Source organism: Cetorhinus maximus, unplaced genomic scaffold (assembly GCF_964194155.1).
Source record: "Cetorhinus maximus unplaced genomic scaffold, sCetMax3.hap1.1 HAP1_SCAFFOLD_707, whole genome shotgun sequence".
In the NCBI taxonomy this organism is placed as follows: Eukaryota; Metazoa; Chordata; class Chondrichthyes; order Lamniformes; family Cetorhinidae; genus Cetorhinus; species Cetorhinus maximus.
Window position 1 is genome coordinate 70,310 of NW_027596649.1, and position 122,701 is coordinate 193,010.

At 48.6% G+C, this 122,701-nt stretch overlaps 1 protein-coding gene across 1 annotated transcript; it reads left to right on the forward strand.

Annotated features, from left to right (window-relative positions):
- Positions 1-49,590: 49,590 nt before the first annotated feature.
- On the forward strand, positions 49,591-119,317 carry LOC144674569 (plectin-like; the record flags this gene model as incomplete). Its single annotated transcript, XM_078535860.1, has 15 exons — positions 49,591-49,847; positions 61,232-61,293; positions 66,863-66,952; positions 75,795-75,872; positions 76,345-76,437; positions 89,618-89,784; positions 94,925-95,040; positions 95,493-95,599; positions 103,847-103,966; positions 104,130-104,225; positions 104,560-104,687; positions 108,719-108,812; positions 111,424-111,578; positions 112,046-112,358; positions 119,240-119,317. Coding segments are annotated over exons 1-15 (1,785 nt in total), but the record flags the coding sequence as incomplete, so codon positions are not given.
- Positions 119,318-122,701: the final 3,384 nt, after the last annotated feature.

The following is a 122,701-nucleotide window of genomic DNA, read 5'->3' on the forward strand; positions in this document are numbered from 1 at the left end:
ACACCGGAGGCCTGGGGCCTGGGACACCGGGGGCCTGGGACACCGGGGGGCCAGGGACGCCGGGGGCCTGGGACGCCGGGGGCCTGGGACTCCGGGGGCCTGGGACGCCGGGGGCCTGGGACGCCGGGGGCCGGGGACGCCGGGGACACCGGGGGCCGGGGACACCGGGGGCCGGGGACACCGGGGGCCGGGGACACCGGGGGGCCAGGGACACCGGGGGGCCAGGGACACCGGGGGGCCAGGGACACTGGAGGCCTGGGGCCAGGGACACTGGAGGCCTGGGGCCAGGGACACTGGAGGCCTGGGGCCTGGGTCACCGGAGGCCTGGGGCCTGGGACACCGGGGGCCAGGGATACTGGGACACCGGGGGCCGGGGATACTGGGACACTGGAGGCCTGGGACACCGGAGGCCTGGGACCTGGGACACCGGAGGCCTGGGGCTTGGGACACTGGGGGCCGGGGATACTGGGACACCGGGGGCCGGGGATACTGGGACACTGGAGGCCTGGGACACCGGAGGCCTGGGGCCTGGGACACCGGAGGCCTGGGGCTTGGGACACTGGGGGCCGGGGATACTGGGACACCGGGGGCCGGGGATACTGGGACACTGGAGGCCTGGGACACCGGAGGCCTGGGGCCTGGGACACCGGAGGCCTGGGGCTTGGGACACTGGGGGCCGGGGATACTGGGACACCGGGGGCCGGGGATGCTCGGGCAAGGGAGGCCTGGGGACTGGGACAACAGGAGCCTGGGGTCTGCCCTGGAGCTGGGGCCTGAAGTGGAGTTGCCTGTTGTCCCAGCCGTGTGTTAGCAGGTCCTGAGCAGAGCTGAGTGGATCTGAGCTGAACCAAGAATTGTCAGGGTGCAGCCCATTTACATGCCAGCCTGAGAGAGATTGTTGAAAATCCTGTGAACAGTCCAGGAGAGGCAGGCGAGGGGAGGCTGAGCCAAGAAACTTTCTGTCAGTTTGAGAGCTCAGATCTGGGCTGTGGAGAGAGGGCTCGGGGATCTGATATATAATCTTTGGTGGGATTATTTCTACCTGGTAGAATGTTTGAGTGGAGTTCGAGTAGGCAGAACATTGACAGTACAGCCTGCAACACAATGGAACTAGATGATGGCAGTTCATTCATGGAAGATTTAATTCAGCAGGGACAAGGTAGGGCAGCTACTGCCTGATCGCAGCCTGTTGCTGATCTGAGTGGGGGTTGGGGTCAGACTGTCAGAACTTAACCTTGTCAAAGGTTCTCACTGCTGGCCGAGATTGTGTTTGAGGGATGTTAACTGTACCTGTGTGTGTGTGTCAGTGAGCTGTGTGTGTGTCGGTGAGCTGTGTGTGTGTGTGTGTGTGTGTGTGTCAGTGAGCTGTGTGTGTGTGTCAGTGAGCTGTGTGTGTGTGTGTGTGTGTGTGTGTGTGTCAGTGAGCTGTGTGTGTGTGTCAGTGAGCTGTGTGTGTGTGTGTGTCAGTGAGCTGTGTGTGTGTGTGTGTCAGTGAGCTGTGTGTGTCAGTGAGCTGTGTGTGTGTGTGTCAGTGAGCTGTGTGTGTGTGTGTGTGTGTGTCAGTGAGCTGTGTGTGTGTGTGTGTCAGTGAGCTGTGTGTGTCAGTGAGCTGTGTGTGTGTGTGTCAGTGAGCTGTGTGTGTGTGTGTGTGTCAGTGAGCTGTGAGTGTGTCAGTGAGCTGTGTGTGTGTGTGTCAGTGAGCTGTGTGTGTGTGTGTGTGTGTGTGTGTGTCAGTGAGCTGCGTATGTGTGTGTGTGTGTCAGTGAGCTGCGTGTGTGTGTGTGTCGGTGAGCTGTGTGTGTGTGTCGGTGAGCTGTGAGTGTGTGTCAGTGACCTGCGTGTGTGTGTGTGTGTCGGTGAGCTGTGTGTGTGTGTCAGTGAGCTGCGTGTGTATGTGTGTCAGTGAGCTGTGCGTGTGTGTGTGTGCCGGTGAGCTGTGCGTGTGTGTGTGTGTGTCAGTGAACTGTGTGTGTGTGTGTCAGTGAGCTGTGTGTGTGTGTGTGTGTGTGTGTGTGTCAGTGAGCTGTGTGTGTCAGTGAGCTGTGTGTGTCAGTGAGCTGTGTGTGTGTGTGTGTGTCGGTGAGCTGTGTGTGTGTGTGTCAGTGAGCTGTGTGTGTGTGTGTGTGTCAGTGAGCTGTGTGTGCGTGTCAGTGAGCTGTGTGTGTGTGTCAGTGAGCTGTGAGTGTGTGTGTGTGTGTGTGTGTCAGTGAGCTGTGTGTGTGTGTGTGTCGGTGAGCTGTGTGTGCGTGTCAGTGAGCTGTGTGTGTGTGTGTGTGTGTCGGTGAGCTGTGTGTGTGTGTGTCAGTGAGCTGTGTGTGTGTGTGTCAGTGAGCTGTGTGTGTGTGTGTGTGTCAGTGAGCTGTGTGTGTCAGTGAGCTGTGTGTGTGTGTGTGTGTCAGTGAGCTGTGTGTGTGTGTAAGTGAGCTGTGAGTGTGTGTGTGTGTGTGTGTCAGTGAGCTGTGTGTGTGTGTCAGTGAGCGGTGTGCGTGTCAGTGAGCTGTGTGTGTGTGTGTGTGTGTGTGTGTCAGTGAGCTGTGTGTGTGTGTGTGTGTGTGTGTGTCAGTGAGCTGTGTGTGTGTGTCAGTGAGCTGTGTGTGTGTGTGTCAGTGAGCTGTGTGTGTGTGTCAGTGAGCTGTGAGTGTGTGTGTGTGTGTCAGTGAGCTGTGTGTGTGTCAGTGAGCTGTGTGTGTGTGTGTGTGTGTGTGTGTGTCAGTGAGCTGTGTGTGTCAGTGAGCTGTGTGTGTGTGTGTGTGTCAGTGAGCTGTGTGTGTGTGTCAGTGAGCTGTGTGTGTGTGTCAGTGAGCTGTGTGTGTGTGTGTGTCAGTGAGCTGTGTGTGTGTGTGTGTCAGTGAGCTGTGTGTGTCAGTGAGCTGTGTGTGTGTGTGTGTCAGTGAGCTGTGTGTGTGTGTCAGTGAGCTGTGAGTGTGTGTGTGTGTGTCAGTGAGCTGTGTGTGTGTGTCAGTGAGCGGTGTGCGTGTCAGTGAGCTGTGTGTATGTGTGTGTCGGTGAGCTGTGTGTGTGTGTGTGTGTGTGTGTCAGTGAGCTGTGTGTGTGTGTGTGTGTGTGTGTGTCAGTGAGCTGTGTGTGTGTGTGTCAGTGAGCTGTGTGTGTGTGTCAGTGAGCTGTGAGTGTGTGTGTGTGTGTGTGTCAGTGAGCTGTGTGTGTGTGTCAGTGAGCTGTGTGTGTGTGTCAGTGAGCTGTGTGTGTGTGTGTGTCGGTGAGCTGTGTGCGTGTGTGTGTGTGTGTCAGTGAGCTGTGTGTGTGTGTCAGTGAGCTGTGTGTGTGTGTGTGTGTGTGTGTCAGTGAGCTGTGTGTGTGTGTGTGTGTGTGTGTGTGTGTCAGTGAGCTGTGTGTGTGTGTGTCAGTGAGCTGTGTGTGTGTGTCAGTGAGCTGTGAGTGTGTGTGTGTGTGTGTGTGTCAGTGAGCTGTGTGTGTGTCAGTGAGCTGTGTGTGTGTGTCAGTGAGCTGTGTGTGTGTCGGTGAGCTGTGTGTGTGTGTCAGTGAGCTGTGTGTGTGTGTGTGTGTGTGTGTGTGTCAGTGAGCTGTGTGTGTGTGTCAGTGAGCTGTGTGTGTGTGTGTGTCAGTGAGCTGTGTGTGTGTGTGTGTGTGTGTGTCGGTGGGTTGTACATTGCATGTGTTGTAGCTAAGACACACTCCCCTATTCTTATCTCGGAGTTATTTGGGGAATGGGTGCAGTGTGTGTAAGTGAGCCGGTTTTGGTACCAGGCTCTTGGTGTGTGTGATTACTGCACACTTCTGTCTCTGGGCTACTGCACAGGATTTTATGTCAATACACTGACAAGTTCTTGGATTTTGTTCTCATACGTGTGGACTTTAATCAGAGGGTATTTTTAACCTACCCCCTCACAGGGGACAAGGAGAGAATCCTGTGCATTGCAGCGTTCTGTTTTATTGAAACAGGAGCGAGGAGCTGAGGTGTCTCTCTGTCTCTGTCTCCGTCTTTCTCTCTGGCTTGCTCTCTCCCTCTCTCTCTTATCCTGCTTTCTTGACTTGCTGTGATCAGTTTGGATGAAGCTTTTACCCGGTAGGTGAATCACTGTTTGGTAATGACCTTGACACTGAGGCTATATTTTCCACATTTAAAATTGAGCCAGATGTCATCTGCTTTGAATTCTGGTTTGAATTTAGCGACAGAAACTAACTCTAGCTTCTCTTAAAATACTCCCTGTCCCCTCCTACCTCAGTTCGATTCCGGCAGGGCTTGGTTTCTGGCCAGGCCAGTTTACGTGTGTGTGGAAAGAATAGATTCTGTCCTCGGAGAAGGTGACACCTGCTGAAGAGGCTGATGCCTCCTGTGTATGACCCCGTATTTTAGAGACAGAGGACAAGAAATTAAAAAAAAAACTAGGAGTAGAAGTAGGAAAATAAAGAGAATAAAATAGGGAGAGAGAAAAACAGGGAGAGGAGAGAGAGAGAGAGAAAAACAGGGAGAGGAGAGAGAAAAACAGGGAGAGGAGAGAGAGAAAAACAGGGAGAGGAGAGAGAGAGAGAGAAAAACAGGGAGAGGAGAGAGAGAGAGAGAGAAAAACAGGGAGAGGAGAGAGAGAGAAAAACAGGGAGAGGAGAGAGAGAAAAACAGGGAGAGGAGAGAGAAAAACAGAGAGAGACAGAGAGAGAGAGACAGAGAGAGAGAGACAGAGAGAGAGAGACAGAGAGAGAGAGACAGAGAGAGAGAGAGAGAGAGACAGAGAGAGAGAGAGAGAGACAGAGAGAGACAGACAGAGAGAGAGAGACAGAGAGAGACAGACAGACAGAGAGAGAGAGACAGACATACAGAGAGAGAGAGAGAGACAGACAGACAGAGAGAGAGACAGAGAGAGAGAGACAGACAGAGAGAGAGACAGAGAGAGAGATAGACAATCAGAGAGAGAAAAAGACAGACGGACAGAGAGAGACAGAGAGAGAGAGATAGACAAACAGAGAGAGACAGACAGACAGAGAGAGAAAGAGACAGACAGACAGAGAGAGAGACAGAGAGAGAGACAGACAGAGAGAGAGAGACAGAGAGAGAGAAAGAGATGGAGACAGAGAGAGAGAGACAGAGAGAGAGAAAGATGGAGACAGAGACAGAGAGAGACAGAGAGAGAGACAGAGAGAGACAGAGAGAGACAGAGAGAGACAGAGAGACAGAGAGAGACAGAGAGAGAGAGACAGACAGAGAGAGAGAGACAGACAGAGAGAGAGAGATGGAGAGGAGGAGCGTTAACTGGCTCTGTTTCTCACTGGTTTAGAGTAATGGCTCTTTCTCCAGCTGAGGCTTGCGTTGTGTGGTATTTGTTTTAGGATTTGAAGCCAGCCAGTTCTCTCTCTCTCTCTCTCTCTCTGTCTCTGTCTCTCTCAGTAGAGTTAGTAGAGTGCTGCAAGCAGGGGCAGTCGGAAAGTCTCAGCACGAGTGTTAGGGAGAGAGACAGAGAGAGTGTGTGAGGGTGGGTTGACCAGACTGAGTCGCTGCATTGCAGGAGGCTGCAGAGGGTAGGGCTGGATTAGCAGGGAACTGATCTCCTCCCTCTCCGCTCCCTCCTCCCTGAATCGCTGGCTGAACATTGTTGTGTCTGGCTCTCTCCTTGGGTCTGGAGTGGAGACCCTCCCCCCATCCTCATGTCTCCCAATTCTACAAGCCCCCTCTTCCCCACCCTGGTGATAGTGGGACATGTTGTTACTTTGCTGGTGGTCTGGCACTGGAGGAAGAGGCTGAGGCAGAGATCAGGTAAGATACACACAGCGGGACAGCTGGCTGCTGTTAGAGAGAGGGAGGGGGCACCTTGGCTGCTGAGGGGGTGGTGTGGGGGCTGTGAGGGGTCCTCTCCCCACTCCTGCCGGCTTTGACAGAGTTTAACAGAGGAAATGAATGCTATGTGTATCCCAATTCCATGACAACTCACTGCCTCCTGTCATTGACCTCCGCCGGCTGGGTTCTCCTTAAAAGGGCTATAATACTCTGTGGGGTCCTCCTTAAAAGGGCTATGTGTGGAGAGATGGGAGAGGCTGGGATTATTCTCCCCAGAGCAGAGGAGGTTGGGGGGAGGGGCGAGGGAGTGGGGGAGAAGAGATTTAATCGAGTTGTTCAAAATCATGAAGGGTTTGGATAGAGTAAATAAGGAGAAGCTGTTTCGAGTGGCAGGAGGGTGGGTAACCAGAGGGACACAGATTGAGGAGAATCGGTATAAGAACCAGAGGGGGAGATGAGGATTTCTTACACAGCGAGTTGTGGCTGTTAGAATCATCGATACAACAGAGGTTGGACATTCCGCCCCCATCACACCTGTGTTTGAATAAACACAGGCCCATTTTCTGCTCAGTCCCACAGCCTTGAACAATTTATTCAGCTCCTGTTTAAAAGCTACTATTGAACCTGTTTTAACCAATCTTACAGACAGTGCATTCCAGATCATAACTCACGGTGTAAATTGCTTTTAATCTCGTGTCACTTCTGGTTCTTCACCTTAATGTGAAAGGGGCAGTGGAAGCAGATTCAATCAAAAGAGAATTGGATAAATAATTAAATGTGAGGTTAACGGAGTGAGGGGATAGAGCAGGGGGTGTGGGATCAATTGGATAGCTCTTTCTAAGAGCCAGCACAAGCATGATGGGCTGAATGGCCTCCTCCTGTGCTGCAAGATTGACTGATTGTGTAGCAGCTGGTGTTGCTCAGATTGTGTATTACATTCAAGGATGAAAGTAGAAGGTTACAGGATATGGTTCATCGCTGATTCAACACAATCTGTGAGGCCCACCAGAGAAATGTTCCTTGTTTCACTTTACTGGTAACTATGATTTATCTTTCAACGTTCTGGGAATGAATTTAGTGACAGTCTCCATTTCAGTAGCTTTATCTATTCCATAATCTATTCCAAAGCTTTGTCAGTAATAACAGTATAGAGAGACTGAGATATTCTCTGTACCTTGACATACCAGCTCCCCTGATTTGGGGTCTGTTTAACGCTCCCCTCGCTCTGCCCTTGCCTTGGGGTGGGAGGTGCAGTTAAAGCCCTTCCCCTGGCACTGCTTCCTGTTGCTGAGTCCCCATAGGCTCAGACTCTGACCTTTCTCGGAGTGACTTTGCAGATATCCATGTAGAGAATCAATAACAGGATCTGGGCGTGGGGCCCAACGTCTAAGTAATAGGAACCTTCCAAACACTCAAAGCGAGGCAAACAAGAGGATCCCGAGCTGGAGAGGCAGAATTGCCTGGGGCGCAGCACAACCTGCAGGTGTCTGCACAGGTGTAAACTCCACTAAAGGCAGCGCTCCTTCCACAGCCGTCTGCTGCAAGTGTTTTACTGTGACACTGGCCTAGGGCACCCACTCCAGGTGTCAGCCACGGTTTAGGGGGCAGCATTTTCCCCTCTGAGGGGGATTATCAAGCAGCCAATACTTGTAACTCAACCATCACTAATGCAGATTGGATAGGTCATTATCATATTGTTCCCTGTGGGACCGTGCTGTGCACAAATTGGTTGCTGTATTTTCTACACTTTGGGATGTCCCGAGGTTGTGAAAGGTGCTATATAAATGCAAGTGTTTCTTTTCAGTTACCGGGGGTTAGGAAATGTTTGTTGGGATTGGTCGCTGCTGAACCCCAGTGTTGTGGTTGGGAATGTCAAAGCAAGGATGGAACTGAGAGCAAAGAAAGAGACCTTTGTGTGGGGACACAGGGCATGGCTGAGGTGTGACGGGTTTCTTTCTGCATTGGAGCAGAAGATGCTGCCAATGTTGCAGTAAAGGAGCAGAGGAATTGGATAAGCTAAAGATTGACAGGCCTAACCCTGTTTGGATGAAATGCATCCTGGATTCCTGAGGGAAGGAAAGGCACAAATTGTGGAGACTCTGGCCATGAATTTCCAATCCTCCTTGGATATGGGCTGGTGCCAGAGGACTGGAGAATTGCAAACGTTACACCCTTGTTCAGGAAAGGGCGGAAGGTAAACACAGCCGCCTAGTTTAGCCTCAGTGGTGGAAAAGATTTTAGGGCCAATAATACGGAGCAAAATTAATCATCACTTCAAAGAAGTGGAGGCAGATCAATGAGAGCAAGCATGACACTGATAAAGAGACTTAGTAATTTGACTAATTTGATTGGATAATTTGATGAAGTGATAGGGCTGATGAAGGTAATATGGTAGGTGTTATGTATATGGACTTTCCAAAGGTGATAAATTACCACTGTAGAGGCTTATTAGCAAAATGAATACCCATGGGATTAAAGGGGCCAGAGCAGTGACTGAGGGACAGAGTGAGTGTTGGTGAGGATTGTATTTCAGACTGAGGGAAAGTAGACAGCGATGGTCCCATGGGTTGGTATTAGGGCCACTACTCTTCCAGTGTCTATTAATGACCTGCTCCTGGGTATAGTGGGAATAATTTATAAATTTGCAGATGGCACAAAACTTGGAAATGTTATCTTTGTTTATGGCAAGGCCAGCACTTATTGCCCACCCCTAATTGCCCTTGAGAAGGTGGTGGTGAGCTGCCTTCTTGAACCGATGCAGTCCATGTTGTGTAGGTACACCCACAGTGCTGTTAGGGAGGGAATTCCAGGATTTTGACCCAGCGACAGTGAAGGAACGGCTGATATATTTCCAAGTCAGGATGGTGAGTGACTTGGAGGGGAACTTCCAGGTGGTGGTGTTCCCATCTATCTGCTGCCTTTGTCCTTCTAGATGGTAGTGGTCATGGGTTTGGAAGGTGCTGTCGAAGAAGCCTTGGTGAATTCCTGCAGTGCATCTTGTAGATGGTACACACTGCTGCTACTGTGCGTCGGTGGTGGAGGGAGTGAATGTTTGTGGATGTGGTGCCAATCAAGCGGCTGCTTTGTCCTGGATGGTGTCAAGCTTCTTGGGTGTTGTTGGAGCTGCAGTCATCCAGGCGAGTGGAGAGTATTCCATCACACTCCTGGCTTGTGCCTTGTAAATGGTGGACAGGCTTTGGGGAGTCAGGAGGTGAGTTACTCGTTGCAGGATTCCTAGCCTCTGACTTGCTCTTGAGGCCACAGTATTTTTGTGGCTAACCCAGTTCAGTTTCTGGTCAATGGTAACCCCCAGGGTGCTGATAGTGGGGGATTCAGTGATGGTAATACCATTAAATGTCAAGGGATGATGGTTAGATTCTCTCTTGTTGGAGATGGTCATTGCCTGACCCTTGTGTGGCGTGAATGTTACTTGCCGTAAGAGCACAACATAAGAAATAGGAGCAGGAGAAGACCATTCGGTCCATCGAGCCTGCACCACCATTCAATACTATCATTGTTGACCTGGGGCTTCAACTTCATTTTCCTGCCACTCCCCATATCCCTTAATTCCCTGAGAGACCAAAAATCTGTCTAACCCAGCCTTAAATATATTCAACATGGAGCATCCACAACCCTCTGGGGTAGAAAATTCCAAAGGTTCACAACCCTTTGAGTGAAGCAATTTCTCCTCATCTCAGTCCTAAATGATCAGCCGCTAATCCTGAGACTGAGCCCCCGTGTTTTAGATTCCCCGACCAGTAGAAACAATCTTTCAGTGTCCACCCTATCAAACCCCTTCAGAATTTAGTAGGTTTCAATGAGATCTCCTCTCATTCTTCTAAACTCCAGAGAATATAAACCCAATTTACCCAGCCTCTCATCATAGGACAGCCTCCTCATCCCAGGGACTAATCTAGTGAACCTTTGCTGTATCACCTCCAATCCAAGTATATCCTTTCTTAAATGTGGAGACCAAAACTGCACACAGTATTCCAGATGTGGTCTCACCAAAACCCTACACGACTGCCACAATTTATTCCTGTACTCCAATCCCCTTGCAATAAAGGTTAACATACCATTTGCCTTCCTAATTGCTTGCTGTACCTGCATGCTAACTTTCCGTGTTTCTTGTACAAACACACCCACGTCTGTTTGAACATTAACATTTACAAGTTTCTCACCTTTTAAAAAATATTCTGCTTTTCTATTCTCATGACCAAAGTGAATAACTTCATACTTCCCCACGTTAAACTCCATCTGCCATCTTGTTGCTCACTCACCTAACCTGTCTATATCTCTTTGCAGCCTCTCGGTGTCCTCCCCACAGCTTACCTTCCCACTTCGCTTGGTATCATCAGCAAACTAAGATACATTACTCCCTGTCTCTCCATCTAAGTCATTAATACAGATTGTAAATAGCTAAGGCCTCAGCACTGATCATTGCAGCACTACACTAGTCACTGCCTCTCAACTTGAAAAAGCCCTGTTTATGTCCACTTTCCACTCCCTATCTGTTAACTAATCCTCTATCCCAGCTAATATATTATCCCCAACTCCATGAGCCCCTATCTTGCCTAGGGGCAAGATATCGAATGCCTTTTGGAAATCCAGGTATACTACATCTACTGGTTCCCCTTTATCTACCGTATGAGTTACATCCTCAAAAAACTCTAATAAATTTGTCAAACAGGACTTCCCTTTAGTAAAACTATGTTGACTTGTTCGAACCATACTATGATTTTCTAAGTACATTGTTAAGACATCTTAATAATAGGTTCCAGGATTTTCCCAACAACTGATGCCTGGCAAACTGACCGGAAGTTCCCCTTTTCCTCCCTTACTCCTTTCTTGAATAGCGGGATTACATTTGCTAACTTCCAATCTGCTGGGGCCCGTATAAAATCTCGGGAATTTTGGAAAATCATAGCCAGCGATTCCACTATCTCTGCAGCGTTCTCTTTTAGATCCCTGATGTGGGCCATCAGGTCCCAGAGATTTGCCGGAATCTAGTCCCTTGGTTTCTCCAGGTACCTTTCCTCTGCTCATGTTAATTACCTGAATGTCCTCACTCTTTTTTGCCCAATTTGTCCAAAGGATATACCTGGATCCACCACTTCCTCATCACCCATGATAATTTCACCGCCCTCCGTTTCTAAGGGAACACTTATCAAACTGCATTGAATATTGTAGGGACCTTGTAGAATGCGGGCACAGACTGCTGCATACGGGCACAGACTGCTGCATACGGGCACAGGCTGCTGCATACGGGCACAGACTGCTGCATACGGGCACAGGCTGCTGCATACGGGCACAGGCTGCTGCATACGGGCACAGGCTGCTGCATACGGGCACAGGCTGCTGCATACGGGCACAGACGGCTGCATACGGGCACAGGCTGCTGCATACGGGCACAGGCTGCTGCATACGGGCACAGACTGCTGCATACGGGCATAGACTGCTGCATACGGGCACAGACTGCTGCATACGGGCACAGGCTGCTGCATGCGGGCACAGACTGCTGCATGCGGGCACAGGCTGCTGCATGCGGGCACAGGCTGCTGCATGCGGGCACAGGCTGCTGCATACGGGCACAGGCTGCTGCGTACGGGCACAGGCTGCTGCGTACGGGCACAGGCTGCTGCATACGGGCACAGGCTGCTGCATACGGGCACAGGCGGCTGCATACGGGCACAGACGGCTGCATACGGGCACAGGCTGCTGCATACGGGCACAGGCTGCTGCATACGGGCACAGACTGCTGCATACGGGCACAGGCTGCTGCATACGGGCACAGGCTGCTGCATGCGGGCACAGGCTGCTGCATGCGGGCACAGGCTGCTGCATGCGGGCACAGGCTGCTGCATACGGGCACAGGCTGCTGCATACGGGCATAGACTGCTGCATACGGGCACAGGCTGCTGCGTACGGGCACAGGCTGCTGCGTACGGGCACAGGCTGCTGCGTACGGGCACAGGCTGCTGCGTACGGGCACAGGCTGCTACGTACGGGCACAGGCTGCTGCATACGGGCACAGACTGCTGCATACGGGCACATAGTGCTTCAGTGTTTAGTAAACGAGAGGAGTTTGCAGGTGGCGCTGTTTGCTGCCTTGGATATTGAAATGGGGTAAAATTTCAAAACCTGCTGACGATAGCAAACTTGGAATTGTGGCAAACAATGAAGATAATACAAGACATAGATAAACTAGCAGAATAAGCAGGCAAGCGGAGATGCAGGAGCGTGAGATGATGCATTTTGCCAGAAAGGATAGGGACAGGCTTAATGTCACAGTTCTAAAGAGCGTGCAGGGACAGAGGGACCTGGGGGTTCACGTGCATCAACCTTTGAAGGTGTCAGGTCATATTCACAGTGCAGAAGAGGCCCTTTGGCCCTATCGAGTCTGCACCGACACGTGAGAAACACCTGACCCACCTACCTAATCCCATTTACCAGCACTTGGCCCATAGCCTTGAATGTTATGATGTACCAAGTGCTCATCCAGGTACTTTTTAAAGGATGTGAGGCAACCCAACTCCACCACCCTCCCAGGCAGCGCATTCCAGACCGTCACCACCCTCTGGGTAAAACAGAACAAGATGTTCAGAACGAAAAAGATATTCAGAGAAACTCTTCCTCTGGAAGCAGAGCCTTTGAATATTTTTAAGGCAGACGTAGATAGATACTTATTAAGCAAAGGGGTGAAAGGTTATTGGAGTTTGGCGGAAGGTTACGATCAGATCAGCCATGATCTTATTGAAAGGCGGAGCAGGCTCGAGGGGCCGAGTGGCCTCCTCCTATTTCATATGTTTGTATGTAATGGGCTGAATTTTGCCGTCGGTGAGTAGGGGGCAGGGCCCGCTCGCCGACGCGTAAAATGACACAGGATGGTGTCGGGAGGAATTGAGGCCATTGACGGGATCATTGAAACAATTAAAGGACCTGCCCGTCCAACCTTAAGCTTGTCGGGTCGGCCAGGAGCCCCGGTGGCAAATAGAGAAAACATGAAACCTCATCCAGCGGCGGGACGAGGTTTCATGTAGGGATTAAAAAAGCGTAATAACGTTTTGGTGTAATTTATGAACATGTCCCATCTCGTGTGACATTGTTACATGAGGGGGACATGTTAAGGATTTTTTTTTTCTATTTTTAATGTTTATACAGCTGTTGGTGATTTCCCTGAGGCAGCACTTAGCCTCAGGGGGATGTGCGCACTCTGACAGTTGGGGAATCCCCCCCCCCCTGCCCGCACAGGGAGCGCATAGCGCTTCCCGCCGGACATCACACTGGACAGGCCTTAATTGGCCGCCCATGTAAAATGGCGGCGGGGCCCACTTCTCCGGCAGGGATCAGCTCCCCGCCTGCCGGAGATTGGGTCAGGCCCGCCCGACAGGCAGTAAATTCTGCCCATTGTCACAGTTCTAAAGAGTGCGCAGGGACAGAGGGATCTGGGGGTCTATGTAGATCCATCTTTGAAGGTGTCAGGACATATTGAGAGAGAGGTTAACAAAGCGTACGGGATCTTGGGTTTCATTAATAGAGGCATTGAGTACAAAAGCAGGGAAGTTCTGAATCTTTATAAAGCTCTGGTTAGGCCACAACTCGAGTCTTGTGTCCAGTTCTGCTCACCACACTTTAGGAAGGATGTGAGGGTCCCTGAGAGGGTGAGGAGGGGATTTACCAGAACGGTTCCAGGGATGAGGGATTTTAGTTACAAGGTGAGGTTGGAGAAGCTGGGGTTGTTCTCCTTGGAGTGAAGGAGATTGAGGGGGGATTTGATAGGGGTATACAAGATGATGACAGGTTTAGGTAAGGGAGACAAGGAAAAACTGTTCCCATTGGCTGATGGTGCAAGGACTAAGGGACACATTTAATATTTTGGGAAGAGGGAGAGGGGGATGTGAGGAAGAACTTTTTTACGCAGTGAGTGGTGATGACCTGGAACTCGCTGCCCGCGAGGGTGGTGGAAGTGGAGACGAGGAATGATTTCAAAAGGAAATTGGATTCTCACTTGAGGGAAATAAACTTACAGGGATACAGGGATAGAGCAAGGGAATCGGACTGACTGGATAACCCTACAGAGAGCCAGCAGAGACTCAATGGGCTGAATGGCCTCAGCCATGTAAGATGTAAGATTCTATGGTGGATGATTCATTCATTCTTTGTGGTAAGTTGCAGATTGATTCTGGAACTTGCTGATAAGTTTTATAAATCTGGAGACAGGAATGTGACTCATTAACTCCACAGGAAGGAGCTATTGGTCAGAATGTATTTACTGCAGATGCTGTCCCTTCTTAAAGTGGGAATGTCACCTACTGGAACCCTGTTCATTGAGGAATGTCCAGATTGGGAGTCCTGTCAGTCGGCGGAGGGGGGCAGATGGTGTTAGTGACCGGCAGGTAGTGGTGGGCCGGGGTGAAGGGTTGGGGGACAGTGGGAGTAGGGGTGTGGGAATAAGGGGGTAGGGATGGGGAGTGGGGTATGTTGATGGATCAGTGGTGTTTTTTGTAGGGCTGGGGAGATGGTGTGTTGGGAAGAGGGGGTGAGAGGAGAAGTGGAGCAAATGTGTGGGGAAACATGAGCAATAGAGTGACAAAGTGGGAATTTTGTGCTGTATTTGGGGGAGGGGGAGTTGAGGGGTATTTGGGAGGAGTCATTGGAGTGAGTCTGTCACTATGAATTTATATCTGGTCTGGGACATGACCTCGTGTCTTCTTCAGCTGCTATGATTGATCCTCCCCCTACCCCCTTCCCTCTCTCCCCTTCCCTTTGCACCTTCCCCCTCTCCTTCCTCCCTCCCTCACTGCCCCACCACCCTACCCCGCTCCCCCCACTTCATCTCTCCTTCCTCCCATGTCCCCCCTCTTCCTACACTCCCTCTCTGCCTCCCACATCCCCTCCTTGTCACCCACCCGCCACCCCTCTTCGTTCCAGGTCCCTCTCCCCATCACCTGTCCCTCCTCCCCCACTCCCATTCTCCTCACTCTCTCCCTCCCTCCCCACAACCCCACCCCCATCCCCTATTCCCCATCCCCCCTCCTCCCTCTCTCCCTCTCCCATATCCCTCTCCTTCCTCCCCTTCCCATCCCCCTCCCTTTCTCCTCTCTCCCTCCCTCCCCTTCCCACCACCCTCCCTCTTTCCTCTCTCCCCCTTGCCTTCCGAGCCCCCTCCCTATCTCCTCTCTCCCTACCTCCCCTCTACAACCTCTCCCTCTCTCCTCCCTCCCCCATAACCCTCCCTCTCTCCTCACTCTCTCCCTCCCCCATACACCTCCCTTTCTCCTCCCCCACTTCTCCCAAACCGCTGTCCTCTCCCTCCCCCCCTCCCTCAGCCCCTCCCCTCCCCTCCCTCCTCCTTACAGATATCAGATTCTGATGATGTATTTGGAGTAAAGATAACTCCAGTCTCCTACCAGACAATGGAGCCCAGGTCACTGCAGTTCCCGCTCACCATTCCCGCTCCACCATTCCCACTCGCCATTCCCGCTCCGCCATTCCCGCTCAGCCATTCCCACTCACCATTCCCGCTCCACCATTCCCGCTCCACCATTCCCACTCCACCATTCCCACTCGCCATTCCCACTCGCCATTCCCGCTCAGCCATTCCCACTCGCCATTCCCGCTCCGCCATTCCCACTCGCCATTCCCGCTCCGCCATTCCCACTCGCCATTCCCGCTCCGCCATTCCCGCTCCGCCATTCCCGCTCCGCCATTCCCACTACCATTCCCACTCAGCCATTCCCACTCTGCCATTCCCACTCGCCATTCCCACTCAGCTATTCCCACTCAGCCATTCCCACTCGCCATTCCCACTCACCATTCCCGCTCACCATTCCCGCTCACCATTCCCGCTCACCATTCCCGCTCCGCCATTCCCGCTCCGCCATTCCTGCTCAGCCATTCCCACTCGCCATTCCCACTCCGCCATCCCCGCTCACCATTCCCACTCACCATTCCCATCCGCCATTCCCGCTCAGCCCTTCCCACTCCACCATTCCCACTCACCATTCCCGTTCTGCCATTCCCACTCCGCCATTCCCACTCCGCCATTCCCACTCCGCCATTTCCACTCCGCCATTCCCATTCCACCATTCCCGCTCCACCATTCCCATCCGCCATTCCTGCTCAGCCCTTCCCACTCCGCCATTCCCACTCACCATTCTCCCTCACCATTCCCGCTCGCCATTCCCACTCCGCCATTCCCGCTCGCCATTCCCGCTCGCCATTCCCGCTCGCCATTCCCGCTCCGCCAGTCCCGCTCCGCTATTCCTGCTCCGCCATTCCTGCTCCGCCATTTCCACTCGCCATTCCCGCTCACCATTCCCACTCAGCCATTCCCACTCGCCATTCCCGCTCCGCCATTCCCACTCGCCATTCCCGTTCAGCCATTCCCACTCGCCATTCCCGCTCCGCCATTCCCGCTCACCATTCGCACTCCGCCATTCCCACTCCGCCATTCCCACTCTGCCATTCCCACTCACCATTCCCGTTCAGTCATTCCCGTTCAGTCATTCCCACTCTGCCATTCCCACTCCGCCATTCCCACTCACCATTCCAGTTCAGCTATTCCCACTCCGCCTTTCCCGTTCAGCCATTCCCACTCCGCCTTTCCCGTTCAGCCATTCCCACTCCGCCATTCCCGTTCAGCCATTCCCACTTGCCATTCCCGCTCAGCCATTCTTTGCTCCGGAGAAACTCTGGTTTTGTGCTGAATGAGTTAAGTAACGTTTGATTGAAATGTGAAGTTGCCCTTTTAATTGATGTATTGTAACTGTCAGCCATGGGGTGGAACGGGTGCGTGTGGTATGTGTGTGTATATGGTGCGTGTGTATATGGTGCGTGTGTATATGGTGCGTGTGTATATGGTGCGTGTGTATATGTTGCGTGTGTATATGGTGTGTGTATATATGGTGTGTGTGGTATGTATGTGTATATGGTGTGTGTGGTGTGCACGTGTGTGTGAGTGTGCATGTAGTGTGTGTGGTACGTGTGTGTGCATGCTGTGTGTGTAAATGGTGTGTGTGTATATGGTGTGTGTGTGTGTATATGGTGTGTGTGTATATGGTGTGTGTGTGTATGGTGTGTGTGTATATGGTGTGTGTGTGTATGGTGTGTGTGTATATGGGGTGTGTGTATATGATGTGTGTGGTATGTGTGTGTATATGGTGTGTGTGTATATGGTGTGTGTGTGTGTGGGGTGTGTGTATATGGTGTGTGTGTATATGCTATGTATGTATATGCTATGTGTATGGTGTGTGTGTATATGGTGTGTGTGTATATGGTGTGTGTGGTATGTTTGTGTGTATATGGTGTGTGTGTATATGCTGTGTGTGTATATGCTGTGTGTATATGCTGTGTGTATATGGTGTGTGTGTATATGGTGTGTGTGTATATGGTGTGTGTGGTACGTGTGTGTATATGGTGTGTGTGTATATGGTGTGTGTGTGTGTATGGGGTGTGTGTATATGGTGTGTGTGTATATGCTATGTATGTATATGCTATGTGTATGGTGTGTGTGTATATGGTGTGTGTGTATATGGTGTGTGTGGTATGTTTGTGTGTATATGGTGTGTGTGTATATGCTGTGTGTGTATATGCTGTGTGTATATGCTGTGTGTATATGGTGTGTGTGTATATGGTGTGTGTGTATATGGTGTGTGTGGTACGTGTGTGTATATGGTGTGTGTGTATATGGTGTGTGTGTGTATGGTGTGTGTGTGTGTGGTGTGTGTGTGTATGGTGTGTGTGTATATGGTGTGTGTGGTACGTGTGTGTATATGGTGTGTGTGGTATGTTTGTGTCTATATGGTGTGTGTGTGTGTATATGGTGTGTGTGTATATGGTGTGTGTGTATATGGTGTGTGTGTATATGGTGTGTGTGTATATTCTGCGTGTATATGCTGTGTGTATATGGTGTGTGTATATGGTGTGTGTATATGGTGTGTGTGGTACGTGTGTGTATATGGTGTGTGTGTATATGGTGTGTGTATATGGTGTGTGTATATGGTGTGTGTGTATATGGTGTGTGTGGTACGTGTGTGTATATGGTGTGTGTGTATATGGTGTGTGTGTATATGGTGTGTGTGTATATGGTGTGTGTGTATATGGTGTGTGTGTATATGGTGTGTGTGTATATGGTGTGTGTGTATATGGTGTGTGTGGTACGTGTGTGTATATGGTGTGTGTGTATATGGTGTGTGTGTATATGGTGTGTGTGTATATGGTGTGTGTGGTACGTGTGTGTATATGGTGTGTGTGTATATGGTGTGTGTGTGTGTATGGGGTGTGTGTATATGGTGTGTGTGTATATGCTATGTATGTATATGCTATGTGTATGGTGTGTGTGTATATGGTGTGTGTGTATATGGTGTGTGTGGTATGTTTGTGTGTATATGGTGTGTGTGTATATGCTGTGTGTGTATATGCTGTGTGTATATGCTGTGTGTATATGGTGTGTGTGTATATGGTGTGTGTGTATATGGTGTGTGTGGTACGTGTGTGTATATGGTGTGTGTGTATATGGTGTGTGTGTGTATGGTGTGTGTGTGTGTGGTGTGTGTGTGTATGGTGTGTGTGTATATGGTGTGTGTGGTACGTGTGTGTATATGGTGTGTGTGGTATGTTTGTGTCTATATGGTGTGTGTGTGTGTATATGGTGTGTGTGTATATGGTGTGTGTGTATATGGTGTGTGTGTATATTCTGCGTGTATATGCTGTGTGTATATGGTGTGTGTATATGGTGTGTGTATATGGTGTGTGTATATGGTGTGTGTGGTACGTGTGTGTATATGGTGTGTGTGTATATGGTGTGTGTATATGGTGTGTGTATATGGTGTGTGTGTATATGGTGTGTGTGGTACGTGTGTGTATATGGTGTGTGTGTATATGGTGTGTGTGTGTATGGTGTGTGTGTATATGGTGTGTGTGGTACGTGTGTGTATATGGTGTGTGTGTGGAATGTATGTGTGTGTGCTGTGTATGTATGTGCATGTGGTATGTGTGTGACCATAAGACGTAGTAGCTGAAGTAGGCCATTCGGCCCATCGAGTCTGCTCCACCATTCAATGAGATCATGGCTGTTCTGACAATCCTCAACTCCACTTTCCTGCCTTTTCCCCTTAGCCCTTGGGGGAGAATTTTCTGAATGTCGGATGGGCCGGTAGGAAGTGAGTGCGGAGCTGATCGCCTCCCGTGGTTGGCTGTGCGCCGCCATTTTCCGTGGGCGGGCCAGTTAAGGCCTGCGCAGTGTGACACACGGCCGATAGTGCTCAGCACTCCCTGTGTGGGCAGGGGGAGGATGGAGAGTCAGCGCCAGCATCTTTCACACATGCGGAGTTTCCTCAGGGAGATTAAGTTCATATTGAAATTTCCTAATAAAGAAAGATAGAAATTATTTACACGTGTCTCCTCCTGCAGTGTCGTGTGGGCTGGGACGTCTTGTCAATTTATCAGAATTTATTTATTGATTTTATTAAACCTTCAGGAAACCTCATCCTGCCCGTGAAGGTCACTTGGGCTCTTTGCCTGCTGCCCACCGTAAGGCAGCGCTGTTAATGATCTAACTTACTCTCCTAATGGCCTTAACAGGCCTTTGACAGTTCAGCAAGCCCACAACCACCTCCAGCATCACCCACCGAACAAAAGATCTAAATGACGGGCAGTGGTGTCGGGACACATGCCTGACATCACCGTGCGTCACCGTACGCATCGACGTGCGGGTCCCGCCCTCACATGCCCCCACACGCCCCACACTCCCTCACATGCCCCAACACGCCCCAACACGCTCCCACACGCCCCAACACGCCCCAACACGCCCCAACATGCTCCCACACGCCCCCACACGCCCCAACACGCCCCCACACACCCCAACACGCCCCCACATTCCCCCACACCAACATCAAAATTCTAGTGTTGATTCCCTTACTGATTAAAAATCTGTCTTTCTCAGCCTTGAATATACTTAACGGCCCAGCCTCTACAGCCTCTGCGGGAAAGAACTCCACAGATTGACTACCCTCCAAGAGAAGAAATTCCTCCTCATCTCTGTCTTAAATGGGTGACCCCCTTACTCTGAGATTATGCCCTCTGGTCCTAGACTCTCCCACAAGGGGAAACAGCCTCTCAGCATCTACCCTGTCAAGCCCCCTAAGAACCTTATATGTTTCATATAGTCGCCTCTCATTCTTCTAAACTCCAATGAGTACAGGCCCAACCGACTCAACCTCTCCTCATAAGAAAATCCCTCCATACCCGGGATCAACCTCGTGAACCTTCTCTGGACTGCCTCCAATGCCAGTATATCTTTCCTTAGATAAGGGGACCAAAACTGTTCACAGTATTCTAGGTGTGGTCTAACTAGTGCCTTGTATAGTTTTAGCAACACTTCCCTATTTTTATACTCCATTCCCTTTGAAATAAAGGCCAACATTCCATTTGCCTTCCCTATCACCTGTTGAACTCTTATGTTAGCTTTTTGTGATTCATGCACGAGGACCCCCAAATCCCTCTGTGCTGCAGTCTTTCTGCAGTCTTTCTCCATTTAAATAATATTCAGCTCCTCTATTCTTCCTGCCAAAGTGCAAAACCTCACATTTTCCCACATTATATTCCATCTGCCACGATTTTGCCCACTCACTTAACCTGTCTATATCCCTCTGTAGACTGTGTCATCCTCACCACTTGTCTTCCCACCTATTTTTGTGTCACCTGCAAACTTGGCGATAGTACATTCACTTCCCTCATCTAAATCATTAATATATATTGTAAATAATTGTGGCCGCAGCACTGATCCCTGTGGCACTCCACTAGTTACCGGTTGTCATCCTGAAAATGTCCCCCTTATCCCGACTCTGTGTCTCCTATTATTTAGCCAACCCTCTATCCATGCTAATATACCACCCCCAACACCATGGACTCTTATCTTATTAAGTAGCCTTATGTGTGGTACCTTATCAAACGCCTTTTGGAAATCCAAATATATTACATCTACTGGTTCCCCTTTATCTATTCTGCTTGTTACCGCCTCAAAGAATTCTAATAAATTTTTCAGGCATGATTGCCCCTTCATGAAGCCATGCTGACTCTGTTTGATTAGATTATGTATTTCTAAATGCTCTGCTATTACATCTTTTATAATAGACTCTAACATTTTCCCAGTGACAGATGTTAAGCTAACTGGCCTATAGTTACCTGTTTTTGTCTCCCTCCCTTTTTGAATAAGGGTGTTACATTGGCAGGTTTCCAATCCTCTGGGACTTTTCCAGAGTCTAAGGATTCTTGGAAAATTGCTACCAGTGCATCCACTATCCCTGTAGCTTTTTTTTTATTGTAAAAATATACTTTATTCATAAAAAATCTTCAATCACATTCAAAACCATTTCAAAAACAACATTACAAGGGTACAATCCAGGTTAAACTTTTACAAAATGTATCACCAGGTGCATCAGTACAAACAATATTACAATCATTTACAGCCTTTCATTTTGATCTGTACAGCCCGAGGGGCTCTAAACAGTTCCCAGTCTCTCGGTGCGCTGTGGTAGAAAGGTCTTAGACAGCGACCCTTCCCCATTGCGCCTTTGCGGCAGCTGCCCCAAGCTTTAGTGCGTCCCTCAGCACGTAGTCCTGGACTTTGGATTGTGCCAGTCCGCAACAATCGGTCGGGGACAACTCTTTGTGCTGGAAGACCAACAAGTTTCGGGCAGACCAAAGCGCCTCTTTCACCGAGTTGATGATCCTCCAGCTGCAGTCGATGTTTGTCTCGGTGTGTGTCCCTGGGAACAGCCCGTAGAGCACAGAGTCCTGTGTCACAGAACTGCTCGGGATGAACCTCGACAGCAACCACTGCATCTCTCTCCAGACTTTCTTTGCAAAGGCACAATCCACAAGGAGGTGAACAACGGTCTCTTCCCCACCACAGCCACCTCGAGGGCATCGTGCAGAGGGGGTGAGACTCCTGGCGTGTAGGAAGGATCTGACGGGGAGGGCCTTTCTCACCACCAGCCAAGCTACGTCTTGGTGCTTGTTGGAAAGTTCTGGCGATGAGGCATTCTGCCAAATGACTTTGACAGTCTGCTCGGGGAACCATCCCACAGGGTCCACCCTCTCCTTATCCCTTAGGGCCTCTAGGACGTTACGTGCTGACCACTGCCTGATGGACTTGTGGTCAAAGGTGTTTTTCCGCATAAATTTTTCCACCAGGGACAGGTGGTACGGCACGGTCCAACTACTTGGAGCGTTCCGCGGCAGCGTGGCCAGACCCATCCTTCGCAACACCGGGGACAGGTAGAACCTCAGCACGTAGTGACACTTGGTGTTTGCGTACTGAGGGTCTACGCACCGCTTGATGCAGCCACACACAAAGGTGGCCATCAGTATGAGGGCGATGTTGGGCACGTTTTTTCCCCCTTTATCTAGAGGCTTGTACATCGCGTCCCTGCGGACACGATCCATTTTCGACCTCCAGATAAAGCGGAAGATGGCTCGAGTGATCGCCATCGCGCAGGAGTGTGGAATGGGCCAGACCTGCGCCACGTACAGCAACAGCGAGAGTACCTCACACCTGATGACCAGGTTCTTACCCGCAATGGAGAGGGAGCGTCGCTCCCACATGCCCAGTTTCCTTTTCACCATAGCCACTCGCTCCTTCCAGTTTCTAACGCATGCCCCGGTCCCTCCGAACCATATCCCCAGCACCTTCAGGCCGTCAGCCCTGACAGTGAAGGGGACAAAGGATCGGTCAGCCCAGTTCCCAAAGAACATGGCCTCGCTCTTCCCACGATTTACCTTGGCTCCCGAGGCCAGTTCGAACTGGTCGCAGACGTGCATCAGTCTGCGCACCGACAGCGGATCCGAGCAGAAGACGGCGACGTCGTCCATGTACAGGGAGGCTTTTACCTGAGTGCCTCCACTGCCTGGGATCGTCACTCCTCTTATGCCCGGATCCTTCCTGATGGACTCGGCAAAGGGTTCTATGCAGCACACGAAAAGGACAGGCGAGAGAGGACAGCCCTGCCTGACTCCAGATTTGATCGGCCCCTGTAGCTACTTCCTTTAATATCCTGGGATGTAACCCATCAGGTCCAGGAGAGTTATCAGCCTTTAGCACCATTAGTTTCCCTGGTACTTTTTCTCTCGTGGTAGTTATTGTATTTATTTCCTCCCCCCACTTTTTCCCCTTGGTTATTTAGTATTTTTGGAATGCTGTTAGTGTCGTCTACCATAAAGACTGATGTAAAGTCTTTATTCAACTCCTCTGCCATTTCCTTGTTCCCCATTATTATTTCCCCAGCCTCATTCTCTAAGAGGCCTTTGTTCACTTTGGCCCCTCTCTTCCTTTTTATATATTTAAAGAAGCTCTTACTGTCCATTTTTATATTACTTGCTAATTTACCCTCAAAGTTTATTTTCTCTCTATTTGTTTTTGTTCATCTTTTGTTGGTTTTTAAAACTTTCCCAATCCTTTGGCTTATCATTAATCTTTGCCTCATTGTATGTTTTTTCTTTCAATTTGATACCATTCTTAACTTCCTTGGTTAACTATGGTTGGTTTATCCCCTTCCTAGAATCCTCCTTCCTCACTGGGATATATCTTTGTTGAGAATTGTGCGTGTATGTGTGTGACATGTGTATGTGTGACACATGGGTGGTGTGTGTATGTGTGGGTGCGTGTATGTGTGTTTGCATGTGGTGTCTGCTAGTGTGTAGCATGTGTGTACGTGTGTGTGTGTGTGTGTTGTGTGGTGTGCCTGTGTGTGTGTGTGAGAACGTATATGTATGTCGTGTGTGTGTGTGTATATGCGTGTCTGTGTGTGAGGGTGTCTGTGTCTGAGAGTGTGTGAGTCTGTGTGTGTGTGTGTGTGTGTGTCTGTATGTTTGTCTGTGTATGTCTGTGTGTGTGTACGTGTCTGTCTGCCTTTGTGTGTGTGTCTGTATGTATGTCTGTGTGTGTGTCTCTGTGTATCCTCGTGTGTGTGTGTATGTGTGTCTATGACAGTGTGTGTGTGTGTGCCTGCATGTGTGTCTGCCTGTGTGTGTGTGTGTGTGTGTGTGAGTCAATGTCTGTGTGTGTGTCTGTATGTGTGTCTGTGTATGTCTGTGTGTCCTCATGTGTGTGTGTGAGGGTGTGTGTGAGTGTGTGTGTATGTGTGTCTGTGATAGTGTGTGTGCGCCTGTGTCTGTCTGCCTGTGTGTGTGTGTGTGTGTGTGTCTGTATGTCTGTGTGTGTGTCTGTGTATGTATGGTGCACCTGGGTTGAGTTGACAGTTTGCGGAGGGGGGGTATGAGGGCTCACTGGTTAGCCACGGGTAGTGTGAAGTTTGTTCTGGTTCTGTTCTGGGTGTGGTGATGCGGCCTCTGTTTTGTTGATTCACATCCAGCTGGTTAAGAAAATAAAACTGCAACTTGATCCCAGAGTGGATTGAGCAGTCAGGAAACGATCGAACTGTAAACGGAGAGCTAGTCACTCGGAACTCAGAGAGACAGCGAGACAGAGGCAGGGTCGGTACCAGTCACACGGGAAGGGCATCCCTTGACCATGTGGGGTGAGGAGGTGCTCGAGCAGTCACTTTGGTGCAGCTATAGTCGTGAGCGTGACATTAACCGTTACCTGTTGATGCAGATGTGTTGTGTGGGTGGGTATTATTGATCTTTGTCACTGTGCTCACTGCCTGGTCTCAGCTCCTGTTATTCCTGTTAACCCCTTGTTACCCTGCTCACTGCCTGGTCTCAGCTCCTGTTATTCCTGTTAACCCCTTGTTACCCTGCTCACTGCCTGGTCTCAGCTACTGTTATTCCTGTTAACCCCTTGTTACCCTGCTCACTGCCTGGTCTCAGCTACTGTTATTCCTGTTAACCCCTTGTTACCCTGCTCACTGCCCCGGTCTCAGCTCCTGTTATTCCTGTTAACCCCTTGTTACCCTGCTCACTGCCTGGTCTCAGCTCCTGTTATTCCTGTTAACCCCTTGTTACCCTGCTCACTGCCTGGTCTCAGCTCCTGTTATTCCTGTTAACCCCTTGTTACCCTGCTCACTACCTGGTCTCAGCTCCTGTTATTCCTGTTAACCCCTTGTTACCCTGCTCACTGCCTGGTCTCAGCTCCTGTTATTCCTGTTAACCCCTTGTTACCCTGCTCACTGCCTGGTCTCAGCTCCTGTTATTCCTGTTAACCCCTTGTTACCCTGCTCACTGCCCGGTCTCAGCTCCTGTTATTCCTGTTAACCCCTTGTTACCCTGCTCACTGCCCCGGTCTCAGCTCCTGTTATTCCTGTTAACCCCTTGTTACCCTGCTCACTGCCCCGGTCTCAGCTCCTGTTATAAGTCTCTGTCAGACATGAGTTGGAATTTTGTCTGCTCCAATCCAATGTTGTCCTACCCTGCGTCAGGGAATGGTTAACCTTATGACACCTGAAACGTGTGCGTGGTGTTAAGGACACAGTTAATTCTTTGGAGATGAATGCTGTGCTTTTCAGAGATTGTGAGTCTGTTCTCAATAACTGAGCGCAATGAGATTTTAACAGTGATCTTAACCATAGAGTTATTACAGCACAGGGAGAGCTCATTTAGCCCATTGAATCCATGTTAACCAGCAGTCTCTCACCATTTCACTAATGGTGCAGAGCGAGGGGATATCGTCAGTGAGACTGAGGGACATCGTTAGTGAGACTGAGGGACATCGTCAGTGAGACTGAGGGACATCGTCAGTGAGACTGAGGGACATCGTCAGTGAGACTGAGGGATATCGTCAGTGAGACTGAGGGACATCGTCAGTGAGACTGAGGGACATCGTCAGTGAGACTGAGGGACATCGTCAGTGAGACTGAGGGACATCGTCAGTGAGACAGAGGGACATCGTCAGTGAGACTGAGGGACATCGTCAGTGAGACTGAGGGACATCGTCAGTGAGACTGAGGGACATCGTCAGTGAGACTGAGGGACATCGTCAGTGAGACTGAGGGACATCGTCAGTGAGACTGAGGGACATCGTCAGTGAGACTGAGCGGCATCGTCAGTGAGACTGAGGGACATCGTCAGTGAGACAGAGGGACATCGTCAGTGAGACTGAGCAGCATCGTCAGTGAGACTGAGGGACATCGTCAGTGAGACTGAGGGACATCGTTAATGAGACTGAGGGACATCGTCAGTGAGACTGAGGGACATCGTTAGTGAGACTGAGGGACATCGTCAGTGAGACTGAGGGACGTCGTCAGTGAGACTGAGGGACGTCGTCAGTGAGACTGAGGGACGTCGTCAGTGAGACTGAGGGACGTCGTCAGTGAGACTGAGGGACGTCGTCAGTGAGGCTGAGGGACGTCGTCAGTGAGACTGAGGGACGTCGTCAGTGAGACTGAGGGACATCGTCAGTGAGACTGAACAGCATCGTTAGTGAGACTGAGGGACATCGTTTCCCCTTTCCATTGCTTCCTTTAACTCTGCACTCGCCAGTTTTGTTGCTGTAGTTGAATAAAATTTTCCTGGCTAGAAGTTGGCACAATTGCCCAGTTTGGGGGTCAAGGGCCAATGTGAGCACCATGGGCAGATGTCAAGGATCAGTTCCATCCGCTTGTTCCAGGAAAGAGCCATCACAGAAATGATGGGTGAATGGCCTCGTGTCAGATTGTCGGTTTGTATGCTACAGACTTTCGGTGCTGCCTGTAAAACTCTTCTCAGAGTTTGACTAAACTTAAACCATGTGTGAGATGGAGATTAACTGGCATCAAACTTATTTACAGTTAAGGTTAGACTGTAAAAATAGTTGGAAATAATTGGCAGAAGTCGTTTTAATGTTAAACAGATGGAGGAATCAGTAGCTGGTTTAATGGACGATTTCATAGTGAGCATTTTAATGTGCAGAAACCAGACATCAACACCAGACCCGTAACCCTGAGACAGACCATAACCCCGAAACAGACCCGTAACCTCGAAACAGACCCGTAACCTCGAAACAGACCCGTAACCCCGAAACAGACCCGTAACCTCGAAACAGACCCGTAAACCCAAAACAGACCCGTAACCTCGAAACAGACCCGTAAACCCGAAACAGACCCGTAACCCCGAAACAGACCCGTAGCCCCGAAACAGACCCGTAACCCCGAAACAGACTCGTAGCCCCGAAACAGACCCGTAACCCTGAAACAGACCCGTAACCCCGAAACAGACCCGTAACCCCGAAACAGACTCGTAGCCCCGAAACAAACCTGTAACCCCGAAACAGTCCCGTAACCCCTGTAATCACGAAACAGACCCGTAACCCCGAAACAGTCCCGTAACCCCTGTAATCACGAAACAGACCCGTAACCCCGAAACAGTCCCGTAACCCCTGTAATCACGAAACAGACCCGTAACCCCGAAACAGACACGTAACCCCGAAACAGTCCTTAACCCTGAAACAGACCCGTAACCCCGAAACAGACCCGTAACCCCGAAACAGTCCCGTAACCCCTGTAACCCCGAATCAGACACGTAACCCCGAATCAGACACGTAACCCCGAAACAGTCTGTAACCCCGAAACAGTCTGTAACCCCGAAACAGTCTGTAACCCCGAAACAGTCTGTAACCCCGAAACAGTCCCGTAACCCCGAAACAGACCCGTAACCCCGAAACAGACCCGTAACCCCGAAACAGTCCCGTAACCCCGAAACGGTCTGTAACCCCGAAACAGTCCCGTAACCCCGAAACAGACCCGTAACCCCGAAACAGTCCCGTAACCCCGAAACGGTCTGTAACCCTGAAACAGACCTAGCCCCGAAACAGACCCGTAACCCCGAAACAGACCCGTAACCCCTGTAAGCCCGAAACAGACCCGTAACCCCGAAACAGACCCGTAACCCCCATAACCCCGAAACAGTCCCGTAACCCCGAAACAGACCCGTAACCCCCATAATCCCGAAATAGTCCCGTAACCTCGAAACAGAACCGTAACCCCTGTAACCCCGAAACAGACCCGTAACCCCGAAACAGACCCGTAACCCCGAAACAATCCCACAACCCCGAAACAGACCCGTAACCCCGAAACAGAACCGTAACCCCTGTAATCACGAAACAGACCCGTAAGCCTGAAACAGTCCCATAACCCCAAAACAGACCCGTGACCCCGAAACAGACCCGTAACCCCCGTAACCCCGAAACAGACCCGTAAGCCTGAAACAGACCCGTGACCCCGAAACAGACCCGTAACCCCGAAACAGACCCGTAAGCCTGAAACAGACCCGTAACCCCGAAACAGACCCGTAATCACGAAACAGACCCGTAAGCCTGAGATAGACCCGTAACCCCGAAACAGACACGTAACCCCGAAACAGCCCGTAACCCCGAAACAGCCCGTAACCCCGAAACAGTCTGTAACCCCGAAACAGACCCGTAACCCCGAAACAGACCCGTAACCCCGAAACAGTCTGTAACCCCGAAACGGAACCGTAACCCCGAAACAGACCCGTAACCCCGAAACAGTCTGTAACCCCGAAACAGACCCGTAGCCCCGAAACAGTCTGTAACCCCGAAACAGACCCGTAACCCTGAAACAGTCCGTAACCCTGAAACAGACCCGTAACCCCGAAACAGACCCGTAACCCCGAAACAGTCCGTAACCCCGAAACAGACCCGTAACCCTGAAACAGTCCGTAACCCTGAAACAGACCCGTAACCCCGAAACAGACCCGTAACCCCGAAACAGTCCGTAACCCCGAAACAGACCCGTAACCCTGAAACAGTCCGTAACCCCGAAACAGACCCGTAACCCCGAAACAGTCCGTAACCCCGAAACAGTCCGTAACCCCGAAACAGTCTGTAACCCCGAAACAGACCCGTAACCCCGAAACAGTCCGTAACCCCGAAACAGACCCGTAACCCCGAAACAGTCTGTAACCCCGAAACAGACCCGTAACCCCAAAACATTACGTAACCCCGAAACAGACCTAGCCCCGAAACAGGCCCGTAACCCCCGTAACCCCGAAACAGACCCGTAACCTCAAAACAGTCTATAACCCCGAAACAGACCCGTAACCCCGAAACAGACCCGTAACCCCCGTAACCCCGAAACAGTCCCGTAACCCCGAAACAGACCCATAACCCCGAAACAGACCCGTAACCCCGAAACAGACCCATAACCCCGAAACAGACCCGTAACCCCGAAACAGTCTGTAACCCCGAAACAGACCCGTAACCCCGAAACAGACCCGTAACCCCTGTAAGCCCGAAACAGACCCGTAACCCCGAAACAGACCCGTAACCCCCATAACCCCGAAACAGTCCCGTAACCCCGAAACAGACCCGTAACCCCCATAATCCCGAAATAGTCCCGTAACCTCGAAACAGAACCGTAACCCCTGTAACCCCGAAACAGACCCGTAACCCCGAAACAGACCCGTAACCCCGAAACAATCCCACAACCCCGAAACAGACCCGTAACCCCGAAACAGAACCGTAACCCCTGTAATCACGAAACAGACCCGTAAGCCTGAAACAGTCCCATAACCCCAAAACAGACCCGTGACCCCGAAACAGACCCGTAACCCCCGTAACCCCGAAACAGACCCGTAAGCCTGAAACAGACCCGTGACCCCGAAACAGACCCGTAACCCCGAAACAGACCCGTAAGCCTGAAACAGACCCGTAACCCCGAAACAGACCCGTAATCACGAAACAGACCCGTAAGCCTGAGATAGACCCGTAACCCCGAAACAGACACGTAACCCCGAAACAGCCCGTAACCCCGAAACAGCCCGTAACCCCGAAACAGTCTGTAACCCCGAAACAGACCCGTAACCCCGAAACAGACCCGTAACCCCGAAACAGTCTGTAACCCCGAAACGGAACCGTAACCCCGAAACAGACCCGTAACCCCGAAACAGTCTGTAACCCCGAAACAGACCCGTAGCCCCGAAACAGTCTGTAACCCCGAAACAGACCCGTAACCCTGAAACAGTCCGTAACCCTGAAACAGACCCGTAACCCCGAAACAGACCCGTAACCCTGAAACAGACCCGTAACCCCGAAACAGACCCGTAACCCCGAAACAGTCCGTAACCCCGAAACAGACCCGTAACCCTGAAACAGTCCGTAACCCTGAAACAGACCCGTAACCCCGAAACAGACCCGTAACCCCGAAACAGTCCGTAACCCCGAAACAGACCCGTAACCCTGAAACAGTCCGTAACCCCGAAACAGACCCGTAACCCCGAAACAGTCCGTAACCCCGAAACAGTCCGTAACCCCGAAACAGTCTGTAACCCCGAAACAGACCCGTAACCCCGAAACAGTCCGTAACCCCGAAACAGACCCGTAACCCCGAAACAGTCTGTAACCCCGAAACAGACCCGTAACCCCAAAACATTACGTAACCCCGAAACAGACCTAGCCCCGAAACAGGCCCGTAACCCCCGTAACCCCGAAACAGACCCGTAACCTCAAAACAGTCTATAACCCCGAAACAGACCCGTAACCCCGAAACAGACCCGTAACCCCCGTAACCCCGAAACAGTCCCGTAACCCCGAAACAGACCCATAACCCCGAAACAGACCCGTAACCCCGAAACAGACCCATAACCCCGAAACAGACCCGTAACCCCGAAACAGTCTGTAACCCCGAAACAGACCCGTAACCCCGAAACAGACCCGTAACCCCGAAACAGTCCCGTAACCCCTGTAATCACGAAACAGACCCGTAACCCCGAAACAGACCCGTAACCCCGAAACAGTCTGTAACCCCGAAACAGTCCGTAACCCCGAAACAGACCCGTAGCCCCGAAACAGTCCGTAACCCCGAAACAGACCCGTAACCCCGAAACAGTCCGTAACCCCGAAACAGACCCGTAACCCCGAAACAGTCCGTAACCCCGAAACAGACCCGTAACCCCGAAACAGACTCGTAGCCCCGAAACAGACCCGTAACCCCAAAACAAACCTGTATCCCCGAAACAGTCCCGTAACCCCAAAACAGTCCGTAACCCTGAAACAGACCCGTAACCCCGAAACAGACCCGTAACCCTGAAACAGACCCGTAACCCCGAAACAGTCCGTAACCCTGAAACAGACCCGTAACCCCGAAACAGTCCGTAACCCTGAAACAGACCCGTAACCCCGAAACAGACCCGTAACCCTGAAACAGACCCGTAACCCCAAAACAAACCTGTATCCCCGAAACAGTCCCGTAACCCCTGTAATCACGAAACAGACCGGTAACCCCGAAACATTAACTAACCCCGAAACAGGCTCATAACCCCGAAACAGACCCGTAACCCCTGTAACCCCGAAACAGACCCGTAACCCCGAAACAGACCCGTAACCCTGAAACAGACCCGTAACCCCGAAACGGTCTGTAACCCCGAAACAGACCCATAACCCCGAAACAGACCCGTAACCCCGAAACAGACCCGTAACCCCGAAACAGACCCGTAACCAGCCGTTTTTAAAATTCTTTTACAGGATGTGGGTGTCACTGGCAAGGCCAGTGCTTGTTGCCCATTCCTAATTGCCCTTGAACTGAGTGGTTTTGTGATGCAATTTCAAAGGGCAGTTAAAACTCTGCCACATTGCTGTGGGTCTGGAGTCACATGTAGGCCAGACCAGGTAAGGACGGCAGATTTCCTTCCCTAAAGGACATTAGTGACCCAGATGGGTTTTTACAACAATCAATGATAGTTTCATGGTCACCATTACTGAGACTAGTTTTATATTCCAGATTTTATTAACTGAATTTAAATTCCACCAGCTGCTGTGGTGGGTTTTAAACCCATGTCCCCACAACATTCGCCAGGGCCTGTGGATTACTAGTCCAGTGACAATGTGGTAACTGTGAGAGATACACTCGGTGATTTGGTAACTCTGGGAAACTCGGTGATTTGGTAACTGTGACACTTTTGGTGATTTGGTCATTGTAGGAGACTGCCTGGTGATTTTGGTAACTGTGAGAGATTCTCTCAATGATTTGATAACATTGGGAGATTTGGTGATTTGGTAACTGTGAGGGACTCTCAGTGATTTGGTAACTGTGAAGGGCTCTCTCGGTGATTTGGTAACTGTGAGGGACTCTCTCAGTGATTTGGTAACTGTGAGATTCTCTCGGTGATTTGGTAACTGTGAGAGATTCTCTCGGTGATTTGGTAACTGTGAGAGATTCTCTCGGTGATTTGGTAACTGTGAGAGATTCTCTTGGTGATTTGGTAACTGTGAGGGATTCTCTCGGTGATTTGGTAACTGTGAGGGACTCTCTCAGTGATTTGGTAACTGAGAGAGATTCTCTCAGTGATTTGGTAACTGTGAGGGACTCTCTCAGTGATTTGGTAACTGAGAGAGATTCTCTCGGTGATTTGGTAACTGTGAGAGATTCTCTCGGTGATTTGGTAACTGTTAGAGATTTTCTCGGTGATTTGGTAACTGTGAGATTCTCTCGGTGATTTGGTAACTGTGAGAGATTCTCTCGGTGATTTGGTAACTGTGAGAGATTCTCTCGGTGATTTGGTAACTGTGAGGGACTCTCTCAGTGATTTGGTAACTGTGAGGGATTCTCTCGGTGATTTGGTAACTGTTAGAGATTCTCTCGGTGATTTGGTAACTGTGAGAGATTCTCTCGGTGATTTGGTAACTGTTAGAGATTTTCTCGGTGATTTGGTAACTGTGAGATTCTCTCGGTGATTTGGTAACTGTGAGAGATTCTCTCGGTGATTTGGTAACTGTGAGGGACTCTCTCAGTGATTTGGTAACTGTGAGGGATTCTCTCGGTGATTTGGTAACTGTTAGAGATTCTCTCGGTGATTTGGTAACTGTGAGAGATTCTCTCGGTGATTTGGTAACTGTGAGAGATTCTCTCGGTGATTTGGTAACTGTGAGAGATTCTCTCGGTGATTTGGTAACTGTGAGCGACTCTCTCGGTGATTTGGTAACTGTGAGGGACTCTCAGTGATTTGGTAACTGTGCGAGATTCTCTCTGTGATTTGGTAACTGTGAGAGATTCTCTCGGTGATTTGGTAACTGTGAGAGATTCTCTCGGTGATTTGGTAACTGTGAGGGACTCTCAGTGATTTGGTAACTGTGAGAGATTCTCTCGGTGATTTGGTAACTGTGAGAGATTCTCTCGGTGATTTGGTAACTGTGAGGGATTCTCTCGGTGATTTGGTAACTGTGAGGGACTCTCTCGGTGATTTGGTAACTGTGAGAGATTCTCTCAGTGATTTGGTAACTGTGAGGGACTCTCTCGGTGATTTGGTAACTGTGAGAGATTCTCTCGGTGATTTGGTAACTGTGAGGGACTCTCTCGGTGAGTTGGTCATTGTGAGAGACTTTGCCTGGTAATTTTGGTAATGGTGAGAGACTCAGTGATTTGGTAACATTGGGAGACTTGGTGATTTAGTAACTGTCTGAGACTTAGTGTTTTGGTAACTCTAGGAGACTCGGTGACTTTGATAACTGTGGGAGGCTCTGCCCAGTGATTTGGTAATTGGGAGAGTCTCACGGTTTTTCCCTCCACCCTCGGTGCCGGCATGTTAAATGTTCAATGCTGTGATCTATATTTGGATTAAGCAATGTAAAATGGTGGATGATTTCTGACGATTAGGGAAAGCAGAGATTTAGTGAGTTCCTCAGTTATTTCTGCCTCTGGATCCTGGCTGATAAAATCTGGGCGTTGTCAGTCCAGTAATGGAGTTTCCGGTAATCAGTGAATCAGTGCTGTTTGAACCTTCCCCCCCCACCACCACCAAGGAGTGGTTAGGAGGAACCAGAGCGGCTTTCACTGGACTCAGGGCTTTTCCGTGTCTCCAGGGTGGGGCAGCCCACATTCCTGACACACTGTTTTATGGTGAGGAATTTCATAATCTACTGAATCATTTTCTGAGCAAAAACACTGTTTACAACCCAGGCACTGAAAGCTTGCAATTCCCTCAATTTAATCTACTGCATTCGTTGCTCCCAATGCGGTTTCCTCTACATTGGAGAGACCAAACGCAGACTGGGTGACCGCTTTGTGGAACACCTTCGGTCTGTCCGCAAGCATTACCCAGACCTCCCTGTCGCTTGCCATTTTAACACTCCACCCTGCTCTCATGCCCACATGTCCGTCCTTGGCCTGCTGCATTGTTCCAGTGAAGCTCAACGCAAACTGGAGGAACAGCACCTCATCTTCCGACTAGGCACTTTACAGCCTTCCGGACTGAATATTGAGTTCAACAACTTCAGATCATGAACTCTCTCCCCCATCCCCACTCCCTTTCTGATCCCCCCTTTTCCAATAATTTATATAGATTTTTCTTTTTCCCACCTATTTCCATTATTTTTAAATGTATTTCCATCCATTGTTTTATCTCTACCTTTTAGCCTATTTCAATCCCTTCCCCCCACCCCACCCCCACTAGGGCTATCTGTACCTTGCTCGTCCTGCTTTCTACCCTTAATTAGCACATTCTTTTAGATAATATCACCACCTTCAACACCTCTTTGTCCTTTTGTCTGTGACATCTTTTGGTTATCTCCACCTATCACTGGCCCTCTATCCAGCTCTACCTGTCCCAGCCCCCCTCAACTAGCTTATATTTCACCTCATTTCTATATTTCTTAGTTCTGTTGAAGAGTCATACGGACTCGAAATGTTAACTGTGTTCCTCTCCGCAGATGCTGTCAGACTTGATGAGTTTTTCCAGGTATTTTTGTTTTTGTTACTGAAAAATTGAAACTCCTTACACACACACACAGTAAAGGAAATACCCCAAACTCCGTGGGGTCTAATAACCCAAGCTCCCCAGGGGGTAACAGCCCAAACTGATGGGAGAAATAGCCCAGACAGTAACAGCCTTACTGATGCAGTTATTCACTCCAGCAACTAGGGAGCTCCCTCCAGCCACTCAAACGACTTACTAACCTGTCAGTCAGAAATGCAAATGCTCAGCTCCCAGGATGTAGTCTTCCACAGGAGACACTGGCGAACGAAACTGTGGTGGGGAGGCTGTTGTTGAGCCAGGGAGTGGTCAGGAGGATAGGGGGGGACCTGAGCTGGAGTCAGAGGGTTGGAGGGGTTAAAGGACTTGCGGTGATCAGGAAGCCTAAGGTGGAGACCATCACGACATTAAACAGAAAGCTGGTTAAATATTTGAGACAACAAAGAATGGAGAGATTAATTTAGGAATGATACAGGACAATGGGGAGAGAGCTGGGCAGTGGGATTAGTTTGGGATTGATACTGGGCTATGGGGAGAGAGTGGGGCAGTGGGATTAGTTTGGGGATTGATACAGGGCTATGGGGAGAGAGTGGGGCAGTGGGATTAGTTTGGGATTGATACAGGGCTATGGGGAGAGAGTGGGGCAGTGGGATTAGTTTGGGATTGATACAGGGCTATGGGGAGAGAGCAGGGCAGTGGGATTAGTTTGGGATTGATACAGGGCTATGGGGAGAGAGTGGGGCAGTGGGATTAGTTTGGGATTGATACAGGGCTATGGGGAGAGAGCAGGGCAGTGGGATTAGTTTGGGATTGATACAGGGCTATGAGGAGAGAGTGGGGCAGTGGGATTAGTTTGGGATTGACACTGGGCTATGGGGAGAGAGTGGGGCAGTGGGATTAGTTTGGGATTGATACAGGGCTATGAGGAGAGAGTGGGGCAGTGGGATTAGTTTGGGATTGACACTGGGCTATGGGGAGAGAGCGGGACAGTGGGATTAGTTTGGGGATTGATACAGGGCTATGGGGAGAGAGCGGGGCAGTGGGATTAGTTTGGGGAGTGATACAGGGCTATGGGGAGAGAGCTGGGCAGTGGGATTAGTTTGGGATTGATACAGGGCTGTGGGGAGAGAGGGGCTGTGGGATTAGTTTGGGATTGATAGAGGGCTATGGGGAGAGAGTGGGGCAGTGGGATTAGTTTGGGATTGATACAGGGCTATGGGGAGAGAGCGGGGCAGTGGGATTAGTTTAGGATTGATACAGGGCTATGGGGAGAGAGTGGGGCAGTGGGATTAGTTTGGGATTGATACAGGGCTATGGGGTGAGAGCGGGGCAGTGGGATTAGTTTGGGATTGATACAGGGCTATGGGGAGAGAGCGGGGCAGTGGGATTAGTTTGGGATTGATACAGGGCTATGGGGAGAGAGTGGGGCAGTGGGATTAGTTTGGGATTGATACAGGGCTATGGGGAGAGAGTGGGACAGTGGGATTAGTTTGGGATTGACACTGGGCTATGGGGAGAGAGCGGGGCAGTGGGATTAGTTTGGGGATTGATACAGGGCTATGGGAAGAGAGTGGGGCAGTGGGATTAGTTTGGGATTGATACAGGGCTATGGGGAGAGAGTGGGACAGTGGGATTAGTTTGGGATTGATAGAGGGCTATGGGGAGAGAGTGGGACAGTGGGATTAGTTTGGGATTGATACAGGGCTATGGGGAGAGAATGAGGCAGTGGGATTAGTTTGGGATTGATACAGGGCTATGGGGAGGGAGCGGGGCAGTGGGATTAGTTTGGGATTGATACAGGGCTATGGGGAGAGAATGAGGCAGTGGGATTAGTTTGTGATTGATACAGGGCTATGGGGAGAGAGTGAGGCAGTGGGATTAGTTTGGGGATTGATACAGGGCTATGGGGAGAGAGTGAGGCAGTGGGATTAGTTGGGGATTGATACAGGGCTATGGGGAGAGAGCACGGCAATGGGATTAGTTTGGGATTGATACAAACATAAGAGCAAGTAGCAGGAGTAGGCCATTCGGCCCCTTGAGCCTGCTCCACTATTTAGTAAGATCATGGCTGATCTGATAGTAACCCCAAATCTGCATCCCACCTACCACCCAATAACCTATCACCCCCTTGCTTACCAAGAATCTATCCACCTCTGCCTTAAAAATATTCAAAGACTCTGCTTCCACCGCCTTTTGAGGAAGGGAGTTCCAAAGACTCACGACCCTCTGAGAGAAAAATTCTCCTCATCTCTGTTTTAGCTGAGCGACCCCTTATTTTTAAACAGTGACTCCTAGTTCTAAATTCTCCCACAAGAGGAAACATCCTCTCCACATCCACCCTGTCCAGACCCCTCAGGATCTTATATGTTTCATTCAAGTCACCTCTTACTCTTCTAAACTCCAGCGGATACAAGCCTAACCTGTCCGACCTTTCCTTATAAGACAACTCACCCATTCCTGATATTAGTCTGGTAAACCTTCTCTGAACTGCTTCTAATGCATTTACATCCTTCCTTAAATATGGTGACCAACACTATACACAATACTCCAGATGTGGCCTCACTAGTGATCCGTATAACTGAAGCATAACCTCCCCACTTTTGTTTTGAATTCCCCTCACAATAAATGATAACATTCTATTAGCTTCCTAATTACCTGCTGTACCCGGATACTAACCTTTTGTGATTCATGCACTAGGACACCCAGATCCCTCTGAATCTCAGAGCTCTGCAATCTCTCACCATTTAGATAATAAGCTTCTTTTTTATTATTCCTGCCAAAATGGACAATTTCATAAATTGCCCTCATTATACTCCATTTGCCAGATCTTTACTCATTCACTTAAACTATCTATATCTTTTTGTAGCCTCCTTATGTCCTCGTAACTTACTTTCCTACCTATCTTTGTGTCATCAGAGATTTAGCAACCATCCTTCAACCTCTTCATCCAAGTCATTTATATAAATTGTAAACAGTTCAGGTCCCAGCACTGATACCTGTGACACCACTTGTTACATCCTGCCAACCTGAAAAAGACCCATTTATGCCAACTCTCTGCTTCCTGTTAGCCAGCCAAGCTTCTACCCATGTCAATATGTTACCCGCTTTACCATGAGCTTTTATTTTCTGCAATAACCTTTGATCTGGCACTTTATCAAATGCCTTCTGGAAATCTAAGTACAGTACATCCACTGGTTCCCCTTTATCCACAGTACATGTTACTTCCTCAAAGAACTCCAATAAGTTGGTTAAACACAGTTTCCCTTTCACAAAACCATGTTGACCCTGCCTGATTGCCTTGAATTTTTCTAAGTGCCCTGCTATAACATCTTTAATAATAGCTTCTAATATTTTCCCTATGACAGATGTTAAGCTAACTGCCCTGTAGTTCCCCACTTCCTATCTCCCTCCCTTTTTGAATAATGGAGTTACATTTGCTATTTTCCAATCTAATGGGATCTTGCCTGAATCCAGGGAGTTTTGGAAAATTAAAACCAATGCATCAACTGTCTCATTAGACGCTTCTTTTAAGACCCGAGGATGAAGTCAATCAGGACCCAACCTTTTGTCAGCCCACAGCTTCAACAATTTACTCAGTACCACTTCTCTGGTGATTGTAATTTTCCTGAGTTCCTCCCCCACTTCCATTTCCTGGTTTATAGCTGCTCCTGGGATGTTACTTGTATCTTGCATAGTGAAGGCCGATGCAAAATACCTGTTCAACTCATCTGCCATTTCCTTGTTTTCCATTATCAATTCTCCAGATTCACTTTCTAAAGGACCAACGCTCATTTTGTTAACTCATTTCTTTTTTAAATATTTATAGAAACTCTTACTACCTGTTTTTATATTTCTGGCTAGCTTTCTCTCATACTCTAATTTTTCCCTCCTTATCAATCTTTTAGTCATTCTTTGCTGTTCCTTATATTCTGTCCAATCTTCTGGTCTTCCACCCATCTTTGCACAATTATATACTTTTTCTTTAAGTTTGATACTATCTTTAACCTTTCTGGTTAACCACGGATGGTGTGTCCGTCCCTTGGACTTTTCTTACTCGTTGGAATTATCTATTCTATGTATTCTGAAATATTGATTTAAATGTTTGCCACTGCATCTCTATTGGCCTATCCCTTAACCTAATTTGCCAATTCACTTGAGCGAGCTCTGCTTTCATGCCCTTATAATTGCCCTCAATTAAGTTTAAAAACGTAGTCTCGGACACACTCCTCTCTCCCTCAAGCTGAATGTAAAATTCAAGCATGTTATAGTCGCTGCTACCTAGGGGTGCCTTCACTATGAGATCATTAATTAATCCCATCTCGTTGCACAATACCAGGTCTAGTATAGCCTGCTGTCTGGTTGGCTCCAGAACGTTCTGTTTTAAGAAGCTATCCCAGAAACATTCCATGAACTCTTTGCCTTGGCTACCTTAGCCCAGCTGACTTTTCCAGTCTAAATGTAGATTAAAATCTCTCATGATTATCGCTGTGCCTTCCTGACAAGCTCCCATTATTTCCTCCTTTATGCTCCACCCTACCATGTGGTTACTATTAGGGGGCCTGTGCACCATTCCCACAAGTGATTTCTTGCCTTTACCATTTCTCCTCTCTACCCAAACTGTTTCTACATCCTGGTTTCCTGAATTTAGGTCATCCGTCTCTATTGTGCTAATACCATAATTAACTAATGGAGCCACCTTTTTCCCACCTTTTCCTCGCTTCCTGTCCTTCCTAAATGCCCTTAACCTTTCAATATTCAGATCCCAATCCATGCCCTCCTGCAGCCATGTCTCTGTAATGACTATCAGATCAGATTTATTTCTATATGCCCTCTCAGTTCATCTGCTTTGTTTCGAATGCTACGTGCATTCAGATACAGAGCCTTTAGTTTTATCCTTTTATTCTTTTTATAACCTCTAGTCTCATCTGTTGATTTACTGTTAGATTTGTCTCTCTATACCTTCCTGTCATGGTCTGTTTATCATTTCCCGTAATAATACCTTTTACTTTTGCCTTGTCTCTACTCTTTGATTGACCACATCTTCCCAAGTTTGATCCCTTGCCTCCACTACTTAGTTTAAAACCCATCTGTACTTCCCTTGTTATGTGGCTCTGCATTGGCATAGCAGATGGTAAATGCCAAGCTGCTCAAATCTGTTTCAAGAGGGAAACTTGAAACAGCTGCCACAATTGTTTTGCAATTTGTATTTTATTTTGAGATGCGAGTATTGAATTCAGTAATAATAAATCCACTGAGACTTAGAGGTTTTTTTCAAAACTAAATGAAACATTTATTAATAGAAAAGATTTTAAGGACATGCATATGTCTACAAATTAACATGATAATAACCCCTAACTCCCCTAATTAATCTAGCTCCCAGTTACACCTCCAGCAGGGCAACAGTAAAACAAGAATAGATTTCAACAGACCCAGGCAAAGCAACATAAAACCCTGGACAGTGAGATTCGCAGTGAGTTTTCTCAGCTTTAGTTCCTGTAGACAGCAGCTTGATGCACATAGGCTGGAGACTTTTCACACTTGTGTTAGACCTTAGAATGCCTTCCTCTTACTCATCACCACATCTCCTTTATACATGTTTCTCCCTTTTTAATGTAAATTCCATTGTTCCAATATATTTTTGCAACTTTACTTTTTTCATAATATAAATCTTCCATAGTACTCATATTATCAGTAACCTTTGGGAAAAATAAACACACTGTTTGGCTTAACTTCTTCTGGCTCGGTGTAACATTGTACCATCTCTTTGAAATTCAAACTACTCTGGTTTATCTAAAAATGTAAATGTTCCTCACACCTCACGTTCTAAAACTTCAGCCATGTTTACGTATTTAGCATTTCAAACCTAGTTTCCCTTCTGATAACTCAAAAACTCCAGGCCAGCTGTCTCGAATTCAATTAAATTCCCCCCCCGCCCACACGCACATACACACAGAGAAACTAATCCAAACCCCATTATTAACCTACCTTTACAATAAATCACAATAACATTATGAAAATTATTACATTTTCATGACAGACTCACAAGAACACCAGCCCCAGCACGGTTCAGGTATAGACCGTTCTAACAGTACAGACCTCACTTTTCCCAATACTGGTGCCAGTGCCCCAGAAACCTCACCGAAACCAGTCTTTGAGTCACGCATTCATCTCCCTAATCTGATTTGTCCCGTGCAAATTTTCATGTGGCTGAGGTAATAATCTGGAGATTATGACCTTTGAGGTTCTGCTTCTTAATTTGGTGCCAAGCTCCTCATACTCTTTACATAGAACCTCCTTCTTTGTCCTGCCTATGTCATTGGTATCAACATGGACCATGATGACTGGGTCCTCCCCCTCCCACCGAAGGTTCCTCTCCAGCCCCGAGCAGATGTCCCAAACCCTGGTACCAGGCAGGCAACACAGCCGTCTGGATTCACACTCTTTGCTGCAGAGAATGGTGTCAATCTCTCTGACTATACTGCTCCATACCACCACTACATTCCTTCTAATAACCCCCCGCTTGAATGGCTCCCTGTTCCATGGTGCCATGGCCTGTTATTTATCCACCCTGTAGCCCCCACTTTCATCCAAACAAGCTAAAAAAAAACCCAAACCTGTTGGACAATTGCAAGGGGCTGAGCTCCTGCACTCCTACCCTCTGTGTCCCCTTACCTGCCCCACTAGCAGTCACACTCTCCTGTCCCTAACCACTGACCAAATCAGAATACCATATCCTAAGGGGTGTGACTGCTTCCTGGAATAAAGTGTCCAGGTAATTTCCCCCTCCCTGATATGCCGCAGTGTCTGCAGCTCGGCCTCCAGCTCAGTAACTCGGAGCCGAAGTTCTTGCAGCTGCAAACACTTACTGCAGATGTGTTTGCCCTGGATCACACTGGTATCCAGAAGCTCCCACATCCGGCAATCGCAGCACATCACCTGCCCTGCCATCTCCAATATGTGTTAATTAATAATTGCTAACTAATTATTGATAATTAATTAAGCCTATACCTCCCAATAGGCTTTGGCATTGCCAGTAAACTTTACAATACTGATAAAACAATACAGTATTTACAAAACTGATCAAACTAGTTTTATAAATAATACAGAGCTGGTTTACCTGCTCCTTCTGCACTGGAGGCTGGGAAGGAGTAGAAGATAAAAAAGCTCCTGCTCCTCCCTGCCCATCACCGATCTCCCCACTCAGCACACTTTACTCTTGCAGTGAACCTTACCTAAAGCACCTCTTTCCCCACCATGCATTGAATTCCTACTTTGAACCAAATTTCCAAATATACTCACTCGGTCTCCGTATCACTCAGGCCGAAGTCTCCCCTCACTGACCGTGCGCCTCTTACTGACTTTGACACTGATCAGCATTTACTAGTGGCGATACTGAAGGTCAGAATGGGCAAAAAGATAAAAGGGGTTTTAATGACACAACTGAATTTAGAGGAGTTTAAGGATGATAAGGCAGGGCAGTATGCGGTGGAAATCACCAACAGGATCACAGCCCTTTAGATTGCAGCTAGCGAGAGAATACCAGAAGAAGAGTTTTGACAAACCACAAAAACTGTTCTGGACGTAGCAAAGGAAATGGTGGGATTTGTGCAGCCTGTGAGACAGAAAGGATGGATATCTGATGAGACTTTTTCTCTGACTGAAGCCAAGAGGGACGAGGAGAGGAGAAAGGATATGGATTGTTACAAAGGTTTAAAGGTAGAAATTCAAAGAAAGCTGTGAGTGGATAAAGAGAAACAGCTAAATGACATGTGAGATGAATTAGAAGCGGTGAATCAGAAAGGCAATATACGGAAACTTTTCCAAACAGTTCAATTAATTACACAAAAGTTTCAACCTTGCCTGCATTGCAATGGGTCAGCTCCTGACCAAAGTGAAATGGAAGTGAAGAATATTGCTTCACAGTGACATACAAGGAATAGCAAATGATTAATATGCAGGTGCAGCAAGTAATTAGGAAAGGCTCTTATCATTCATTTCGAGGGGAATGAACTAAAAAGTAGGGAGGTTATGCTTCAGTTGTTCAGGGCACCAGTGAGACCACATCTGGAGTACTGTGTACAGAATTGGTCACCTTATTTAGGGAAGGATGTAAATGTGTTGGAAGCAGTTCAGAGAAGGTTTACTAAACTAATACCTGGAATGGGCAGGTTGTCTTATGAGGAAAGGTTGGACAGGTTAGGCTTGTATCCGCTGGAGTTTAGAAGAGGAAGAGGCAACCTGATTGAAACATATAAGATCCTGAGGGGTCTTGACAGGGTGGATGTGGAGAGGATGTTTCCTCTTGTGGGAGAATCTAGAACTAGGGGTCACTGTTTAAAAATAAGAGGTCGCCTGTTTAAAGCAGAGATGAGGAGAAATTATTTTCTCTGAGGGTCGAGAGTCTTTGGAAATCTCTTCCTCAAAAGGCGGTGGAAGCAGAGTCTTTGAGTGTTTTTAAGGCAGAGCTGGATAGATTCTTGATTAACAAGCAGGTGAAAGGTTATCGGGGGTAGGAATTAGATCAGCCATGATCTTATTGAATGATGGAGCAGGATCAAGGGGTTCCTGCTCGTAATTTGTATATTTGTACATTTGCACGGCAGGAATATTGTCATTACCTTTACAAAGATGACAGTGAGTCAGAATTTAAAAGCATATTAAACATGAGCCTCCTGCACTTCAAGCTGAGGTACAGTGAGCTATTCTAAGGCCACTGGCCTGGACAATTTACCAGCAGAATTACTTAAAATGGGGGGAGAATCGGTAGTGGACAGAATGTAGAGAATATTTGTGGCACTGTGGGAGACTGGTGATTGGCCAGAGGACTGGATTGACTCTACCTTTATCCCTCTACTGAAGAATGCTGACCTGAAACAGTGCACAAATTCTAGAACAATCACTTTGATCTCGCATGCCAGTAAAATCTTGCTCAGGATTATCCTGGAATGGATCCGGAAGAAGTCAGAGTGAGATTTGTGATGAGCAAGCTGGATTCTGACGTGGCAGGAGGAACCAGAGATCATGCCACAAATCTTAGACTCATAATGCGCAAAGTCCAAGAACATCAGCAGCCAATTTACACAAGCTTCATTGATTGTGTGAAGCATTCGATCCAGTCTCAAAAGAGAAACTCTGCTTGACAATGTTAGACATTGGAATACTGGCTATATAATCAACAAGCTTTTATCATAAACAACAAACAAGGCTCCGAGTTCCTGACACCCCCTCAGAGTGATTGAGTTAAAAAGGGTGTGTCCCCTCACCATATTCATACAACATCCTGCCAGAAATGGTTATGAGTAACACATGATGATACAAAGGTGGGATACTGATTAGAGAGTAGTGAGTTTCACATGGTGGGATATTGATTGGAGGGCGGGGCTAAGTTTCACATGGTGGGATATTGATTGGAGAGCAGGGGTGAGTTTCACATGGTGGGATACTGATTAGAGAGCAGTGAGTTTCACATGGTGGGATACTGATTGGAGAGCGGGGGTGAGTTTCACATGGTGAGATACTGATTGGAGAGCGGGGGTGAGTTTCACATGGTGAGATACTGATTGGAGAGCAGTGAGTTTCACATGGTGGGATACTGATTGGAGAGCGGGGGTGAGTTTCACATGGTGAGATACTGATTGGAGAGCGGGGGTGAGTTTCACATGGTGGGATACTGATTGGAGAGCGGGGGTGAGTTTCACATGGTGAGATACTGATTGGAGAGCGATGAGTTTCACATGGTGAGATATTGATTGGAGAGCGGGGGTGAGTTTCACATGGTGGGATATTGATTGGAGAGCGGGGGTGAGTTTCACATGGGTGGGATACTGATTGGAGAGCGATGAGTTTCACATGATGAGATACTGATTGGAGAGCGATCTGTTTCACATGGTGAGATACTGATTGGAGAGCGATGAGTTTCACATGGTGGGATATTGATTGGAGAGCGGGGCTGAGTTTCACATGGTGAGATACTGATTGGAGAGCGGGGGGTGAGTTTCACATGGTGAGATACTGATTGGAGAGCGGGGGTGAGTTTCACATGGGATACTGATTGGAGAGCGATGAGTTTCACATGGTGGGATATTGATTGGAGAGCGGGGGTGAGTTTCACTTGGTGAGATACTGATTGGAGAGCGGTGAGTTTCACATGGTGGGATACTGATTGGAAAGCGGTGAGTTTCACATGGTGGGATATTGATTGGAGAGCGGGGGTGAGTTTCACATGGTGGGATACTGATTGGAGAGCGGGGGTGAGTTTCACATGGTGGGATACTGATTGGAGAGTGGGGGTGAGTTTCACATGGTGAGATACTGATTGGAGAGTGTGGGTGAGTTTCACATGGTGAGATACTGATTGGAGAGCGGGGGTGAGTTTCACATGGTGAGATACTGATTGGAGAGCGGGGGTGAGTTTCACATGGTGAGATACTGATAGGAGAGCAGGGGTGAGTTTCACATGGTGAGATACTGATTGGAGAGCGGGGGTGAGTTTCACATGGTGAGATACTGATAGGAGAGTGGGGGTGAGTTTCACATGGTGAGATACTGATTGGAGAGCGGGGGTGAGTTTCACATGGTGAGATACTGATTGGAGAGTGGTGAGTTTCACATGGTGGGATACTGATTGGAGAGCGGGGGTGAGTTTCACATGGTGGGATATTGATTGGAGAGCAGTGAGTTTCACATGGTGAGATATTGATTGGAGAGCGGGGGTGAGTTTCACATGGTGGGATACTGATTGGAGAGCGGGGATGAGTTTCACATGGTGAGATACTGATTGGAGAGCGGGGGTGAGTTTCACATGGTGGGATACTGATTGGAGGGTGTCAGTTATTGGATAATGATTGGTGGGGAGTGAGTTTCGAATCTTCAATATGCTAATGACATTATTCTACTCACTAACTCAGTTGAGAAGCTACAGGAGTTGGTGGATCGTCTTGACCAAGTTAACTAGAAATACAGTCTCCTGTTCAATATCAACAAGACAAAGGTGGTGAGGATTGGTGCAAAGATCTGAATGATTATTATAGGTTGATACCTCCCACTATGTGCATCACAGAAGATGCAGAGTCTACCAAAGAAATTCGGGTTAGACTTAATAAGAGTAATGGTGTTGTGAACTCACTGAAAAGAGTATGGAACAGCCACAGCATCTCAATTATGACGAAATTTTGTCTTCTGACAGCCCTTTTGTGGCTGGTGACAATGTACAGCTGCGAATGCTTGACCATCAGGAAGAGTGGCGAGGAGCGAATAAGAGCATTTGAAATGAAAGGACTCAGACGGATATTAACAACACAAAAACAAAAATACCTGGAAAAACTCAGCAGGTCTGGCAGCATCTGCGGAGACGAACACAGTTAACTTTTCGAGTCCATATGACTCTTCAACAGAACTAAGTAAAAATAGAAGAGAGGGATATTACATGTGCTATGGACGGTCAGGCAGACAGAGGAAGCTGGTGTTAAGAAAAACTGTTTGAGGCAGTAATACCAAAGAAGTTAACATACTTTGGGAATGTGAAGTGAGCATGAGGGGAGTGTTTGGAAAAAGAGATAATGCAAGTTAGAACACCTGGAAAATGTGCACAAGGAAGACCTGTGATAGCGTCGACAGGTAATATCAGAACCTAGACTGGCCTGTCTCTGGGACAGGCAGTGAGGGCAGCGGAGAATAGAAATCAGTGCAGTAAGATTTTTTATTATGCGGCCAAGCCCTGAGGATGGATGAAAGACAACAATAGAATATGAGAAGAGCGGGGCAGTGCGATTAGTTTGGGATTGATACAGGGCTATGGGGAGAGAGCGAGGCAGTGGGATTAGTTTGGGATTGATACAGGGCTATGGGGAGAGAGCGGGGCAGTGGGATTAGTTTGGGATTGATACAGGGCTATGGGGAGAGAGTAGGACAGCGGGATTAGTTGGGGATTGATACAGGGCTATGGGGAGAGAGTGGGGCAGTGGGATTAGTTGGGGATTGATACAGGGCTATGGGGAGAGAGTAGGACAGCGGGATTAGTTGGGGATTGATACAGGGCTATGGGGAGAGAGCGGGGCAGTGGGATTAGTTTGGGATTGATACAGGGCTATGGGGAGAGAGTGGGGCAGTGGGATTAGTTGGGGATTGATACAGGGCTATGGAGAGAGAGCGGGACAGTGGGATTAGTTTGGGATTGATACAGGGCTATGGGGAGAGAGTGGGGCAGTGGGATTAGTTGGGGATTGATACAGGGCTATGGGGAGAGAGCGGGGAGGGCTGTGTGAGGTATTGGGGGAGGGGTTCTAATCTGATGGACTGGGATGAGAGAGATTGGGATAGAAGAGGGAAGGAGAGAGAGAGAGATGGGCAGAACAAACACATGGGAATCCTGTCCCCCTGATTCCCCCTTAAATCTCACAAGCTCACTTTCCCCTCACTGCTCTCTCTCTCCCATCTCACCTCTCCACTCCCTTTCTCTTCTCCCCCTCATTCTCCCACCTGTCATTCTCTCCTCACTCACTCCCACCACTATCTCCTTACTCCTTCCTTTCTCTCCTCACTGCTCCTCACTCTCCGCCTCACTGCTCCTCTCTCTCGCCCACTCTCAGCTCTCCCCTGACGCCCCTCCTCACCCTCCCTCAATCCCTCCACATCTCACTCTCCCCTTCACTTTCCCCTCACTCCCTCCTCTCCCCCTCCTACTTTCACTCCCCCTCCTCCCCTCGTTACACCTCTCACTCTCCCCTCACTATCCCCTGCTTTACTACCCTCCCTCGCCCTCATCCCCTCCCCGACTCAGTTCAGACCCTGTACGGTTTCTCTGGGATGTGCTGTCTTGCTTCAAGATTCCTGCCTTGCCTGGACTCGATCCTGGGAAGCTGGGTTCTGGCCAGAGTGTGTTCGACGTGGTGCTGTCTAGACAAGCTGCAGAATGCTACGACTCAGTCCAGAGCATCCCTGTCACCTGCCCCTGGGCTATCAGCTTGTGCTGTTCACACTCAGTCAGTCCACACCCTGTGCTTAAACAAACAAACCCTGCTCCCAGCGTGTGATACAGTTTAACTTTAAAACATTTTGGACAAGACATAAAATCAGAGCTCTGTTTGGTCAGCTGAAATGATCATGTGGCCGCCAGTTTGAGGCAGGGCTGGGAGATCACCATCGGCCGGTGTTTGTTTACTCAAACATTGTGACTGAGCATTTGAGACAATCTGAGGTGATCAGAGTAATTACAAGTAAAGTCATGCCTGAGTCATACAGTTGGATTAATAATAAAGGAGCGTCTCTGAACGTTATCTATATGAACTTTGGGAAAATATTCAGTAAGATTCCTCAGAGGATGATGCGGAAGAGCAGCTCTTCAGATTTACAGAATCTGACAAGTTTTTGACTTTCAAAGGAATTTATGACAGAATGCCAAATAAAAAATGCTAGTTAGCAAAATTAAAACTCATGGGATGAAAGGACAGTAGCAGCATGGATACAACATTGACTAATTGATTGAAAACGGAGAATAATGTGACTGTTTCTCAGACTGGGGTTTCTCAGGGCCTAGTGTTGGGAGTCTCTTTCTGATGTATATGGACATGGTGATATTGGATATCATTTCAAAGATTGAGGATAACACAATACTCGGCACACAGTAAATAGCGAGCAGGGTGGTAACAGACTTGGAGAGACAAAGAGAGACTGGTGAAATGGGCAGACATATGGCAGATGCAATTTAATGCATGCTAATTGTGGATTTCTAAAATTCATTCATGGGCTGTGAGCATCACTGGAAAGGCCAGTGATCCCATCCATCATTGTCCATGAGGAGATGATATTGGACGACCTTCTGGACCCACTGCAGGCCATAAGATCACAGGAATTGAGAGCAGGAGTAGACCACTCGGCCCATTGAGCCTGCTCTGCCGCTCAATATGATCATGGCTGATCCTCGACCTCAACTCAACTTTCCAGCTGCTCCCATATCCCTTAATTTCCTGACAGACCAAAAATCCCTGTGGTGTAGGTACACCCACAGTGCTGTTAGGGAGGGAGTTCCAGGATTTTGACCCAGCGACAGTGAAGGAACAGCGATATATTTCCAAGTCAGGATGGTGAGTGACTTGGAGGGGAACTTCCAGGTGGTGGTGTTCCCATCTATCTGCTGCCCCTGTCCTTCTAGATGGTAGTGGTCGTGGGTTTGGAAGGTGCTGTCGAAGGAGCCTTGGTGAATTTCTGCAGTGCGTCTTGTAGATGGTACACACTGCGGCTACTGTGCGTAGGTGGTGGAGGGAGTGAATGTTTGTGGATGTGGTGCCAATCATGCGGGCTGCTTTGTCCTGGATGGTGTCCAGCATCTTGAGTGTTGTTGGAGCTGCACTCATCCAGCCAAGTGGAGAGTATTCCATCACACTCCTGACTTGTGCCTTGTAGATGGTGGACAGGCTTTGGGGAGTCAGAAGGTGGGTTACAGATTTTCAGAATCTGTAGTATTTTGCCTTTGCATCAAACTAGGGTTTGTATTCCTGAGTGTAGAAAATTAAAGAGTGATCTGATTGAGAATTGTGGGATGATTAAAGGACTCGATTGGGTAGAAAGAGAGAAACTAATTCCTTCGGTGAGTGATCTTGAGGTAGCTGCACAGCATGTAACCAGTCTGGCCACCACTGTAGCTGTCTGCTGTGCAACTGGGCTGTGGAAGAAGGTCTCTGCTCACTCCCTCCTCATTTCATCCTCTCGCCCTCCTCACTCCGTCCTCTCTCCCTCTTTGCTCCCTCCCCACTCCCTCCTCACTTCCTCCTCCTTCTGTCCCCACTCCCTCCTCTCTCCCTCCTCACTTCCACCTCTGTCCCGCCTCCCTCCCGCCTCACTCCCTCCTCACTTCCCCCCTCTCCCGCCTCCCTCCTACCTCCCTCCTGTCTCACTCCCTCATCATTCCCTCCTCCCTCCCTCCACTCCTTCTCTCCCTCTTCTGTCCCTCCACTCTCCCTCCCTTGTTCCTTCCTCATTCCCTCCTCAGTCCCGCCTCTCTCCTCTCTCCCTCCTCACTCTGTCCTCGCTCCCTGTCACTCTCTGTTTCTCCATGCTCCCACTCCTCTCACTTCCTCCTTGCTGCCAGTCACTGCCTACTCACTCCCTCCAGGCCCCCTCCCTTTGTCCCTGCCCTCAGCTCAGTTGGTAGTTTATTGCTGTGGATTTGCTGTTGTAATGTGGGGATAGCCACACCTCATTCTGTACCTTACAGGGTAGGGAGGGGCTGGCAATGAAAGCTTTGCAAAACTCGCACTGACAGGCAGAGCTCTGTTAACACAGAGGGTGCAGTCATCTAACCACAGTCTCCAAGTAGCAGCAGGAGCGGAGAGTCTCTTAATTCACTACTACTTCTCACGCTCTCATTACAAGATGTATAAAGAGCAGGAAACCAGAAATCGAGTGACATCGGACGAACGGCTGTATCTGGACATGTTGAAATCCACTGAGAGCAGAAAAGGTATTTACTGGTTGTGGTGAAGTTAGTGAACGACAGACAGGAGGTAGGAATTAATCAGGATGTTAGTCTCCGATCAGGGCTGTGCTACTGTTAACTATTTCACATCTGGATGTGCTCTGCTGCTTCTCTGCAGCTGCATTTCAGACTGATTTCTCATCTGTGCCCTGGGAATATCTGACAGACCTCCCCTGGTTTCTGCTTCCCCACGCTGTCGTCTTCTCTTCATCACTAAGCCTGCCTCCTTGCTCCTCCAGAATATTCACCCCCCGCTCCACTCCCACAGGCTTATCCGCTGCTAAAACCATCTAGTCACGACCATTCCAACATGTTCCTGGCTGGTCTCCCACGTTCTACACTCTGTAGGGTGAGGTTATCCAACACCCTGCTGTCTGTGTCTGAACTCAAACCAAAGCCCTTTCCCCTCTCACCCTGTTGCTCACTGACCTCCATTTGCTCCCCCCGCCCAGATTAAAATTCTCAAACCCATCCATGTCCTTGCTGCTACATATCTGAGTAATCTCCTAAACACTCGAGCCTCCTCAGTGTTCCCAATTTTAACGTCTCTGCCACTAGCAGCCATGACTTCAGTTGCCAAGGCCAAAAGCTCTGGAATTCCCTTGCGAGATACCTCGGTCTTACTAATTCCCTCACCAACTGCCCATTGTGGGCAGCGCACTTGCTTCGGTGTCATCAGGTATCGGACTTGAGAGCATGAACCAGCCTGATAGTCCAATGCAGCACTGAGGGAGTGCTGCACTGTCAGAGGGTCAGCACTGAGGGAGTGCAGCACTGTCAGAGGGTCAGTACTGAGGGAGTGCTGCACTGTCAGAGGGTCAGCACTGAGGGAGTGCAGCACTGTCAGAGGGTCAGTGCTGAGGGAGTGTTGCACTGTCAGAGGGTCAGTACTGAGAGAGCGCTGCACTGTCGGAGGGTCAGTACTGAGGGAGTGCTGCACTGTCAGAGGGTCAGCACTGAGGGAGTGCAGCACTGTCAGAGGGTCAGTGCTGAGGGAGTGTTGCACTGTCAGAGGGTCAGTACTGAGAGAGCGCTGCACTGTCGGAGGGTCAGTACTGAGGGAGTGCTGCACTGTCGGAGGGTCAGCACTGAGGGAGTGCTGCACTGTCGGAGGGTCAGTACTGAAGGAGTGCTGCACTGTCAGAGGGTCAGTACTGAGCGAGTGCCGCACTATCGGAGGGTCAGTGCTGAGGGAGTGCCGCACTGTCAGAGGGTCAGTACTGAGGGAGTGCCGCACTATCGGAGGGTCAGTACTGAGGTAGTGCCGCACTGTCAGAGGGTCAGTACTGAGGGAGTGCTGCACTGTCGGAGGGTCAGTACTGAGGGAGTGCTGCACTGTCGTAGGAGCAGTATTGAGGGAGTGCCGCACTGTCAGAGGGTCAGTACTGAGCGAGTGCCGCACTATCGGAGGGTCAGTGCTGAGGGAGTGCCGCATTGTCGGAGGGTCAGTACTGAGGGAGTGCCGCACTATCGGAGGGTCAGTACTGAGGTAGTGCCGCACTATCGGAGGGTCAGTGCTGAGGGAGTGCTGCACTGTCGAAGGATCAGTGCTGAGGGAGTGCTGCACTGTCGAAGGATCAGTACTGAGGGAGTGCCGCACTGTCGGAGGGTCAGTACTGAGGGAGTGCCGCACTGTCGGAGGGTCAGTACTGAGGGAGTGCCGCACTGTCGGAGGGTCAGTACTGAGGGAGCGCCGCACTGTCGGAGGGTCAGTACTGAGGGAGTGCCGCACTGTCGGAGGGTCAGTACTGAGGGAGTGCCGCACTGATGGAGGGTCAGCACTGAGGGAGTGCTGCACTGTCAGAGGGTCAGTACTGAGGGAGTGCTGCACTGTCGAAGGATCAGTACTGAGGGAGTGCCGCACTGTCGGAGGGTCAGTACTGAGGGAGTGCCGCACTGTCGGAGGGTCAGTACTGAGGGAGTGCCGCACTGATGGAGGGTCAGCACTGAGGGAGTGCCGCACTGTCGGAGGGTCAGTGCTGAGGGAGTGCCGCACTGACGGAGGGTCAGTACTGAGGGAGTGCTGCACTGTCAGAGGGTCAGTACTGAGGGAGTGCCGCACTGTCAGACGGTCAGTACTGAGGGAGTGCTGCACTGTCGGAGGGTCAGTACTGAGGGAGTGCCGCACTGATGGAGGGTCAGCACTGAGGGAGTGCCGCACTGTCAGAGGGTCAGTGCTGAGGGAGTGCCGCACTGACCGAGGGTCAGTACTGAGGGAGTGCCGCACTGTCGGACGGTCAGTACTGAGGGAGCGCTGCACCATCGGTGTGTCATTCCTGAAGTAGCACTGCACTGTTAGAGGGTTACTCTGCAGCCACTCTGCCCCCTTCAATCACTTTTTCCCCTGCACTCATTCTGCAGTCACTCTGCCTCCTGTTGCACTCTGTCCCCTGCGGCCACTCTGTCATCATTCTGCTCCCCCCCCCGTGGCCACTCTGCCCCCTCCTCCCCTGGTCATCACGTTCCTCCTGTAGTCACTCTGACCCTTGCCGCCATTCTGCCTCTGTGGTCACTCTGCCCTTTGGTCACTCTGCGCCATGCAGTTGTCCCACCAATGGGAACAGCTTCTCCCTATCTACTCTGTCCAGACCCCCCCTGATCTTGAACAGCTCTATCAAATCTCCTCTCAGCCGCCTTCTCTCCAAGAAGAACAGTTCTAACTTCTCCAATCTATCCTCATAATGAAGTTCCTCATCACTGGAACCTTTCCCGTGAATCTTTTCTGCCCTCTGCAACATCTTCACATCCTTCTTAAAGTATGAAGTCCAGAACTGGACACAATACTCCAGCTGAGATCTAACGAGTATCTTATACAAGTTCAACATAACCTCCCTGCTCTTGTACTCTCTGCCCCTATTAATCAAGCCCAGGATACTATCTGCTTTATTAACTGCTCTCTCCACCTGTCCTGTCACCTTCAATGATCTATGCACATATACACCCAAGTCTTTCTGCTCCTGCACCCCCTTCAAACTTTCACCCCTTATTTTCTATTGTCTGTCCATGTTCTTCCAACCAAAATGAATCACTTACATTTCTCTGCATTAAATTTCATCTGCCACTTGCCACTTAAAGGTTTTGATCAAGTCATCTCTGAATATTTTAAACACCAGCAGATTCAAGCCTAACCTGTCTAACCTTTCCTCATAAGACAACCCACACATTCCAAGTATTAGTCAAGTAAACCTTCTCTAAACTGCTTCTAACACATCTTTCCTTAAATAAGGAAAGATGTACACAATACTCCAGATGTGGTCTCACTAGTGCCCTGTACAACTGAAGCATAACCTCCCTACTTTTGTATTCAGTTCCCCTCACAATAAATGACAACAATTGATTAGCTTTCCTAATTACTTCCTGTACCTGCATACTAATCTTTTGCAATTCATGCACTAAGACACCCAGATCCCTCTGCACCTCAGAGCTCAGCAATCTCTCACCATTTAGAGAATATGCGTTTTTATTCTTCCTGCAAAAATGGACAATTCCACATTTGCCAGATCTTTGCCCACCTACTTAACTTATCTATATCTTTTTGTACTCTCCTTATGTCCTCTTCTCAACTTACTTTCCTAACTATCTTTGTGTCATCAGCAAATTTGGCAACCATCCCTTCAATCCCTTCTTCCAAGTCAATTATATAAATTGTAACCAGTTGAGGTCCCAGCTCTGATCCCTGTGACACCACTCGTCACATCCTGCCAACCAGAAAAAGACCCGTTTATGCCTACTCTCTGCTTCCTGTTAGCCAGCCAATCTTCTGTCCATGCCGATATATTACCCCCTACACCATGAGCTTTTATTTTCCGTGATAACCTTTGATGTGGTACTTTATCAAATGCCTTCTGGAAATCTAAGTACAGTACATCCACCGGTTCCCCTTTATCCTCACATATGTGACTCCTTCAAAGAACTCCAATAAATTGGTTAAACATGATTTCCCTTTCACAAAACCATGTTGATTCTGCCTGATTGCCTGAAACTTTTCTCAATGCTCTGCTATAATACCTTTAGTAATGGCTTCTAACATTTTCCCTGTGACAGATGTCAAGCTAACTGGCCTGTAGATTCCCACTTTCTGTCTCCCTCCCTTTTTGAATAAAAGAGTCACTTTTGCTATTTTCCAATTTACTGGAACCTTCCCCGAATCTAGGAAATTTTTATTCATTTATGGAATCTGGGCATCGCTGACTAAGCCAGTATTTATTGCCCATCCCTAATTACCCTTGAGAAGGTGGTGCTGAGCTGCCTTTTTGAACTGCTGCAGTCCATGTGGTGTAGGTACACCCACAGTGCTGTTAGGGAGGAAGTTCCAGGATTTTGACCCAGTGACAGTGAAGGAACGGTGATATATTTCCAAGTCAGGATGGTGAGTGGCTTGGAGGGGAACTTCCAGGTGGTGAAGTTCCCATCTATCTGCTGCCCTTGTCCTTCTAGATGGTAGTGGTCGTGGGTTTGGAAGGTGCTGCCTAAGGAGCCTTGGTGAATTCCTGCAGTGCATCTTGTAGATGGTACACACTGCTGCTACTGTGCGTCAGTGGTGGAGGGAGTGAATGTTTGTGGATGTGGTGCCAATCAAGCGGGCTGCTTCATCCTGGATGGTGTTAAGCTTCTTGAGTGTTGATGGAGCTGCACTCATCCAGGCAAGTGGAGAGTATTCCATCACACTCCTGACTTGTACCTTGTAGATGGAGGACAGGCTTTGGGGAGTCAGGAGATGAGTTACTCATCACAGGATTCCCAGCCTCTGACCTGTTGTTGTAGCCACAGTATTTATATGGCTAGTCCAGTTCAGTTTCTGGTCACTGGTAACGCCCAGGATGTTGATAGTGAGGGATTCAGTAATGATAATGCCATTGAATGTCAAGAGGCGATGATTGGATTCTCTCTTGTTGGAGATGGTCATTGCCTGGCATTTGTGTGGCGTGAATGTTACTTGCCACTTGTCAGCCCAAGCCTGGATATTGTCCAGGTCTTGCTGCATTTGGACATGGTCTGCTTCAGTATCTGAGGAGTCGCGAATGGTGCTGAACATTGTGCAATCATCAGTGAACATTCCCACTTCTGACCTTATGATGGAAGGAAGGTCATTGATGAAGCAGCTGAAGATGGTTGGGTTGAGGACACTACCCTGAGGAACTCCTGCAGTGATGTCCTGGAGCTGAGATGACTGACCTCCAGCAACCACAACCATCTTCCTTTGTGCTAGGTATGACTCCTACCGGCGGGGAGTTTTCCCCCTGATTCCCACTGACTCCAGTTTTGCTCGGGCTCCTTGATGCCACACTCGGTCAAACGCTGCCTTGATGTCAAGGGCAGTCACTCTCACCTCACCTCGGGAGTTCAGCTCTTTTGTCCATGTTTGAACCAAGGCTGTAATGAGGTCAGGAGCTGAGTGGCCCTGGTGGAACCCAAACTGGGTGTCAGTGAGCAGGTTATTGCTAAGCAAGTGTCGCTTGATAGCACTGTTGAAGACCCCTACCATTACTTTACTGATGATCGAGAGTAGATTGATGGGGCAGGAATTGGCTGGGTTGGATTTGTCCTGCTTTTTGTGTACAGGACATACCCGGGCAATTTTCCACATAGCTGGGTAGATGCCAGTGTTGTAGCTGTACTGGAACAGCATGGCTAGGAGTGCGGCAAGTTCTGGAACACAAGTCTTCAGTACTATTGCCGGAATGTTGTCAGGCCCCATAGCCTTTGCAGTATCCAGTGTCTTCAGCTGTTTCTTGAAATCACGTGGAGTGAATCGAATTGGCTGAAGACTGGCATCTGTGATGCTGGGGACCTCCGGAGGAGGCCAAGGTGGATCATGCACTTGGCACTTCTGGCTGAAGATTGTAGCAAATGCTTCAGCCTTATCTTTTGCACTGATGTGCTGGGTTCCCCTATCATTGAGGATGGGGATATTTATGGAGCCTCCTCCGTGGAGCTGGTGTGAGCTGAATGGGCCATAATTACCCTACGGGTGGAATTTTCCAAACCCCCCCTGTGGCTGCTTCAATGATGAGTTGGGGGGGGTCAATGCGGCAGAAGCTGAAATATTGGTTCCCCACCGCGGTAAAACGCTGGTGGGAATGTGCACTCCCGCCTGTCGTGTTGGGTCACTGTTCCCACCAGGGGCCAGTGAGAGCGTCTTGCATCCCGCTGAATGGATGCAGGTGAAGGCCCAGCCGGAATCCCCCTCCCTCCCCCCTCTGTCCCATGGCCATGCCAGCAGCGGGATTTCACACCAGTCCAGAACATGCCTGCACCAACGTGGCGTGGTGATGTCAGGACTCACCTGGTCAGCCTGTGGAGATTGAGGCCTCCAGTGACCGGACCCTGGAACACCATGTGCAGCAGCGGGTGGGTCAGCATTAACCACATGGACCTTTGCGCTGCAGCAGCTTCTAGGATGTGGATCTTCTATCTTCAATTGTGTGTCAGTTGAGGCCCATGAGCGGTTAAATATGGTGTCCAGATATGAAGGGGTGTGAGTCATCCAGCCCACTTTGCCGAAACCCCCGACTGCCTCATTATTTAACCAGCATTGTGTGATACGGCGCAAATTCCCACCAGCCTTCACAGCGGCAAACCCTCCCTGTTCCCACCCCCACCGCGGGACTTAGTCCCAGAATGGAAAATTCCACTCCGTATCTTTCCCGCTAGTTGGTGGCCTACAGAATGCACTGAGCAATGTCCTTTAGCTCGAACCAGATAGATTCTGTCCTTGACCCTCTAGGACCTCCTGCCCCTCTCTAGCACTGTAACATTCTCCTTTTATCAATACTGTCACATTCTTTGTTTAATAATTTTCCTGAACACCTTGTATCCAGGAATACTTAGTACCCAGTTCTGCCCTTTTTTGAACCAGGTCTCTGTTATCATCACAACAACATGTACCTCCCTGCACCTGCAGCTCACCAACTTATTTACCACAGTACCCGTATTCATATACATGTACAGTAAACATGAATTCGACCTTCCTGTGTTTCCTCTTACTCTGACTCTACATAATACCTCACAATTTCTTCCTCTGGTGCTGTCTCTCCCAATTCTCAGTACAGCTTGTTTAACCCATTTTCTATCCCTGTGCCTATAAACCCTCCTACCCCCAACCCTCCTACCCCCAACCCTCCTACTCCCAACCCTCCTACCCCCAACCCTCCTACCCCCAACCCTCCTACCCCCAACCCTCCTACTCCCAACCCTCCTACCCCCAACCCTCCTACCCCCAACCCTCCTACCCCCAACCCTCCTACCCCCAACCCTCCTACCCTCAACCCTCCTACCCCCAACCCTCCTCAGTCTTCTTGTTGTTATCTGGGAGTCCAACATTGGACAGGTTGAGTTGTTCAGGCCTGGTTAATATTCACTCCTGGACAATGTTCAGCATGGCCTGGCCGCTGCTCCTGACCCTCTGTCTGCTGCCCCCCCTGCATTCTACCCTCTGCCCCCTGCCCTCCTTGCCCCCTGCCCTCTGTATGCACTGTGGAATGTGCCTGTTTGGTGTTTCTCCCTGCTGTGTTCCTCGGTTTAGACTCAGACTGCCAGGTTTTGGAGGGGGCTGAGACTTCGCTTCCCTCTGTAGTGCCAGTCCCCAAAGCAATCAGCACACTGAGCATTCCACCAGCAAAGAGCAAGGGCACACCCTCCCACTCTGTTCATGCTGATAGTCTGTAATGACTCACATTCTTGCAGCATTACTCACTCCCTGACTCAGTCTGTGGTCACCCCCTCCAGCAGGATGGGCTGGGCTGGGCTCAGCGGGTTCACTGTCTCACGCCCTGAGACAGGATTCAGAAAGACGTGGTTCAGGGTTACCCTTTACTCTTCTCCAATACACAGTCCAAAAATGATCCTACAGTCTGGATCAGCAAGCTCTCAGATAGGCTGAACAGCATTCACCGTTCAAACTCTGATTTGCTGCAACCCCGAGTGGTCACTGGGGCTGAGAGTAACATCTAGATATGATTATTACTCCAAGTTTGCACAGTCTAGGTTTGATTATTACTCCCAGTGGGCACAATTTGGGTTTGATTATTACTCTCAATGTGGATAGCCCAGGTTTGATTATTACTCCTAGTGTGCACAGTCTGGGTTTGATTATTGATGATTAACTAATCTACTAGAGTTTTCTGAGGATGTAACTAGTAGAATAGATAAGGGAGAACCAGTAGATGTGGTGTATTTGGATTTCAAGAAGGCTTTTGATAAGGTCCCACATAAGAGGCTGGTGGGAAAAATTAAAGCACATGGGATTGGGGGTAATATACTGGCATGGATTGAGAATTGGTTGACAGGCCGGAAACAGAGAGTGGGATAAATGCGTCTTTTTCCAGATGGCAGGTGGTGACTAGTGGGGTACCGCAGGGATCAGTGCTTGGGCCCCAGCTATTCACAATATATATCAATGACTTGGATGAGGAAACCAAATGCAATATTTCCAAGTTTGCTGATGACACAAAACTGGGTGGGGTTGTGAGTTGTGAGGAGGATGCAAGGAGGCTTCAGGGCGATTTAGACAAGTTGTGTGTGTGGTCAAACACATGGCAGATGCAGTATAACGTGTATAAATGTGAAGTTATACACTTCAGTGCGAAAAACAGAAAGGCAGAATATTATTTAAATGGTGATATATTGGGAAATGTGGATGTACAAAGGGATAGAACCATAGAATACTACAGCACAGAAAAACAGGCCATTCGGCCCTTCTAGTCTGTGCTGAAATATTATTCCACTAGTCCCATTGACCTGCACCCAGTCCATAACCCTGCAGACCTCTCCCATCCATGTATCTATCTAATTTATTCTTAAAACTTAAGAGTGAGCCCACATTTACCACGTCAGATGGTAGCTCGTTCCACACTCTCACTACTCTCTGAGTGAAGAAGTTCCCCCTAATGTTCCCCCTAAATCTTTCCCCTTTCACCCTAAAGCCATGTCCTCTCGTGTTTATCTCTCCTAATCTAAGTGGAAAGAGCCTACTCACATTTATTCTGTCTATACCCCTCATAATTTTGTAAACTTCTATCAAATCTCCCCTCATTCTTCTACGTTCCAAGGAATAAAGTCCAAACCTGTTTAATCTTTCCCTGTAACTCAACTCCTTAAGACCCAGCAACATCCTAGTAAATCTCCTCTGCACTCTTTCAATCTTACTGATATCCTTCCTGTAGTTAGGTGACCAGAACTGCACACAATACTCCAAAGTTGCCCTCACCAATGTCTTATACAACCTCACCATAACATCCCAACTCCTATACTCAATACTTTGATTTTTGAAGGCCAGTATGCCAAAATCTTTCTTTACAACCCTGTCTACCTGTGACACCGCTTACAGGGAATTATGTATCTGAACTCCCAGATCCCTTTGTTCCTCCGCACTCCTCAGTGCCCTACCATTTACTGTGTATGTCCTACCTTGGTTTGTCCTTCCAAAATGCAACACCTCACACTTTTCTGCATTAAATTCCATCTGCCATTTTCTGGCCCATTTTTCCAGTTGGTCCAGATCTCTCTGCAAGCTTTGAAAGCCTTCCTCGCTGTCCACAACACCTCCAATCTTAGTGTCATCAGCAAACTTGCTGATCCAATTCACCACATTATCATCCAAATCATTGATATAGACAAGAAACAACAATGGTCCCAGCACAGATCCCTGAGGCACACCACTAGTCACAGACCTCCAGTCTGAGAAGCAATCATCCACTGCAAGGATCTGGGTGTCCTTGTACACCAGTCAGTGAAAGTAAACAGGCAGGTGCAGCAAGCAGTTAGGGAGGCAAATGGTATGTTGGCCTTCATTGCAAGAGGCTTTGAGCTCAGAAGTAGGGATGTCTTACTGCAGTTATACAGGGCCTTGGTGAGACCACACCTGGAGTATTGTGTGCAGTTTTGGTCTCCCTACCTAAGAAAGGATATACTTGCCATAGAGGGAGTGCAGTGAAGGTTCACTAGGCTGATACCGGGGATGGCAGGATTGTTGTATGAGGAGATATTGGTGCGACTGGGCCTGTATTCACTGGAGTTTAGAAGAATGAGAGGGGATCTGATTGAAATGTATAAAATCCTAACAGGGCTAGACAGACTGGATGCAGAGAGGATGTTTCCCCTGGTTGGGGAGTCTAGAACCAGGGGCCACAGTCTCAGGATATGGGGTGGGCCATTTAGGACTGAGATGAGGAAAAATTTCTTCACTCAGAGGATGGTCAACCTGTGGAATTCTCTACCACAGAGGCTGTGGAGGCCGGGTCACTGAGTATATTCAAGAAAGAAATTGATAGTTTTTTGGATATTAGGGGCATTAAGGGGTATGGAGAGAAAGCGGGAATATGGCATTGAGATAGAGGATCAGCCATGATCATATTGAATGACGGAGCAGGCTCGAAGGGCCGAATGGCCTACTCCTGCTCCTAGTTTCTATGTTTCCCATTATTACTCTTGGTGTGAACACCCTGGTTTGATTATTAATCCCAATGTGGATAGTCCAAGTTTGATTGTTACTCCCAGTGTGTACAGCCCGGGTTTGATTATTACCCGCAGTGTGCACAGTCTGGGTTTGATTATTACTCCCAGTGTTCACAGTCCGGGTTTGATTATTACTCTCAGTGTGGACAGTCTGGGTTTGATTATCACTTCCAATGTGGACAATCTGAGTTTGATTATTACTCTAAGTGTGAATATACCAGGTTTGATTATTACTCCCAATGTGGACAGTCCAAGTTTGAATATTACTCCCAGTGTGCACAGTCTGGGTTTGATTATTACTCCCAACGTGGACAGCCTGGGTTTGATTATAACCGTCATTGTGAACAGTCCAGTTTTGATTATTACTCTCGGTATGAACAGTCTGGGTTTGATTCTTACTCTCGGTGTGGACAGTCCAGGTTTGATTATTACTCCCAATGTGGATAGTCCAGGTTTGATTAATTCTCCCAGTAGGGACAGTTTGAGTTTGATTATTACTCTCTGTGTGAAGAGGCTGGGTTTGATTATTACTCTCTGTGTGAAGAGGCTGGGTTTGATTATTACTCTCTGTGTGAAGAGGCTGGGTTTGATTATTACTCTCTGTGTGAAGAGGCTGGGTTTGATTATTACTCTCTGTGTGAAGAGGCTGGGTTTGATTATTACTCTCTGTGTGAAGAGGCTGGTTTTGATTATTACTCTCTGTGTGAAGAGGTTGGGTTTGATTATTACTCTCTGTGTGAAGAGGCCGGGTTTGATTATTACTCTCTGTGTGAAGAGGCTGGGTTTGATTATTACTCTCTGTGTGAAGAGGCTGGGTTTGATTATTACTTCCAGCGTGAACAGCCCGGGTTTGATTCTTACTCTGTGTATTCCATTTGGGGCAGGTTTTAATCAAATCCTTTTGTTATTTTCAGATGAACGGGACCGAGTGCAGAAGAAAACCTTCACAAAATGGGTCAACAAACACTTAATGAAGGTGAGTAAGGAGTGGGAGGGGAGGAGTGATGGGCGAGTGACAGAGGGAGGGGAACAAAATGGGGAGGGAGAGCGACAGAGTGAGTTAATGCAGAAAAATATCAAATGATATGTTTTGGTAGGAGGGACATAGAGAGAAAATACACAATAAAGGATTCAATTCTAAAGAGGTGCAGGAGCAGAGGGACCTGGGTGTATAATGTGCACAGATCATGGAAGGTGACAGGACAGGTTGAGAAAGTATTTAATAAAGAGTCCCCTTTATTAACAGGGGGAATAGCATAGAAAAACAAGGAAGTTATGTTAAACTTGTAGTAAACACAGGTTCCACTTTTCTGGAGTATTGTGTCCAGTTCTGGGCACCACACTTTAGGAAGAGTGTGAAGGCATTGGAGAGACAGCGGAAAAGATTCACGAGAATGGTTCTAAGGAGGAATGGGGATTGAGGAGAGGGAACTCACTGAGAGTGAGTGAGTACGGGGGAATGGGGACTGAGGAGAGGGAACTCACTGAGAGTGAGTGAGTACGGGGGAATGGGGACTGAGGGGATAGAGCTCACTGAGAGTGAGAGAGAGAATGAGAGAGAGTGAGTGAGAAAGTATGGGATGTGGGCTTCGCTGGCTGGGCCAGCATTTATTGCCCATCCCCAGTTGCCCTTGAGAAGGTGGTGGTGAGCTGCCTTCTTGAACTGCTGCAGTCCATGTGGTGTAGGTGCACCCACAGCGCTGTTAGGGAGGGAGTTCCAGGATTTTGACCCAGTGACAGTGAAGGAACGGTGATATATTTCCAAGTCAGGATGGTGAGTGACTTGGAGGGGAACTTCCAGGTGGTGGTGTTCCCATCTATCTGCTGCCCTTGTCCTTCTAGATGGTAGTGGTTGTGGGTTTGGAAGGTGCTGTTAAAAGAGCCTTGGTGAGTTCTGCAGTGCATCTTGTAGATGGTACACACACTGCTGCTACTGTGCGTCGGTGGTGGAGGGAGTGAATGTTTTTGGAAGTGGTGCCAATCAAACGAGCTGCTTTGTCCTGGACGGTGTCAAGCTTCTTGAATGTTGTGGGAGCTGCACTCATCCAGGCAAGTGGGGAGTATTCCATCACACTCTTGACTTGTACCTTGTAGATGATGGACAGGCTTTGGAGAGTCAGGAGGTGAGTTACTCTTTGCAGGATTCCTAGCCTCTGACCTGCTCTTGTAGCCACAGTATTTATATGGCTAGTCCAGTTCAGTTTCTGGTCAATGGTAACCCTCAGAATGTCGATAGTGGGGGATTCAGTGATGCTAATGCCATTGAATGTTAAGGGGCAATGGTTAGATTCTCTCTTGTTGGAGATGGTCATTGCCTGACACTTGTGTGCCACGAATGTTACTTGCCACTTGTCAGCCCAAGCCTGGATATTGTCCAGGTCTTGCTGCATTTGGACATGGACTGCTTCAGTATCTGAGGAGTCGCAAATGGTGCTGAACATTGTGCAATCTTCAGCGAACATCCCCACTTCTGACCTTATGATGGAAGGAAGGTCATTGATGAAGCAGCTGAAGATGGTTGGGCTGAGGACACTATCCTGAGGAACTCCTGCAGTGATGTCCTGGAGCTGAGATGACTGACCTCCAACAACCACAACCATCTTCCTTTGTGTTAGGTATGACTCCAACCAGTGGAGGGTTTTCCCCCTGATTCCCATTGACTCCAGTTTTGCTAGGGCTACTTGATGCCACACACGGTCAATTGTGACCTTGACGTCAAGGGCAGTCACTCTCACCTCACCTCGGGAATTCAGCTCTTTTGCCCATGTTTGAACCAAGGCTGTAATGAGGTCAGGATCTGAATGTCCCTGGCAGAACCCAAACTGGGCATCAGTGAACAGGTTATTGCTAAGCAAGTGTCGCTTGATAGCACTGTTGATAACCACTTCCATCGCTTTACTGATGATCGAGAGTAGACCGATGGGACGGGAATTGGTCGGGTTGGATTTGACCTTTTTGTGTACAGGACATACCTGGGCAATTTTCCACATAGCCGGGTAGATGCCAGTGTTGTAGCTGTACTGGAACAACTTGGCTAGGGGCGCAGCAAATGCTGGAGCACAAGTCTTCAGTACTATTGCTGGAATATTGTCAGGGCCCATAGCCTTTGCAGTATCCAGTGTCTTCAGCACTTTCTTGATATCACAGGGAGTGAATCGAATTGGCTGAAGACTGGCATCTGTGATGCTGGGGACCTCCGGAGGAGGTCGAGATGGATCATCCACTCAGCACTTCTGGCTGAAGATTGTTGCGAATGCTTCAATCTCTCACAGAGAGAGAGAGAGAGGGAGAATATAGGGGTGGGGGAATTGGACTGAGGGGAAAATCACTCTGTAATCTTGAGGATGTGGAGATGATGGTAAAACTGTCTTCTGATGTAAACCTCTGACTCTGAGAATTTAACCCATTGCATTCTGGTTGGAAATTCAAAAGTAAAATACTGCAGACACTGGAAATCTGAAATAAAAACACGAAATGCTGGAAATAGTCAGCAGGTCTGGCAGCATCTGTGGAGAGAGAAACAGAGTTAACATTTCAGTTCGATGCTCTGACCCAGTGTTCAAACCAGTGGTCATCAGATTGAAATGTTAATGCTGTCTCTCTCTTTCCCTTTCTCTGTCTCCCCATGCCTCTCTGTCCCCCTGTCTCTCCGACTCTCTCTTTCTTCTTCTTTCTGTTTCTGTCTCTCTCTCTCTCTCTCTCTCTGTCTCACCCTCTCTCATTCTCTCTCACTCTCTTTGTTTCTCTATCTGTGTCTGTCTCTCTCTCTTTGTTCCACTGTCTATCTCCCTCTGTCTGTTTCTCTCTGTGTATCTCGCTCTCTATCTGTCTCCCCATCTCTCTCTCCCTCTGTCTTTCTCTCTCTCTGTCTCTCTCACACTCTCTGTCTCTCTCTCTCTCTCTGTTTCTCACTCTCTCTGTTTCTGCCTCTCTCTCTCTGTCTCTCTCTCCCACAAATTCTATCTGACCGACTGCTTCCAGCATTCGCTGCTGTTTGTGTTAGACTTGAAATTTGGCCTGTATACAAATATACTAATGTTTATACTGTTCTATTCTTTCTCTTCCCTTTCTCCTATACATCCCTTCTCTTACCCTTTCTTGTTCTCTCAACTCACTCTCTCTGCCTCTCTCTCACTCTCTGTCTCTCACTCTATATCTCTCTATGTTTCTCTATATCTCTCTTTATCTTCCTGTCTCTATCTCTCTGTGTCTCTTCACAATCTCTCGATCTCTCTCTCTCCTCGTCTCCTGCCTTCGGTCAGCACTGGAGAGCTGAGGTACGTTACCATCTTTGAATGTTACTGGTCTTGTGTGTGTTTCTTTCTGTCACAGCCCTGCTTCCTGACCTCCACTCCATGCACCCACCACCGCCCCCCATCCCCTGACAACCCACCAACACCCCCTCCTTGAACCCCAAACTCACCCCCTATCCAGCCTGTTTCCCTAACTCACATCCCAACCCCACCCCACTGGCTCCCCTGACCCTCCCTGCAACACCTGACCCCCTTGCCACTCAATGCCCCCCTCGCTCACTGACCTCCATGATCTGAAAACAAAGACATTGCTCCATCATTATTCTGTCTGCTGGCCTGAACATGGTGCATGCTGGGAATGTTGGTTGCTATGATTTTGGAAACTTGGCCTAGGCCAGGAATCAGAGAGAACAGGAGAGAGTGTGTGAGACAGAGACTGTGTAGCAGAGAGAACAGGAGAGAGAGTGTGTGAGACAGAGACTGTGTAGCAGAGAGAACAGGAGAGAGAGTGTGTGTGAGACAGAGACTGTGTAGCAGAGAGAACAGGAGAGAGAGTGTGTGTGAGACAGAGACTGTGTAACAGAGAGAACAGGAGAGAGAGTGTGTGAGACAGAGACTGTGTAGCAGAGAGAACAGGAGAGAGAGTGTGTGAGACAGAGACTGTGTAGCAGAGAGAACAGGAGAGAGAGTGTGTGTGAGACAGAGACTGTGTAGCAGAGAGAACAGGAGAGAGAGTGTGTGAGACAGAGACTGTGTAGCAGAGAGACAGAAAGAGAGAGTGTGTGTGAGACAGAGACTGTGTAGCAGAGAGAACAGGAGAGAGAGTGTGTGAGACAGAGACTGTGTAGCAGAGAGACAGAAAGAGAGAGTGTGTGTGAGACAGAGACTGTGTAGCAGAGAGAACAGGAGAGAGAGTGTGTGTGAGACAGAGACTGTGTAGCAGAGAGAACGGGGTTCGGGTGGGTCGGGGTCGGGGGTTTGGGTGGGTCTGGGTCTGGGCCGGGGGTCTGGGTGGGAATGGGTCAGGGGTTTGGGTGGGTCTGGGTCTGGGGTTTGGGTGGGTCTGGGTCGGGGGTTTGGGTGGGAATGGGTCAGGAGTTTGGGTGGGTCTGGGTCTGGGTCGGGGGTTTGGGTGGGACTGGGTCGGGGGTTTGGGTGGGAATGGGTCGGGAGTTTGGGTGGGTCTGGGTCTGGGTCGGGGCTTTGGGTGGGACTGGGTCGGGGGTTTGGGTGGGTCTGGGTCGGGGGTTTGGGTGGGTCTGGGTCGGGGGTTTGTGTGGGTCTGGGTCTGGGTTTTGGGTGGGTCTGGGTCGGGGGTTTGGGTGGGAATGGGTCGGGAGTTTGGGTGGGTCTGGGTCTGGGTCGGGGGTTTGGGTGGGTCTGGGTCTGGGTCGGGGGTTTGGGTGGGTCTGGGTCTGGGTCGGGGGTTTGGGTGGGTCTGGGTCGGGGGTTTGGGTGGGACTGGGTCGGGGGTTTGGGTGGGTCTGGGTCGGGGGTTTGGGTGGGTCTGGGTCGGGTGTTTGGGTGGGTCTGGGTCGGGGGTTTGGGTGGGTCTGGGTCGGGGGTTTGTGTGGGTCTGGGTCTGGGTTTTGGGTGGGTCTGGGTCGGGGGTTTGGGTGGGAATGGGTCAGGAGTTTGGGTGGGTCTGGGTCTGGGTCGGGGGTTTGGGTGGGTCTGGGTCGGGGGTTTGGGTAGGTCTGGGTCTGGGTCGGGGGTTTGGGTGGGTCTGGGTCGGGGGTTTGGGTGCGTCTGGGTCGGGGGTTTGGTTGGGTCTGGGTCGGGGGTTTGGTTGGGTCTGGGTCGGGGGTTTGGGTGGGTCTGGGTCGGGGGTTTGGGTGAGTCTGGGTCTGGGGTTTGGGTGGGTCTGGGTCGGGGGTTTGGGTGGGAATGGGTCGGGGGTTTGGGTGGGAATGGGTCGGGAGTTTGGGTGGGTCTGGGTCTGGGGTTTGGGTGGGTCTGGGTCGGGGGTTTGGGTGGGACTGGGTCGGGGGTTTGGGTGGGTCTGGGTCGGGGGTTTGGGTGGGTCTGGGTCTGGGTCGGGGGTTTGGGTGGATCTGGGTCGGGGGTTTGGGTGGAATGGGTTTGAATTTCCGCGACTTTGTTGGTTAATTGAGTTTGAATGTCTGTTTACCCTGGGTTTGGTTTGGTGAGTTTTGGGGTTGATGTCCTGTTTGGAGATTGCGATTTTCTCTGCTGATGTGGGGTGTTGTTTAGCTCCGGTGATTTTCTGTCGTGTTTTGGGATGGTTGTCACTGGTTATTGAAATTAATCTATGGATTGTGTTTGTCACAGGCACATCGCAGTATCGATGATCTTTATGAAGATTTACGAGATGGACATAACCTGATTTCTCTGCTCGAAGTTCTCTCGGGTGATTCCTTGGTAAGTCCCAAAAAGTAAAGCTTGTCCAGACTAACCCCAGCTTTTGCATTTCCCACTTTACAGCAGATGGGTCATCGAACAGATTCGAAATCAAACCCAACAGCCTGGAACTAACCTTTCCAAATTAAACAGCCACTCACTCACCCCAGGCACATGTGACGCCACACACTCAGTCACGTCTCCTCACTGTGGGATCCCTCTGAGCGGTCATTCTCAGACCCCTGGAGTGGTCACTCTGAGACCCCACACTGTGAGATCGGCCCAAGCGGTCACTCTAAGACCCCACAATATGGGATCCCCCCCGAGCGGTCACCCTGAGACCCCTCACTGTGTGATCACCCCCCCCGAATGGTCACTCTGAGACCCCCTCACTGTGGGATTCCCGTTCCCCCGTGCGGTCACTCTGAGACCCCCTCACTGTGGGATTCCCGCTCCCCCGAGCGGTCACTCTGAGACCCCCTCACTGTGGGATTCCTGCTCCCCCGAGCGGTCACTCTGAGACCCCCTCACTGTGGGATTCCCGCTCCCCCGAATGCTCACTCTGAGACCCCACACTGTGGGATCCCCCCTGAGTGGTCACTCTGAGTCCCCTCACTTGGGATCTCCCCCCTGAGTGGTCACTCTGAGACCCCACACTGTGGGATCCCCCCCAAGCGGTCACTCTGAGACCCCATATGTGGGACAGTCTGTGATTGAGTGTGTGAGGGTGTGGGTTTTATCAGTGCCTGGTAGTGTGTTATCCTTTTATTGCTCCCTCACTCTGCTGGTTTTGGTTTTATTTCATTCACCTTGAATCTTGTTGCTGATTACCTGGCCCTGAGGGGTGTAGGATGGAATAGGGAAGAAGGTGGGGAGAGCTTGGAGTGGGTTATTGGAGGATCAGAAGGAAGATCAGTAAGATAAAAACAGAATACTGCGGATGCTGGAAATCTGAAGAAGAGGCACACGGACTCGAAATGTTAACTCTGTTTCTCCACAGATGCTGTCAGACCTGCTGAGTTTCTCCAGCATTTTCTGTTTTTATTTTATATTATTATAGAAGAAAGAACAGTTTGTTTGAGGACTTGAGGCTTGGAGGTAGGTCGTTGGTAGGTAGTTGGTTCGGTCAGGGTTACAATGCAAACGTATGATAGAGTCAATAAGGTACAAAATGAGGCCATTCACCCTCTCGAGTCCATGCTGGCTCTCTGCTGAGCAATCCAGTCAGTCCCGCTCCCCCGCTCGATCCCCAGTGCCCTGTAAGTTTATTTCCTTCTTGCGCCCACACAGTTTCCTTTTGAAATCCTTGATTGTCTCCGCTTTCACCACCCTCGATCGAGGTTATTACCACTCGCTGTGTAAAAGAGTTTTCATCTTCATAGTCCCTTTGCATCTGTTCCCCAAGATCTCAAACCTGTGTCAGCCAGTCCTTGCACCATCAGCCAATGAGAACAGTTTTTCCTTGTCTCCCTTACCTAAACCTGTCATCACCTTGTACACCCCTATCAAATCCCCCTCAATCTCCTTCACTCCAAGGAGAACAACCCCAGCCACTCCAACCTCACCTTGTAACTAAAATCCCTCATCCCTGGAACCATTCTGGTAAATCCCCTCCTCACCCTCTCAGGGACCCTCACATCCTTCCTAAAGTGTGGTGAGCAGAACTGGACACAAGACTCGAGTTGTGGCCTAACCAGAGCTATTTAAAGATTCAGCAGAACTTCCCTGCTTTTGTACTCAATGCCTCTATTAATGAAACCCAAGATCCCGTACGCTTTGTTAACCTCTCTCTCAATATGTCCTGACACCTTCAAAGATGGATCTACATAGACCCCCAGATCCCTCTGTCCCTGCGCACTCTTTAGAACTGTGACATTAAGGCTATATGGCTGCCCTGTACCCTTTCTGCCAAAATGCATTGCCTCACACTTCTCTGTATTAAATCCAGCTGCCACTTGTCTGCCCATTCTGCCAGTCTATCTATGTCCTGTTCCAGGTGATTCACACCATCCTCACTGTTAGCTATTCCTCTACGTTTGGTATCATCGGCAAATATTGAAATTTTACTCTGTATTAGGTCAGGAAATGGTCACATTGCGTTCAGGGCTCGGGGAGTGAGATTTGATGGGGATTTCAGGATTTTTCTAATTGGGATTTTTTAAAGGTCTTTTGCAGGAACACTGTCGGAGCTCAGAGATTGGCCACTGACCCCAACAATCTGACTGGCCTCCACAGACAGAGCTCATCGATTGATGGTTCTTGTTGATTGGAGTTGATTGGTCCTTACTTACACAGTTGATTATTTAGAGATTTCTTACAGCAAGTTGTGGGTAGTCTAGATGCTGCTGGAGATGTTACAGGGCACTGCTGGGATGGAACTAGAATTGGAGTTGGGATCCGTGTTATACCTTTCCTGGGTCAGTGCTTTTTGATGTTTTTCCTGCATTGTATTTGATCCTTTATCTTGTTTGCTAAAATGTACCCTTACCTCTGACCTTTGCCCTTTATCCTCTGGCCTGTGCCCCTTCCTGCACTGCTCTTTCCGGGTAGCAGAAGGAACGGCATGTGATGAAGTATTTGCGACTGGTGAGTGTGTTTGCCTGGAATCTCGCTCAGCATGAAGGAACCAGGACTGTTAGTGAAGTATCTCCCAATTCACCTGGCTTACCAGCTCCTGGAACAGCAACGTCACTGATTGTTCCTGAGCCTCTGGATTAATCTCAAACCAACGTCCAACACATCAAATGGCCAGTGCTAGAGAGACACAGCTGAACCCTGAACGTGGAAACCATTGCAGTTCCACATGGTTCTCTAGATTGGGAGCTCAACTCTCTTGTTGGGAACAGGTGCCGGTGTTTCTGGAGATGCTCCATTGAAGTCTTGTGTCAGCGCTAACACATCTGCTAACTTCATGTGTGCTTGTGGTGATGTTGTTTGAGTGAGTGCTGCATGCTATCATGAGTCTCCATTGTAGATCAAAGAATGAACCAGCAGGCTTACTCTGATATTATGATGATGTAGCAATGTGTGAAGGTTAGCCTGTTTGTCTGTGACTGCAGACCCCAGGCCACTGAGTGTCAAAGGTGTCAGATACCCCAGAGCTGTTGACACAGAAGCTGGGATGGGAATCTAGCTCAGTAGGTGAAAGGAGCGGGGGGGTGGGGGGAGGTTGGGGATGGACAGGAAATTACGAGGATAGTGCCCTGTCTTAAGAGTTGAAAGCCAGCTTCTTGCCATTGGAGATTAGCTGGTTTACAAGATACATTTCCTATTGGAAACTGTCAGAGGTGGGGTGGCATTGTTAGTTAAGGATGAAATCAGTGCGATAGTGAGAGAGGATATTGGCTTAGAAAATCTAGATGTGGAATCAGTCTGGGTGGAGCTAAGAAGCAACAAAGGGTGGGAAACATTAGTGGGAGCTGTGTATAGGCCTCCAAACAGTAGTGATAAGGGAGGGGACAGCAATAAACAGGAAATTAGAGATGTATGTAACAAGGGAGCTACAGTGATCTTCAGTGACTTTACATATTGACTGGGCAAACCAAATTAGCAATAACACTCTGGCAGATGAATTCTTGGAGTGTGTACGAGATGGTTTTTTATACCAGTATGTTGAGAAATCAACTAGGGGATAGGCTATCCTAGATTTGGTATTGTGCAATCAGAAGGGGTGAATTAATAACCTTGTTGTGTGGGGTCCTTTAGGGGACAGTGACCATAACATGATAGAATTCTTCACTAGGATGGAAAGTGAAGTATCCGATCTGAAACTAGGGTCCTAAATCTTAACAAAGGAAACTATGAAGGTATGAGGCACGAGTTGGCTAAGATAGATGGGGAACTTCATTAAAAGGCATAACAGTGGATAGACAATCGCTGATATTTAAGGAACGAATGTATACATTGCAACAGTTATACATCCCTTTCTGGTGCAAAAACACAACAGGAAAAGTGGCCCAACCATGGCTAACAAAAGAAATTAAGGATAGTGTTAGATCCAAAGAGGCATCATATAAAGTTTCTAGAAAAAGTAGCAAGTCTGAGGAATGGGAGCAGTTTAGAATTCAGGAAAGGAGGACCAAGAGATTGATTAAGAGGAGAAAAATAGAGTATGAGAGTAAACTAACATAAAAGTGACTGTAAAAGCTTCTATAAGTATGTAAAAGAAACAGACTAGTGAAGACAAATGTAGGTTCCTTACAGTCCGAAACTGTAGAATTTATAATAGAGAACAAGGAAATTGCAGAGCAATTAAACAACTACTTTAGTTCTGTCTTCATGGAGGAAGACACAAATAACTTCCCAGAAGTACTAGAGAACCAAAGGGTCTAGTGAGGAGGAGGAGGAGGAATTGAAGGAAATTAGTATTACTGAAACAATCATGCTGGAGAAATTAATGGGACTGAAATGTTGATGCGCAAAGGGATCTGGGTGTCCTTGTACACCAATCACTGAAAGCAAGCATACAGGTGCAGCAAGCAATTAAGAAGGGAAATGGTATGTTGGCCCTCATTGCGAGAGGACTTGAGTACAGGAGCAAGGATGTCTTACTGCAGCTGTACAGGGCCTTGGTGAGACCACACCTGGAGTATTGTGTGCAGTTTTGGTCTCCTTACCTAAGAAAGGATATACTTGCCATAGAGGGAGTGCAGCGAAGGTTCACCAGACTGATTCCTGGGGATGGCAGGATTGTCGCATGAGGAGAGATTGGGTCGATTAGGCCTGAATTCACTGGAGTTTAGAAGAATGAGAGGGGATCTCATTGAAACGTATAAAATTCTGACAGGGTTTGGACAGACTGGATGCAGGGATGATGTTTCCTCTGGCTGGGGGTATCTAGAACAAGGGGTCACAGTCTCAGGATATGGGGTGGGCCATTTAGGACTGAGATGAGGAGAAACTTCTTCACTCAGAGGGTGGTGAACCTGTGGAATTCTCTACCACAGAGGCTGTGGGGGCCAAGTCACTGAATATTTTTAAGAAGGAAATGGATAGATTTCTAGACACTAAAGGCATCAAGGGGTATGGGGAGAGAGTGGGTGTACAGTGTTGAGATAGAGGATCAGCCATGATCATAGTGAATGGCGGAGCAGGCTCGAAGGGCTGAATGGCCCCTCCTGCTCCTATGTTTCTATATTTCTGTTTGTATGAGCTGCCAGTAGCTGTCGAGGGTGAGTGTAGAACAGATGGAAGCAGATGTGAATCTTCATGGAGCTGTCACTGCTGCTTCCATACAAAGCCTAGCTAATAAAGACAGGGTGGGGACTTCGGGTAAGAGCTAGCAGTGATTTAGGATCGGATATACATCGAGACAGCTTCGAGTAGAAGATTTAACGGCAAATGTTGCACAGCTGTGTTTGGTGCAAAATATTGAGAGCTGGTTAAGAACAAGGGATTCCATTCTGAACCCCAGAAACTGGAACCAGAACTGAAGGGAGCATCAATCTGGGATTATTTACCTAACAGGGAATTATTAAATGGAATCATGAAACACGTTTACTCAGTGGAGCAAAGTATTCCCATTGTATAGAGTCCCAATGGGCCCAAACCCCTTCCCATTCACTCCCACTGTACACAATCCCAATGGACCCAAACCCCTTCCCATTCACTCCCACTGTACACAATCCCAATGGACCCAAACCCCTTCCCATTCACTCCCACTGTACACAATCCCAATGGACCCAGACCCCTTCCCGTTCACTCCCACTGTCCACAATCCCAATGGACCCAAACCCCTTCCCATTCACTCCCACTGTATACAATCCCAATGGACCCAAACCCCTTCCCATTCACTCCCACTGTACACAATCCAAATGGACCCGAACCCCTTCCCATTCGCTCCCACTGTACACAATCCCAATGGACCCAAACCCCTTCCCATTCACTCCCACTGTACACAATCCCAATGGACCCAAACCCCTTCCCATTCACCCCCACTGTACATAATCCAAATGGACCCAAACCTCTTCCCGTTCACACCCACCGTACACAATCCCAATGGACCCAAACCCCTTCCCATTCACTCCCACTGTGCACAATCCCAATGGACCCAAACCCCTTCCCATTCACTCCCACTGTACACAATCCCAATGGACCCAAACCCCTTCCCGTTCACTCCCACTGTACACAATCCCAATGGACCCAAACCCCTTCCCGTTCACTCCCACTGTGCACAATCCCAATGGACCCAAACCCCTTCCCATTCACTCCCACTGTACACAATCCCAATGGACCCAAACCCCTTCCCATTCACTCCCACTGTACACAATCCCAATGGACCCAAACCCTTTCCCATTCACTCCCACTGTGCACAATCCCAATGGACCCAAACCCCTTCCCATTCACTCCCACTGTCCACAATCCCAACTGACCCAAACTCCTTCCCATTCCTGAAGTTTTGATCCCGTTGTAAGATTGTTTGATCATCCATCATTGAGTAATGCCAGGATTCTGTCCTGCTTCATTGTCTGTCCTGTCAGACAAAAAACCCACGCACTCACACACTCTCTCTCTCTCACACACACACACACACACACACACACGCACACACAGATACATACCCCCACACACACACACACACACACACACACACACACAGATACATACCCCCACACACACACACACACACAGATACATACCCCCACACACACACACACACACAGATACATACCCCCACACACACACACACACACACACACACACACAGATACATACCCCCACACACACACTCACGTACTCTCTCTCTCTCTCACACACACACACACACACACACAGATACATACCCCCACACACACACGTGCACACACACAGTTCATTCAGGCTGAATGTAATTTGAGAAAGCATTTCATTGTTGGAGTTGAGTTGACAGTGGTTAAGGTCATTGTTTAAAGGGTGTGGTCTAAAATATTTATAGAGACTATGCAGCTGGTAGTTTGTCATTCAATGTGTGCGTTGATGAAGGACATAATTCATCCCCTGCGTAAGAGACTTGGCTGACTCGTTATCTTCATTGTTTACCAGTCTGACATTTTATATTGCTGAATGGGATGCGAGGAACAGGACGTGAGGGTTTATTAGGAAGTCTGGAAGCAGATTTGCCGCTCAGATATGGTGTTGACTCATTGATGCAAAGTGAATTGGAGCAAATTGAGCAATGGGTGATCCAGTGAATACTCAGGAATGGTCACCAGCCAGTCATTTAAAAAGTCATTGAGTTCTGTGAGAGGCATTTACCCTCCTCTCCCACCATCCCGTATCTCACCCCGTCCTGTATCTCACCCCGTCCTGTATCTCACCACCATCCTGTATCTCGCCCCGTCCCGTATCTCGCCCCCATCCCGTATCTCGCCCCCATCCCGTATCTCGTCCCGTCCTGTATCTCACCCCGTCCTGTGTCTCACCACCATCCTGTATCTCGCCCTGTCCCGTATCTCGCCCCGTCCCATCTCTCGCCCCGTCCCGTATCTCGCCCCGTCCCGTATCTCGCCCCGTCCCGTATCTCACCCCGTCCCGTATCTCACCCCGTCCCGTATCTCACCCCGTCCTGTATCTCACCCCCTTCCCATATCTCACCCTATCCCGTATCTCGCCCTGTTCCGTATTTCACCCCATCTCGTATCTCGCCCCGTCCTGTATCTCGCCCCCTGTCCTGTATCTTGCCCCCGTCCTGTATCTTGCCCCCGTCCTGTATCTCGCCCCCTGTCCTGTATCTCGCCCCCTGTCCCGTATCTCACTTTCCCGTCACACCCCCACTTCTGAATCTCATCACCCTGACCTGCAGTCCCTTACCCGTATTTCACCCCACCTCGCGTATCTCACCCCCTACCCCTTATTTCACCCCCCTGTTTCTCAGCTTCCTTTCCTGGATCTCACCCCCCGCAGTCCCATAACTAACCCATCTCCCAAATGACACAACCAAATTTCCATCCCCTCCTGTATCTCACCTCCCCCCGTATCTCCCCCCCGTATCTCTCCCCCCTGTATCTCTCCCCCCTGTATCTCTCCCCCCTGTATCTCCCCCCCCTGTATCTCTCCCCCCCGTATCTCTCCCCCCCGTATCTCTCCCCCCCGTATCTCTCCCCTGCGTATCTCTCCCCACGTATCTCCCCCCCGTATCTCTCCCCCCCGTATCTCTACACCCCGTAACTCTCTCCTCCATATCTCTCCCCTCCCTCCCGTATCTCACCCTCCCGTATCTCTCCCCACCGTATTTCTCCCCCCATATCTCTCCTCCCGTATCTCTTCCCCCTGTTTCTCTCCCCCAATATCTTGCCCTTCCTCCCATATCTCACTCACCCCCTCGAGAATCTCATTTACCCCCCAAATTTCACTGGCCTCCTCCCAAACTGCACTTTCCCACCCCCCCTCAAATCTCACTACCCCTCCCATATACTCTCTGGCTGCACATGGTAGTCAGCGTGAGACTGATGGACATTACACATGGTCAGTGTGGAACTGATGGACACTGCACATGGTGGTCAGTGTGGGACCGATGGACACTGCACATGGTGGTCAGTGTGGGACCGATGGACACTGCACATGGTGGTCAGTGTGGGACCGATGGACACTGCACATGGTGGTCAGTGTGAGACCGATGGACACTGCACATGGTGGTCAGTGTGGGACCGATGGACACTGCACATGGTGGTCAGTGTGGGACCGATGGACACTGCACATGGTGGTCAGTGTGGGACCGATGGACACTGCACATGGTGGTCAGTGTGGGACCGATGGACACTGCACATGGTGGTCAGTGTGGGACTGATGGACACTGCACATGGTGGTCGGTCTGTGAGCTTAAACTGACTCTAAGGGAGCTGATATTATTCTGGAACTGAGTGACCAATGTCCTTTCTTCTCTCAGCCCCGTGAGAAAGGCCGAATGCGCTTCCATAAGCTGCAGAATGTGGGCATCGCTCTGGACTACCTGAAGCACCGGCAGGTAAGTCTCTGATAACTCAACAAGGGGAAAGCTCCATGGGTTGACTGTATCGTTGCACCCAGTAATGGGCCGGCAGGATGGCGATTGGGTTCAGGAACTCTGAGGGGAGAGTTCAGGGGCTTTAGGGTATCAGGGCCCAGTGCCAGGCTGGAGGAGGGCAAGGGGCAGTAACAATGTTAGAACTGAAGGAGGTTAAAGTGTGCTCCGGGTAATGAGGGTGTCAAGTACCAGCCTGGGTTGGACCCCTCTGACCTAAGGGAGTAAGGACTCTGTCTCATAGGAAGATCATGACCTGTGGTGCAGTCGATGGGGTTGGGGGAAGTGGGGGGGGCACAATCCTGTGTTGTGGGGGAGTCATGACCCATCCTGAGGTGGGGAGAGATCAGTTCCCTATCCCATGGGGGTCAGTTCCCTGTCCCATGGGGGTTGTGACCCTGTCTGGCGGTTAATTCTCCCTCTTTCTATATTCTAGGTGAGGCTGGTTAATATCCGAAATGATGACATCGCAGATGGAAATCCAAAACTGACACTGGGCCTCATATGGACGATCATCCTTCACTTCCAGGTCAGTCTGCTGTACTCTGTGGACCTAGGTTTGTTAGCACAGCCTCCTGTTCAGTCTGTGTGTTTGAGGACAGTGCTGATGGAGCAGAGATTAGAGATAAAGATCCAGTGTCTAGAGACACGGTTGGAGAAAGAAGTCACGTAACTTCAGGGAAATGAGCTGCACTCTAATCTGCTCAGGCTGAACGATATTTATATTGGCTTTCAGTCCAGCAACACCTCCATTTTAAAATTCACATCCTGGTTTTCATGGAATCTGAGAATGGTTCCATCACTGAAGGAGGCCATTTGTCCCATTGTGACCATTCCAGCTCTCTGTAAGAACATCTTCTTCCCATAGCCCTGCAGCTTTTTCCCTTTCACATGATCATCCAATTCCCCTTTGAACACCTCGATTGACCCTGTCTCCACCACACTCTCAGACAGTGCATTCCAGATCCTAACCACTCGATTGATCCTGTCTCCATCACACTCTCAGACAGTGCATTCCAGATCCTAACCACTCGATTGACCCTGTCTCCCCCACACTCTCAGACAGTGCATTCCAGATCCTAACCACTCGATTGACCCTGTCTCCACCACACATTCAGACAGTGCATTCCAGATCCTAACCACTCGATTGACCCTGTCCCCACCACACTCTCAGACAGTGCATTCCAGATCCTAATCACTCGATTGACCCTGTCTCCACCACACTCTCAGACAGTGCATTCCAGATCCTAACCACTCGATTGACCATGTCTCCACCACACTCTCAGACAGTAAATTCCAGATCCTAATCACTCAGTTGACCCTGTCTCCACCACACTCTCAAACAGTGCATTCCAGATCCTAATCACTCAATTGACCATGTCTCCCCCACACTCTCAGACAGTGCATTCCAGATCCTAACCACTCGATTGACCATGTCTCCACCACACTCTCAGACAGTGCATTCCAGATCCCAATCACTCAATTGACCATGTCTCCACCACACTCTCAGACAGTGAATTCCAGATCCTAACCACTCGATTGACCCTGTCTCCCCCACACTCTCAGACAGTGCATTCCAGATCCTAACCACTCGATTGACCCTGTCTCCACCACACTCTCAGACAGTGCACTCCAGATTAACACTATCTCCCCCCACACAACATTAACACTATCTCCCCCCACACAACATTAACACTATCTCCCCCCACACAACATTAACACTATCTCCCCCCACACAACATTAACACTATCCCCCCCCACACAACATTAACACTATCTCCCCCTCCTCCAGCTTGAAATATACCCATTAACCTCTACTCTCTCTTTCCTGTCACTCAGCAACAATTTAGAACTCCTATCAGTTCTGATGATCATTGACCTGGAACATTAACTCTGTTTCTCTTCAGATGCTGCCAGCCCTGCTGAGTATTTCCAGTATCTTCTATTTCTATTTCAAATTGTGGGAAATACTCTGTCCAATCCGATGCAGTCTTGAATATCCTTTATGGATGAGAAAGATTCAGCATCTTCTCCATCTCTCTCTCTGTCCATCTATCTCTCCCGGTGTCTCTCTCCCACTGCGTGTCTCTCTCTCTTTCTCCATCCCTCTGTCTCCCTCTCTGTCTCTCTCTCTTTCTCTCTCTCTTTCTCTCTCTCTTTCTCTCTCTCTCTCTTTGTCTCTCTCTCTTTCTCTCTCTCCCTCTCTGTGTCTCTCTTTCTCTGTCTGTCTCTCTCTCACTGTTCCTTTCTCTCTCCCTGTCCCTCTCTCTGTGCCCCCCCACCTCTCTCTCTCTCTCTCTCTCCCTCTCTCTCTCTCTCTATCTATCTATCTCGATGTCTCTTTTTTGAGTGTGCCTTTCTGTCTCTCTGGCTTCCTTGCTCTGCCTGTCTCTCTCTGTCCCTCTCTCTATCTGTCTCTTTCTCTCTCCTTCTCGCTCTGTCCCTCTCTCTCTCTCTGTCTCTTTCTCTCTCTCTCTGTCTCTTTCTTTCTCTGCCTCTCTCTCCCTGTCCCTCTCTCTCTCTCTCTCTCTGTCTCCCTCTCTCTGTGTCCCTCTCTGTGTCCCTCTCTGTGTCCCTCTCCATGTCTCTCTCTCTCTCTCTGTGTCTCTGACTCTGTGATTCTCTTGCGCTTTCTCTCTCTCTCTTTGTCACTATCACTCTTGCGCTCTCTCTCTAGCTCTCTTGCTCTTTCTCTTTCTGACTCTCTTGCTTTCTCTCTCTATCTCTCTTGCGTTCTCTCCCTCTGTGTGTCTCTTTCTCTCTCTATCTCTCTCTCTCCCTTGCTATCTCTCCTTCAAACTCTGTCTCTCTTGCTCTCTAGATAGTCCCTCTCTCCCCTCTCTCTCTCTCACTGTCTCTGTCTCTCTCCCTCTCTTTGTCTCTCCCTTTCCTTCTCTTTCGTTCTCTCTCTCTCTCTGTCTCTGTCTCTGTCACTCTCCCTCTCTCTCCCTCCATCTCTGTCTCTCTTCCCCTCTCTGTCTCTCTCTCCCTCCCCCCTCTCTCCCTTTCTCTCTGTCTCTGGCTCTCCATCCCTCTCTCTGATCTGTTCTATTCCTGGACTCAGTCTATGTGTTGAAGACTCAGTGTGGGTTAAATGGATGGTTAAACATTCTCAGCTGGGGGTTCAGATCTGCCTGAGGACAAACTGACTGTTCCATAATGAATCAAAATTTGAAACAGAAGAAATCTGAAGCACGGAGAACGCTGGGACATGAAAGCTCCTGTTGTTTGACTTGGGAACTCCCTCCCCTCACTGCCAGGCAGGAGATTTTAAATACAGGGGCTGCATTGTTCCCACAGACTAAGGGCCACACTTTCCTTCTTTGAAGTTTCAGTGTTAGAACAGAATCCTCTGCCCTATCCTTGTTAGTCTTTCACTTGTCAGGACAAACACAGAACTGTACAGTACAGAGAGAGCTCGTTCACAGAAATCTAGAACAGTACCGTACAGAGAGAGCTCGTTCACAGAAACCTAGAACAGTACCGTACAGAGAGAGATCGTTCACAGAAACCTAGAACAGTACAGTACAGAGAGAGCTCGTTCACCGAAACCTAGAACAGTACAGTACAGAGAGAGGTCATTCACAGAAACCTAGAACAGTACAGTACAGAGAGAGCTCGTTCCCAGAAACCTAGAACAGTACAGTACAGGGAGAGCTCGTTCCCAGAAACCTAGAACAGTACAGTACAGGGAGAGCTCGTTCACAGAAACCTAGAACAGTACCGTACAGAGAGAGCTCGTTCACAGAAACCTAGAACAGTACGATACAGAGAGAGGTCATTCACAGAAACCTAGAGCAGTACAGTACAGAGAGAGCTCGTTCACAGAAACCTAGAACAGTACCATACAGAGAGAGGTCATTCACAGAAACCTAGAGCAGTACAGTACAGAGAGAGCTCGTTCACAGAAACCTAGAACAGTACCGTACAGAGAGAGATCGTTCACAGAAACCTAGAACAGTACAGTACAGAGAGAGCTCGTTCACAGAAACCTAGAATTGTACCGTACAAAGAGAGGTCGTTCCCAGAAACCTAGAACAGTACAGTACAGAGAGAGTTCGTTCACAGAAACCTAGAACAGTACCGTACAGAGAGAGATCGTTAACAGAAACCTAGAACAGTACCGTACAGAGAGAGATCGTTCACAGAAACCTAGAACAGTACAGTACAGAGAGAGCTCATTCACAGAAACCTAGAATTGTACCGTACAGAGAGAGGTCATTCACAGAAACCTAGAACAGTACAGTACAGAGAGAGCTCGTTCCCAGAAACCTAGAACAGTACAGTACAGAGAGAGCTCGTTCACAGAAACCTAGAACAGTACAGTACAGAGAGAGTCTCGTTCACAGAAACCTAGAACATTACAGTACAGAGAGAGGTTGTTCACAGAAACCTAGAACAGTACAGTACAGAGAGAGCTCGTTCACAGAAACCTAGAACAGTACTGTACAGAGAGAGGTCGTTCCCAGAAACCTAGAATAGTACAGTACAGAGAGAGGTCGTTCACAGAAACCTAGAACAGTACAGTACAGAGAGAGCTCGTTCACAGAAACCTAGAACAGTACTGTACAGAGAGAGCTCGTTCACAGAAACCTAGAACAGTACAGTACAGAGAGATCTCGTTCACAGAAACCTAGAACAGTACAGTACAGAGAGAGCTCGTTCACAGAAACCTAGAACAGTACCATACAGAGAGAGGTCATTCACAGAAACCTAGAACAGTACCATACAGAGAGAGCTCATTCACAGAAACCTAGAACTGTTCAGTACAGAGAGAGCTCCTTCTGCCTATTGTCTCTGCACTATCTCCAGATAGTCCCACAGCCCCATTCTTTGTCCCTAATCTGGCAAATCTTTTCCCTGTTGAAGTGTTTGTCCAGTTTCCTGCTGAAGGTGACAATTGAATTTGCTTCCACCATCCTATACTAAGCACTGATTGTGTACCGAAATTGTCCTCGTGTTGCATCTTTTGCCTGTTACCTTGTTCGGGTTACTCTTGTTACTGGGAACAGTTTCTCCCTATCTATTTTGTCCAGACAGCACATGAGTTTGAATGCCTCTGTCACCTCTCAACCTTCTCGAAGGAAAACTATCCCAACTTCTTCAGTTTTTCTCCATAACTGAAGTCCCTCATCCCTGGAACCTTCACTCTCGTGAAGCCTTTCTGCACGCTCTCTAATGCCTTCACATCCCTCCTAAAGTGCAGTGCCCTGAACTGGCACAATACTCCAGTTTTGGCTGATCCAGTGTTAAGCATAACCTCCTTGCTCATATATTAATGTACGAAGATATAAAATCGGAGAAAGAAGTGGGCCATTCGGCCCCTCGAGCCTGCTCCACCATTCAATAAGATCATGGCTGATTTGTTTGTGTTTCGATTTCCACATTCCCATCTACCCCCGATAACCTTTGATTCCCTTGCCTAACAAGAATCTATCTACCTCCACCTTAAAAATATACAGTGACCCCGCCCCACCACCTTCTGAGGCAGAGAGTTCCAAAGTCACACAACCCTCAGAGAAAAAATTCTCCTCATCTCTGTCCTAAAAGGGAGGCCCCTAATTTTAAAACAGTGCCCCTTAGTTCTGGATTCACTCACAAGAGGAAACATCCTTTCAACATCCACCTTGTCAAGTCCGTTCAGGGTCTTGTAAACTTCAATCAAATCACCCCTCACTCTTCTAAACTTCAGTGGAAACAAGCCCAGTCTGTCCAACCTTTCCTCATAAGACAACCCACTCAGTCCAGGTATCAATCTAGTAAACCTCCTCTGAACCGCCTCCAATGCATTTACACCCTTCCTTAAATAAGGAGACCAAAACTGCACACAGTATTCGAGGTGCGGTCTCACCAATGCCCTGTATAACTGAAGCATAACATCCTTACTTTTATGTTCAATCCCTCTCGTAATAAAGGATAATATTCCATAAGCCTTCTTAGTTACTTGCTCTACTTGCATACTAAGTTTTTGAGACTGATGTACAAGAACACCTAGATCCCTCAAGGGGAGGCGATGGTGTAGTGATATTGTTGCTGAAGTAGTGATCCAGAGACCCAGGGTAATGCTCTGGGGACCCGGGTTTGAATCCCCCCACAGCAGATGGTGAAATTTGAGTTCAATAAAAATCTGGAATTAAGAGTCTGATGATGACCATGAAACCATTGTCGATTGTTGTAAAAACCCATCTGGTTCACTAATGTCCTTAGGACAGAATCTGCTGTCCTTACCTGGTCTGGCCTACATGTGACCCCAGACCCACAGCAATGTGGTTGACTCTTAAATGCCCTCTGAACAAGGGAATTAGGGATGGGCAATAAATGCTGGTCTAGCCAGTGATGCCCACATCGCATGAATGAATAAAAAAAAAACCTCAGAATTATGCAGCCATTCTCCATTTAAGTAACACTCTGCCTTTTTATTCTTCCTGCCAAAGTGAACAACTTCATATTTTCCCACATTATTCTCCATTTGCCAGATCTTTGCCCACTCACTCAAACCTATCTATATCCATCAGCAACCTTCTTATGTCCTCTTCACAACACACTTTCCTACCTATCTTTGTGTCCTCTTGTACTTTATGCCCCTATTAACAAAGCCTAGGATGCTGTATGCTTTATTAACTGCTCCCTCAACCTGTCCTGCCACTCTCAGTGACTTGTGCACTCACACACTCAGTTCCCTCTGCTTCTGTACCCCTGTTAAGATTGTACCCTTTATTTTATATTGTCTCTCTATGTTCTTCCTACCAAAATGAATCACTTCACGTTTCTCTGCATTAAGTTTCACCTGCCATTTGCCTGCCCATTCCACCATCTTGTCTGTGTCCCTTTGAAGTTTATCACGATCTTGTTAAGTATTTACTGCATTGTCCAAGTTTTGGCCCATCTGCTCTGAGCCTCCTCCCACCCTCCTTCACCTCACCCCATCACCATAACCTGCTAGTCCTTTCTCCCGCGTGTGTTTATCCAGCTTCCCCTTAAATGTATCTACACTATTCACCTCACGCACTCCCTGTGGGAGTGAGTTCCACATTCTCCCAACTCTCTGGGTAAAGACGTTTCTCCTGAATCCCCCATCAGATTTATTAGGGACTGCCTTATATTCATGGCCCTGGTTTTGGTCCCCGCCACAAGTTTACCCTATCGAACCATTTCCAAATTTTCTAGGCTTCCACCAAGTCTGCCCACAGCATTTGCAAAGTCAAGGCTGTGTAGTCGTTCCTCATGGGTATGATTGTGTAAATGCCTATTGCTCAGTTTGCTACACCCTGTCCCTCTCTCATTTTCTCCCTCTATCACCACTTCTCAATCTCCTAGTCACTCTGTCTTGCTCTCGCTTCTGTATTTCCCTCTCTCTATCTCTCCCCCTCTCTCACTCCATCCCTTTCTCTTCCTCTCCCTCTCCTCCTACTCTCTCTGCCCATCACTTCTCTCTCTCTCCCTCATCCCACTCTCAATCTCTTTCTCCCTCTCTCTATCTCTCCTGTCCTCAATTTCTCCCTCTCCCCCCTCCCTCTACCTCTCATCTCCTCTCTCCCTCGCTGTCTCTCACTCGGTGTCTCTGTCTCTCTCTCGCTTTGTCTCTGTCTCTCTATCTCTTCCTCTCTGTTCCCCTCCCTGCTCTGTTCTGTTGGACATGCTGCTGTTGATGCTGCTGTTGGTTCTCTTCCCCCTCACCAGATGCTGGAATGTCTGGCTGGATCAGTGCCCATTCTCTGCTGGAACAGTTGCTGCTGTGCAGCATTGTTGAATGTTCACCCCTTGCTGGCATGGTTTCAGGGCTGGCTATTCTGGGCCTAATAAAACCCTGGGATTAGGCTGAGTGGAGAATGGCTCTAAGCTGCTGAACAATGACACCTTTGTGCTGGCCCAGTGTGGAAAATGGGAGTGCACTTTGCCAACTTTACCCTTTCAAGTGGGAACAGCTTCTGTTTCTGTTTCGCAGTCAGAGCAGCTCAGCAGTAACACGAGAAATCAGAGAACCACAGAAAGTTTACGGCACAGGAGGCCATTCGGCCTATCATCTCTATGCCAATCGACAAAAAGCCACCCAGACTAATCCCACCTCCCTGCACTTGGTCCATAGCCCTTCATGTCACAGCTCCTCGAACAGACATCCAAGCAGCCTTTAAATGCAGTGAGAGTTTCTGCTTCCGTCATCCATTCAGGCAGTGAGGTCTTGGTCTCTGTCTCTCTCTCTGGGGGGAAAAATGTTTCCTCATTTCACCACTAATCCTTCAACCAATTACACCAGATCTTTGCTTTTTGTTTTTTTTTGATGCCTCTGCCAAGATGAATAGGTCCTATTTACTCTAGCCCGGCCCTCATAATTTATACACCTCAATTATGTCACCTATTAACCTTGACTGTGGTTCCAATGAAAACAACCCAGACTATTGAATGATCGCAGAATTACCTGGAAAAACTCAGCAGGTCTGGCAGCATCACCTGCTGAGTTTTTCCAGGTAATTCTGTCTTTGTTTTGGATTTCCAGCATCCACAGTAGCTTTTAGCTTTTTGTTTTTATCTCTATTGAATGATCGACCTGCCAGCAATAATCTCCTTCTCCAATCAATGACCCACCCGAAGCCTCGGCAACTCCCCTTTCCTCCTCTATCTCTCTCTCTCTAGGATGGTGTATTGCCTGTCTGGTTTCAGGGTCAAGGATGTGACTGAGCGGCTGCAGAGCACCCTGAGTTGGAGGTGTGGGGGTGTGTCGGAGGGCGGGGCAGGGTGAACAGCCAGCAGCCATTGTCCACTTGGTACCAACGACATAAACAGAAAGAGGGATGTGGTCCTGCATCAAATTTTAGGGAGCTAGAAAAGAGACCAGCAAGCTGAACCTCAAAGGTAATCTCTGGATTAGTCCCGATACCACACACGTCAGTATAGAAATAGGAGGATAAGACAGATGAATGTGTGGCTGGAAAGATGGTGCTGGAGGGAGGGCTTTAGATTCCTTGGACACTGGGACTGGCTCTGGGGGAGATGGCACCTGTACAAGCCGGATGGGTTACACCTGAACGGAAGAGGAACATATCTCCCACTGTCAACATCTGGGGGTTACCATTGACCAGAAACTGAACTGGACTAGCCATATAAATACTGTGGCTACAAGAGCAGGTTGGAGATTGGGAATTCTGCAGTGAGTAACTCACCTCCTGACTCCCCAAAGCCTGTCCACCATCTACAAGGCACAAGTCAGGAGTGTGATGGAATATTCCCCACTTGCATGGATGAGTGCAGCACCCATAACACTCAAGAAGCTTGACACCGTCCAGGACAAAGCAGCCCCCTTGATTGGCACCACATCCACAAATATTCACTCCCTCCACCACCAATACACAGTAGCAGCAGTGTGTACCATCTACAAGATGCACTGCAGGAATTCACCAAGGCTCCTTCAACAGCACCTTCCAAAGTCACGACCACTCCCATCCAGAAGGACAAGATAGATGGGAACACCACCACCTGGAAGTTCCCCTCCAAATCACTCACCATCCTGACTTGGAAATATATCACCGTTCCTTCACTGTCGCTGGGTCAAAACCCTGGAACTCCCTTCCTAACAGCACTTTGGGTGTACCTACACCACATGGACTGCAGCGGTTCAAGAAGGCAGTTCATCACCACCTTCTCAAGGGCAACTAGGGATGGGCAATAAATGCTGGCCCAGCCAGTGAAGCCCACATCCCGTGAATGAATAAAAAAAAATACATCAGCTATTGCTCTTGCCTCCAAGTGTAAATCCCCTTTTTGGTCCCTAATCAGCCCCACTCCTCCACTTACCACCCTTTTACTATTTATGTGCCTATAGAAGACTTAGGGATTCCCTTTTCTGTTTGCTGCCAGTCTCTTTTCATACTCTCTCTTTGCTTCTCTTATTTACTTTTTCACCTCCCCTTTGGCCTTCAAAATTCAGCCTTGTCCTTGGTTATATTATCCACCTGACATCTGTCAGAAGCACACTTTTTCTGTTTGCTCTTACTGTCTATCTTTTTTTCATCCGGGGAGCCCTGGATTTGTTTCCCTGCCTTTCCCCTTTGTGGGAATATCCCTTGACTCTCCTCTCTAAACGCTGCCCATTGTTCATGACGGTTTAGCCTGCCAGTCTGATTCCAATTTATCTGGACTAGATCTATTCTCACCCCACTCAAGTTCCTCTTCCCCAGTTAAAGATTCTGACTCTGGGTTGCTCCATAACCAACCATAACCTCATGGATCAGTGATCACTGTCCCCTAACTGTTCTCCACTCCTTCCCAAGAAGCAGGTCTAGCAGTGACTGAGAAACATGCTGCTGTAGAAAAATCTCTAGAGTACTCCTGAGGGACTCTTCTCCCTCTCTGCCCTTTGCACTTTGACTATCCCAGTCTACATTAAGACAATTAAAGTCCCCATTATAACTACTGTATAGTTGGTGCACCTCTCTGCAATTTCCTTGCAAATTTGTTCCTCTACATCCTTCCCACTAGTTGACGGCCTATCAATTACACCCAGTAGTGTGATGGCACCTCTATTGTTTCTGAGCTCTAACCAAATGGATTCTGTCCGTGACCCCTCTTGGATACCCTTTCTCTGCAGCACTGTAATGTATGAGCACCCGCATCGCGGTGAGAACTGGATGCACTAAAAATTGATAATATACGAACATATGAACATACAAACTAGCAGGAGACCACTCGGCCCTTCAAGCCTGCCCCTCCATTCAATAAGATCATGGCCGATCTGATTGTAACCTCAACCCCATATTCCTGTCTACCCTGATAACCTTTCAACCCTTGTTAATCAAGAGTGGGCAACACCTTATTTGTAAACAGTAGGAGGTGGTGTGGGATAAGCTGGCTGTCGTTAAAGTGGATAACACACTGGGACCAGATGAGATGCATCCAAGGATATTGAAGGAAGTGAGAGTGGAAATTGCAGGGACACTGGTCATAACCTTTCAGTCTTCCCTAGACTCGGGGGCGGTGCCAGAGGACTGGAGAATTGTAAACATTACATACTTGTTCAAAAAACGTTGTAAGGATAAGCCCAGCAATTACAGACCAGTCAGTTTAACTTCAGTGGTGGGGAAACTCCTGGAAATGATAATCTGACACAAAATTAAGAGTCACTTAGGCAAATGTGGGTTAATTAGGGAAAATCAGCATGGATTTGTTAAGAGCAAATTTTTTTTAACTAACTGCTTGTGATTTTTGAAGAGGTAATGGAGAGGGTTGATGAGGGCAGTGCTGTTGATGTGATATAAATGGACTTCCAAAAAGCATCTGATTCAGTGCCACACAACAGACTTGTGAACAAAATTATAACTCATGGAATAAAAGGGGCAGTAGCAACAGGGATATAGAATTGGCTGAAGGGCAGGAAGCAGAGAGTAATGGTCAATGGATATTTTTCGGGCTGGAGGAAGGTTTGTCAATCGAAGCATAGATTACAAAAGTAGGGAGGTCATGTTGGAGTAGTATAGAACCTTGGTGAGGCCACAGCTGGAGTACTGTGTGCAGTTCTGGTCGCCACATTATAGGAAGGATGTGATGGCACTGGAGGGGGTGCAGAGGAGATTCACCAGGATGTTGCCTGGGATGAAACATTTAAGTTATGAAGAGAGGTTGGATAGACTTGGGTTGTTTTTGTTGGAGCAGAGAAGACTGAGGTGCGACCTGATCGAGGTGTACAAGATTATGAGGGGCATGGACAGGGTGGATAGGGAGCAGCTGTTCCCCTTAGTTGAAGGGTCAGTCATGAGGGGACATAAGTTCAAGGTGAGGGGCAAGAGGTTTAGGGGGGATATGAGGAAAATCTTTTTTACCCAGAGGGTGGTGACAGTCTGGAATGCGCTGCCTGGGAGGGTGGTGGAGACGGGTTGCCTCACATCCTTTAGAAAGTACCTGGATGAGCACTTGGCACGTCATAACATTCAAGGCTATGGGCCAAGTGTTGGTAAGTGGGATTAGGTGGGTAGGTCAGGTGTTTCTCATGTGTCGGTGCAGACTCGATGGGCCAAAGTGCCTCTTCTGCACTGTGATTCTGTGATTCTGAGGTGCAGTTCCCCAGGGGTCAGTATTGGGACCCTTGCTTTTCCTGATATATATTAATGATCTAGATCTTGGTGTGCAGGGGACAATTTCAAAGTTTGTGGATGATACGAAGCTTGGGAGTGTTGTGAACTGTGAGGAGGACAGTGTAGAACTTCAAAAGGACATAGACAAGTTGGTGGAGTGGGCAGATAGGTGACAGATGATCAAAGTGGAGAAGAATGGAGGGATGTATTTTGGTAGGAAGAACATGGACAGAAAACATAAAATAAAGGGTACAATTCTAAAGGGGGTTTAGGAGCAGAGGGACCTGGGTTTGATATGTAAAAAATCATTGAAGGTGGCAGGACAGGTTGAGAGAGCAGTTAATAAAGCGTACAATATCCTGGGCTTTATTAATAGGAGCATAGAGTACAAGAGCAGGGAGGTTATGTTGAATTTATATCAGACACTAACGTTTATGAAGTACTTGAATAGACATTTGAAGTGCTGTTACCCACAAGCCTACAGACCAAGGGCAAGGAAGTGGGATTAGGCTAGTCGTCGGCCAGTGTGAACATGATGGGTCGACTGGCCTCCTACCATTGTGTAAATACTCAGCTGGAGTATTGCATTCGGTTCTGGGCACCAGACTTTAGGAAAGATGTAAAGGTACTAGAGAGAGAGTACAGAAAAGAGAGGGCGGAGAACTAGAGAGGAGAGATTTAAGGTAATTGGAAAAATAAGCAATGGTTTGAGGAAAAGCATTTTCACACAATGAGTGGTTTGGATCTGGAATGCACTGCCTGGAAGTGTGGAGGAGGCAGGGTCACAAAAAAGATAATTCATCTTTTTTTAAATTCTTTCATGGGATGTGGGTGTCACTGGCAAGGCCAGTATTTCTGTCCATCCTTAATTGCCCTTGAACTGAGTGGTTTGCTAGACCATTTCAGAGGGCAGTTAAGAGGGGAACACCACCACCTGGAAGTTCCCCTCCAAGTTACTCACCATCCTGACTTGGAAATATATCACCGTTCCTTCACTGTCGCTGGGTCAAAATCCTGGAACTCCCTCCCTAACAGCACTGTGTACATACACCACATGGACTGCAGCGGGTCAGGAAGGCAGCTCACCACCACCTTCTCAAGGGCAATTAGGGATGGGCAATAAATGCTGGCCCAGCCAGCGAAGCCCACATCCCGAGAATGAATAAAATAAAAATCTCATTGCTGTGGGTCTGGAGTCACATGTAGGCCAGACCAGCTAAGGACGGCAGATTTCCTTCCCTAAAGGGTATTAGTGAACCAGATGGGTTTTTACAACAATCGATGATAGCTTCATGGTCACCATCACTGAGACGAGTTTTATACTCCAGATTTATTAATTTGAATTTAAGTTCCACCAGCTGTTGTGGTGGGATTTGAACCCATGTCCCCAGAGCATTAGCCTGGGCCTCTGGATTAATAACCCAGTGACAATACCACGATGACACTGCCTCCCCCTAATTATCTGAAAAGAAACAATTTGCAGGGCTGTAGAGAAAAGGCTGGGGTGTGGGACTAGGTGAAATGGTCTCACAGAAATGAAGGGCTAAATGACTTTGGTCTGAGCTGTAACCTTATGAATTCTATGATGCAAAAATACAAGTTTATGTTTTCAGATGTTGGCAGTGAGATTGAATGATTTGTTTCCAGATCTCGGATATCCAGGTCAGTGGCCAGTCTGATGATATGACGGCCAAAGAGAAGCTGCTGCTCTGGTCTCAGAGGATGGTGGAGGGCTACCCCGAGCTGCGATGTGATAACTTCACCAGCAGCTGGAGAGATGGCAGACTCTTCAATGCAGTCATCCACAGACACAGGTAATGGCTCAGGGGAGAGGGACGGCTGCACACACCAACACACACAGACACAGACACACACAGTCTCTCACACACACACACAGACACACACACACAGGCGCACACACACAGGCGCACACACACAGGCACACAAGCGTACACACACACACGCACACACAGACACGCACACACACAAACAGACACACACACACAGACTGACAGACACACACACAGGCAGACAGACACATATACAGATACACACACGCATATACAGACAGACAGGCACACACATATACACACACACACACACACACACATAGACAGACACACGCACACACAAGTTTGTCTCTGTTATTCTGTGACTTGGACAGTTACTCTCTGTTTTCCACAACTCGGGGAGTTGCCCGCTGTTACCCTGTGGCTCGGGGAGTTACTCTCTGTTACTCTGTGACTTGGGGAGTGACTCGCTGGTATTGTGTCATGCTGATGGTTAGTACTCTGTGACTGTTACAGTGTTGTTTTGTGGGAGTTTTGGATTTTTTAAATGGCTTGTTTCTGCTGTGTCTGGACCTGTTTGTTTGGGCATATTTTCACTGTGACGCTATGCAGTCTAACATGAGCTTTGAAGATTTACTGCTAGGGGTTGTGTTTGTAGGGAATGTAGCTGGCAGGGGATGAATACACACCTGCCTTTTCGAGGGTGTGACACAGCTCGATTGAGAGACAGATATAAAATTTATAGCTTCAGGGTAACAATGAGAAATTGCACCTGCTGTTTGCCGTGTGCAGCTCCAGTTACTGGCTGTTTGACTGCACCTCTCTGCCACACCCTGCTGCTGCCTTGCACACGACTCAGTCAGCCAGGAGGTGCCCCGGGATCTTACACAGTGAGCACAGAGGGGAAACCCTGACAAACTACTCCAAAACTACAGGAAGAAGAGTGAAAGCCAGTGACTGCAAGATGCTAAAGACTGTGAAGAAAAAGAAGAGGAGGAGGAGGTCAGAACGATTCAGCAACACCTTGGGCTCTCTAACTGACCCTCAAGATCGTGTGTTGATGTTCTGTGAGGAGATCCCAACAGAATCAGCTGAGAACGCCAATGAAACATTGACTGGGTCAATATACTCAATCCATTCTACTCTGAAACTGACTGAAATGTAAGCAGACATCCCGCTGTCTCTTGGGTCACTTTAATTGGAAGTTTGGGCTGTGCTCCTGAGGGGTCCTTTTTCAGTGACAGACGATGAGTTTTAACTGACTGTGTGACCCTGCAATGTGTTGTCTTTGTTCTGGTCTGTTCGTGGCTGTAGCTGTCTGAATCGCTGTGTACTCAGGATCACACACACAGCTTCAAAACTCTCAGCTTCTGCAATTAAGCAATTGAATCAGTGTTTTCACTTGTAGCTCAAACATGACCGGGTCTAACCTGGATTGTGTTTAGGCACGCGAGAGTGTGCACATGTGAGAGGGAGGGTGTATATGCGAGAGTGCAAGAGCATTTTTATGTGTATGAGTGTGTGAGAATGTGAGTGTGTGTATTTGTGTATGAGAATGTGTGAGTGTTTGTGAGAGAGAGAGTCTGTGCAGGTGTAGGTGTGTGGGTGTGAAACAGTTCCCAGAACAGTACAGCTTAAAAGTAAACACACAACACAGGTGTGTGCTCCTCCCTGGTCCCAGTGGTCAGCCGTGTCCAGCCCCAGTGGTCAGCCTGTGCTCAGCCCCAGTGGTCAGCCTGTGCCCAGCCCCAGTGGTCAGTCTGTGTCCAGCCCCAGTGATCAGCCTGTGCACAGGCCCAGTGGTCAGTCTGTGTCCAGCCCCAGTGGTCAGTCTGTGCCCAGCCCCAGTGGTCAGCCTGTGCCCAGCCCCAGTGGTCAGCCTGTGCCCAGCCCCAGTGGTCAGCCTGTGCCCAGCCCCAGTGGTCAGCCTGTGTCCAGCCCCAGTGATCAGCCTGTGCCCAGCCCCAGTGATCAGTCTGTGTCCAGCGCCAGTGATCAGTCTGTGTCCAGTGCCAGTGATCAGCCTGTGCACAGGCCCAGTTGTATTCTGTGCATAGCCCCAGTGGTCAGTCTGTGCCCAGTGCCAGTGGTCAGTATGTGCCCAATCAGTGTGATCAGTCTGTATACAGTCCCAGTGGTCAGTCTGTGCCCAGTGCCAGTGGTCAGTCTGTGCCTAGTGCCAGTGGTCAGTGTGTCTTGAATGGGTCTGACTTCTTTGCCATGATGTAATGGGGAGAAAGGGGCAGAAATGATGGTTCTGAACAGTTTGGGGAGGGGTGGTGGGTTAAGTGATTGTGTATGTGGGCGGTGGGGGTAATTGATGGGTCTGAGTGGATCGGGTTAATTGATCTGAAGGGTAAGGGAATATTTGATCTCGGGGATGAGGGTAATTTTTAAAAATTCATTCACGGGATGTGGGCGTCGCTGACTGGGCCAGCATTTATTACCCATCCCTAATTGCCCTTGAGAAGATGGTGGTGAGCTGCCTTCTTGAACCGCTGCAGTCCATGTGGTGTAGGTACACCCACAGTGCTGTTAGGGAGGGAGTTCCAGGATTTTGACCCAGCAACAATTGATCTGAAGGAGTGGGGGCAATTGATTTGAGGGGATGGGGGTAATTGATGGGTCTGAGTGAGTCATGGGGTAATTGATCTGAGAAGGTGGGCTAAAGGGGTGTGAGCAATTGGTCTGAGAGGGTAGGGGGTAATTGATCTGAGGGGGGGAATTGATCTGGGGGATGGGGGCATTTGGGTTCTGCCAGGGCCACTCAGCTCCTGACCTCATTACAGCCTTGGTTTAAACATGGACAAAAGAGCTGAATTCCCGAGGTGAGGTGAGAGTGACTGCCCTTGATATCAAGGCAGCATTTGACCGAGTGTGGCATCAAGGAGCCCTAGCAAAACTGGAGTCAATGGGAATCGGAAAATTCTCCACTGGTTGGAGTCATACCTAGCACAAAGGAAGATGGTTGTGGATGTTGGAGGTCAGTCATCTCAGCTCCAGGACATCACTGCAGGAGTTCCTCAGGATAGTGTCCTCGGCCCAACCATCTTCAGCTGCTTCATCAATGACCTTCCTTCCATCATAAGGTCAGAAGTGGGGATGTTCGCTGATGATTGCACAATGTTCAGCACCATTCGCGACTCCTCAGATACTGAAGCAGTCCATGTCCAAATGCAGAAAGACCTGGACAATATCTAGGCTTGGGCTGATAAGTGGCAAGTAACATTTGTGCCACACAAGTGTCAGGCAATGACCATCTCCAACAAGAGAGAATCTAACCATTGCCCCTTGACATTTAATGGCATTACCATCACTGAATCCCCCACTATCGACATCCTGGTGGTTACCATTGACCAGAAACTGAACTGGACTAGCCATATAAATACTGTGGCTACAAGAGCAGGTCAGAGGCTAGGAATCCTGCAAAGAGTAACTCACCTCCTGACTCTCCAAAGCCTGTCCATCATCTACAAGGTACAAGTCAGGAGTGTGATGGAATACTCTCCACTTGCCTGGATGAGTGCAGCTCCCACAACACTCAAGAAGCTTGACACCATCCAGGACAAAGCAGCTCGTTTGATTGGCACCACATCCACAAACATTCACTCCCTCCACCACCGACGCACAGTAGCAGCAGTGTGTACCATCTACAAGATGCACTGCAGAACTCACCAAGGCTCCTTCAACAGCACCTTCCAAACACAGGACCACTACCACCTAGAAGGACAAGGGCAGCAGATAGATGGGAACACCACCACCTGGAAGTTCCCCTCCAAGTCACTCACCATCCTGAATTGGAAATACATCGGCCGTTCCTTCACTGTCGCTGGGTCAAAATCCTGGAACTCCCTCCCTAACAGCACTGTGGGTGCACCTACACTACATGGACTGCAGCAGTTCAAGAAGGCAGCTCACTACCACCTTCTCAAGGGCAACTAGTGATGGGCAATAAATGCTGGCCCAGCCAGTGAAGCCCACATTCCATGGAGCTGACCCACTCATGGTGTCATGGACTGGGCTCTGTCTTCACTCCCCAGACCTGAATACTGGTTGGAGAGTGGGGTGCACTCAGAGGACTCCTGTCATTTTTGACTGTATGGTGGTCACCCTTTGCCTCTCTGTCTGCTCACTCTTAATCTGTGGAGCAACCGCTTCTATAAATATGCTATTCATGTCGCTCTCGGCCTCACGGATGCACTAAATTGACGTCAGCTGCTGCTCAAGTTCCAAAACCCAGAGCTGAACTTGCTGCAACTGACGACACTTCCTGCACAAGTGGTTATGCAGGACTCGGGAAGCGTCCTGGACTTCCCACATTGCACAGGACTTGCATTCTCAATGTTGGAGCTGTCTGCCATTCCTTTATTACTTAACCTTGCTACTGCTTAAAAAAAGCTTACCAATACTAATATACCTTACCAGTACTATTACACACTGCTGAATTTATTTAATTAGTGAATTAGTTCATAATTTACACAACTAAATTAATATAATAGAAAGTTTCACTTACCTGGCTTGGAGACAAGGAAGCAATCTCATCAACTACTGGAGACAGAAAAAAGTAGGAGGTGGAGCATCTCTTTGCCCTCTGCACTGAATTCCCATCTGAACCAAATTCCCAACTCCTCTCTCAATCAGCCTAATCTCGTGTCCACGTGCCCCTTTCTGCATGTGGGCTGAAAACCTCTGCTTGTATATAAAGCCTCAAATGGCTGACCAACCAGCTCAGCTTTCAGCTACAGTAATTATCACTCAATGGGGGCAAGTACTTTCTGCGGATTAACCAATAACTGCCACTTTAGGCAGCTCCCTGTTTAACTCGGCTATTCAACTGACAATGTTTGAAAGTAAAAACCTAACTCTTAATCTAAATTTAAAGTTAATAAAAGCGAACCAGAAATTCCCACCTGAACCAAATTCCCAGCTCCTCACTCGATCTATATTTCACTCAGTGTAGTCTCGTGTCTGTGCGCCCTTCTACTGTCTCACCCTCCTTCGTTCTCTCCATCTGTCACTCCCCTCTCTCCCTTTGCTCACTCTTTTTCTCTTCTCCCATTCTTCTCTCTCACTCTCTCCTTTACTCCCTCCCTCACCTTTTCTCCTCTCATTGTTACACATGCACATTTCCGTTTTGTGTGTAAACTTAGTGTTTTCTCTTTAGGCCAGTTTTGATCGACATGAACAAGGTTTATCGACAGAAAAACCAGGAGAACCTGGAACAAGCATTCACCATCGCTGATCGGGAGCTGGGGGTCACCAGGCTGCTTGACCCTGAAGGTAAAATCAGTCAAAGACTCAGCTAACCTCAGAGCTACCTGCAAAGTGTTGCCATAATGCCCTGGGAGCCTGTCTGGCCCTTCCTCCAGCCCAGGTGCCCCATCTCCTCTTCGCTTCCCTCCCCCTATTCTCCCCCCATTCTCTCCCCTGGACGCTCCCTGACTCCCCACCCGTCTCTTCCACTGCCCTCCCATCCCCTGCCCCCCAATTTCCTGACAGCAGCTCTTCCCTGCACTGGTGCTGTCCCCCCGCCCCCCTTTTCTCCCCTGTTCCCTGCCTAAAATCCCCCCCAATCTCCCCCCCACCCCCATCTCCCCAGGCTCTCTCCCACTCCCTACCCCCATCCAGCTCTTCCCACCTTGCTCTCTCTCCTGAACCGCTCCCTCTCCCCCCTACGCACCCCCTCCACTGGCTCTCCCCCTGATTGCTGACCCATTTCTTTGCTGTTTTAGATGTAGATGTGCCCCATCCTGATGAGAAATCCATCATCACATACGTGTCCTCTCTGTACGATGCCCTGCCCAGGGTTCCTAACGTGGAGGCTGGAGTCCGAGCCAATGTAAGTACTTCAGATTAAAGGATAAAAGGTTAGTTTGCAGGTACAGCGGGTAATTAGGAAAGCTAATAGAATGTTATCATTTATTGTGAGGGGAACTGATTACAAAAGTAGGGAGGTTATGCTTCAGTTGTACAGGGCATTGGTGAGACCACATCTGGAGTGTTGTGTACAGTGCTGGTCTGCTTATTTAAGGAAGGAGATAAATGCGTTGGAAGCAGTTCAGAGAAGGTTTACCAGGCTAATACCAGGAATGGGCGGGTTGTCTTATGAGGAAAGGTTGGACAGGTTAGGCTTGTATCCACTGGAGTTTTGAAGAGTAAGAGGCAACTTAATTAAAACATATAAGATCCTGAGGGGTCTGGACAGGGTGGATGTAGAGAGGATGTTTCCTCTTGTGGGAGAATCTAGAACTAGGGGTCACTGTTTAAAAATAAGGGGTCGCTCATTTAAGACAGAGATGAGGAGAAATCATTTTCTCTCAGAGGGTCGTGAGTCTTTGGAACTCTCTTCCTCAAAAGGCGGTAGAAGCAGAGCCTTTGAATATTTTTAAGGCAGAGCCAGATAGATTCTTGATTAACAAAGGGGTGAAAGGTTATCGGGGTTAGGCAGGAATGTGGGGTTGATGTTACATTCAGATCAGCCATAAACTTATTGAATGGCGGAGCAGGCTCAAGGGGCCGAGTGGCCTATCCTGCTCCTAATTCGTACGTTCGTACCAGCCAGCTCAGGAACACCAGAAAAAGGAGGAGTAGACCATTCAGCCCATCGAGTCCGCTCCACCATTCAATGCCATAATTGTTGATCTTGGGCTTCAACTCCATTTTCCTGCCCACTCCCCATATCCTTCGATTCCCCGAGGCACCAAAAACCTGCCTATCCCAGCCTTAAATGTATTCAATGATAGAGCATCCACAACCCTCTGGGGTAGAGAATCCCCAAAATTCAAAACACTTTGAGTGATGTAATTTCTCTTCATCTCAGTCCTAAATGATCGGCCCCTAATCCTGAGACTGAGTCCCCGTGTTTTAGATTCCCCGACCAGTGAAACGATTTGTCAGCGTCCACCCTGTCAAACCCCTCAGAATTTAGTACATTTCAATAAGATGCACTGGTAGTAATCTTCTGAGAATCCTTAGATTCTGGAAAAATTCCTAAGGATTCAGAATCCGGGATCAGGTGAGCTGGCAAGATGGATACAGAATTGGCTTGGTCATAGAAGACAGAGGGTAGCAGTGGAAGGATGCTTTTCTGAATGGAGAGCTGTGACTAGTGGTGTTCTGCAGAGATCAGTGCTGGGACCTTTGCTGTTTGTAGTATACATAAATGATTTGGAGGAAAATGTAACTGGGCTAATTAGTAAGTTTGCAGACAACACTAAGATTGGAGGAGTTGCAGATAGTGAAGAGGATTGTCAAAGGATACAACAGGATATAGATCGGTTGGAGACTTGGGTGGAGAAATGGCAGATGGAGTTTAATCTGGAAAAATGCGAGATAATGCATTTTGGAAGGTCTAATACAGGCAGGAATTATACAGTAAATGGCAGAACCCTTAAGTGCATCGACAGGCAGAGGGATCTGGGTGTACAGGTCCACAGGTCACTGAAAGCAACGCAGGTGGATAAGGTAGTCAGGAAGGCATATGGCATGCTTGCCTTCATTGGCAGGGGTATTGAGTATAAAGGTCATGCTGCAGCTGTATAGAACCTTGGTTAGGCCACACTTGGAATATTGCGTGCAATTCTGGTCGTCACATTACCAGAAGGATATGGAGGCATTGGAGAGGGTGCAGAGGAGGTTTACCAGGATGTTGCCTGGTCTGGAGGTTATTAGCTATGAGGAGATGTTGGAGAAACTCGGATTGTTCTCACTAGAGCGACGGAGATTGAGGGGCGACTTGATAGAAGTTTACAAAATTATGAGTGGCATGGACAGAGTAGATAGTCAGAAGCTTTTTCCCAGGGTGGAAGAGTCAATTACTAGGGGACGTAGATTTAAGGTGAGAGGAGAAAACTATAGAGGAGATGTGCGGGGCAAGTTTTTTACGCAGAGGGTAGTGAGTGTCTGGAATTCACTGCCAGAGGAGGTGGTGGAAGCAGGTACGATAGTGGTGTTTAAGAGACAGCTTGACAAATACATGAATAGGATGGGAATAGAGGGATACGGACCCCGGAAGTGCAAAATGTTTTAGTTGACGGGCAATATGATGGGCGCAGGCTTGGAGGGCCGAAGGGCCTGTTCCTGTGCTGTACTTTTCTTTGTTCTTTGTTCTGTGGATTGGAAAACTGCCAGTGTAACACCCTTATTCAAAAAGGGAGGGCGACAAGAAACAGGTAACTATAGGCCAGTTAGCTTAACATCTGTCATTGGGAAAATGTTAAGAGTCTATTATAAAGGATGTAATAGCAGAGCATTTAGAAATACATAATCTAATCAAGCAGAGTCAGCATGGCTTCATGAAGGGGCAATCACGCCTAATAAATTTATTAGAATGCTTTGAGGAGGTAACAAGCAGGATAGATAAAGGGGAACCAGGAGATGTAATATATTTGGATTTCCAAAAGGCGTTTGATAAGATACTGCACATCAGGCTACTTAATAAAATAAGAGTCCATGGTGTTGCGGGTAGTATATTAGCATGGATAGAGGGTTGGTTAACTAATAGAAGACAGAGACTTAGGATAAGGATGGAATTTTCAGAATGGCAACCTGTAACTAGTGGAGTGCCACTGGGATCAGTGCTGGGGCCACAATTATTTACAATATATATTAATGACTTGGATGAGGGAAGTGAATGTACTATCACCAAGTTTGTGTATGACACAAAAATAGGTGGGAAGGCAAATGGTGAGGATGACACAGTCTACAGAGGGATATAGACAGGTTAAGTGAGTGGGCAAAATCGTGGCAGATGGAATATAATGTGGGAAAATGTGAGGTTATGCACTTTGGCAGGAAGAATAGAGGAGCTGAATATTATTTAAATGAAGAAAGACTGCAGAAAGCTGCAGCACAGAGGGATTTGGGGAGTCCTTGTGAATCCCAAAAAGCTAACATACAAGTTTAGCAGGTAATAGGGAAGGCAAATGGAATGTTGGCCTTTATTTCAAAGGGAATGGAGAATAAAAATAGGGAAGTCTTGTTAAAACTATACAAGGCACTAGTTAGACCACACCTAAAATACTGTGTACAGTTTTGGCCCCCTTATCTAAGGAAAGATATACTGGCATTGGAGGCAGTCCAGAGAAGGTTCACGAGGTTGATCCCGGGTATGGAGGGATTTTCTTATGAGGAGAGGTTGAGTCGGTTGGGCCTGTGCTCATTGGAGTTTGGAAGAATGAAGGGTGACCTTATTGAAACATATAAGATTCTTAGGGGGCTTGACAGGGTAGATGCTGAGAGGTTGTTTCCCCTTGTGGGAGAGTCTAGGACCAGAGGGCATAATCTCAGAGTAAGGGGGTCACCCATTTAAAACAGAGATGAGGAGGAATTTCTTCTCTCAGAGGGAAGTGAATCTGTGGAATTCTTTACCTCAGAGGCTGTAGAGGCTGGGTCGTTAAGTATATTCAAGGCTGAGATAGACAGATTTTTAATCAGTAAGGGAATCAAGGGTTATGGGGAAATGACAGGAAAGTGGAGTTGAGGATTATCAGATCAGCCATGATCTCATTGAATGGCGGAGCAGACTCGATGGGCCAAATGGCCTCCTTCTGCTCCTACATCTTATGGTCTAAGTCTCCTCTCAGCCTTCTTTCCTCCAAGGAAAACAGTCCCAAACTCTCCAATCTATCCCCACAGTTGTTTATCCCTGGAATCATTCTTGTGAATCTCCTCTGTACTCTTTCCGATGCCTTCACATCCTTTCTCAAGTATGGCACCCAGAACTGAACGCAGTTCTCCAGATGAGGCCGAACTAGTGCCTTATACAAGTTATATTGTATTTTCTACCTGACATCTGTCATACGCACACTTCTTCCTTTTCATCTTCACCCCTGTCTCTCTCATCATCCAGGTGTTCTAGGTTTATTTGTCCTACCTTTTCCCTTCAAGGGAATATACCTTTGCCTTGTTTGACCTCCCCAAACATACTTCACTGGGTTGAATTCCATTTGGCACTTTTCTGCCCACCTGACCAGTCCATTGATATCTTCCTGAAGTCTACAGCAACTCTCCTTATAATCTACCACACGGCCAATTTTTGTGTCGTCTGCAAACGTCTTGATCATTCCCTCCACATCTACATCCAAATCATTGATATATATCACAAAAAGCAGGGGGTCTAGTACTGAGCCCTGTGGAACCCCACTGGAAACAGTCTTCCAGTCACAGAAACACCCGTCAACAATTACCCTTTGTTTCCTGTCACTGGGCCAATTTTGTATCCAGTTTGTTACATTCCCCTGGATCCCATGGGCTTTTATTTTTTTTAACCAGTCAGCCATGTGGTGGAACCCTTGATTCCCTTAACAAAAGCCTTGTTAAAACCCGTGTAGACCACATCAACTACACTACCCTCATCCTCCTTGTTAATTCCTCAAAAAATTCAATCAGATTAGTCAGACACGATCTTCCCTTAACCAATCCAAGCTGACTGTCCCTGATTAATCTGTGTCTCTCCAAGTGACAGTTGATCCTGTCCCTCAGAATTGATTCCAATAACTTGCCCACTGCTGAGGTTAGACTGACTGGCCTGTAATTATTCGGTCTATCCCTCCCTCCCCTTTTAAACAAAGGTACAATGTTATCAGACCTCCAATCGTCCGGCACCTCACCCGTATCCAGTGAGGATTGGAAAATGATGGTCAGACCCTCCTCAATTTCCTCCCTGGCTTCTTTGAACAGCCTGGGGTACATTTCATCCGGCCCTAGTGATTTATCCACTTTCAAGGATGTTAATCCCCTTCATACTCCCTCTCTCCCTGTGTTTATCACATCCAATACTTCAGACTCCTCCTCCTTAACTAGAATATCTGCATTGTCCCCTCTTTTGTGAAGACAGACACAAAGTATTTACTAAGAACCACACCCACATCCTCTGCCTCCTCTTGGCATTTTATAGGCCCTACTCTCTCCTTAGTTACATACGAACATATGAATTAGGAGCAGGAGGAGGCCACTCAGCCCCTCGAGCCTGCCCCACCTTTCAATAAGATCATGGCTGATTTGATTGCAACTTCAACCTCACATTCCTGCCCACCCCCGATAACCTCTCACCCCCTTGTTAATCAAGAATCTATCTACCTCTGCCAGGCAGGTAAGGGGAATCAGCATGAGGTGATGGAGGAGCCTCAGCCCCGGACTTTGTCCAGCAGGGTATGAGGTACTTGCTACCTGTGTGGATGAGGTGAAGAACTTCAAGGTGGATGAGCGGACTCACCATGACACCATGGTGATCGATGCCATTCAAGTGGGGAGAGTAAAGAGGAATGTGGTAGTGATAGGAGACAGTATGGTCAGGGGGATAGATACTGTTCTCTGCAGCCACAACCAGGAGCTCTGAAGGTTGTGTTGCCTGCCTGGTGCCAGGGTTAAGGGCATCTCCTTGTGGTTAGAGAGGAACTTGGAGTGGGAGGGGGAGGATCAGTTGTGTCGGTCCCACACGGGAACCAATGCCATAGCAGAACATCGTTCCTGGTTCTACTGAAGAGGATTTGAGGAGTTAGGGTCCAAACTAAAATGCAAAACATCAAAAGGAATCATCCGTGGATTGTTACCTGAGGCACGCGCCAATTGGCATCGGGTCAAGCAGATTAGAGAATTAAACCCGTGGCTCAGGGAGTGGTGTGGGAAGAAGGGGTTTAATTCATGGGTCACTGGTGTCAGTGCTCAGGGAAGAGTGAGCTATTCAATTGGGATGGTCTGCACCTGAACTGGGCTGGGACAGTGGTCTGGCCAATCGTATAACTAGGGGGAGAGGGCTTTAAACTGACAGGGCTAGGTTGGAGGTTCAAGGATGTGAATTAAATATTCCAGGTTACACAATATTTCAGAAAGACAGACAGAATGGAAAAGGAGGAGGGGTAGCCCTGATAGGAAAGGGTGACATAAGGACATTAGTGAGAAAGGATCTGGTCTCTGAAGATCATGAAGCAGAATCAGTATGGGTAGAAATTAGGAATAGCAAGAGTTGGAAAACACCAGTGGGAGGAGTTTATAGACTCCCTAACAGTAGTTATACCATCGGACAGAGTATTCAGGGGAGGAGGTAGCAGTATTGTCACTGGACTGCTGGAAAAATTAGAGGGGAGATGAGGAAAATATTTTTCACCCAGAGGGTTGTGAGGGTCTGGAACTCGCTGCCTGAAAGGGAAGTTGAGGCAGAAACCCTCAACTCATTTAAAAGGTGTCTGGATATGCCCCTCGAGTGCTGTAACCTGCAGGGGTCTGGACCGAATGCTAGAAGGTGGGGTTCAGCTGGGGGGCTCGTTTTCAGCTTGTTTTTCAGACACAATGCGCAGAGTGGCCTCTTTCTGTGCTGTAAATGTTCCAAATTTTCTGAATTTTCTAAATAGCTGAAAGGGAGGAATGTGCAGGGATGTGTGGAGAGGCCATGGGAGTGAATTGCTCCTTAGGAAAGCCAGCACAGACACGTGGGGCTGAATGAGCTTCTTCTGTAAGGGTGGTGTTAATTTTCACCAGCTAAAATGGTGACATAATAGGAAATAGTTTGAGAAGCATGAACAGTCGTACCGCATTTATTGTGGACATGCTCGGCTGTTGCGTTGCTGGTACCCACGCAGTGGAGCTGTTGCATTGTTGGTACCCACGCAGTGGAGCTGTCGCATTGTTGGTACCCATGCAGTGGAGCTGTTGCATTGTTGGTACCCACGCAGTGGAGCTGTTGCATTGTTGGTACCCATGCAGTGGAGCTGTTACATTGCTGGTACCACGCAGTGGAGCTGTGGCATTGCTGGTACCCACGTAGTGGAGCTGTTGCATTGTTGGTACCCATGCAGTGGAGCTGTTGCGTTGCTGGTATCCATGCAGTGGAGCTGTTGCATTGCTGGTATCCATGCAGTGGAGCTGTTGCGTTGCTGGTATCCATGCAGTGGAGCTGTTGCGTTGCTGGTATCCATGCAGTGGAGCTGTTGCGTTGCTGGTATCCATGCAGTGGAGCTGTTGTGTTGCTGGTATCCATGCAGTGGAGCTGCTGCATTGCTGGTATCCATGCAGTGGAGCTGTTGCATTGCTGGTATCCATGCAGTGGAGCTGTTGCATTGCTGGTATCCATGCAGTGGAGCTGTTGCGTTGCTGGTATCCATGCAGTGGAGCTGTTGCGTTGCTGGTATCCAAGCAGTGGAGCTGTTGCGTTGCTGGTATCCATGCAGTGGAGCTGTTGCATTGCTGGTATCCATGCAGTGGAGCTGTTGCGTTGCTGGTATCCATGCAGTGGAGCAGTTGCGTTGTTGATATCCATGCAGTGGAGCTGTTGCGTTGCTGGTATCCATGCAGTGGAGCTGTTGCGTTGCTGGTATCCAAGCAGTGGAGCTGTTGTGTTGCTGGTATCCATGCAGTGGAGCAGTTGTGTTGTTCATATCTATGCAGTGGAGCTGTTGCGTTGCTGGTATCCATGCAGTGGAGCTGTTGCATTGCTGATATCCATGCAGTGGATCTGTTGCATTGCTGGTATCCATGCAGTGGAGCTGTTGAGCTGTCGGTATTCATGCAGTGGAGCAGTTGCATTGTTGATACCCATGCAATGTAGCTGTTGCATTGCTGATATCCATGCAGCGAAGCTGTTGCATTGCTGATATTCATGCAGTGGAGCTGCTGCGTTGCTGATATCCATGCAGTGGAGCTGTTGCGCTGCTAGTATCTATGCAGTGGAGCTGTTGCGTTGCTAGTATCCATGCAGTGGAGCTGTTGCGTTGCTGATATCCATGCAGTGGTGCTGTTGCATTGCTGGTATCCAAGCAGTGGAGCTGCTGCGTTGCTGGTATCCAAGCAGTGGAGCTGCTGCGTTGCTGGTATCCAAGCAGTGGAGCTGCTGCGTTGCTAGTATCCATGCAGTGGAGCTGTTGCGTTGTTGGTATCCATGCAGTGGAGCTGCTGCGTTGCTGGTATCCATGCAGTGGAGCTGTTGCGCTGCTGGTATCCATGCAGTGGAGCTGCTGTGCTGCTGGTATCCATGCAGTGGAGCTGTTGCGCTGCTGGTATCCATGCAGTGGAGCTGTTGCGCTACTGAGTGTTTATGGAGGTTATCCCTGCACTGCTGCCTAATTCATTGCTCACTGTTCTGTAACTACAGGAGATCGAGCTGAGGTGGCAGGAGTATTATGAGATGGTGACACTGCTCCTCCAGTGGATTCGCCATCACATCAGCATGTTTGAGGAGAGGAAATTTCCAGGGAATTTCGAGGAGATGGAGGTGAGGAAAGATTCTGAGATTCTGTGAAAGCAGTACACAGTTCACCTTTCTAACAGGAACTGTAACTGATCCCAGTGTTTGTTAATATCCGTACCCCATCCCGGTTCCTGTTAACATCTGTATGGTGTCGGCCTGACGGGTTAATTCACTGTGATTGTCACAGGTTCTATGGCGACAGTTCCTGAAATTTAAAGAATCAGACCTGCCCAGTAGAGAGATTGAGAAAAACCGCAGCAAGACTCTATTCAAAAATCTTGAGGTGAGTCTTTCCATTATCTTCATTAGGGTGACCAGTCAGTTATTGTAAGTATATCTGTGTTGGCAACTAACCCTGTCTGTGTGCCACTAACTGTAACTCCATCTGTGTGTCAGTAACTGTACTGTCTGTGTGTCAGTAACTGTAACCCTCTTCATGTCAGTAACTAACTCTGCCTGTGTGTCAATAACTGTAACTCTGTATCACTAACTGAAACTCTGTCTGTGTATCAATCACTAACTCTGTCTGTGTGTCAGTAACTCTAACTCTGCCTGTGTCTTAGTGACTCTAACTCTGTCTGTGTGTCAGTAGCTCTAACTCTTTGTGTGTGTTGCAGGGTGCTGTGCAGGAGGGTCACTTGAAGGTTCCCGCAGGCTACCACCCCATTGATGTGGAGAAGGAGTGGGGGAAGTTGCACGTCTCAATTCTGGAACGGGAGCGTGTTCTCCGCAGCGAGTTTGAAAGGTTTGGATTGAAGTCAGCTGTCCTGGAATTTTTGGAAAATGGTTGCAGAGGCAGGCTTTGCTCCCTCTATGTGTGGACATGAGGGAAACTGTCACAAGAGTAAAGTTTGCTTTGTGCACATGTTCTATAAAATTCAATTTGTGCTTTATTCAGAGGTGTTCCAAAAGTCTCCAACCTTTCAATAAAACCACACCATTCAGCCCACAGTGTCTGCTGGACCCTTGTTCACTCATTCCCAAACTAATCCCACTGCCCCACTCTCTCCCCATAGCCCAGTGTCAATCCCAAACTAATCCCACTGTCCCACTCTCTCCCCATAGCCCTGTATCAATCCCAAACTAATCCCACTGCCCCACTCTCTCCCCATAGCCCAGTGTCAATCCCAAACTAATCCCACTGTCCCGCTCTCTCCCCATAGCCCTGTATCAATCCCAAACTAATCCCACTGTCCCGCTCTCTCCCCATAGCCCTGTATCAATCCCAAACTAATCCCACTGCCCCACTCTCTCCCCATAGCCCAGTGTCAATCCCAAACTAATCCCACTGCCCCGCTCTCTCCCCATAGCCCTGTATCAATCCCAAACTAATCCCACTGTCCCGCTCTCTCCCCATAGCCCTGTATCAATCCCAAACTAATCCCACTGCCCCGCTCTCTCCCCATAGCCCTGTATCAATCCCAAACTAATCCCACTGCCCCGCTCTCTCCCCATAGCCCTGTATCAATCCCAAACTAATCCCACTGTCCCACTCTCTCCCCATAGCCCTGTATCAATCCCCAAACTAATCCCACTGCCCCGCTCTCTCCCCATAGCCCTGTATCAATCCCCAAACTAATCCCACTGCCCCGCTCTCTCCCCATAGCCCTGTATCAATCCCCAAACTAATCCCACTGCCCCGCTCTCTCCCCATAGCCCTGTATCAATCCCCAAACTAATCCCACTGCCCCGCTCTCTCCCCATAGCCCTGTATCAATCCCCAAACTAATCCCACTGCCCTGCTCTCTCCCCATAGCCCTGTATCAATCCCCAAACTATTCCCACTGCCCCACTCTCTCCCCATAGCCCAGTATCAATCCCAAACTAATCCCACTGCCCCACTCTCTCCCCATAGCCCTGTATCAATCCCCAAACTATTCCCACTGCCCCACTCTCTCCCCATAGCCCTGTATCAATCCCCAAACTAATCCCACTGCCCCGCTCTCTCCCCATAGCCCAGTATCAATCCCCAAACTAATCCCACTGCCCCACTCGCTCCTCGTAGCCCTGTATCAATCCCCAAACTAATCCCACTGCCCCACTCTCTCCCCATAGCCCAGTATCAATCCCCAAACTAATCCCACTGCCCCACTCTCTCCCCATAGCCCTGTATCAATCCCAAACTAATCCCACTGCCCCACTCTCTCCCCATAGCCCTGTATCAATCCCAAACTAATCCCACTGTCCCACTCTCTCCCCATAGCCCTGTACCAATCCCAAACTAATCCCACTGCCCCACTCTCTCCCCATAGCCCTGTATCAATCCCAAACTAATCCCACTGCCCCACTCTCTCCCCATAGCCCTGTATCAATCCCAAACTAATCCCACTGCCCCACTCTCTCCTCGTAGCCTTGTTAATCCAGTCCGGCGTTTCAATTGAGGTAATGTTTATCGTCTGACCAGTCACCGTGAAAATGGCAACAATCAGCCTGATCCTGAGGAAGTTGTGTGACCTGGTGAACCAAGTTCCATATAAAAGGTTATTGAAACCTGAAGCTGCGAATAAAAGCTGAGAGTGGGAGGAATTCAACAGTGAGTACTGGTTAGAGGAATCAGGGAGTGAGGGAGAAACATGTAAATCAAGGGTAAATAAGATGTGAAGGGCTACAGAGGGAGAGAAGGGACAGAGGGCTAGAGGGAGGAGGAGATAGAGAGGGAGAGGGAAGATAAGGAGCACGAGGGAGTCATAAAGGAATGTGTATAGTGGGGGTTGTATGGAGTCAGAGTTCGAGAAGGTCTGCTCTCCGTGTTGGGATCGTTGATGTCATTAACCTGAATAAAGAAATTTATGGTGGAATTTACCATCAGTCCAAACCTTCATGAATCAGAGAATGGCTAGAGTACAGAAGGAGGCCATTCAGCCCATTGTTCCTGTGCCAACCCCCTGGAAGAACAATTTAGCCAGTCTCACACCGCCACCCTGCCCTTTCACTATAGCTCACATGTTGTCTCTTCAGATGAAAATTGAGAGGGAGGATGTCCTGGAGAGGGTGGACGTGCTCAGATGGATAATTCACCCGCTCTGGAGGATTTGCATCCCAGGTTGCTAACGGGAGTGGGGGTGGAGATAGTGGAAGTGTTTGTCTTAATCTTCCAATTTTCCCTGGATACAGGGGAGGTGCCAGGGGATTGGAGAGTGTAAATGCGGCAGGCTTATTCAAGAAGGGGTGTAAGGGCAGTGCTAGTAACTACAGGCCGGTCAGTTTAACATGAGCAGGGGAAAGGTTTCAGAAACAATAATCAGGGAAATAATCACCAGGCACTTGGAGAGGTTTGAGTTCATTAAGGGAGCCAGCATGGATTTGTAAAAGGCTCATCACACCTGACTAATAGAATTGAATTTTTTTGATGAAGTAACAGAGAAGCTCGATGAAGGGAACGTTGTCAATATTGTCTATTTGGATTTTAAGAAAATGTTTGACAAAGTACCGCATAAAAGGCTGGTTGCTGAAATTGAGGCTCATGGAATAGGAGACTCAGTGTCCAATTGGATAAAAAAAAAACTGGCTTAAGGACAGAAAACAGCGAGTCGTGGTAAACGGCTATTTTAGAAATGAACTAACCACCACCCCCATTCCACCCAACCCTGGAACCGTTCTGGTAAATCCCTCCTCACCCTCTCAGGGACCCTCACATCCTTCCTAAAGTGTGGTGAGCAGAACTGGTCACAAGACTCGAGTTGTGGCCTAACCAGAGCTATTTAAAGATTCAGCAGAACTTCCCTGCTTTTGTACTCAATGCCTCTATTAATGAAGCCCAAGATCCCGTACGCTTTGCTATCTCTCTTAATATGTCCTCCCAGCGTCAAATATCGATGTACATGAGCCTCCAGGCCCCTCTATCCCTGCACACTCTTTAGAACTGTGACATTAAGTTTTTTTTCATTCATTTACGGGATGTGGGTGTCGCTGGCTGGGCCAGCATTTATTGCCCATCCCTAGTTGCCCTTGAGAAGGTGGTGGTGAGCTGCCTTCTTGAACCCTTGCAGTCCATGTGGTGTAGGTACACCCACAGTGCTGTTAGGGAGGGAGTTCCAGGATTTTGACCCAGCGACAGTGAAGGAACGGCGATATATTTCCAAGTCAGGATGGTGAGTGACTTGGAGGGGAACTTCCAGGTGGTGGTGTTCCCATCTATCTGCTGCCCTTGTCCTTCTAGATGGTAGTGGTCGTGGGTTTGGAAGGTGCTGTTAAAGGAGCCTTGGTGAGTTTCTGCAGTGCATCTTGTAGATGGTACACACTGCTGCTACTGTGCGTCGGTGGTGGAGGGAGTGAATGTTTGTGGATGTGATGCCTATCAAGTGGGGCTGCTTTGTCCTAGATGGCCTATATTGTCTCTCCATATCCCTTCTACCAAAATGCATCACGTGAGACTTCGCTGTCCAAAATGCCATCTACCACTTATCTTCCCATTCTGGTAGCCTACCCCTGCCCCATTACAGGTGATTCATATCATCCTCACTGTTTGCCACTCCTTCAAGTTTACTATTATCAGCAAATTTTGAAACTTTACTCTGATTTCCATTTATATGTATCAATAAAAGCAGTTGTCCTGACACTGACACTGTCTACCATCGGCCAGTCTGAAAAATGACCATTTACAGCAAACCATATCACTGACCCCTGGCCAGTCGTAACTCTGACCCCTCTGCTGTTTCGGAAGCCTGACAGGCTGGGGGTCAGTTCAGTTGGATTCAGAACCCAGTTGACAGTTATCCTGTTATTGAGTCAGTGATAATTTGTTCTGATTGGTTCCCTTGTTCTTGTTCTTTGCAGAGTGGAGCGATTCCAGAGGATTATCCTGAGGCTTCAGCAGGAATCAAACCTGTGTGAGGAACAACTCAAACAATCTGACGCACTCCTCAAATCAGTGAGTGACTCCAAAACATCTGAGTGCACAGGGAAAGAGGCAGAATGTACACAAGTAGAGAGATAGTGAACATGTACCCAGAGACGGAGAAAGTGTACACAGGGAGAGAGAGATAGAGTGCACAGGAAGAGCGAGGCACAAAGCAAGTGTGAACAATGACGGAGTGTGTTTACGGGAAGAGTGAGAGATAGAGAGAAAGTGTACATGAAGACAATATTATGGCACAGCCGATGGTAAATGCTGAGCTGCTCAAATCCTGGAGGGAAACTTGAAACAACTGTCATAACCAATTTTTGCAATTTGTATGCTTCGAAATGCAGGCTTTGAATTCAGTAGTAGTAAGACCACCAAGTCTCAAAAGGTTTTTTTTATAGGATTAAATTAAACATTTATTAATACAAGAAGGATTGTAAGCTCATACATGCATCTTCAAAATTACCACTATAATAACTACAAAAATCTCCTAATTAATCTGACTCTCAGTTACACCCCCTTTAAGGCAACAGTAAAACTCAGATTTAAACAGACATCTGGCAAAGCACAACCTGGACAGTCACATTCAAAATGAGTTTCTTTCAGCTCTGGGTCCTTGCAGACAGCAGTTTGAGGCTTATAGGCTGGAGGCTTCTCACACTTGTTGAATCTTAAAATGCCTCTACTTTACACACAATCTCCTTTATACAGATTTTTCTCTTTGTACATTTTCCATTGTATCACTGGGCCCGTAACTTTACCTCTTCTAACAATAACATCCTTTCATCCACCAATTTTATTGGTAAGCTGAAAAAAATAAACACATTGCCTGGCGTCTTCTAGCTAGGTGCAAGATTTCACCAGCAATCTTTTAACAAATGCAAATTTACACTTTACCTTCTACCCTCCTTATGTTTACCTATTATCATCTCAAAACTACTACACATCAAAGTACCCAGACTGGCTGGCTTTAATCCAATTAAGACACACACAGATACACACATAGACACAGACCCCACTAGAATTTTGTTTTAAAATAACTTCCAATAACATTATTATATCTTCTTGACAAGAGAGAGAATTTACACGAGAAGAGAGAGAAAGAGAGGAAATGTACATGGAGACTCCTGAAGCCTTTCTGCCTAGCTCTTGTATTAGCCACACAAGATGTTTGGGTAGACCAAGTCCATAAGCTGAGCATCATGCTGGGCTGTGTTGAGAGCTTTGGAATTGTTACTGAACATGAGTCAAGGTTGAGCTCTCTGCTTATCTTCACACTTCTCCATGAGATTTCTGCACACAAGCGTAGGGTCAGTCAGCTAATACAAGAGCTATGCAGAAATGTTTTAGGATTCGACAGAGCTGGTGATGGGTATGGAGTCAGGCATGGGTCTTTTCTGTCCCTCATGCTGTTTGAGGCTGTGGGGGAGGAGATAATAAAGATGGCACAGGAAGAGTGAGCAGAGAGATGTGGCTGCTTCATAGGAGGTCGCAGTATATGGAATCTCAGGTATGCAGATGACACCACACATTGCCAGAACGAGGGAAGAGCTAGAGAACATAGCAGGTGTAGTCAAAAGACTGAGTCGTTTGGACTGAACATAAATGAGGCAAAGACCAACGTTACAGCTCAAAATGTGATGGAAACACCCGGACTGGAAACACCAAGAGACAGGCAGTGGACAAATTCAAATACCTTGGCTCACTGACAAACACCAAAACTACATCCAAGTTACATCTCAGAGGGTTGTGAGTCTTTGGAACTCTCTTCCTGAAAAGGCGGTGGAAGCAGAGTCTTTGAATATTTTTAAGGCAGAGGTGGATAGATTCTTGGTAAACAAGGGAGTGATAGGTTATCAGGGGTAGGTGGGATGCAGATTTGAGGTTACTCTCAGATCAGCCATGATCTTATTTAATGGTGGAGCAGACTTGAGGGGCTGAATGGCCTACTCCTTGTTGTTCATATATCCTTGTTCATAAGAATTAAATCCCAATTAGATTGGAAACAGCAAGAGGTGTGACCAGTGACTTAATTGGCAACTGGAAGCCCAAAAGCATCAGCCCAAAGCTGGTAAAGCATCCAGTCCAGTCACTCGAGTGGAGCCTTTCACTGTTTGGATGTGAGAGTTGGAACTCAGAAGAAAGTGATGAAAGGAGGAGAACAGTTTTGAAATGTGGCAATGGTGGAGGGTGCTGGGAACCAACTGGATGGACAGAAAGACCAATTAGGTCCAGAGTAGAAGTTCAGGAATCAAAAGGGTTACTAAGTACAGTTAGAGCGAGAAAGATAGACAAGTATGGAGATTGGAAACAAAGACCTGACAGCCTTCTCCTGGCAAAACCTGAAGGAGAAAGTGAGGGTAAAAGCAGAAGAGAAGGAGGAAAAATCATTGATAACATTGAAACGTGGACTGAAGGAGGATTGAATAAAAGCAGAGAAGAAGCAAGACAATGTCACAGCCCCAGGGAGATGATGGAGTAAAACAAACATATTGGAGAGAGAGAGAAAGAATGTAGATGTGGAGAAATAAGTAGAAAGAAAGTGAACGTGGAGAGAGAGTGTGTGGAGTGTGTGCATTTGGACTGAGAGAGTGTACACATGGAAACATTGAGTGACAGACCCCCTTTCTATTGGCAGGATATCCGTTTGATTAATGCAGGGAAACCAGCGCAGAACGTTGCCATGTTGGAACATGACCTGGACAAGTCGGACAGTTTGATTCGGAGCCTCTTCAATGATGTCCAGACCCTGAAAGATGGTCGACACCCACAGGCAGAGCAGATGTACCGCAGGTAGGGGCAAGGTCTTTGGGCCGGGCAGGGTCAGAGATCTGGGTGGGGTTGGGGAAGGGTCAGGGGCGTGGTCAGGGGCAGGAGCAGTGTTCTGGGCAGGGCGGGAAAGGTCAGAGGGCTGGGCAAGATCAGGGGAGGGGCCAGTGGGCTGGATGAGGCCCATTGGCAGGGTCAGAGGGTGGGCTTGGTCATGGGCAGGCTCAGGACTGGGTGGAATCAGGTAGCTGAGTGGGGTCAGTGGGATGGATGGGTCAGTGTGTGGGGTAAGTGGGCAGGGTTAGGGCTGGGGTCAGTGCGTTGGGCAGGACCAGTTGGGTAGTCACCTAGTAGCTCCTCTTCCCATCCACTGAGCATTACCAGTGAGGGAGTTCCATGCATTATTTCCAGCCATTTCTCTGGGAGCCTATGTCTTAGCTCCAGGTGAACGTACAGAATGTTCTGTCAGTAATTCTGCTCCTGTATTTCAGGGTGTTCCGTCTTCATGAGTTCCTGGTTGCGACCCGTACAGACTATTCCATGCGGTTTAAGTCTGGAGCCCAGCCCCCTATTCATTCGGTCACAGTGGTGAACCAAACAAAGAGCATCCCAGCAATGGATGGAGCAACACTGAAATACATCCAGGACTTGTTGGAGTGGATTGAGGAGAACCAGCGGCGTCTCGAGGCAGCCGAGTGGGGGGTGGACCTGCCCACAGTGCAGTCCCAACTCGGGGGGCATCGAGGACTGCACCAGTCCATCGAGGATTTCCGAGCCAAGATCGAGAGGGCCCGAGCTGATGAGGTGAGAGTTCAGGTACACTCACACACACAGGAACACTCGCACACACAGGTATACACAGACACAGGAACACTTGCACACACAGGTATACACAGACACAGGAACACTCGCACACACAGGTAAACACAGACACAGGAACACTCACTCTCAGGTATACACAGACACAGGAACACTCGCACACACAGGTATACACAGACACAGGAACACTCGCACACACAGGTAAACATAGACACAGGAACACTCACTCTCAGGTATACACAGACACAGGAACACTCACTCACAGGAACACTGGCACACACAGGTATACACAGACACAGGAACACTCGCACACACAGGTATACACAGACACTGGAACACTCACACACACAGGTATACACAGACACAGGAACACTCGCACACACAGGTATACACAGACACAGGAACACTCACTCACGGGAACACTCGCACACACAGGTATACACAGACACAGGAACACTCGCACACGGGAACACTCGCACACACAGGTATACACAGACACAGGAACACTCACTCACAGGAACACTCGCACACACAGGTATACACAGACACAGGAACACTCGCACACAGGAACACTCGCACACACAGGTATACACAGACACAGGAACACTCACTCACAGGAACACTCGCACACACAGGTATACACAGACACAGGAACACTCGCACACACAGGTATACACAGACACAGGAACACTCGCACACAGGAACACTCGCACACACAGGTATACACAGACACAGGAACACTCGCACACACAGGTATACACAGACACAGGAACACTCGCACACACAGGTATACACAGACACAGGAACACTCGCACACAGGAACACTCACACTCTCAGGTATACACAGACACAGGAACACTCGCACACACAGGTATACACAGACACAGGAACACTCGCACACAGGAACACTCGCACACACAGGTATACACAGACACAGGAACACTCACTCAGGAACACCCACACTCTCAGGTATACACAGATACAGGAACACTCACTCACAGGAACACTCGCGCACACACAGGAACACTCACAGATACAGGAACACTTGCACACACAGGTATACACAGATACAGGAACACTTGCACACACAGGTATACACAGATACAGGAACACTTACACACACGTGTATACACAAATACAGGAACACTTGCACACACAGGTATACACAGATACAGGAACACTTGCACACGTAGGTATACACAGACACAGGAACACTCACTCACAGGAACACTCGCACACACAGGTATACACAGACACTGGAATACTCGCACACGCAGGTATACACAGATACAGGAACACTTGCACACACAGGTATACACAGATACAGGAACACTTACACACACGTGTATACACAAATACAGGAACACTTGCACACACAGGTATACACAGATACAGGAACACTTGCACACGTAGGTATACACAGACACAGGAACACTCACTCACAGGAACACTCGCACACACAGGTATACACAGACACTGGAATACTCGCACACGCAGGTATACACAGACACAGGAACACTCGCACACAGGAACACTCGCGCACACAGGTATACACAGACACAGGAACACTCGCACACACAGGTATACACAGACACAGGAACACTCGTACACACAGGTATACACAGACACAGGAACACTCGCACACAGGAACACTCGCACACACAGGTATACACAGACACAGGAACACTCGCACACGCAGGTATACACAGATACAGGAACACTCACTTACAGGAACACTCGCACACGCAGGTATACACAGACACAGGAACACTTGCACACACAGGTATACACAGACACAGGAACACTCACGTACATAGGACATTCGCACACACAGGTATACACAGATACAGGAACACTCACTCACAGGAACACTCGCACACACAGGTATACACAGACACAGGAACACTTGCACACGCAGGTATACACAGATACAGGAACACTCACTTACAGGAACATTCACACACACAGGTATACACAGACACAGGAACACTTGCACACACAGGTATACACAGACACAGGAACACTCGCACATGCAGGTATACACAGACACAGGAACACTCACGCACATAGGACACTCGCACACAGGTATACACAGATACAGTAACACTCACTCACAGGAACACTCGCACACACAGCTATACACAGACACAGGAACACTTGCACACACAGGTATACACAGACACAGGAATACTCACGCACATAGGAACACTCGCACACACAGGTATACACAGATACAGGAACACTCGCACACAGGAACACTCGCACACACAGCTATACACAGACACAGGAACACTTGCACACACAGGTATACACAGACACAGGAATACTCACGCACATAGGAACACTCGCACACACAGGTATACACAGATACAGGAACACTCGCACACAGGAACACTCGCACACACAGCTATACACAGATACAGGAACACTTGCACACACAGCTATACACAGACACAGGAACACTCGCACACACAGCTATACACAGACACAGGAACACTCGCACACACAGCTATACACAGACACAGGAACACTCGCACACACAGGTATACACAGACACAGGAACACTCGCACACAGGAACACTCACACTCTCAGGTATACACAGACACAGGAACACTCGCACACACAGGTATACACAGACACAGGAACACTCACACACAGGAACACTCGCACACACAAGTATACACAGACACAGGAACACTCACTCAGGAACACCCACACTCTCAGGTATACACAGACACAGGAACACTCACTCACAGGAACACTCGCGCACACACAGGAACACTCACAGATACAGGAACACTTGCACACACAGGTATACACAGATACAGGAACACTTGCACACACAGGTATACACAGATACAGGAACACTTACACACACGTGTATACACAGATACAGGAACACTTGCACACACAGGTATACACAGATACAGGAACACTTGCACACGTAGGTATACACAGACACAGGAACACTCACTCACAGGAACACTCGCACACACAGGTATACACAGACACAGGAATACTCGCACACGCAGGTATACACAGACACAGGAACACTCGCACACAGGAACACTCGCGCACACAGGTATACACAGACACAGGAACACTCGCACACACAGGTATACACAGACACAGGAACACTCGCACACAGGAACACTCGCACACACAGGTATACACAGACACAGGAACACTCACTCAGGAACACCCACACTCTCAGGTATACACAGACACAGGAACACTCACTCACAGGAACACTCGCGCACACACAGGAACACTCACAGATACAGGAACACTTGCACACACAGGTATACACAGATACAGGAACACTTGCACACACAGGTATACACAGATACAGGAACACTTACACACACGTGTATACACAGATACAGGAACACTTGCACACACAGGTATACACAGATACAGGAACACTTGCACACGTAGGTATACACAGACACAGGAACACTCACTCACAGGAACACTCGCACACACAGGTATACACAGACACAGGAATACTCGCACACGCAGGTATACACAGACACAGGAACACTCGCACACAGGAACACTCGCGCACACAGGTATACACAGACACAGGAACACTCGCACACACAGGTATACACAGACACAGGAACACTCGCACACAGGAACACTCGCACACACAGGTATACACAGACACAGGAACACTCACTCAGGAACACCCACACTCTCAGGTATACACAGACACAGGAACACTCACTCACAGGAACACTCGCGCACACACAGGAACACTCACAGATACAGGAACACTTGCACACACAGGTATACACAGATACAGGAACACTTGCACACACAGGTATACACAGATACAGGAACACTTACACACACGTGTATACACAGATACAGGAACACTTGCACACACAGGTATACACAGATACAGGAACACTTGCACACGTAGGTATGCACAGACACAGGAACACTCACTCACAGGAACACTCGCACACACAGGTATACACAGACACAGGAATACTCGCACACGCAGGTATACACAGACACAGGAACACTCGCACACAGGAACACTCGCGCACACAGGTATACACAGACACAGGAACACTCGCACACACAGGTATACACAGACACAGGAACACTCGTACACACAGGTATACACAGACACAGGAACACTCGCACACAGGAACACTCGCACACACAGGTATACACAGACACAGGAACACTCGCACACGCAGGTATACACAGATACAGGAACACTCACTTACAGGAACACTCGCACACGCAGGTATACACAGACACAGGAACACTTGCACACACAGGTATACACAGACACAGGAACACTCACGTACATAGGACACTCGCACACACAGGTATACACAGATACAGGAACACTCACTCACAGGAACACTCGCACACACAGGTATACACAGACACAGGAACACTTGCACACGCAGGTATACACAGATACAGGAACACTCACTTACAGGAACATTCACACACACAGGTATACACAGACACAGGAACACTTGCACACACAGGTATACACAGACACAGGAACACTCGCACATGCAGATATACACAGACACAGGAACACTCACGCACATAGGACACTCGCACACAGGTATACACAGATACAGTAACACTCACTCACAGGAACACTCGCACACAAAGGTATACACAGACACAGGAACACTTGCACACACAGGTATACACAGACACAGGAATACTCACGCACATAGGAACACTCGCACACACAGGTATACACAGATACAGGAACACTCGCACACAGGAACACTCGCACACACAGCTATACACAGACACAGGAACACTTGCACACACAGGTATACACAGACACAGGAATACTCACGCACATAGGAACACTCGCACACACAGGTATACACAGATACAGGAACACTCGCACACAGGAACACTCGCACACACAGCTATACACAGACACAGGAACACTTGCACACACAGCTATACACAGACACAGGAACACTCGCACACACAGCTATACACAGACACAGGAACACTTGCACACACAGCTATACACAGACACAGGAACACTCACTCACAGGAACACTCGCGCACACACAGGTATACACAGATACAGGAACACTTGCACACGCAGGTATACACAGACACAGGAACACTCACTCACAGGAACACTCACACGTCATGTCTGTACCGGCTCTCCAAATGAGCATTATGACCTAGTGCCATTGCCCTGCTTTTCCCCGTACCCCATGCACATTGTTTCTATTCAAATAATCATCTAATGCATTTTGGTTGGAAGAACATTGGAAGAGCGTAAAATAAGGGGTGAAATTTTGAAGTGGCTGCCTTCTTGTACCGCTGCAGTCCATGTGGTGTAGGTACACCCACAGTGCTGTTAGGGAGGGAGTTCCAGGATTTTGACCCAGTGACAGTGAATGAACGGCCGATATATTTCCAAGTCAGGAGGGTGAGTGGCTTGGAGGGGAACTTCCAGGTGGTGGTGTTCCCATCTATCTGCTGCCCTTGTCCTTCTAGATGGTAGTGGTCGTGGGTTTGGAAGGTGCTGCCTAAGGAGCCTTGGTGAATTTCTACAGTGCATCTTGTAGATGGTACACACACTGCTGCTACTGTGCGTCGGTGGTGGAGGGAGTGAATGTTTGTGGATGTGGTGCCAATCAAGCGGCTGCTTTGTCCTGGATGGTGTCCAGCTTCTTGAGTGTTGTGGGAGCTGCACTCATCCAGGCAAGTGGAGAGTATTCCATCACACTCCTGACTTGTGCCTTGCAGATGGAGGACAGGCTTTGGGGAGTCAGGAGGTGAGTTACTCTTTGCAGGATTCCTAGCCTCTGACCTGCTCTTGTAGCCACAGTATTTATATAACTAGTCCAGTTCAATTTCTGGTCAATGGAAACCCCCAGGATGTTGATAGTGGGGGGGTTCAGTGATGGTAATGCCATTGAACATCAAGGGGCGATGGTTAGATTATCTCTTGTTGGAGTTGGTCATTGCCTGACACTTGTGTGGCACGAATGTTACTTGCCACTTGTCAGCCCCAAGCCTGGATATTGTCCAGGTCTTGCTGTATTTGGACATGGACTGCTTCAGTATCTGAGGAGTTGCGAATGGTGCTAAACATTGTGCAATCATCAGCGAACATCCCCACTCCTGACCTTATGATGGAAGAAAGGTCATTGATGAAGCAGCTGAAGATGGTTGGGCCGAGGACACTACCCTGAGGAACTTGCCCATTTGGTAGGCAGGATTCTAGAAACAATTATTCGGGATAGAATTAGTAGTCACATGGAAAACTATGGGTTGATAAGGAAGAGCCAGCCTGGATTTCTAAAGGGGAAATCGTGTTTAACTAACTTGCTGGAGTTTTTTGAAGAGGTAACAGAAAAGGTGGATGAGGGTAATGCTGTTGATGTGGTGTATATGGACTTTCAAAAGGCGTTTGACACAGTGCCACACAACAGACTTGTGAGAAAAGTTATTGCTCTTGGGATAAAAGGGACAGTAGCAACGTGGATACAAAATTGGCTGAAAAGTAGGAAGCAGAGAGTAATGGTCAATGGATATTTTTCAGGCTGGAGGGAGGTTTGTGGTGGAGTTCCCCAGGGGTCAGTATTGGGACCCTTGCTTTTCCTGATATATATTAATGATCTAGGTCTTGGTGTGCAGGGGACAATTTCAAAGTTTGCGGATGATATGAAGCTTGGGAGTGTTGTGAACTGTGAGGAGGATGGTGTGGAACTTCAAGAGGACATAGACAAGTTGGTGGAGTGGGCAGATAGGAGGCAGATAAAGTTCAATGTGGAGAAGTGTGAGGTGATGCATTTAGTAGTGGAGTTCCCCATGGGTCAGTAATCTCTGTGTTTAATATTTGCAGCTCCAGTTATCTCCTGGAAATCAGAATGCATATCGTGATTACCTTGGCAAATTGGACCTTCAGTACGCTAAACTGCTGGTGAGTGTCGGCCGCTGAAACCCTCTAACCACAGCATCTCCGCTCGCTGAAACCCTCCAATCACCATGTCTGCTCACTAAAACCCTCCAATCACTGTGACCACTCGCTGAAACCCTCCAATCACCATGTCTGCTCACTAAAACCCTCCAATCACAGCTTCTCTGCTCGCTCAAACCCTCCAATCACAGCTTCTCTGCTCGCTCAAACCCTCCAATCACAGCTTCTCCGCTCACTCAAACCCTCCAATCACCATGTCTGCTCGCTGAAACCCTCCAATCACAGCATCGCCGCTCGCTGAAACCCTCCAATCACTGTGTCCGCTCACTAAAACCCTCCAATCACAGCATCTCCACTCGCTGAAACCCTCCAATCACAGCATCTCCACTCGCTGAAACCCTCCAATCACTGTCCGCTCACTAAAACCCTCCAATCACTGTGTCCACTTGCTGAAACCCTCCAATCACTGTGTCCACTCGCTAAAACCCTCCAATCACTGTGTCCACTCGCTGAAACCCTCCAATCACTGTGTCCACTCGCTAAAACCCTCCAATCACAGCATCTCCACTCGCTGAAACCCTCCAATCACTGTGTACACTCGCTAAAACCCTCCAATCATTGTGACCACTCGCTGAAACCCTCCAATCACTGTGTCCACTCGCTAAAACCCTCCAATCACTGTGTCCACTCGCTGAAACCCTCCAATCACTGTGTCCACTCGCTGAAACCCTCCAATCACTGTGTCCACTCGCTGAAACCCTCCAATCACAGCATCTCCACTCGCTGAAACCCTCCAATCACTGTGTCCACTCGCTGAAACCCTCCAATCACCATGTCCACTCACTAAAACCCTCCAATCACTGTGTCCACACGCTGAAACCCTCCAATCACCATGTCCACTCGCTGAAACCCTCCAATCACCATGTCTGCTCGCTAAAACCCTCCAATCACTGTGTCCACTCGCTGAAACCCTCCAATCACTGTGTCCACTCGCTGAAACCCTCCAATCACAGCATCGCCGCTCGCTGAAACCCTCCAATCACAGCATCTCTGCTCGCTGAAACCCTCCAATCACTGTGTCCGCTCGCTGAAACCCTCCAATCACAGCATCTCCGCTCGCTAAAACCCTCCAATCACAGCATCTCTGCTCACTAAAACCCTCCAATCACTGTGTCCACTCGCTGAAACCCTCCAATCACTGTGTCCACTCGCTAAAACCCTCCAATCACAGCATTGCCGCTTGCTGAAACCCTCCAATCACAGCATCTCCGCTCGCTGAAACCCTCCAATCACTGTGTCCGCTCGCTGAAACCCTCCAATCACAGCATCTCCGCTCGCTAAAACCCTCCAATCACAGCATCTCTGCTCACTAAAACCCTCCAATCACAGCATCGCCGCTCACTGAAACCCTCCAATCACTGTGTCCGCTCGCTGAAACCCTCCAATCACAGCATCGCCGCTCGCTAAAACCCTCCAATCACTGTGTCCGCTCGCTGAAACCCTCCAATCACAGCATCTCCACTCGCTGAAACCCTCCAATCACAGCATCTCCACTCGCTGAAACCCTCCAATCACTGTCCGCTCACTAAAACCCTTCAATCACTGTGTCCGCTCACTAAAACCCTCCAATCACTGTGTCCGCTCGCTGAAACCCTCCAATCACAGCATCGCCGCTCACTAAAACCCTCCAATCACAGCATCTCTGCTCACTGAAACCCTCCAATCACAGCATCTCTGCTCACTAAAACCCTCCAATCACAGCATCTCCGCTCACTAAAACCCTCCAATTATAGCGTCTCCGCTCACTGAAACCCTCCAATCACTGTGTCCACTCGCTGAAACCCTCCAATCACAGCATGTCCAATGGCTGAAACCCTCCAATCACTGTGTCCATTCGTTAAAACCCTCCAATCACGGTGTAAGCTCATTAAAACCCTCCAATCACAGCGTGGCAGAGACGCTGCGGGATGATCAGAATTGGTAGCAACATGATTGACGCCGTCTCCCCCAACCCCAATCCATCCACTGCCCTGTCATCCCTGCCCCCCCTCCCCATCACCCCCCTCACTCTCACACCCCTTTCTCCTCTCCCCGCTGCCCTTCCCCTGACTCCCCTCTCTCTCTGCCTCCCCCCATCCATCCACTCCGCGACCCCATCCCCCCAACCCCACTGTCACCCCCGTTGCCTCCCTCCCGCTGTTTCACCTCTTTCTCCTCTCCCCACTCGCCTTCCTACCGGTTCTTCTCCCTCTTTTTCTCTCTGTCTCTCTCTTCCTCGCTCTCTCTGTCTCTCTCTCTCACTGTCGCTATGTCTCTTCTCTATCTTTCTCTCTGTCTCAGATCTGACTGTCTTTGTCTCTCTCTGTCTCTCTCTGTCTCTCTCTGTGTCTCTCTGTCACTCTCTTATTCTGTCTCTCTTTCTCGCTCCCACTCTGTCCCTCTCTCTCTCTCTCTCTATCTGTCTTTGTCTCTCTCTGTCTCTCTCTCTGTCTCTCAGTCACTCTCTTATTCTCTGTCTCTCTTTCTCGCTCTCTCTCTGTCCCTCTCCCTCTCTCTCTATCTGTCTTTGTCTCTCTCTGTCTCTCTCTGTATCTATCCCTCCGTCTCTCTCCTTATCTTTGTCTCTGTCTCTCTGTCTCTATCTCTCACTCCCTGTCTCTCTCTCTGTCTCTCCCTCTGGCTCTCTGTCTCTTTCTTTCTCCATCTCTGTGTCTCTCTCTCTGTTTCTCTCTGTCTCTCAGTCTACATCTCTCACTCTCTGTCTCTCTCTCCATTTCTCTGTGAGCCTCTGTCTCTCTCTGTTTCTCTTTCTCTCTTTATTTCTCTCTCTGCCCCTCTTTTTCTCTGACTCTGTATCTCTATCTGTCTCTCTCTCTATGTCTCTCTCTTTATCTTTGTCTCTCTCTGTCTCTCCATCTCTCTTTCTCTCTGTTTCTTTCCCTCTGTCTCTCTCTCTCTCTGTCTCTCTGAATCTTTCACTCTGTTTCTCTTTCCCTGTCTCTCTTTCTCTCTGTTTCTGTTTTCTCACTCTCACTCCCTCTATCTGTTTCTTTCTCTCTCTCTCCCCCTCTCTCTATCTGTTTCTCTCTCTCTCCCTCTCTCTATCTGTTTCTCTCTCTCCCTCTCTCTATCTGTTTCTCTCTCTCTCTTTCTCTCCCTCTCTCTATCTGTTTCTCTCTCTCTCCCTCTATCTGTTTCTCTCTCTCTCTCTCTCTCCCTCTCTCTATCTATTTCTCTCTCTCTCTCTCCTTCTCTCTATCTGTTCTCTCTCTCCCTCTATCTGTTTCTCTCTCTCTCTCTCTCTCTCTCCCTCTCTCTATCTGTTTCTCTCTCTCTCTCTCCCTCTCTCTATCTGTTTCTCTCTCTCTCCCTCTCTCTATCTGTTTC